We start from the raw sequence: 144,179 nt of genomic DNA on the forward strand, positions 1-144,179 counted from the left end.
ATTGTCTCACCTCTCACATTAAACTAATATGGAAACATTAGATCCTTTGACACTAGAAGAGACAAGAAATGAACACAATCACCATCTTCCTTTAAACCTAGACACACTGTGAAATACCATAATCAACATAAATGCAAAGAATATAAAAATTATGTAAATTTTTGAAAATATGCATATAACACCACAAGCATTCTAAAGGCCTCCCTAATAGTACACGTTAGGGACTCACTTTATGATAAAAGTAGTCCTGGTTGAAAAATATATATCATACTCACTGGTCAAGAGACAATCATCCAACTCTCAAAACAAATATCTCTCAGGCTACAGCATGAATTTATTTTTAAAACAAGTTAAAACTTTGATGCTGAGGGAATTATAGGATAAACTTATCACAGATTTTTCCATACAACTCCTCTACATGATTGACACATTTAAGAAACATGAAGTGCCTTAATAAGTAAATTAATAAAAAATAAATTGCCATAGTAAATAATAGTGTTGAATCATGCATATCGGCCAAATTTGTTTTTCCTCAAATCTGTCCTACAACCTGTATAAGAGGAAAAAGATTGGTAGCCATTCTATGATGAGAAATCTTACATCACAATCAAAAAGACAGCTCAATATGAAAATATGGAAGATTGAACAGGCGATTCACACAACTAAAAATGACCTATAATGTATAATAAATAGCAAAAGCACTAACATTTCAGGAAATGCAAAATAAATCAATAAATTATTTTACCAGAGAAGATTTATCAAATATAAGAATCTGAGAAAGTTATTTTTTAGGGAGTACAATGTGGAATAATCCTTTCAAATAAAGCTTAAACATATCCTTTAACCCTATGACTCTACATCTAGGAAACTGTCTGCAGAAATGCTTGCACATCCACATATGTGCAGGAAGTTCTCTCAAGCACTTAAATAGCATCCATCAAGGAACATATTCACCTCCTATGAAACTTATACCATACACAGCAATTATAGAGAACAGATGGATAACAAGTATTATTGTTGGGTGCTCTCCACCTCACATGGCTAAATAAAAAACTAGTTCCAGGTTAAAGAATATAAGCTTGATAAAGAGTTCAAAAGAATGTTGATAAAATTGGTCACTGAACTCATGGTAAGAATTGAGAGGCACAGTGAGAACTTCAACAAAGAGTTAGAAAATACAAGAAAGAACCAATCAGAACTTAAGAATACAATAACTTAAAGGAAAAATACACTAGAAGGAATCAATAGCAGATTAGATGATACAGAAGAACTGATCAGCAATCTGAAAGACGAAGTAGTGGAAATCACTGCAGCAAACAGCAAGAAGAAAAAAGAATTTTAAAAAAATGAGAATAGCTTAAGAGATCTCTTGGACAACATAAAACATACTAACATCTGCATTATATATGTCCCAGAAGGAGAAGGGAGAGAGAAAGACATAGAAAACCTATTTGAAGAATTAATGGCTGAAAACTTCCTGAAACAGAGGAAGGAAATGGAGATCCAGGTCCAGGAAGCACAGAGAGTCCCAAATAAGATGACCCCTTAGAGATCCACAGTAAGACATATTATGATTAAAATGGGAAAAGTTAGAGAGAATCTTAAAAGCAGCAAGAGGAGAAGGGGGCGGAGCGAAATGGTGGGGTGAGCTGACCCGGGATTCTCTCCCCTCCAAAATACAACAAAAGATTGGAAGAACTGAATTTCAGAGAATAAACATAATGCCAGCTCGTTAGAGACCTACAATACCAAGAAGGCGGAGATCATAACCTTGCTTACACCTTCGGAGGCGCTGGAACGGTAGGAGAGAAAATCACTCCCTCCCCTACAGTCTGCGATCGCTGCAGCGCGGGTGGGGAAGGAGCAGGGGAGGGGTCGCGCGACCAGGGCATCATCCAGGACTCCTGCCGCTGATTCAGTGGAGACCCACTGAAGGGGGGAAAGCTTCCGTCCGCGGGGACCCCATGAATCAAGGGCCTTGGGAGACCAGAGAACAGAACTGATCTGAACCCAGAAGGGTGCGTGTGAGTAACAGCCCCTCCCCCCTGGCAGAGCCAGTGGGCACAGCCATCTTGCCTCAAGGCAGAGAGCTCATAACACGCGGCTCTTGACCCCCATCTAGTGGCAACAGGCTTAACTGCAACTGAATTCTACCACCATGAGAAAAAACCACTCCTCTACCATCCAGCAATTTATAAATGCCCCAGACCAAAAGGAAAACAATAAAAACATAGAATTAAGTCCTGAGGACTTGGAATTAGGTAAACTAAGTGATAATGAGTTCAGAGCAGCTATAATAAAAAAACTCAGTGAGGTAGAGAGACAGATAGAGAAACAAGCCGAGTTCTGGAGTTACTTCACAAAAGAGATTGAAATCATAAAGAAGAATCAAACAGAATTACTTGAGATGGAAAACACAATGGACCAGATAAAACAGAATACGGATTCCCTGAATGCCTGTGTAGACAACACAGAGGAGAAAATTACCATAATCGAAGATAGACAGGCTGAATGGCGCCAGACAGAGGAAGAAAGAGAACTAAAAATTTTAAAAAATGAGGAAAATCTCCATGAGATAACGGATTCAATGAGGAGTAAGAACATAAGGATCATAGGAATTCCCAAGAATATGGAAAAGGAAAATGGAGCAGAAAGTGTGCTTAACGAAATTATTGAAGAGAACTTCCCAAATCTAGGGATTGACAGAGAAATGTGTGCAGAGGAGGGTTTTAGATCTCCTAGATTTGTCAATGTAAAAAGAGCTACCCCACGGCACATAGTAGTAAAGTTGGCAAAAAGGAAAGACAAGGAAAGAATACTCAGGGAAGTAAGAAAAAAAAAGAGAATAACCTGTAAAGGAGCCCCTATCAGACTGTCAGAGGATTTCTCTCAAGAAACCCTACAAGCTAGGAGAGAATGGAGTGACATATTCAAAGCTTTAAAGGATAAAAATCTTCAGCCAAGAATACTCTATCCAGCAAGAATTTCCTTCAGATATGAGGGAGAAATTAAATCTTTTCCAGACAAACAAAAGTTAAGGGAATTTGTAACTAAAAGCCCTCCATTACAAGAAATCCTCAAGAAGGCTCTCATACCTGAAAAAAGAAAAAAGGGAGAAAGGGGACACAATCCACAGACTAGGGAGACTGATGGATAGAACCAGAACAGGATAGCAAATATTCAATTATAGCATTAGGGTAAAGGTAAGGAAACTACCAAAACAATGACGATCTTAGCACTCTAACTACCAATTAATAAGACAAGTTGGAATAAAAAATGAAAATAATTATTTAGGAGGGGTAGAGCAAAGGGTCTAAATCAGTTTTGGTCAGGTAAGTAAGAGACCACCAGAGAATAGACTATATTATACATGAGATTCTAAATACAAACTTCAAGGTAGACACTAAAATAAAGTACAGAACAGAGTCACAAATCATAAATAAGGATAAATCTAAGCAACTCAGCATAAGAAATTGCAGTATTAAATGGGTAGTCTAAAGCAAACAGGAAAAGATATGCAGGAAAACAAGATAATGAGCTACAGATTAACAACACTAAGTCCACATGCATCAATAATCACTCTCAATGTGAATGGATTGAACTCTCCAATAAAAAGACACAGAGTGGCAAAATGGATTAAAGAACATGATCCAACAATTTGTTGCCTCCAGGAAACACACCTCAGCCCCAAGGACAAACACAGACTCAGGGTGAAGGGGTGGAGGACAATACTTCAAGCAAATAGCAAGGAAAAAAAGGTAGGTGTTGCAATTCTCATATCAGACCAAGTGGATTTCAAAATAGGACAGGTAAAGAGAGACACAGAGGGACAATATATAATGATCAAAGGGACACTTCATCAAGAAGAAATAACGCTTATAAATATCTATGCACCCAACACAGGAGCACCAAGATTCATAAAGCAACTATTAACAGACCTAAAGGAAGATGTTAAAAACAGCACAATAATAGTAGGGGACCTCAACACCCCACTCACATCAATGGACAGATCATCCAGACAGAAAATAAACAAGGAAATAGTGGAGCTAAATGAAAAACTAAAACAGTTGGACTTAATAGACATATATAGATCACTTCACCCTGAAAGAGCTGAATACACATTCTTCTCAAGTGCACATGGAACATTCTCTAGGATAGATCATATGTTGGAAAACAAGGCAAGCCTCTACAAATTTAAAAAAATTGAAATAATAACAGCATCTTCTGAGATCATAGTGCTATAAGGCTAGAAATTAATTGCAAGAAAAAAGCTGAGAAAGGCACAAAGATGTGGAGACTAAACAACACACTACTGAACAAGCAATGGATCATTGAAGAAATTAAAGAAGAAATAAAAAAATAACTGGAAACAAATGAAAATGATAGCATGCCATACCACCTCATATGGGATACAGCAAAAGCTGTATTAAGAGGAAAATTCATCGCAATACAGGCACATCTTAACAAACAAGAAAAATCCCAAATAAGCAACCCTAAAGCACACCTAACTGAACTAGAGAAAAAAGAACAAATGAAGCCCAAAGTCAGCAGAAGGAGAGAAATAATAAAAATCAATGCAGAAATAAACACTATTGAAATGAAAAAGGCAGTAGAAAGGATCAATGAGACAAAGAGCTGGTTTTTTGAGAAGATAAATAAAATTGACAAACCACTAGCCAGACTTACAAACAAAAAAAGGGAGAAAGCTCAAATAAACAAAATCAGAAATGAGCGAGGAGAAATAACAACAGACTCTGCAGAAATACAACAAATTATAAGAGAATACTACAAAAAACTATATGCCAACAGAATGGATAACCTAGAGGAAATTGATAAATTCTTGGACTCCTACACTCTCCCAAAGCTCACTCAAGAAGAGGCAGACAATTTGAACAGACCAATCACAAGGAAAGAGATTGAAACAGCAATCAAAAACATCCCAAAGAATAAAACCCCAGGACCAGATGGCTTTCCTGGGGAATTCTACCAAACTTTCAGAGAGGATTTAATACCTATCCTTTTCAAGCTATTCGAAAAAATTAGGGAGGATGGAACACTTCCTAACACATTCTATGAGGCCAAAATCACACTGATACCAAAACCTGACAAGGACACCACGAAAAAAGAGAACTACAGGCCAATATCACTGATGAACATAGATGCAAAAATTCTAAACAAAATTTTGGCAACCAGAATTCAGCAATTCATCAAAAGGATCATACATCAGGATCAGGTGGGATTCATACCAGGGACACATGGATGGTTCAACATCCACAAATCAATCAACGTGATACACCACATCAACAAACTGAGGAATAAAAACCACATGATCATCTCAATAGATGCAGAGAAGGCATTTGCCAAGATCCAGCAGCCATTTATGATAAAAACTCTGAACAAAATGGGCATAGAAGGAAACTACCTCAACATAATAAAGGCCATATATGACAAACCCATAGCCAACATCATACTCAATGAGCAAAAACTGAACTCCATCCCCCTGAAAACAGGAACGAGACAAGGATGCCCTCTATCACCACTCTTATTTAACATAGTACTGGAGGTCCTGGCCAGAGCAATCAGGCAAGAAAAAGGAATAAAAGGAATCCAAATAGGGAGGGAAGAAGTGAAACTCTCGCTGTTTGCAGACGACATGATCTTATATATAGAAAACCCCAAAGAATCCATTGGAAAACTGTTAGAAGTAATCAGCAACTACAGCAAAGTTGCAGGGTATAAAATCAACTTGCATAAATCAGTAGCATTTCTATACTCCAGTAATGAACCAACAGAAAAAGAACTCAAGAATACAATACCATTCACAATCGCAACAAAAAGAATAAAATACCTTGGGGTAAATTTAACTAAGGAAGTGAAGGACCTATATAATGAAAATTACAAGGCCTTTCTGAGAGAATTGGATGAGGATATAAGGAGATGGAAAGACATTCCATGTACATGGATTGGAAGAATAAACATAGTTAAAATGTCCGTTCTACCTAAAGCAATCTACAGATTCAACGCCATTCCAATCAGAATCCCAATGACATTCTTTACAGAATTAGAACAAAGAATCCTAAAATTCATATGGGGCAACAAAAGACCCCGAATTTCTAAAGCAATCCTGAGAAAAAAGAACAAAACGGGAGGCATCACAATCCCTGACTTCAAAACATACTACAAAGCTACAGTAATCAAAACAGTGTGGTACTGGTACAAAAACAGGTGCACAGATCAATGGAACAGAATTGAAAGCCCAGAAATAAAACCACACATCTATGGACAGCTTATCTTTGACAAAGGAGCTGAGGGCATACAATGGAGAAAAGAAAGTCTTTTCAACAAATGGTGCTGGGAAAACTGGAAAGCCACATGTAAAAGAATGACAATTGACCATTCTTTTTCGCCATTCACCAAAATAAACTCAAAATGGATCAAAGACCTAAAGGTGAGACCTGAAACCATAAGGCTTCTGGCAGAAAACGTAGGCAGTACACTCTTTGACATCAGTATTAAAATGATCTTTTTGGACACCATGCCTTCTCAGAGAAGGGAAACAATAGAAAGAATAAACAAATGGGACTTCATCAGATTAAAGAGCTTCTTCAAGGCAAATGAAAACAGGATTGAAACAAAAAAAAACCCACTAACTGGGAAAAAATATTTGCAAGTCATATATCTGACAAAGGCTTAATATCCATAATATATAAAGAACTCTTGCAACTCAACAACAAAACATCAAACAACCCAATCAAAAAATGGGCTGGAGACATGAACAGACATTTCTCCAAAGAAGATATACTGATGGCCAATAGGCACATGAAAAGATGCTCATCATCGCTGATCATCAGGGAAATGCAAATCAAAACTACACTAAGATATCACCTTACACCCCTTAGAATGACAAAAATATCTAAAACTAATAGCAACAAATGTTGGAGAGGTTGCAGAGAAAAAGGAACCCTCATACACTGCTGGTGGGAATGCAAACTGGTGCAGCCACTATGGAAAACAGTATGGAGATTCCTCAAAAAGTTAAAAATAGAGCTACCATACGATCCAGCCATCCCACTACTGGGTATTTATCCAAAGAGCTTGAAGTCAGCAATCCCAAAAGTCCTATGCACCCCAATGTTTATTGCAGCACTGTTTACAATAGCCAAGACATGGAAGCAACCTAAGTGTCCAGCAACAGACGAATGGATAAAGAAGATGTAGTACATATATACAATGGAATACTACTCAGCTGCAAAACAGAACAAAATCATTCCATTTGCAATAACATGGGTGCACCTTGAGAGAATTATGTTAAGTGAAATAAGCCAGCGAGAGAAGGATAATCTGTGTATGACTCCACTCATATGAGGAATTTAAAATTATGGACTAAGAACAGTTTAGTGGATACCAGGGGAAAGGTGGGGTGGAGGGTGGGCACAAAGGGTGAAGTGGTGCACCTACAACATGACTGACAAACATTAATGTACAATTGAAATTTCACAAGATTGTAACCTATCAATAACTCAATAAATAAATTAATAAATAAAAGCAGCAAGAGAAAAACAAGAAGCCTCTACAAAGGGGACCCCCATAAGACAACATGCCGATTCTTCAGAAGAAACTTTTTAGGCTAGGAAGATGTGTTGGGAATTACTTAAAGTGCTGAAGGATAACACAACCAATAATACTCTACCCAGCAAGGTTATCATTCAGAATCATAGAAGAGATAAAGAGTTTCTCAGAAAAGCTAAAGCTAAAGGATACCATCACCACTAAACTAGCCTTACAAGAAATGTTAAAACACCTTCTTTAAGGAAGGGATTCACTAGAAATAAGAAAATGTACCAAAAAGAATCTCAGTGGTAAAGGAAAACATTTAGTAAATGCAACGGATGAGCCAATTAAAAGGCTATTAGGGGGGTGCAACCTGCTGGCATAGTGGTCAAATTCATGCACTTCATTCTGGCAGCCCAGAATTCACAGGGTCAGATCCTGGGTGCTGACCTACATCAACAAACCGTGCTGTGGAAGCATCCCATGTGGAAGACGAAGGATAATTGCCTCTCATACTAGCTCGGGGGCAATCTTCCTTGTGCAAAAAAAAAAAAAAATAAGACAAAGTTTGGCAATGGATGCTAGCTCCAGGCCTATCTTCCTCATAAACACAGACAAAAGCTATTACGAACATTAAAAGGCAAAAGTAGTAGAATTAACTATAACTAGAATAAGTAGTGGAGGGTTACACAGAATAAAAAAATGTAAAATATGAGGTAAAATCTTAAGACATGGAGTGTCATACGTAGATAGTACTTTTAGAAAGCATTAAAAATTAAGCAATTATCCCCTCAAAATAGATGGCTATGAATACAGGTTGATACATATGAACCTCATGGTAATCACAAAACAGAAACCTAAAAACTTCCAAAAAATATAAGTAGAATGAAATATAAACATAATAATAAGAAAATGCATTAAAATGCAAGGAAGACACAAAGCTGAGAAGAAAGAAGAAGAATATCAAAGACAAACACAAAACAATTAGCAAAATGCAAATCAGTACATACCTATCAATAATTATGTTAAATGAAAATTGATTAAATACTCCAATCTAAAGACATAGGGTGGCAGAATGGGTAAAAAACCAAGAATCATCTATATGCTGCCTCTAAGAGCTCACTTTGGATCGAAAGATGCACACAGACTGAAAGTGAAGGTATCGAAGAAGATCTTCCATACAAATGGAAATGAAAAGAAAGCTGGAGGAGAAATACTCACATCAGAAAAAAACAGACTTCCAAACAAAGTCTGTAACAAAAGACAAAGAAGGACACTACATAGTAATTATAGGCCAATCCAAGAAGAAATATAAAATTTGCAAATATTTATGCACCTACATGGCAATACTTAAATATATAAAGAAAATTTTAAAAGACATAAAGGGTGAAATTGACAGTAATGCAATAATATTAGGAACCTTGAATATCCTACTTATATCAATGGACAGATGATCCAGACAGAAAATCACTCAGGAGGGGCCAGGCCAGTGGCACAGCAGTTAAGTGCGCACGTTCTGCTTCTCAGTGACCCGGGGTTTGCTGGTTCGGATCCCAGGTGAGGACATGGCACCGCTTGGCACGCCATGCTGTGGTAGGCATCCCACATATAAAGTAGAGGAAGATTGGCACGGATTTTAGCTCAGGGCCAGTCTCCCTCAGAAAAAAGAGGAAGACAGGCAGTAGTTAACTCAAGGCTAATCTTCCTCAAAAATAAATAAATAAATAAGGAAAATCACTCAGAAAATAAGCCTTAAAAGAAACACTAGACCAGATGGACTTAATAGATAGATACAGAATATTCCATCCATAAACAGCAGAATACACATTCTTTTCAAGTGCATACGGAACATTCCCAAGATAGATCACAGATTAAGCCACAAATAAATCTCAAAAGATATAAGAAGATTGAAATTACATCAAGCATCATTTCTGATCACAATAGAATGAAACTAGAAATCACTTTAAGAAAAAAATTGGAAAAAAACACAAAGATGTGAGGACTAAGCAACATGCCAAAAAACGACCAATGAGTCAATGAAAAAATCAAAGAGGAAATCAAAAAGTACCTAGAGCAAACTGAAGTATGCCAGACAAGAGTTTATGGGATACACAAAGAGGTAATAACAGGGAAGTTTATGGCAATAGAGACCAACCTCAAGAAAGAAGAAAAATCTCAAATAAACATCTAACAATACAACTAAAGGAAGAACAAAGTGCCAAATCAGGAGAAGTAAAGAAAAAAATCAGAGTGGAAATAAATGAAATAGAGACTAAGAAAAGTAAGAGAAAAACTTAATGAAATGAAGACCTAATTGTTTGCAAAGATAAAAAAGAATTGACAAACTTTTAGTTAGACTCATCAAGAAAAAAAGAGATGTGGCAAATAAAATCAGAAATGAAAAAGGAGAAATTATAACAAAGATCACAGAGATATAAGGATTATAGGAACTGCTAAAAGCTATATGCCAAAAAATTAAATAAGCTAGAAGAAATGGATAAAGTTTTGGAACCATGCAGTCTTCCAAAACTGAATCAAGAAGAGATAAAGAATCTGAATAGACTGATCACTGGTAAGGAGATGGAAACACTGATCAAAAACCTCCTAAAAAACTAAAGCCCAGAACAAGACAGTTTCCCTGGTGAATGCTAAGAAAGAAGACAAACCTACTCTTCTCAATCTCTCCTCAAAAATTGAAGAATAATGTAAACTTCCTAACTCATTCTGCAAGGCAGTGTTCCCCTGATACCAAAACAAGACAAGCACAACATAACAAACGAAAATTACAGGCCAATATCGCTCATGAACACAGATGTAAAAATCCTCAACAAAATACTGGGAAATCCAACGTAACAATCCAGTGAAAAGATCATACACCATAGTCAAGTGGATTTATTCCAGGGATGCATGGATGGTAAGACTTAGGGATATCAATCAATGTGATATGTCACATTATAAAAATTAAGATATAAATCGTATGATCATCTCAAGAGATGCAGAGAAAGCATTCAACAAGATACAGCATCCATTTATGATATAACTTCTGAATAAAATAGGTCTAGAAAAAAGTAATCCAACATAATAAAGGCCATATATGACAAACTCATGGCTAACATCATACTCAGTGGTGAGAAAGTAAAAGCCATCTCAGAAAGAATAGGAACCAGACAAGGACGCCCACTTTCACCACTTTTATTTAATATAGTGTTGGAAATTCTAGCCAAAGCAATCAGGAAAGACAAATAAATAAAACAGATAAAAATTGGAAAGAAAGAAGCAAAACTATCAACATTTGCAAATGGCATGATTTTTATAGAGAAAGCCCTAAAGTATACACAAAAAATTAATAGAAATAAAAAAAGAGTACAGTAAAGTGACAGGGTACAAAATCAACACACAAAAATCAATTGTTTCCATACACTAAGAACAAAATAGCAGAAAGAGAAATTAAGAATTTAATTCCATTTACAATTGTTACAAAAAGAATAGAACCCCTCGAAATAAATTTCAGCAGAGAGGTCAAAGACCTGTACACTGAAAACTACAAGACATTGTTGAAAGAAATCATGGAAGACACAAAGAAACGGAAAATATTCCATGCTTATGGATTAACACAGCTAAAATGTCCATACTTCCTAAAGCAATCTACAGATTCAGTGTAATCCCTATGAAAGCCCCAATGACAGTGTTCACAGAAAAACAAAGAATCCTAAAATTCATATGAAATTACAAAAGACCCCAAATAGCCAAAGCAATCTAGAGAAAAAAGAACAAGCTGGAGGTATCACATTCCCTGATTTCAAACAAACAGCATAGTAATGGCACAAAAACAGACATGTGGATTGATAGAACAGAATTGGTAGCCTAGAAATAAACCCAAGCCTCTATAGACAGCTTATTTTCCACAAGGGAAGGGAGCCAAGAACACACAATGGAGAAAGAAAAATCTCTTCAATAAATGGTCTTGGAAAAAGTGCACGGCCACATGAAAAAGAATGAAAATAGACCATTATCTACACCATACTCAAAAATTAACTCGAAATGGATTAAAGACTTGAATGTAAGACCTGAACTGATATAACTCCTAGAAGAAAATGTAGGCAGTATGTTCTTTGACATGGGTCTTGGCAGTATCTTTTTGAATACAATGTCTCACCACTCAAGGGAAATAAAAGAAAAAATAAACAAATGGGACTACACCATCTAAAATCTTCTGCACATCAAAGAGAAAACCCTCAACAAAACAAAAAGACAACAATTGGGTGAAGATATTTGCAAATAAGATACCTGATAAGGGCTTAATATCCAAAGTATGAAAAGAACTCATACAATGCAACAAAAAAATTAACAACCCGATCAAAAAATGAGCAGAAGATTTGAAGGGATATTTTCCAAAGAAGATATACAGATGGCCAACAGAGACATGAAAAGATTTTCAACATCACTAATTATTAGGGAAATACAAATCAAAACTACCATGAGATATCATCTTGTGCCCATGAGAATGGCTACAATTAACAAGACAAGAAATAACAAGTATTGGAGAGGATGTGGACAAAAGGGAACTATCATATGCTGCTGATGGGAATATAAACTGGTGCAGTCACTATGGAGATTCTTCAAAAAATTCAGAATAGAGCTACCATATGTTCCAGCTACTCCACCTCTGTTTATTCATCCAAAGAATACAAAACACTGTGTCCAAAAGATAATTGCACACCTATGTTCATTGCAGCACTATTCACAGTAGCCAAGATTTACGACCTAAGTGCCCATCAATGTATGAATGGATAAAAAGGATGTGATCTATATATACAGTGGACTACTACTCAGCCATAACAAACAAAGGAATCTGGTCATTGATGACAACCTTGATATATCTTGAGGGTATTATGCTAAGTGAAATCAGTCAGATGGTGAAAGTCAAATGGCATATGATTTCATTCATAAGTAGAAGATAAAAACAATAACAACAACAGCAAACAAACCCATAGATTCCAAGATTAGATTGGTGGGTATCAGAGGAGAAGGGGGGAGAATGCAGAGCCAAAAGGGTAATAGGGCACATGGGTATGGTGAGGGGTGGTAATTACACTTTGAGTGGTGAAAACGATTTAAACTACAAAGAAGTTGAAATACAATATTATACACCTGAAACTTATATAATGTTATAAACCAATATTACTTCAATTAAAAAAAGAAAGAAATCAATGCTTTCAATGTTTAGAGTGCATCCTTGAAGTATTAATCGTCAGTTGAATAAAATTTAACATCCCCATGATATTTGAATTTTATGAAAAACTTATACTATCATTCATAAAGTGCCAAGAGTTTCTTCCTTTCTACGTTTAAAGAATTTTCCAACCTAGCAAGAGTGATAATACTCGGGATACAGGCCATAAATTACCAGTTGAAAATTCTCTTGGAAGTAGTGATTAAGAATTAGTAGTCTAAAGCAAAGTAAAAGTCCTTATCAGGTAGGAATTATTTATTATTATTAAATAAATTATTAAATATCAAAATTACTTAATTTTCACAGATATCTGATTGCATACATTTCCTTTTCCTAAATCGAAGTTGAAAAACTCTAATAAAATAACTTATAGAATAGCAGATATAAGTAAATCACTTTCCGTATCACTCATAAGGAGATAAACAGGTTAATAGCTAATTTGGAAGATAATAGTTAGAAGAAAATAAATATACATATCATTAGTAATTTGCTACTGCTTTATGCACTAGGATTATAATCACTGCCCAAAAAAACTTATATACACTTGAATTCATCATTCATAATCTCATTTGTCTATTCCAAAAGTGAAACATCAGGATTGCTTTCATACAAGATTGAATATGAAAAGAGTTCAGGAAAGATGAATATTCCTATTATACCACTGTTTTAGCAGGTCTTTTTAGTTACCATCTTATATCCTCATTTCCTCATCTCTCATAATGAATGGGTTTAAACAGATGTCTCTTAGTCTATTGAGATTCTGACATGCTATATCTTAGAGTTTGAACTCATGGAATAAGGCATTTGCTTTACTCTAACAGGTTATATGGAGATTTGGTGGCAAGAAACCAGATACCTTAGGGTCAAATACTTGGCTCTATAAGTGGATCCCCCAGAATAACCTTCTCAGTAAGATTCTGGAACCACTGAGGTGAGAGGAACTCCAACCAGATCATAATACTTTAGCAGGAAACAAATTTATTGAACATTTATTATTGGAAATAAAAAATAAAAATTTACTGTCATATTTGTTTCCCAGTCATGGGGGAAAGGATAAGTGTAACCTTTCCTTCTTCTGATTCCTGCACCACAATCATCAAATTTCTGCGCCTTGACATGCTACTTATCAGGCTGAGTGACTTCACTATTTCATTAAGAGAATATATTCTAGCATATACCCTCTCCCCTTCTTTTCTAACCCTTTCCTTTTTTATCCAGCATGCTCTTTTTAAGTTTTGTCCACCTGGCAATCTTGTGTTCGTTCTTCACATCTCAAGTCATACACTAATCTTCTACTTACCTTCTTACTTACCTGTAGAGGTAAGTAGCCTTCACTTACCTCTACAGCAGACTTAAGCGCTTCTACCTTTGAGCTCTGAAAGACTTTTTAATGTATGTGTATACTGATCTGTTATATAGAATGCAATGCTTCTTCAGTGCCTTATACGCCCTATTCTCATTTTGTTCTAAGACTTATACTTAATAGTTTGCTGAAATTCACCTGGTCCTAGGTCATCCAAAACCAAAGCCTTTACAACTCATGGTGGAACCAACAGCAACCATGAGATGATCTACCATGAGATCCCTATACCTGCCATTCCTTCTTTTGTGAATCAACCTGGTAAGATGGTTCATATGAAGACCAAGGGAGCAGCTGTTAGATTGATCTTCAACAAAACGTCAAGTACAGATTTGCTCAATCCTTTAAAGACAGTCGTTAATGATCCTTTGTGAGTATTACAATTTTTACGTAATAGATAGTATTTACACACAGCTTTTTGTCAATACTGAGAATGAGTTTCATTCCATTTTAAGAGGCTAATTTAGAAATTATTAACATGACAATCCACCTTGAATCTACTTTTATTTTATTCAGACGTTTATTTCAAAGTTGTATTTTAGCCACATAGAAACAGTGGGTAGCCAACTGGTGCAAAAACTTTCTACATGAAAAATAGAAAGTTATACAGGTAATGGTAAGAAAGACATATTTTTAAAACTATGGTAGAATACATAGAAGGAAAGAATGAGGAACTAGATGAAATACCATAAAATATATCAATTCAGTACCTAAAATTTCTGAAACCATAAATCTCTTTGTGCTCAAAATTTGATTTCATTATTATCATTTTTAAACAGATTTTGTAATGAAATATAATTTACACACCATAAAATTCACCTGCTTAAATAGAAAAATGAAATATATGCTGTATGTTTACAGAGCAGTGAAACCATTATCATAATATAAGTTTGGGAGACTTTCATCACCTCAAAAAGAAGTCTGATATGTCTTAAAAGACACTTCTCATTCGACCCTGCCCAAGAAACCATTAATCAAGTTTCTGTCCTGGTAGATTAGCCCTTCTGAACATTTCATATACAAGGAATCATACAATAAATGGGCTTCTGCAACTGGATTCTTTCACATAGGATAATGCTTTCGACTTTCTTCCCTGTTGTAGCTTTCTGATGCTGAATGCTATTCTGCAATAAGGACATAGCACATTTTATTTCCTCATTCATCAGTTGATGGGTATTTTGGTTGCTCCACTTTTAGCTGTCGCAAATCTTGCTATATATGCTTTTGTCTGAATACATATAAAGATGTCAGTACTTACAGTAAATCTAAACAGACTGAATAATATAAACAGAAAGATTGAATGGATTTTAAAAATTAACTATATATGTTATTTACAAGACGTGTTTAAATAGAAGTTTACAAGAGTATTGTATGTGCAGAGGTAGGAAAATATCTATTTCAACAGTAACCAGAGAAAGAGGTATGTGGTTCTGCTAATATCAGACATGGCAGATGAGAAACACTATAAAAATAAAGAAAAATACTTCACAGTGATAAATAGGTAAATCTTTCACAACAATGCAAATTATCAAAGTGTAACGCCTACTAATAAATCCTACACATAAAGCAAAAGCAGACAAAATAAGAAAATCCAAAGCACGCAAATCTACTGTCATCATAGGATATTTTTAAAGATCTTTTTCTATATTATGAAAAAGATAAAATAAATAATAAGTACATGAAATATCTGAAGATCACTGTTTTAAAATGTAACTAGTTATAGCTATATATATGTATATAATATATTTGTATTGTATGTATACATATATAAGACAATGGGGAACATACATTTTTCCAGTTCATACAGAATAATTAATGAAATTGACCATACATGTTGGGGAATACACCCAGACTTAGTATTTGAAAACATTCAAATCATGAACAGTATATTATCTCACCTGACTAGAATAAAGCTAGAAATCATCAATAAAATGTATAACTAAAAAAACCTCTAAATTTTCAAAATTAAGCAATACAGTTCTGGGGCCCGCCCTGCGGTGCCGTGGTTAAGTTCACACGTTCCCCTTCATGGCAGCCCAGGGTCTGCTGGTTCGGATCCAGGGTGCGGACATGGCACCACTTGGCAAAAGCCATGCTGTGGTAGGTGTCCCACATATAAAGTAGAGGAAGATGGGCTTGGGTGTTAGCTCAGGGCCAGTCTTCCTCAAATAAAAAAAAAAAAAATAGCAGTACAGTTCTAAATAATTCTGCATCAACTAATAAGTCAAAATCATACATGCACATTCTTCTCAACAATTCCAATTTCAGGTATATATGCTACAAAACGTATAAAATGTAAACCAAACGGCATATACAAGAATATTTATAACAGCACTAGTAGAAATGGCCAAAAAATTATGAACAATCCAAATGTCCGTCAATCACTAAGCAAAACGATAATCAGTGGTACAGTCATACAATGGATACTATACAGTAATGGAATTAACCAAAAACTCCACAGAAAAGATGAAAACAAGTGAGTACTTACTATATGATTTCAATATAGACACAAGAAAAACTAATGTTAAGTGATAAGAAGTAAGGATAATAGTTCATTCAGCAAGGAAAACTGACTAAAACATTTAGGAAAATCAGGTTCTTCTTTGTAACTTGGGATATCCTATATCAATATCTCAATAGTAGGTAAGTTGTTATACTCACTTTGTGACAATTTTCTAGCTAATTATGAAATTTTGACCTGTTCTCTTAGGATATGTGCATTTTACTTACCTATTTCAAACTTAAATTAAAAGTAGGTTTTACAAAACGTATTTATAAATTCTAGGAATCAAATAGCAAAAAAAAAAAAAGAACAAGAAGAAATGCCTAGAGATGTTATCACAGTGCGGCAAGGAAGAGCCTCTCTGAGATGTTACACTGAAGCCAAAGCCTCCATCAGGAGTTAGGAGCAAGCCTTGGTGTGAATGATGCCCCTGGAAAGAAACAGAGGTGACACAAAGTGGAAAGGTGCTGAAGTGGGAACACATTTGGCAGTATCAACAAATACCTAGAAGGTCAATGTGCCTACAACAGAGTGTGCATAGGACAAAGTGATAGGAAAAGAGGTTGCCAGGAGTATGAACTCGCACAATCCTATAGGGCAAACAACAGATTGGAATTTATTGTAAATGAGATGAAAAACCAGATGGAAATTTTGAACAGGGAAGTGTCATAATCTGATGAGTTTCAAAAAAAATCACTCTGGCTACTGATTGGAAAATAGACTGTAGAGCTATGAAAAGAAGAGTAGATTCACAGGGACTGGTGAGGAGGCATTTCTTCCACGATGACACATTTCCTCTTTAAAAACTTCAAGAGTAACATCCTTTGTATGCATTTCTACCATCTGGGTTACAGAGCTTAGAATGGCTCCTGTCATTTCCTCTGCTAAAGTAAATTTAACTTACCCACCAGAACTTCCATCTTCAGTTTTTAAAATATTTGTCAAAGAGAAAACTCAAATTTAAAAGCCAGATTACTATGAGGCCCAAATAAAAAATATACTACTTCTTCTTCAATTCTACATCATTCATTTTATGTCATATGTATGACACTTGTCCAAACCTTCATGGGAATAATATGCTTGGGCAAATTAACTTCCTTTCGATGTTGATATCCTTGTGTTTCTTTTTTACATAAAGAAATGAATATTTTAATATTATCAAGAATTCATTATGATCAACCAATGAAACAGTCTTCTGGATCAAGTTTTCCATGCACCACAAAGAAACCAAACAGATGCAGCCAGCCTCTCCTGACCTCACTGGGTTCCAGTACCATTCTTTGGATGTGATTGGCTTCCCGCTGACCTGTGTGGCAAGTGCTAAATTTATCATCACAAATTCTTGTCTGTTTTATTTCCATAAATTTTCTAAAACAAGAAAGAAGGAGCACTAAATGATGTGGATTCAAGATGAGAGTGTAGGAAGAGTCTGAATTTGTGTCCTCTCATAGACACAACAAATGTACAGCTACATCTGTATCAATTCCCCCTGAAGAGAAACTGAGAGGGGAAGGAACACCTTGTCCACAATTAAGGATGAAAAGGACCAGAGCAATACTGGTAGGAGAGGCATAGAAAGGCTTTCACCAAATACCCCAACCCTGGCAATACAACACACAATACAGTCATGCACCACATATTGATGTTTAGTCAAAAACAGACTGCATGCATGATGGTGTTCCCATCAGAGTAGTACCATATAGCCAGGTGTGTGGTAGGCTAGACAATCTAGGTTTTTTAGGTATACTCCGTGATGTTGTCACAATGATGAAATTACCTAAAGAGTCATTTTTCAGAATGGATCCTCATCTGAAGTACACAACTATAGTAGGGATTGTAACAAGATGGGCACATCTCCTGGAGGAGCAAGCGGTTGGCAACCCACAGCAGGAACCCAAGCCTCTGTGATCTGCATCAGAGACATGAGCCCTCAAAACTTCTGACTTAGAAAGCCACTGGGGCTGACAGCCAGGGGACACAAAATGCTATGAGAAACTGAGATTTCTTTGTTAAAGGGCTTGTGTGGGGTCTCACTCTCACAGACACCCAGCAAAACAATAGCAGTTTGAAAAGTACCAATACTATATGTGAAGGAGAGTCATTTGTGAATCTAAAAGCAATGGCCAGAGGGGCTTGACTGTTGAAACACTCCTCAGGGACAGAGATGCTGGCAGACACCATTGTAGAGCTCCCACCTAACATAACAGAACAGATGGTGGTACTCAGATGCAGGGACAAGCTGTGGTGGCACTATCTCACCACCCTGCTGAAACCAGAGAGATATGGCAGTTGCAGCACTCCCCTACTCTCTGGCTGGCATGGGAAGGTGTAAACAGAAGGCATTATCCTGCTCCTTACCTGAAGACTGAGAGGCAGGAAGCTGTGACTCCCCCTCTGCCTGCCTAGGGCTAGAGAGTAGGATTAGTCCACATTCTCCCACACCCAGCCCAGAACCACTCTGCCACGCTTAGCCTAAAAACGAGGTAAGAGCTCAGACAAGGGACTTTCCTGTTGTACTGCTGAAATCTGTGGGCACCCGTTCTCAAGTCATTTTTTCTCACTGCCTTTTCTGAAGCTGGATAGCGAGTCCTGCCCTCTACACTCTCAAACTGCCTAATTAATGCCAATAGAGTTGTGCAATCCGCATAAGGGATACCCCTTGATTGCCTGGCCCTGATGACCAGGGTGGGCTGGAGTTCCTGACCTCCATGGCACTGTAACAATTGGAAAGACAGTTCTTGGCAGGTCACCAGACCCAGAGCACTGTACAGACAGCAGACAGAAACACAAGGCCCACTTTCCTGAGAAAAAGGTCTATTTACTAATATTGGAGCGTCACCTTGAGGGACAGGCTTCAGGTTTCCAACACATCTAGATGCTAAGGAGGCACTTCCCGGGAAGTCCATCAGAGAGACACCAACCCTTGGCCTCACTGCGCTTCAATGAGACTCTCCAAAAAGGCGCTAATACATTCATCAGGAGGCCCGATATTAGCAACTATTGCCCAGGGGACACATCTAGATCTCCTAGTCTGGAGGTCAGCAGGGATTATGATTGTGGCCTCAAAGGACTATATATACATTTCCATACTTTCAAAGCAGCTGCCTGAATGTCTGGCTTCTAATCACGTTGAAACTAGATGCTCAATGAATGAGATTACACCCTTTGGAACACTGAAGGACTAGGCACATCCTTAACAAGAGGGGCTTATGAAGTATAAATCAGGAGGTTTACATAACCATAAAGGTTAGAGAGAGAACAATGAACTAGGGTAAGGTTGAAAAAGAAGAATCGTCACCAACACAAGTCCACTCTATCAATATTGAGAGAGGTAGCAGTTTCACCTAATACATAGAAACAAATACAGAAAGCCAAGCAAAATGAAAAAGCAAAGAAATAGGCTCCAAACAAAGAAACAGGAGAAAGCCTCAGAAAAAAGACCTTAATGGTACAAGATAAGTAATTCACCTGATAAAGAATGAAAAGTAATGGTGGTTAGGATGCTCACTGAACTCAGCAGAATAATGGATGAACACAGCAAAAATATCAACAAAGAACTAGAAAATATTAGAAAGAACCAATCAGAGCTGAAGAACACAATAACTGAAATGAAAAATACACTAGAGGGATCCAACAGCAGATAAGATGATACAGAAATACAGAGCAGTGGGCTGGAAAACAGCATAGTGGAAATCACCAAATGAAAACAGCAAAAGCAAAAAAGAATTTAAAAACATGAGAGAAGTTTAAGGGACATTTGGGACAACTGCAAGCATATTGACATTTGTGTTATAGTGGTCCCAAAAGGAGAAGAAAGAGAGAAATGTACAGAAAATTTGTTTGAAGAAATAACGACTGAAAACTTCCCTAAGCTAGAGAAAGAAACAGACATTAACACCCAGGAAGCACAGAGAGTCTCAAACAAGACAAACCCAAAGAGATTCACACACCAAGACACACTATAATTAAAATGTCAAGACTTAACAATAAAGAGAGAAGCTTAAAAGCAGAAAGAAAAACACAACTAATCACATACAAAGGAACCTCCATAAGGCTCTCAGCTGATTTTTCATCAGAAACATTACAGGCCAGAAGGGAGTGGCATGATATATTTAAAGTGCTGAAAGTAAAATCTTACAACCAAGAATACTCTAATTGGTGAGGTTATCATTCAGAATTGAAGGAGAGATAAAGAGTTTCTCAGACAAGCCAAAACTAAAAGAGTTCACTGCCACTATAGCTTTACAAGAAATGTTAAAGAGACTATTTAACAGAAAAGAAAAGGACATAACTAGAAATAAAAATATATATATATATGAAAGGGGAAAACTTCAGAGGTAAAAGCAATTATATAGTAAAGGTAGTGGATCAATAACTTAGAAAACTATTATGAAGGTTAAGAGATAAAAGTAGTAAACTCAAAACTAACTACATTAATTAGTTAAGGGATACATAAAATACAAAGATGTAAAATATGACATGAAACCTATAAACCATGCGTGGGATGAGTAAAAATGTGAAGTTTTTGATTGCGCTCAAATTTGTATTTAAATGACTTTCAACTTACAATGGACTGTTATATATATGGATTGCTGTATATAAATCTCAAGGTACCCACAAAAGAAAATGTATAATAGCTACACAAAAAATAAAGAGGAACTCAAATATAAAACTAAAGAAATGTATGAAACTACAAGGGAGCAGATCAATAAAAAAATAAAAGAACACAGAAGAACTGTAAAAAACAATGAGAAAACAACTAACAAAATGGCAATAAGTACCTATCTATCAATAATGATTTCAAATGTCCCTTGACCAAATGCTGCAATCAAAGAAACGGGGTGGCTGAATGGATAAAAACAAGACCCATCTATATGCTGTTTACAAGACATTCATTTCACATCCAGAGACAAACAAGGACTGAAGAGAAAGGGATGGAAAATTATATTCCATGGAAATGGAAATGAAAAGAAATCTGGAATAGCAATACTTATATCAGACCAAAACAACTTTAAAACAAAGACTGTAACAAAAGATAAAGAAGGAAATTACATAACAATAAAGTGGTGAATCTGACAAGATGATTTAAAATATTTATAGACCCAAATAGATGCACTTAAATATGTGAGGCGATATTATCAGAAACAAGGGGAAAAGTTGACGATACTACAATAATAGTAGAGGACTTTAATACCTCACTTACATCAAAAGTTAAATCATCATGACAGAAAATCAATCAGGAAATATTGGCCTGAAACGACACACTGCACCGGCTGGACTTAAGAGAGTACAGAACACTCTATACAAAACTACATAATACACATTCTTTTCAAGTGTACATGGAGCATTCTCCAGGATAGATCACATATCACACCACAAAACAAGTCCCAGTAATTTAAGATTTAAAACATATCAAGTAGCTTTTCGGGCCACAAGTGTATGAATCTAGAAATCAATTGCAAGAAGAAATGAGAAAAACACAGATCTGTGAAGACTAAACAATGTGCTACTAAACAACTAATGCATCAACAAAGAAATCAAAGAGGGAATAACAATATACCTCAAGACAAATAAAAATGGAAGCACAACTCTCCAAAGCCTGTGGAACACAGCAAAAGCAGTTCTAAGATAGAACTTGATAGCAATTCAGGCCTACCTCAAGAAACAAGAAAAGTCTCAAATAAACAATCTAATTCTACACTAAAAGGAGGTAGAAAAAAAACAAACAATGCCCAAAGTTAGTAAAAGGAAGGCAATAATGAATATCAGGGCACAAATGAACAAAATAAAAATGAAAAAATAATAGAAAATATCAATGAAACGAGAGCTGATTTTTGACAGGAGGAAGAAGATTGGCAAACGTCTATCTAGACTCACCAAGAAAAAGAGAGAGGACACAAATAAATAAAGTCAGAAGTGAAAGAGTGGAAGTTGCCACAATTGATGGCACAGAAAGAAAAAGAATACTAAAAGTCTACTACAAACAATTATACACCAACAAATCAGAAAACTGAAAATAAATATCAACAAATACACAATATTCCAAGATGGAATCATGAAGATATAGGAAATCTGAGTACAAGACTTACTAGTAATGAATTGAATCACTAATTAACATGTCCCAAAAAGCAAAAGTCACAGCTTCACTGGTGAATTCTTACAAACATTTAAAGACTAGTTAATACCAATCTCTTTCAAATTATTCTCAAAAATTGAAGAGGGAGAAATGATTCCAAGCTCATTTTACAAGGGTAGAATTACCCTGATATCAAAACTAGACAAATATATCACATAAAAAAATTACAATATCCCTAATAAATAAAGATGCAAAAATTCTCAACAAAATATTAGCAAATTGAATTCACATTTCATTAAAAGGATCATACACCATGATCAAATAGAATTCATTCCAGGCTTGCAAGGATGGTTCAGCATCCACAAATCAATCAACATGATACATGACATTACCAAAGGATAAAAATCATAAGATTTCCCCCAAGATGCAGAAAAAACATTGGGCAAAATTTAACATCCATTTATGAAAAAATCCCTCAAAAAGTCAGCATACAGTGAACAGACTTCAACATAGTGAAGGCCGTGTATGACAAATACACAGTTAACATCATACTCGATGAAAGCTGAAAGTTTTTCCTCTGAGATCATGGACAAGACAAGGATGCCTACTATACTCACTTTGATTCAGTAATGTATTACAGGTCCTTGCCACAGCCATAAAGCAAGAAAAAGAAATAAAAGACAATCAGATTGGAAAGAAAGAAGTAAAACTGTCATTATTCACAGGTGACATGATACTATATACAGTCATCTGCTGCATAACAAACTATTGGTTGACAATGGATTGCATATATGACAGTGGCCCCATAAGATTAGTACCATACACTCTAGGTGTGTAGTAGGCCACAAGTTTAGGTCTGCATAAGTACACTCCATGATGTTGTTTGCACAATGACAAAAATAGCCTAACAGCACATTTCTTAGACCATACCCTTGATGTTAAGCGATGCAGGACATGTATAAAAAATATGGGGTATAGAAAACACTAAAGACTCCACCAAAAACTATTAAAAGTAATAAATGAATTTGTTAAAGTTGCAGGACACAGAATTAATATACAAAAATTAGTGTTATTTCTATATACTAACAATAAACTATCTGAAAGAGAAATTAAGAAAGCAATCCTGTTTACAATTGCATCAAAAAGAATAACATAAGGAGTGATGTCAGCATCATGGTGGAGAGTTATTCCTTGTGTCACCCCTCTAAGTTACAATCCATGAGATATCCATTACCCAACAGAGGATTTCCTACAGGACACCTAAGAGATCCATGCATCTGTACCTCTGAAGGGGGGTGGACTGAACACCTGGGAGGCACTGGAACTAGGAAAGCATCCCCCTCCCTCTCCCGCAGCAGCAGCACTACAGGACATGCATCATCCCACCAGAACATATGCCTGTGAGCAGTCACTGTGGGAGTAAAAACAAAAGACGCGGCTTGGTCTCCACCCTTCTCCCAGTGGATCCAGCATGCATGCATGTGAATAGAGACTGTAGGAGCCAAAACAGCAGGTGTGACCTAGTCCATAACCTTGCTCAGTGGATCCAGTGTGTGTGCCCCTTCTCCCTTCCCTTGCAGTGGACAGGTCTTTCCAACTAGGGGCAATATACAAAACTCAGATTTTCCTGGGGCAGGGCCCCTTGACCTGAGATTTCAAAACATACTAGCTAGCAACAGAGGCCAGAGTCTGCATGAGTGAGCAGCAACAACAACCTCTCCCTCTTTAGCCTCTGCTCCCACCAAGAAGTAGGAAGTGGAACCTGCAACCAGAGGCTTCAGGATCCACTGCAGAACTGGTGACACATCCTCAAGTGGTGAACCCCAACAATGACTCCACCAGCAGGGCAGGTGGGAAACAAGTCCCTAGGACCCCAGCCCCTGGCATTGACAGCCACATCCATGAACCCCTTGTCACTAAGTGGTACAGCCAGAACTCCAGAAACCTGGGAGCAGCAGCACAGGTGGTACAAGGAGGAGCAGTATCTAAGCCTGTGGCAAGCCTGAGGAGAGGTAGTGGAGGAATATGAGACCCAAAAGACCCCAGAAGCAGCAGAAGTGCTTACACCCTGTTGACCTCACTGGTAACCCTAATACTGCAGCAACATCATAAGTAGCAAGGCACCAGCAACCTCAGAGGCACAAGAAGCACAAATAGGACATTGATCACGTCTCTAGAAGAGGCAGAGGTGAGTGGAAAGTGCAGGCTCTCAAATACAACCAGAAGCAGTGCAGAACCAAAGTAACCAAAGCCCTACCCAAATAAAAAGGTGGTTACAGAGGAAGTGATATCAGCATCATGGTAGAGTAAGACATTCCCTTTGTTTCTCCCCTCTAATTTACACCAGTCAGACATCAAGTGAACAACAAAAGACTCCCCACACAGCACATCAGAAAGCCTGAGTCATTCATGCATCTATACACCTGAAGTTGGGTGGACTGGCCCTCCAGGAGGAAGTGGAATTAGGGGAGCAGTACCCTCTCCCCTGGAGGCCATGATCCATAATGTGGACACAGGTGCACACCTTAGTGACCAAAGGCCACAAGGGAAAACATGGTACTCATGGCTTGGCCTTTGCACCTCCCCATGATGGTGGCTGGTGCACATATCCTGAGGCTCCAGGACACAGAGCAGAGCCAGTGACCAGCCCCCCTTTCCAGGCACCAGTCTTTCCAGGAAAAGGGATTATATTCATGGATTGAATTTCTCCAGCAGGGGTGGGGTTCCTTGATCTGAAGTTTCAGAACAGATCACATGCATACACATGCAAGCACCAGTACCTAGAATCTGTGGTCCCTGCATCTCCCAGTAGTGGTGAGTGGCACAAACATTCTGAGGCTTCTGAACACAGAGTGGAGCTGGAGGCAAAGCCCCATCCTCCATGGGGGAGCCAGTCATTCTAGTAGTGGGGAGTACATCCAAGGCATGAATTTCCCCAACACGGGTGAGCTCCCCTAATCTGAGAATTCAGAACAGAACATTAGCACACATGTGCCAATGCCAACAACCAGAAGCTGTGGCCTATGCACCTCCCAGTAGTGGCAGGTGGCTCACATGTCCTGAGGCTTTAGGACACAGAGAAAAACAGACTACCTGGTCCCCTCCCCATCTCATGGCAGTGGCACCAGTCTTTCAGCAATGGGGACTACATCCAAGGTGTAACTTTCCTCAACAGATGTGAATGCCCCAACTTGAGGTCTGAAAAACCTCACCAGGGGGCAGCAGTGACAAGAGACTTCAAGGCAAGTAACTGCAACCTGAGACTTCAGGAACCACAGCAGAACCTGAAATCTAGCTCCCAGTGGCAGCACCCAACACTGGATCTAACACCAGCATGGACTTCATTAAAAAACCTGGGCCTCCAACAGCAATAGTGAAACCTGTGAATATAGAGCCCCCAACAATGGTGCTGCCAGAAGCCCCAGATAACTGAGGAGCAGCAAGGCAGGTGGTGCATGGGACAGCAGCACCTGAGCCTGTGGAAAACCCCTGGAGGATGACTGGTGCAACACAAGACCCAGGGGGCCCCAGAAGCAACAATAGTGCTCTGGTGACCCAAGTGGCAAGACCTGAGATTGGAGCAATATTGAAAGCAGCAAGGCACTGGTAACCTCAGAGACAGAAGTCACACAAGGAGGGTACTGATGATGCCTGTAGCAGAGGCAGTGGCATGCAGAAAATGAAGGCTGCCAAACACAACCAGAAGCAGCTCAGAACCAAAGTTACCAAAGCCATACACAAATCAGAAAGGTGGCTACTACCACAAAAGTTCAGGCAAAGGAACAATTCATCAAGCACCATGAAGAACTACAATAACATAACAGAATAGAAGCAGAATGACAACTCTCCAGAAATCAAACTTGAAGTCACAGAAGATTACAACCTGAATGACAAAGAATTCAAAATGGATGTCATAAAGAAACTCAATGAGCTAGAAGAAAAGTCTGAAAGACAGTTCACTGAGCTTAGGAATAATGTTAATTAACAGAAGACATAGTTCAATAGAGAGAATGAAGCTCTAAAGGAAAAAACAAACAGAAATTCTGGAGATGAAGAACACAACTAGTGAAATTAAAAATAATGTAGCAAGCATAAAAAATAGAACAGATCTTACTGAGAAGAGAATCACTGAACTGGAAGATAGAAACATAGAAATGGTCCTGGTAGAAGAGGAGAGAGAATTAAGATTTTTTTACAAAATGAAGAAATTTAACAAGAAATATCTGACTCAGTTAGGAAAAGTAACATAAGGATTATAAGTGTCCCAGAGGAAGAGAGGGAGAATGGAGCAGAGAGCTTATTCAAATAAATAATAGCTGCGAATATCCCAAACCTGGGGGGGAAACCTGGATATACGAGTGCAGGAAGCTAATAGAACTCCTAACTACATCAGTACAAAAAGAGTTCTCCAAGGCATATAATACCAAAACTGTCAAAAGTCAATCACAATGAAAAAATATGAAGGGCAGTAAGAGAGAAGAAAATAACCTATAATGAACCCCCATTAATCTTTCAGCAGATTTCTCAGCAGAAACACTATAGGCTAGGAGAGAGTGGAATGATATATTCAAAATACTGGAAGATAAAAACTATCAGCCAAGAGCAGTCTATCCAGGGGCCTGCCTGGTCACATAGCAGTTAAGTCTGTGCATCATTTTGGCGGCCCAGGGTTCACTGGTTAGGGTCCTGGGTGTGGAACTATGCACCACTTATCAAGCCATGCTGTGGCGGGTGTCCCCCATATAAAGTAGAGAAAGATGGGAACAGATGTCAGCTCAGGGCCAAATTTCCTTAGCAAAAAGAGGAGGAATGACAGCATGTGTTAGTTCAGGCTCATCTTCCTCAAAAAATATACACATATACTGTATCCAGTGAAAATATCCTTAGGATATGATGGAGAAATAAAATCTTTACTAGATAAACAAAAGCTGAGGGAATTTCTAACCGTTAGATCTGCCTTACAAGAAACTGTGAAGGGAGACGAGACCTCTTACCTGAAAGAAAAAGGCAAGAGTTTACAAAACTTTGAGCAAGGAGGAAAATAGGCAGACAAAATCAGAAATTTGCAGCTCTATATCAGAATAGGTTACCAAAACTTAATAATAACAAAAGACAAAAGAAAGAAAGCATGAAAAATGACAATAAACATTTCAATTTGGTCACAAACTCACAAAAATCCCCAATAATTCATGACAACAAAAACATAGAATGGGAAGAGGAAAGGGACAAAATCTTCATAAGATGAAGTAAGAGGCTATTAGAAAATGGACAATCTCATCTCTATGAGCATTTATGCAAACCTCATGGTAACCACAAAACCAAATTCAGAGTAGAGTCACAAATCATAAATAAAGAGCAAGTTCAGAAAGCCATCAGAGAAAACCACCAAACTGAAATGGTAGTCAGAAATACAACAGAAAAGAAACAATGGAAATATAGAAGAGCCAGAAAACGAGAGATAAAATGTCAGTATTAAGCCCTGGTATATAAATAATCACTGTAAATGTAAATGGATTGAATTCACCAATCAAAAGACAAAGTGCTCCGTGAAGGATTAAAAAATAAGATTCAAACATATGCTGACTCCAGGAAACACATTTCAGCTCTAAAGACAAACATAGGCTCAGAGTGAAGGGCTGGAAAATGATACTCCAGGACTATGCCAAGCAAAAGAAAGCAGGAGTTTCCACACTTATATCACACAAAGAAAATTTAAGATAATAAAAGAAACAAGAGACAATCATTACATAATGATAAAAAGAACATTTCACCAAGAAGACATAACACTTATTAAGATATATGCACCTAACTCAGGAGCACCAAAGTGTATAAAGTGACTATTAACAGACCTAGGGAGAAATAGACAACAACACAGTAGTAGTAGGGGACTGTAACGCCCCACTTACTTCAAAGGCTAGGTCATCCAGATTGAAAGTCAACAAGGAAACAGGGGCCCTAAATGAAACACTAGACCAGAAGGGTTAGCAGATATATATATATATATATATATATATATATATATATATATATATATATATATATATATATAACATTCCATCCAAAAACAGAATACACATTATTCTTAAGTGCATATGGAATATTCTCAAAGATAGACCATAAGATGGGAAACATACCCACCATCTTTGCTGACCACAATGCTATGAAACTAGAAATGAACTGCAAGAAAAAAGCTGGAAAAGTCATGAATACGTGAAGACTATGCAACATGCTCCTGAACAACTGTTGGGACAGTGAAGAAAACAAAGGAGAAATCAAACACTACCCAGAGACAAATGAAAATGACAACATAACATACCAAAACTTATGAGATGCAATAAAAACAGTTCTAAGAGGGAAATTTATAACAAAGAAGCCTACCTCAACAAACCAGAAAAATCTCAAGTAAACAAGCCCACCCTACACCTAAAAAAGCTAGAAAAAGAAGAATAAAGTCTAAAGTAAGTAGAAGGAAGGAAATAAAAAAAACGCAGTAGAAATTAAAGAAATAGAGACTAGAAAAATTTACAAAAGGTCAATGAAACTAAGACGTGGTTCTTTAAGAAGATAAATAAAATCGATCACTTCTTAGCCAGACACACTAAGAAAAAAAGAGATAGCACTCAAAGAAATAACCCAGAAATGAAAGAGGAAAAATTGCAATGGACATGGACAACACAGAAATACACAGGGTTATAATAGAATACTATGAAAATCTATTTGCCAACAAACTGCATAACCTGGAAGAAATGGGTAAATTCTCAGAATCATACAACCTCCCAAACCTGAAGTGAGAAGAAACGGAGAATCAGAATAGAAAAATAAAAAGGAAGGGGATTGAAATGGTAATCAAAAACCTCCCAGAAAACAAAAATCCAGGATCAGACAACTTCTCTGGTGAATGCTACAAAATTTTCAAAGAAGGTTTAATTCCTATCTTTCTCAAACTATTCTGAAAAATGGAAGAGGATGGGACACTTCCTAACTCATTTTACAAGGCCAACATTATCCTGATACAAAACACAGACAAGGACAACACAAAAAAGGAAATTACCGACCAATATTGCTGATGAACATAAATGCAAAAATCCTCAACAAAATATTAACAAATCAAATACAATGATGTATTACAAGGATCATATGCCATGATCAAGGGGAATTTATTCCAGGGATGCAGGGATGGTTCATCATCCACAAATCAGTCAATGTGATACACCACATCAACAAAATGAAGAATAAAAATCACATGATCATCTCTCTAGAAGCAGAGAAAGTATTTGACAAGATCCAACGCCCATTTATGATAAAAACTTTAAAGAAAATAGATATAGAAGGAAAGTACTAACATAATGAATACCATATATGAAAAAGCCACAGCCAAAATGATAGTCAATGGAGAAAAACTGAAGAACATTGCTCTGAGAACAAGAACAAGATAAGGATGCCCACTCTTGTCATTTTTATTTAAAATAGTATTGGAAGGTCTAGCCAGAGCTATTAGGCAAGAAAAAGAAATAAAAGGGATCCAAATTAGAAAGGTAGACGTGAAACTCTCATGATTTGCAGATGAAATGATTCTATATAGAAAAACCCTAAAGAATCCACCAAAAAACTATTAGGAATGATCAACAAAAACAATAAAGTTGCCAGATACAACATCAACATACAAAAATCCGTTGCATTTCTATACACTAACACCGAACTAGCAGAAAGAGAAGTTAAGAATACAATACCGTTTACAACTGCAAAAAAAGGATAAAATACTTAGGAATAAATGTAACCAAGGATGTGAAAGACCTATACACTGAAGACTATAAGACACTGTTGAAAGAAATCCAAGAAGACATAAAGAAATGGTTAGATATTCCATGCTTATGATTTGGAAGAATGAACATAGTTAAGTGTCCATATTACCTAAAGCAAACTACAGATTCAATGCAATCCCAATCAGAATCCCAATGACATTCTCTGTGCAAATAGAACAAAGAATCCTACAATTTATATCGAACAACAAAAGACCCCAAATAGCCAAAGCAATCCTGAGGAAAAAGAACAAAGCTGGAGGTATTACCCTCTTGAATTCAAAGTACGCTACAAAGTTATAGTATTCAAAACATAAAGGGAGTGGCAGAAAAACAGACACACAGATCAACAGAAGAGAACTGAGAGCCCAGAAATAGACCCACACATCTACAGACAGCTAATCATTGTCAAAGAAGCCAAGAACACACAAAAGACAAACGAAATGCTCTTCAATAAATGGTGCTGGGAAAACTGGACAGTCACATGCAAAAGAATGAAAGGAGGCCTTAATCTTGCACCATAAACAAAAATTAATTCAAAATGGATTAAAGAGTTGGATGTAAGACCTGACACCATAAACCTCCTCGAAGCAAACATAAGCACTATGCTCTTTTACATAGATCTTAGTGGTATTTTTCATATACCATGTCTACTCAGGAAAGGGAAACAAGGCAAAGCAAACATATGACACTAAAAAACTGCCTGGCAACAGAATCCATCAACAAAACAAGAAGACAACCCGCCAACTAGGAGATAATATTTGCAAGCCATAATTATGACAAGGGATTAATTTCCCAATTGCATGAAGAATTCATACAACTCAACAACAACAAAATGAACAACCTGATCAAAAAAAAAAAAAAAAAAAAGACACAGGACTTGAACAGACATCTTTCCAAAGAAGACATACAGATGGCCAGCAGGCACATGGAAAGATGTTCAACATCACTAACAATTAGGGAAATGCAAATCAAAACTACAGTGAGACATCACCTCACACCTGCCATAATGGCTAAAATTAAAAAGAGAAGAAATGACACGTGTTGGAGAGGATGTGGAGAAAAGGGAACCCTCATAAACTGCTAGTGGGACTGCAAACAAGTAGCCACTATGGAAAATAGTATGAAGATTTCTCAAAAAATTCAGAATAGAAATACCATATGATCCAGCGATTCCACTACTGGGTATTTATTGAAAGAACACGAAATCAATAATTCAAAAAGATATATGCACAAATAATTCATTACAGCATTATTTGTAATAGCACAAACCTGGAAGTAACCCAAGTGCCCATCATGAATGAATGGATAAAGAATATGTAAGATATATACATACATATGCATGTATATATCTCCATACAATTGAATACTCCTCAACCATAAAAAAGACAAAATCATGCCATTTGCAACAACATGGATGGACCATGAGGGTATTATACTAAGTAAAATAAGTGAGAGAGAGAAAGACAAATATTGCATGATTTCATTCATATGTGGAAGATAAACACACAGATAAGAAAAGGCAGTGGGTACCAGAGGGGAAATGATGGGGGAGGGTGAAAGTGGTAAAGGGCACATATGTATGGTGGTGGATAAATACTGGATTATAGATACTGAACATGATGCATTCTATACAGAAACTCAAGTATGATAACCTACATCTGAAATTTATACAAAGTTTGAAGTCAATATGACCTTAATAAAATAATTTTTAAAGAAATAAAATACCTAGGAATAAATTTAACCAAGAATTATAAGCCATTAATAAAACTAATACAAGATGATACAAATAAATGGAAAGACATACGGTGCTCATGGATTGGAAGAATTAATACTATTAAAATGCCATTACTACCCAAAGCAATCTACAGATTCAATGCAATCCCTATCAAAATGCCAATGGCATTCTTCACAGAAATACAGCAAAGAATCCTAAAATTTGTATGGAATTACAAATGACCCGGAATAGCCAAAGTAATCTTGAGAAAGAGGAATAAAGCTCGAGGTAGCACACTGCCAGATTCAAACTATATTGCAAAGCTATAGGAATCAAAATTATGGTACTGGCACAAAAGCAGACACAGATCAATGGAAGAAAATAGAGAGCCTGAAAATGAGCTCATGCATATGTGGTCATTTAATCTATCACAAAGGAGGCAAGAATAAACTGAAGAAAAGACAGTTGTTTTAACAAAGGGTGTTAGGAAAACTGGACAGCTAGATGCAAAAGAATGAACCTGGACTACTATCCTACACCATATACAAAAATAAATTCAAAATGGATTAAAGAATTGAATGTAAAGCCTAAAACCAAAAAGCCCCTAGAAGAATACATAGGCAGTGCATTCTTTGACATCAGATTAGTAATAATTTTTTGGACCTGTCTTCTTAGGCAACAGCAATAAAAGAAAAAAATAAATGAATGGAACTACATCAAACTAAAAAGCTTTTTAAACTTAAGGAAACCAACAACAAAACAAAAATGCAACCTACTGAATAGGAGAAGATATTTGCAAATCATATATTTGATATGGGATTAATATTCAAAATATATAAAGTACTTATACAACTTAACATAAAAAAAACTTCAAGTGAAAAATTGGCAAAGGACCTAAATAGATATTTTTCCAAAAAAACATACAGACAGCCAACAGGTACTTGAAAAGATGCTCAACATCACTAATCATCAGGCAAATCAGATCAAAACCACAAGGAAACATCACCTGACACCAATAAGAATGGCTATTATCAAAAAGACAAAAAGTAACAAGTATTAGCAAAGCTGTGGAAAACAGGGAACCCTCGTACATTGTTCGTGGGAATGTAAATTTGTGCAGGCACTATGGAAAACAGTATGAAGGTTCCTCAAAAGATTAAAAATAGAAGTACCATATGATCCAGAAATTCTACTTATAAGTTTTCATCCGAAACAAATGAAAACATCAACTTGAAAAGATATATTCACTCCTTTGTTCACTGCAGCATTATTTACAATAGCCAAAATATGGAGCAACCAAAGTGTCTGTTTATAGATGAATGGATAAAGATGTGAGATATATATATATATATATATATATATATATATATATATATATATATATGTACATATATATTTATATATGCAATGACTATTATTCAGGAATAGAAATGAATAACATTTTGCCATTTGCAACAACATGGATGGGAAAGTGTATTATTCTAAATGAAATAAGTCAGACAGAGAAAGACAATTACTATATGACTTCAATAATATGCAGAATCTAAAACACAAAACAAATGAGCAAACAAAACAAAATAGAAACATACTCCTGGATACAGATAACAGCTGGTGGTTGCCAGAGGGGAGGGGATTGACGGGCAGGCAAAATAGGTGAAGTAGGTTAAGAGGTATAAACTTCTATCATAAATTTAAGCATTATAAGTATAATAAGACAATAATAAAATGTCATGAGGGTGTAATGAGCAGATAGGGAATATAATCAGTAATATTGTATTAACTTTGTATGATGAGAGATGGTAAATAGACTTATCATGATGATCATTTCATAATATACATAAATATCAAATCACTATGAGGTACACATGAACATAATATGATATTGTATATCAATTAAATTTAAATTAAAAGAAAAGAAACTCCAGTACTAGTGGGTACAGACAAGATCAACTATTAAATAAACTCAACAAGAAAGGGAAAATCTGAATAGAACAATAATAAATGAAAGATTGAATTAGTAATCAAAAACTACCTACAAAGAAAAGCTCAGGCCAAGATGGCTTCACTGATGAATTTGACCAAGAATTAATATCAATTCTTCACCCCAGACCAATATCTCCTATGAATTTAGACACAGATGTCCTAGACACTATGAGAGAAAACAAAAATCAGAAATATACAAAAGTGCTTCTACATGAAGAAAAATTGGAATTTATCCCAGGATGCAAAAGTTACTAGAACAACTGAAAAATCATTAATATAATCCACCAATACCAATAAAATGAAGGAGAAGAACTGCATTATCATCTCAATCAATGAAGAAAAATCATTCAACAAAATCCAATAGCTTTCATAACGAAATTAGTAAACTAAGACTAGAGGGAAACTGCCTCAAATAGGTAAAAGGTATCTACAAAAAATCCACAACTGACATCATACTTGAATGGTGAAACACGAAATGTTTTTCTTTGCTAAGATAAGGAATAAGATAAGGAGGTCCACTGTTATTTCTATTCAACATTTTATTGGAGGTTCAAGTCAAGACATATGACAAGAACATAAAATGAAATACACATTTGAAAGGAAGATGTGAAACTACCACTATTGGCAGATGAAATGATTTTATGTGCAGAAAATGTTTGGGACTTCACTAGAAAATATACAATATACAATTGCGATGAAAAATCCAAAATGAAATTAAGAAAACAATTTTACTACAGTCATACTCCCTTAATAAAAGGTATACATTCTGAGAATTGCATCCCTATGCAATTTTGACATTGTAAGAACATCGTAGAGTGTACTTACACAAACCTAGATGGTATAGTCAACCAGACACTTAGGCTATATGGTAAAATCTTATGGGATCACCATCGTATAGGCAGTCCGTCATTGACTGAAACATCGATATGCAGCTCATGACTGTACAATAGCAATGAAAAAAAAACATACTTAAGAAGAAATTTAACAAGAAAATTGCAAAAGTTTTCCTGTGGAAACCACGAACATTGTGGAAATGTATTTTAAAAGATCTAAATAAAAGGAGAGGCATCTCATATTCTAGGATCAAAACACATAGTATTTCTGTAATGGCAATTCTCCACAAATGGATATACAAATTCAACACAATCTCTATCAAAATCCCAGCTGACTTCTTTGCATGAATTGACAAACTATTCCTAAAATTCATATTAGATATTCAAGGGACCTAAAATGCATCAAAAAATCTTGAAGGAAAAACCAAAGTTGGAGGAATTATACTAATTGAATTCAAAGCCAACTACAAACTACACTACTCAAGAGAGTGTAATACAGGCGTACACAAAAGCAAATAAATCGATAAAATAAACATTAGAATCCAGAAATATACTCACACATTGATGGTCAGTTGATTTTTGACAAAGGAATGAGCACTCTTCTAAAGAAATTCTTTGAGACAAACCGATTATCCACAAGTAAAAGAATGAAGTTGGACCGTCTACCTCAAACCACATACAAGAATGATTCAAAATGGATCAAAATTCTAAAAGTAAAAATAAAACTATAAGACTCTTAAGGAAAAACATAGGTAAACATTCTGATATTGAATTTGGCAATTATTTCTCATATGACATGAAAAGCACAACAAGCAAATTACAAATAGAGAAAACGGGCTTCAACAAAACTTAAAACCTTTGTTCTATAAAGGACATCATCAAGAAAGGGAAAAGACAAGCCACATAATTGAAGATATATTTACAAATCATATATCCCATAAGGGACGTATATCCAAAATATATTTTCAAAGGCTCTTATCGTTGAATAATAAGAGGACAAATGATCCAATTAAAAAATTAATAAAGGTTCTGAATAGATATTACTCCAAGAAAGATATACAAACTTTGAACAAGCCTATGCAATCGTGTTTTACATAATATGATCAGAGATGTGACTCAAACCACAATGAGATATGACTTCACTCCAACTAGTGTACATATAATTAGACAAAATAACAAGTGTTGGCAAGGATATGGAGAAATTCGAACCATCATATGTTGCTAGTTTAAATACAAAATGGTGCAGTCAATTTGGAAAATGGTATGCCATACCCTCAAAGGTGAAGCACAGAGCTACAATATGATGCAGCAATTCTCATTCTAGGTATATAAGCAAGAGAAAGGAAAACATGTCCATTGAAAACTTTCACATGAATGTTGATAAATAATATTATTCATCACAGCCAGAAAATGTGAATAAAAAATGTTGATCAACTTACAAATAAGCAAACAATATATGGGATAGCCATACTACAGAATATTATTTGCCAATAAAAAGGAATGGAGCCCTGACATGTTACAACATGGATGAACCTTTAAAACATTATGCCAAATGAAGCAGCCAGTCACAAAAGACCACATATTGTATGATTCCATTAACTGGCAAATGTTCAGAATAGGCAAATCTAAAGACAGCCACTAGACGAATGGTTGAATGAGGCTTGGAGGAGGCAGAGATTAGGGAGTTCTGTCTAAAGGGTAAATGTTTATTTATAGATGATGAAAATGATCTTCAATTGATTGCTGTGGTCATTTCACTATTCTGTGAATACACTATGAACTATTGAATGGAATACTTTAAGGTTTAAGAAGACTGCAGACACAGTTCCTTCTCACTTGCCACTGTTCTTAACAGTCTTTCAAATACAGTTGACTTACGCATACAAGGGCATCACCACTTAGGAGATGACAGCACTTTTAATCTTCAAACAGATATTAAACACATGTATACAAAGTCATCCATCTTTTGCTTTTTCCACTTGCTATCCAAATTTTCTGACTGTCCATATCATCTATTTACTTTGAGCTGTAGGAGTTATATTTTAACTTCCTCATTGATTTCTCCTTGAAGATAAGTCTGAGCAATGGTACAAGGGATCAGCAATTTGAAAGGAAGCATTCTGTTCCACCAGGATGTCTCTGAAATGGATTTCACTTCTGCTGTTACAACTGAGTTGTTGCTTTAGCCCTGGGAATGCTGGAAAGGTGCTGGTGTGGCCCACAGAATACAGCCATTGGATCGATATGAAGACAATCCTGGATGGACTTGTCCAGAGAGGTCATGAAACGAGTGTTCTGACATCTTCAGCTTGGATTCTTGTGGATCCAAACAAAGCTTATCTGCCTTTAAATTTGAGATTTATTCCGCATCTTAAACAAAACATGATTTTGAGGTTTTGCTAAAAAAACTGGTTGATACATAGACACATCTGCCAAAAGATTCATTTTGGACACATTTTTCACTAATGCAAGAATTCCTTTCGGAATTTTCTAATAGTGTTCAAAAGCTCTGTGACAATGCAGTTTTGAACAAGAAACTTCTAAGAACACTACAAGAATCAAAGTTAGATCTCATTTTTGCAGATGCCATTGGACTGTGTAGTGATCTGATGGCTGAGCTACTAAAAATACCTTTAGTGTATAGTGTCCACTTCTCTCTAGGCCATAAAGTTGAAAAGTATAGTGGGGGACTTCCATTCCCACCGTCTTATGCACCTGTTGTTATGTCACAAGTAAGTGATCAAATAATATTCATGGAGAGGGTAAAAAATATGATATATATGCTTTATTTTGACTTTTGGTCCAAAACATTTAATGAGAAGGTGTGGGATCGGTTTTACAGTGAAGTACTAGGCGAGCCATGTTTTTAGGTGGTAGCTTGAAGTCCTAATTTTCCTAGTGCCTTGAAAAGTGAGTTTGTATAAAGTCAGAGGAATTTGTCTTTAATAAGTGAAATGTTGAAAGAAAAATACAAAATGATCTCTCAAACTCACAAATGTTATGGAAATGCTTAAATTATAGGGTCAGTTGGAATCCCACGGTCCATTACTAGTACAGGACCCACGAGGAAATCATAAACTAAAAGTTAAAGCACTGAGGAGTTCGTTAAGTGATTGCATATCAATCCTTGCGTATTTGTTTGCTTGTAAGAGGCTTTATTTCACAGAGGAATTTTCAGTCCAGAGCAATATTGAGTAGAGATTTTTCATATATGTCTTGCTCCTGTCCATGCTTTGCGCCCCTATTATCAACATCCCCCACAGGGGAAGTACATTTGTTACAGTTGATCAAATGATATTGACACGCCATTATCATCTAAAACCCATATTTTATATTAGGGTTCTGCCTTGGTGTTGTATGTTCTTTGAGTTTGGACAAAATTTTAACATCACATGTCCACCATTAAAATATTACAAGCGTAATTTCACTGCTCTAAAAATACTCTGTGCTCTGCCTAATCATCCTGCACATCAACTTTACTATATTTTTTTTCATTTTCACTAAAAGTCATTGGAAATTTTACTAAATATCTTGATCAAAATAGACATATAGATTGAGGAGTAACATATTTCTAGCACAACAGTGTGTGGAGCAATGAGAAATTGGTCTCCTTATTTCGCTGGGATTCATTGAAAAAAAAAAAAACTTTTCTGCCATATTACCTGAAGGAGTCCTTCACAAATGAAAGATATAATGGCTCTATCTCAAACACGTGAACCTATGATTAGAGATTCTAATGATTACACATTCCTTCACTAAGTACTTACAAAACATCTGCTTTAAAGGCCTAGAATTTTGTCACAAGTTAGACATACAAGTTACTAGTCCATATTTTTTAAAAACAACGTGTCTCCATTAAGGATAAAATGAGCCACAATTAAGGGTGAGCACATCTATTTCCATACTTTATGAAAACTTTCCAGCTAGTTTTTGCAAAGACATTTATTTAATATGCAAGTATTATTAAGCCACTTACGTGAGACAAATACCGGAGTGGCCATACTTTCAAAACCTTGGTTTACTTGGGAAATCCAGGATCAAGGGAATAGCTTGCTAAACTGTAGAGACTACACGGAGCACTTCAGGGAACCATGTTTCCATGGGTATGGTAGGGTAAATTACTTCAGAGTTGAAATCTCTGTTCATATTTGCATCAGTAAACTTTTGCAGCCATACAGCTAAACAACTGCATGTTTAATTCTTTGATGCCTTAGGTTTCATAACTGTTTATGTTTGTGAATGCACTGATGTGATGTTAGATATGAAAGTCTCTTATGCATTGGAGCATATATATAAACAACATATATAAAATATGTATATTATATATATATACACACACATAATAGTATTATAAAACCACAGACACATTTAAATATCTTTGAGTCTGTTATTCCAAGCTGTTTTCAGAAAATTACCTGGTATAGTCACAAAACAAAACTCTCATTTCCTTACTTTTATTTTCTTTTTTCACTTTAGGAAGAAGCACTAAATTATATGAGTTAATGAGGAAAGCCGAAATGTGGTTCGTTCAAAACTATTGGGATTTTGAATTTTCTCACCCATTCTTAACACATTTACAATTTAGTGGAGGATATCACTGCAAACCTGCCAAACCCCTGCATAAGGTGATGTACTCCTGTTTGTGTGGTTGGTTTACTTTGCATTTGCAATAGAAATGATTCTGTGTTCTTTATTTAGAATGTTTGATTACGGTGAGAGATATGGGAAGCTGCGTAAAGGGACCTACAAATTGGAAACTCACATCTTTCAATACCATTACAAGACTCTGAATTTTATTATCATTGAAGAATAAAGTATTATCCCTGGAATCCTTTAGGAATAGGATCAGTTAAGTTAAGGCCTCGTTATTCAACACATAAGAAAGTATCAGTCACTCATTCAAAGTTATTGTTGTTTTTGGTTCTTTCTGACTGAGAAAGATTTGCCCTGAGCTAACATCTGCTGCCAATCTTCCTCTTTTTGCATGTGATTTGCCACCACACCATGGCCACTGACAGTTGAGTGGTGTAGGTTCGTGCCCAGGAGCCAAGCCCAGACCGCCAAAGTGGAGTGCGCCGAACTTAACCACTAGGCAACCTGGGCTGACCCTCAAAGAATATTCTTAAAGTGGCTAGCATAGTTCTGAGATATATGCTGGATATGCAGAGAAGCAGTGTAGACACAATTTTCCGGCACACACACTTAACATTCTACTTGGAAACAGAATATAAGCATGTAATAAAAACTGTGTGAAAAGTATTATAATAAGGAAAGCCCACAGTGCTAAAGAACATCCAGTGGGCATCATAGAAGAACAATGATTCAAGTCAGAAAGTATACTCTTTATATTGGAAAGGTTACCTCATTAATTGCCAGAGAGAAAAGATCTAATAATGAATTTAAAACAGAAGGACAGAACAAAAAAATGGATGAGTATGCAGCTGTGACAAGATAGCTAGGAAATTTTTGGCTCTTCTACATTTGTGTTTTGGGTATAAGAGTATACTGAGCCATAAGGAATATTCCAGTACTGAAAGTAACAAATTGATTTTAAAGTGGGAATACAAATCAGAATAAATTGAGAACAATTCCAAACAAGAGGGTGATCTGCTCTCTGCTGCAGAAAGCCTGCTGTATCTCTCCCAGCTGCTCCCTGAGGATCTCAAGGAGGTGATGAGGGCCCATAACTGTCAGCTACACATAGCATATTCGACTAGGATATCCTTTTCACAATATGATTTCAAGGCAAAAGGTATCATACATTAAAAAAAACAGAAATATGGTCACTCAAATAAGTAATATACATGTATATTTCTGGATTATAAATAGGAATCTTAGGGCGATTTCATGGAAAGTCCAAACAGTATTATCAGACTCACTTTTCTGATGAGTCTGAGATTACTCATCAGCAATTCTCCAGCCTTTAAAGAGTGATTTAGGGGGAGCTCAGGAAATACACACAAAGCTAAGTTAAGGTGAGATATAAATTATTATAGAGCTGAGAAAAAAACATGTAAAGTCATCCCAATCATAACAAAATTTTCACAGTGCTCATAGTAAGCAAAAGAAAACACTAATGACTAAGCTAAAGTACTTCTCCAGAAGACCTGCCTGGTATAAACACAAGTGATTTGGTAGAACTAGAATAATAAAGAATCAAAGGTGAGTCAAGATCCTGCTGTGTGGCCTCCTTCCAAGAATCTGTATTAGTAATTAATGACAGTGTAAATGAAGACACTAGGTATAATATTGTCTAAGAGCATTGCCTCTGCACTACTGTATACTGGCTCTATTTCACTTCTTTCTTACACACACAGACACACACACACATATTTGCAAAAATATACATAATAAAGGAAATTAATCTCAGATCAATTGAATCATTCCAAAGTAACTAAGGGACTAGATCTATTATAAACAGTCACTAAGGAAAATAGAATGGAGTTTCCTTAAAAAATTAAAGTAGAATTACCATAAGGGCCATCAATTCCACTTCTGGGTATTTATCCAACACAATTGGCATTAGGATAAAACTGAGATAGATGCACACTCATCTTCATAGCAACACTTTTCAAGAGAGCCAAAATGTGGAAGCAGCACAAGCGTCAATCGACAGATGAATTAATAAACAAAATGTTCTATTTACACACAATGGACTATAACTCAGCCTTAAAATTGAAGGAAACTCGTAACACATGGTACAACGTGGCTGAAATTTTCGGACATTATTCTAAGTGAAATGAGGCACTCACGAAATGACAAATACCATATGATTCACTTATATAAATTACCTAGATGAGTTAAATTCGTAGAAACAGAGTAGAATGACAGTTGCCAGGCAATTATTGTAAAATGGGTATAGTTTCAGTTTGCAAGGTGAAGAGTTCTGGAGGTTGGTGACATAGCAATGAGAATGTACGTACTACTGAAGTGTACATTTAGGAATGGTTAAGATGGTAAATTTTATGTTATGTATATATTACCACCACTAAAACTAAAAAGGCACTACTCTAGTAATTCCTAATAATAGATGATTTTCTCTGCTTAGTTGTTTGGAGCAATCCTTTATCGTGAACAGCTATTTAATGTATCTGTTAAATTTTGAAAAGGACCTGATTACAGAAATTTCCTGCATGAGAGGTAAACTACAATGTTTTATCATAGATTCAATTTATCTCAAAAATGAGTTTAAAAGCAAAAGTATACATGGCAGTTGCCAACAGTACAGTGTTTTTGGCTGACAGATAATTTTGGCACTGACATTTGGATCAGATATAAATATATTTAACAGATGCAGCATGAACTTTTGATATTATAATGACATTGTGATGATATTATAATGATATAATAATGATATTATAATATAATAATATTATCATGATATTATAATGGTATAATAATGCCATATCATCAAATTTTGTCCTTTGCTCCTTTTCCTTGCAGGATTCCTGAGGGCACTATACATGCTACAGATGTTCTCAGAAAGTAAAGGGGCTGGCCCCTGGATAGTGGTTAAGTTAAGAGTGATCAGCTTCAGTGGCCTGGGTCCATGGGTTTGGATCCTGGGTACAGACATACACTACTCATCACTCATTAGCCCTGATGTGGTGGTGACCAACATACAAAATAGTTGAAGACTGACATAGATATTAGCTCAGGACTGGTATTCCAGAGCAAGAAAAAAGAGCAGAAAGAAAGAAAGGAGATAAATTTTAACAGTAACATTGAGCAAGAAATGATAATCGTCTGAAAGGCGTCCTGCAGTTTAGGCTTGCCAGGTAATCCAGAACGCTTTTACTTCCCCTCAATTTCAGAAAACGCCTATTCAATGTGCTGTTCAGGGAGCTATACATAGAAAAGTTGGCCAAGGCTTACCAAGCAGCATATAGCTACCTATCCAGACAGGATCATTTAGAGAGAGAAGAAAAACAAGAAAAAAAAGAAAGTGAAAAGCTGCCCGGGTGGACTGGGCCCTGCTAAAGTTGGAAACACGAAAATATAGAAGAAAGGGTGGAGGTGGGTCAGCCCTTAAGTTGACCCTGTGTTTTACAAAATATGGCTCTGCAAGGACCCTGCTCCTAATCCATCTGAATAATCACTCCTCTCAATAGAAGAAGGAGAAGGGAATTTTAAAAAGAGTTAATTAGAAGCCTTGCTAGAAAAGGAAAGTTTGAGATGTTCTCTTGTCAGTAAAATATGGTAGTAAATCATTTCATATATAGAGAGTATACTTGGAGTCTCTGTGTATTTGTGAACTACTTTTCATTTTTCTAAATGGTATAGCTTTCTGCTTATCACCTATGATGATTTGCTGAGAACTGAAATTGCTTTAATACTCACTTAGCAAATAGATGTTAATCACTGGTAATTTAGAATCCAGTTTATGAGGATTGCTTAGCAGTTCCAAAATCTGTAACTAATTTTCGTACTTGGCTTGAAAATGGCTTGATATAAGAAACCATATTAATCAATGCTGTCCAAGTTTGGAGTAGCTCTTTAAAGTGTTAACAGTCAGCTGAATAAAATTTACCACCATCACGATATTCAAATTTTTTCAACACCTATACTATTATTTGTGAAGTACTGAGAGGCTCCTCTATTCTACATTTAAGGAATTCTGAAACCTGGCAATAGTCATAATAATCGGATTTTTGTAAAAAATTAACTACGTGAAATTTTTCTTGAAAGTAGTGATATTGATAATTAGTAATTTAAAAGGAGATAAATGTACTAACCAAGCAGAAATTATTTGTTATTGAAAATAAATTGGTAATAATCAGCAATATTTTGTTCTCACAATTAGATGATTGCATACATTTCCCATTTGGCAAATCAAAAGATGTAAAACTCTAATGATATAACTTATAGAACATGTGGATATGAGCAAGTCACTTCTCCCAACACATAAAAAGAAATAAATAGACTAATATTAAATTTGGAAGCTGAGAGGTAGTATAGTAAATAGTTAAAATGAATTATCAGATTATTCATAATTTGCCGTTATTTTGCACTAACATTAAAATGACTGCCTAAAAAACTTTTATGTGCTTGAATTTGTTATTGAAAATCTCATTTGTCTAATCCAAGTGAGAAACATCATGATTGCAATGATAGGTGATTGAATGTAAAATAAGTGCATGGAGGATGAAAATTCCTATTATATCAGTGTTTATTGGTTGTAATTACTTAGCATTTCTTCTCCTCATTTCCTCATCTGCCATAATGATCAGGTTTAACTAGAGTCCTCTTAATCTATTTAGATTCTAACATGCTATGTCTTAGAAGTTTGACTCAAGGAATCAGGCATTTTCTTTACTCTAACAGGTTTAACTGCAAGAAACCAGACACCTTAGGGCCAAATACTCCGCTCTGTAAGTGGATTCCCCGGAATGACCTTCTTGGTCAAATTCTGGAAAATGAACACTCGAATACGAATAACTCCAACCAGATCATAATAGTTCACCAGGAAAAAAAATATTGAAAACTTATTACTAAAAATTGACTGTCTTCTATTTATTTCTCATTCAGAGGGAGAAAGGATAAGTGTAACCTTTCCTTCTTCTGATTCCTGCACCACCACCATCAACTTCCTGCTGCATTGACACGATGCTTCTCAGACTGAGTCACTTCACTATTTCATTAAGAGAATATATTCTAATATATTCTCTCTAATATACCCTCTATCTAATATATTATATCTAATATACCCTCTCTTTGTTTCTTTTCTAACCCATTCTTTTTTTATTCAGCATGTTCTCTTTCAATTTTATCCACCTGGTAATATTGTATGTATTTTTCACGTCTCAGGTCGTACACTAATCTTCTATATAGCCTTCACTTATCTCGACAGCAGATTTAGATGTTTCTTCCTCTAAGCTCTGAAAGACATTTTAACGTAGTGTCGTGTGTATAATAATCTGTTATTTAGAATACGATGCCTCTTTCAGTGTCTTATATTGTCCCACTCTCATTTTATTCTAAGACTTATACTTAAGAGTTTGCCAAAATTCACCCAATCCTAGGTCATCCACAAACCAAAGCCTTTATAACTCATGGTGGAGTCAATGGCATCTATGAGGCGATTTGCCATGGGATCCCTGTGGTGGGCAATCCTTCCTTTGCAGATCAACCTGATAGTGTTGCTCACATGAAGACCAAGGGAGCAGCTGTAAGATGTTACTTCAGTACAATGTCAAGAACAGATTTGCTCAACCCATTGAAGACAGTCATTAATGACCCATCGTAAGTATCACGATTTTTTTAATAAGTAGTATTTACAGATAGATTCTTTTCCATGTAATGAGTATGAGTTTCATCTCATGTTTAAGAGGCTAATTATGAAATTACTAGCATGATTTAACCATTCGAAAATCTACTTTATTTTCACCCAGACATACATTTATTTCAAAGTTGTATCTTAACTCCATAGATTTAATAGCTAACCAACTGGTGCAAGAATTTTCTCCCAAAGTAATGGAAAGCTGCATAGGTATTTTTAAGAAAGACACATTTTTAACAAATGACAGGACCTGAGAAGGAAAGAATGATGAAGAAAAAATCATAAATTCCTTCAACTCAGTAACTAACATCTCTGAAACTGTAAATCTCTTTATATCAAAAGTTGATTTTATTTTTATTGTTTTAATAGATTGCACAATGAGATATAATTTACATACTATAAAATTCACCATTAAAATCATAAAATCCAAATGTATGTAGTATGTTTACAGAGCTATAAAACCATTACAATATTATTAATTTAAGACATTTTCATCACCACAAAAAGACATGTGACATTCCTTAGAAGTTACTTCCCATACCCCCTGCCCAGGTAACCATAAATCAACTTTCTGTCTCTGTAAATTAGTCCTTCTGGACATTTCATATACATGGAATCATACAATATATGGTCTTTTGTAACTGGCTTCTTACAGATAGGCCAATGTTTTTGACCTCCTTCCTTGTTGTAGCTTTGTATTGCTGAGAAATATTCTACGATAATGACATAACATATTTTTATTTACCCTTCCATAAATTCATGGATATTTTGGTTGTTCCACGTTTGGTTATTAAAAATATTGCTATATATGCTTTTGTCTGAATATATATAAAGATATCAGTACTTACAGCAATTCTAAACAGAGTAAATCCTTTAAAGACAAAAATTGTCAAAATGGATTTTAAAAAATAACTTTGTATACTGCTTACAAGTAATTCTTAAATAGAAGAGTACAATAAAATTGTAAGTACAAAGATAAGAAAAGACCTTTTTCAAAAATAAACATAGAAAGATGTATAGTATACTAATACCAGACATAGTAAACCAGAAACAGTACTAAAATGAAAAATAAATACTTCATAATGATAAATAGGCTAATCCTTCGAAACAATGCAAATTATTAATTTGTAACACTTACTAATAAATCCTCCAAATAAACAAAGTAAAAGTAGACAAAAAGCAAAACAAGTGGGGAGGGTGTCAAGATGGTGGCATAAGTGGACACTGAACTCATTTCCTCCCAGAAACACAACCAAGTTACAACTATTTTTGGAAAAATTACCACTGATAGAGAACTGAAAAGTGCATAAAAAGAATTCCCACAACAAGGGACAGTCCTGATTGAGGTGGAAGAGGCAGAAATTCCTGTCTGGAGAGAGAAAAACCACCTTTGAGAGCCATGAAGCTTCATGGCAGGCTGGCTGGGAGCAATCCTATGGTGCACACCCTCCCCTAGAGGTGTGGGGGACCTGAGCAAGGGAGTGGTACCATTGCAATCATCCTTTGGACTCAGCACAACTGAGACAAGTCTCATAATGTCTGGATTTGCTGGCTATTAACTTCAGTGAAGAGTACCCTTAGAAAAGCTATTGGATATAAGTTGAAAACAGCCAGCTCTTAAAGGTCCCATGCAGAAATTCACCCATTTCAGAAACAACCTAAAATCACCAGAAAGAAATTTGCACAGTCCTTTGGTAAAAATTAGACTCAGCTGATAGGTTGTGGGTGCATTTTGTTGAGAGGTGAGACCTCTCTAGGGACTGAGACATTGGCAACAGCCATTATTGTGACCTAGTACAAGTGTGCTGACACAGAGGCTGGCAGATGTCATTGGAGTTCCTCCCCTGGCCTGTTAGCCCAGGGTCTGCCCCTCCCTGGCTAGAGGGCAAATATAATTCAGCTCACTCAGGGCAGGCAGCCCTCCTGAGGGAGTGGGCCCACTCCACAGAAAGCCCTCAGGCAACTTTTCCACCTGCATTGACTGGGTCTCTGGATCCTCTGCACTCACATGAGTTTGTCTGCCTCTGTGGGGCTTGGTATGTGGGACGGGCCAGTGGAGAGTGTGGTGCATTTGTGGAGTGTGTGGGGGCCTCTGCATTGGGACTACAGAGTCCACTCCAGGGGGTCAGGTAGGGTGCACAGGCCAGGACTGTGATGCCAGTGGATGTGGACCTGTGGACCTTAGGGCTTATCAGCAGAATAAGAGCTGTGGTTCTCAAAAATCAATATAGGATATCTTCCCCAAATTCCAATGCCTAAAATAACTGGGTACTCCAGTCCATAGGCCAGGCCCACTAAGCTTCAGTCTTGATAGAGCTGACAATAGCCTTTCAGGCAGGAGGCCTACAGCAATTGTAAGCCCCTGAGACTCACAACTGGCCATGCTGAGAGCCTACTTACTTAACAGAAAAATTGCAACAGGAATATGCGATTAGTCCTTGCAGCCAACTGTGCTTGGGCTCCCCAAACTCAGTAAACTGATTGAAGGGTGTATAGCAGCCACACACAGCTGAGCACTACAAACAGCTGGTCAGGGGGACAGCCTAGACTCCCTGGGCACATGCAGAAAGAGCAACACCACTACAACAGAAGGACACACTTTGCTCACATGGGGGTCACTCCTGGAACATCTGGAACTGGTGATGACAGGAAAGCACACTGCAGGACCTTCTAAGCTGTCTCCTATATAAGACAACATCTCCAAGATCAGAAGATGTAGCTGACCCACCTAAAACATAGATATAAACACAGAGAAAGAGGCAAAAGAAGGAGGCAAAGCAATACATTCCAAGCAAGGCAACAGGACAAAACTCCAGAAAAAGAACCAAATGAAACAGATGTAAACAATGTACCTGACAAACAGTTCAAACAAAAACTCATAAGGATGCTCACTGATCTTGGGAGAATGGATGAACTCAGTGAGAACATCAACAAAAAAAATGGAAAATATAGAAAAGAACCAATCATAAATGAAGAATACAATATTGGAAATGAAAAATTTACTAGACGGACTCCATAGCAGAGTACATGATACAGAATAACCGATCAATGAATTGTAGGAAAGACTAGAGGAAATCGCACAAGCTGAACAGATAAAAGATAAAAAGAATTTTTAAAAATGATGACAGGCTTAGGGACCTCTGGGAGACCACCAAGTGCACTAACATTTGTATTATATGTGTGCCAGAGGGAGCAGAGACAGACAAAGGATCAGATAATCTTTTTAAAGAAATAATAGATGAAAAATTTCCTAACTTAAGGAAGCAAATGGACATCCAGGTACTGGAAGCACAGGGAGCACCAAACAAGGTAAACCCAAAGAGGCCCACACCAAGACACATTGTAATTAAAATGCCCACAATTAAAGATAAAGAGAGTATCCTAAAAGCCACAAGAGAATGGCAACAAGTGACATACAAAGGAAACTCCATAACACTGTCAGCTGACTTCTCAGCAGAAATCTTATAGGGTAGAAAGGAGTGGCATGATATATTTAAAGCACTGAAAGGAAAAAACATACAGCAAAGAATACTCTACCCAGCAAGGTTATCATTCAGAATGGAAGGAGAGATAAAGAGTTTCCCAGATGAGCAAAATCAAAAGGAGTTTATCCCCAAGAAACCAGCCCTATAAGAAGTGCTAAAGGGACTTATTTAAGTGGGAAAGTGAAGACCACAAATAGGAATAAAGAAATTATTATTTTTTCAAAAGCAGCAAAATCACTGGTAAAGGCAAATATACAATAAAGATAGCAGATCAACCAACTATATATATAATGTGAAGGTCAAAAGACAAAAGTACTAAAATTATCTATTTCCAATATAAGAAGATAAGGATACAGATGTATGAAAAAAAGGCTAGATATGATATCAAAAATATAAACTATGGGAAGAGGGCAATAAAAGAGTAGAGCTTTTAGCTAGGGCTCACACTAAAGACACCAGCAACTTAATAAGATTGCTATATACATAGTTTTTAATATATGAACCTCACAGTAATCAAAAACCAGAAGCCTTAATAAATATACAAAAAATTAAGAGAAAGGAACCAAAGCACAATACTAAAGAAGCCATCAAACTACAAGAGAAGAAGAAAGGAACAGAGAACAAATACTGAAGCACACAGGAAAAAAGTAACAAATGGTAATAAGTACATACTTATCAATAGCTACTTTAAATGTCAATGGACTAAATTCTCCAAACAAAAGGCATAGGGTGGCTGATTGGATAAGAAAACAAGATTCATCTATATGTTGCATACAAGTGACACATTTCAGACCTAAAGACACTTTTAAACTGAAAGTGAAGGGATGAAAAAAGATAGTTCATGCAAATGGCAATAAAAAGAAAGTGGGGATAGCAATACTTATATCAGACAAAATATGCTTTAAAACAAAAACTGTAACAAGAGACAAAGAAAGGCACTACATAATGATAAAGGGAACAATCCAATAAGAGGATATAATACTTGTAAATATCTATGCACCTAACATAAGAGCTCTTAAATATATATAGCAATTATTAGCAGACATAAAATGAGAAATAGACAGCAGCACAATATTAGTAGGGGACTTTAACACTCCACATACACCAATAGGTAGATCATCCAAACAGAAGGTCAATAAGGACACATTGGTCTTAAATGACACATAAGACCATTTGGACTTAGCTGATTTATATAGAACATTCCATCCAAACCACAGAATACACATTCTTTTCAAATGCACCTGGAACACTCTACAGGATTAATCACATCTTAGGCCACAAATCAAGTCTCAATAAATTTTAGAAGACTGAAATAATACTAAGTATGGTTTCTGACCACAATGGTATGAAACTAGAAATAAACTACAGGAAGAAAATAAGAAAAGCCACAAATATGTGGGGGTTAAACAAAATGCTACTGAACAATTTTTGGGTCAATGAAGAAATTTTAAAATACCTGGAGGAAAGTGAAAATGAAAATATAACATTCCAACATTTATGGGATTCAGCAAATGCAGTTCTAAGAGGGAAGTTTATAGCAATACAGGCCTTCCTCAAAAAACAAGAAAAATCTCAGTTTAACAGTGCACCTAAATAGGAATTGGAAAATGAAGAACAAAGACCAAAATCAGCAGATTGAAGGAAATAATAAAAATCAGAGCAGAAATAAATGAAATAGAGAACAAAAAAAAACAATAGAAAAATAAATTAAACTAAGAGCAAGTTCTTTGAAAAGATAAACAAAACTCACAAACTTTTAGCTAGACTCACCAAGAAAAAAAAAGAGAAGACTCAAATAAATAAAATCAGAACTGAATGAGAAATTACAACGGACACCTAAAAAATCAAAAGATTATAAAAGAAAACTACAAAAAGCTGTATGTCAACATATTGGATAACCTAGAAGAAATGGATAAATTCTTAGACTCATACGACCTTCCAAAACTGAATCAAGAAGAAATAGAGAATAGGAATATACCAATCACCAGTAAGGAGATCAATACAGTAATCAAAAACATCCCAAAAAATAAAAATTCAGGACCAGATGGCTTCCCTGGTGAATTCTACCAAACATTCAAAGAAGATTTAACACTTATCCTTCTCAAAATCTTCCAAAAAATTGAAGAGGAGGGGAGGCTTCCTAACTCCTTTTATGAAGCCAACATTATCCTGATACCAAAACCAGACAGAAACAATATAAAAAAAGAAAATTACAGGCCAATGTCACTGATGAACATTGATGCAAAAATACTCAACAAGATACAGCAAATTGAATACAATACATTAAAAGGATCTTACAAAATGATCAAGTGGGATTTATTCCAGGGATGCAGGGATACTTCAACATCCACAAATCAACCAGTGTTATACATCACAGTAACAAAATGAAGAGTAAAAATCACATGACAATCTCAATAGATGCAGAGAAAGCACTTGACAAGATACAGCATCCATTTATGGTATAAACTCTGAATAAAATGGGTGTAGAAGGAAAGTACCCCAACATAATAAAGGCCATATATGACAAAACAACAGCTAATAGCATTCTCAGTGGAGAAAAACTAAAAGCCATCCCTCTGAAAACAGGAACCAGACAAGGATGCCCACTGTCACCACTCTTACTTAACATAGTATTGGAAGTTCTAGCCAGAGCAATCAGGCAAGAAAAAGAAATATAAGGCAGTCAAATTGGAAAGAAAGAAGCGAAACTGTCACTATTTGCAAATGACATGATTTCATGTAGAGAAAACCCTAAAGAATCCAACTAAAACTTTTAGAAATAATAAATGAATATGGTAAAGCTGCAAGATACAAAATTAACATACAAAAATCAGTTTCATTTCTATACACTGGCAATGAAGTAGCAGAAAGAGAAATTAAGAACACAATCCCACTTAAAATTGGAACAAAAACAATAAAATATCTCGGAAAAAACGTAAGCAAAGAGGGGAAAGATCTATACACTGAAAACCATAAAGCACTGTTGAAAGAAAGTGAAGAAGGCAGAAACAAACAGAAAGATATTCCATACTCTTGGATTGGAAAAATTAACATAGTAAAATGTCCATACTTCCTAAAGCAATCTACAGATTCAATGCAATCCCTATCAAAGTTCTAACAACACATTTCACAGAAATAGAACAAAGAGTCCTGATGTTTATGTGGAACAACAAAATGCCCCAAATAAGCAAATGAATCGTGAGAAAAAAAGAACAAAGCTGGAGGTATCACACTCCTGAATTTCGAAATGTACTACAAAGCTACAGTAACCAAAACAGCATGGTACTGATACCAGACCTGAAGTGAGTTCACTCACTCATTGCACAGCAAGCCAATCTCTGACACCAGGTGTAGTGGAGGAAAGTAGGAATTTTATTATTCCACAGCGCTGGGCAAGGAGAGAGGGCAGCTAATGCTGAAATCCCAAACTCCCCAAAAAGCTAAAAGGAAGGGTTTTTATCTGGGATTTTAGGTAGGGGAGGGGGAGCATATGGCCTTGCTGGTCAGAGCTTTCCCACCAGCCTGTCCTTGGCCTTGAGGCTACTTTCAGAGAGGAGGGAGCCTGTGCCCTTGCTGGTCAGCAGCTTTCCCATCAGCCTGTATCCCTTTGTGGGGAGGAGATAATGAATCCAGGTGCTTGTCCTTGGTGATGTCCCTCTCCATGGAGGATAGTGGAACCTGAAGCCAAGAAGACAGAGAGTAAGTGGGAATGAGTGTTTTGGTTTTAACCCCATATATGCTGGGCTTAATTTAGGGATACTGATCTCAGGGTCGGTATGAGTACTGGCACAAAAACAGACACATAGATCAATGGGACAGAATTGAGAGCCAAGAAATAAACTGACACATGTATGGACAGCTAATTTTTGACAAGAGAGCCAAGAACATACGACAGAGAAAGGAGAATCTCTTCAATAAAAGGTGTTGAGATAACTGGACAGCCACATGCAAAAGAAGGAAAGTAGACAATTATCTTACACCATACAAAAAAATTAACTCCAAATGGATTAAAGACTTGAATATAAGACCTGGAGCCACGAAACTTCTTGAAGAAATCATAGGAAGTATGCTCTTCAACATCGGTCTTAGCAGCATATTTTCAAGTACCATGTCTGACCAGGCAAGGGAAACAACAGAAAAAATAAACAAATTGGACTACATCAAACTAAAAAGCTTCTGCACAGCAAAGGAAACCATCAACAAAATGAGAAGACAACATAACAATTGGGAGAAGATACCTGCAAACCACATAGCAGATAAGGGGTTAATATCCAAAGTATAAAAACAACTCACATGTCTCAACAACAAAAAAAGCTAACAACCCAGTTAAAAACTGGGCAAAAGATCTGAATAGACATTTCTCCAAAGAAGATACACTGAGGGCCATCAGCCACATGAAAAGATGTTCAACATCATTGACTATCAGGGAAATGCAAATGGAAACTACAATGAGATATCACCTCACATCAGAATGGCTATAATTAACAAGACAGGAAAAAATAAGTGTTGCAGAGGATGTAGAGGAAAGAGAACCCTCATACTGCTGGTGGGAGTGAAGACTGGCACAGCCACTAGGAAACACAGCATGGAGGCTCTTCAGAAAATTAGGAATAGAACAACCATAAGAGCCTGCTGCTCCACTCCTGGGTATTTATGCAAAGAATGTGAAAACATGAATGTGTAAAGATACATGCACCCCTATGTTCATTGCAGCATTATTCACAATAGCCAAGATTTAGATGCAAACTATGTGCCCATCAAAAGATGAATGGATAAAGAAGATGTGGTATATATACACAATGGAATACCACTCAGCCAACAGAAACAATGAAATGAGCCATTTGTGACAACATGGATGGACCTTGAGGATGTTATGCTAAGCGAAGTAAGTCAGAGAGAGAAAGTCAAATACCATATGATTTCACTCATAAGTAGCAGATAAAAACAACAACAAACATCACACAGAGACAGAGATTGGATTGGTGGATACTTGGATATTACCAGAGGGGAAGTGGGGAGGGAGGAGGGCGACGGGGTGACTAGGCAGATGTGTGTGGTGATGGATGATAATTAACCTTTGTGGGGTGAACATGATATAATCTACACAGAAATTGAAACAGAATGATGCATATCTGAAATTTGTATAATGCTATAAACCAATGTTACTATGATAAAAAAATAAATTATTTAAAAAAAAAAAAAACATAGTCCATACTCCTTAGCGGCATTCCAGGCAAATCTTTGAGTGATTTTGTCTCAATTTACCATTTGATCCTTATTATTTAATTGCTTGCTTTGTACTGTTTATATTCTAATAGAAATAAACAATCAGCCCTGCAAAAAAAAAAAGAAAGAAAGAAAATAAAGTTCAGGAAGAAAGGGACAGTTTATTGCTTGCATCTTTCAAATTCCACTCCATATGAAAGAGCAGAAATGTGCAATCTGGCAGGACACCAAGACAACAGGCATCAAACAGGACTGAGCTGGCAAATCTGGACATCTGGAGCCCATTTCCACTCGCAACTCATTGTTTCCTAGGCAAGCTTCCGGTCTGAAGGCTGAAGGCTCTGTTCTGACTCAGTTCCCTTCACCAGACCTGCTTCCCTTAGACATAGGCCTTCAAGCTGCCTAGCGGCCAAGCCAACTTATCCTTTTAGATCTGGCTTGAGCCTCTGCCTGTGAAGACATCCCTACAGCTGTGAGCCTGCTGGAGCCAGAAGCCAGCCTGAGCTCTCCTTCCTCCACCTGGACTGGCTTAATCCACAGCAGTGCCAGAAACATAGAAGGACAGTTTGCCTACAGAAAGAGAAGCATTACAGAAAGGCCCATTATACGACCCCTTTGATAAAATACAAGAAGTATTGAAAAGGCACCCATTTACATAAAAATTAATCAGGAAGGGAAAGGAGATTAAATAGAAATATATAATGATAAAATGAGAGAACAGAAAAAATGGACCAAAAGGCAAGGCCATTGCCTACCCATCCCATAACCTTGGACGAGCTGCTTAAACATTCCCAGACCTCAGGGCTGTGTGCAGGTTCAGTGGGAATGAGGCCTGGCACACAGTGGCCCTCAGCAAGTGCTAGATGAGTGAGCAAGTGAGAGAATGAATGAGTATAGGATGGGCTGGGATTCAAAGCAGAAGGTGTTAAACAGGGGTAAGGATTTCCTTAAATCCTTCATTGCTAACTACAATCTTGAGATGAGCCATGGCATATAGAGTTAAAACCGAAAGGAGCAGAGAGTTTGGTTTTCTCACAAGAAGGAAGAGTCAGAGTCCACACTCCTGAAGGTAGGGCCAAGGTGAGTATGGGACACACACCTTACAGAGCAGTGCGCTGGGGTCTCTGAGCATCCTGGGTGAAAAGTCAAGTTCAGGGATTCCCACACATATAGTAAGAGGACGGCTCGCATTCCTTTTTTCTTTAGGTAGAAAAGATATTCTGGGTCCCCCCACAGGATGACATCTGTCTGATGCCTGAGAAGATAAACACCGTTGAGAAAGCCTCACAAATTTTAAATGCTTTTATATCTTCTGTTTCACAACAGCCTGTACAGGTATTTGAACAACAGAGGACACGTAGGAGCAAGACTCTCTTTCTGGGATATGCACAGGGCTGGGGGCACACACGGGTTTGAAAGTCCCTTTCCAAAGCTCCTTGCTCTTTGGGCATTTGGAAAGCCCAGGGAAGTGAAAATATCCTGGCCTCTGAGTCAGATGGTCATGTTGGAAGTTCTATCTTACCTCATAAAAGCTGTATGATCTTGTGCAAGTTACATAAACTCCCTGAACTTTGGTTTCTGTATCTGTAAATTGGAGGCAATATTTATTCCCTTACAGGTTTACTGGAGACATTAACTCAGACAACGTAAGCAAGAAACCTGGTGTACAGCAGGAACTCAGCGAAGGTTAGTGTCCTTCCTCTCAACATGAAGGTCACGTTTAAATTCATAGCCAACAATAGAAACCCAAGAGAAGAGGATCGATATGATTTTGAATACTTAATATCAAAATAATATTTGCTAAATCAGGATTCCCTATTTCCTTTTTTCTCTCTATTAGTTTGGAAATGATCTTCTCTCTCTATCCATTGGATGGTTATCCTTAAAATTAGAGCAGGCATCCATGGTGCGAGTCCAGAGTTAGTCAATACACAAGATAGACTCCACAAGATAGATGTGGGGTCCAGGCCACTTCCCCATGTGTCTCACATGCTGTCCTCCTGCATTTCACCTTCCCTTTAGAGCCCAAAACCCATCATCAGTACTTTTGTTATTTTATATGCTCCAGGTTCGGTTTTGTTTCTCAGTCGTCCTTTTTAGTGAAGGGCTACAACTTTCCATTTTATTTGTCTGAAAATGTCTTTAGTTTGCACTGTCTCTTCAACGATTCCTAGCCCGGTGTAGAATACTAAGTTAAAGGTTATTTTCTCTCAGCTATTTAAAAATATTCCTGTGTGGCATAGAGTTAGAAGCATGGGCCCTGTGCTCAGAATCCCTAGAATCCAATCCTGGCCTTGCCAATCCCAGCTCTAAGACCTGGGCACATGACTCAGAGACTGGGCTCAACTTCCTCTTCAGTGACATGGGGACAATATTGGTCCTACTTTATAGGGCTGCAGTAAAGTTGGAATGAGATAGGGAATGTAAAATGCTTAGAACATAATAATGCTTTATATAAGGTTATTATTTTTATTACTTTATTGCCATCTGACTTTTATTGCTGCTGTTGAGAAGTCCACTGATGTCTAATGATCTTTCATATGTAACCTGACTTTGCTCCCTGCTGACTTTTAGGATCTTTGTTGGGGTGTTTTGCAGTTTCATTTCCATGCATCTAGCTGTTGCTTATTTTTATGTATACTGCTTAGGTCTCCTCAGGTTCCTGAATCAAAGGATTTGTTTCCTTCCTTGGGATTGGGAAATTTACAGCAATTATTTTTTTGAATGTTGCCTATATTTCTTGCAAGCTCAACCTTTCATTTAGAAGGATCTCTGTTGTATGTAAGCTAGTATTTATGGGTTGTTTTTTAAAAAAGCAGCAGGGTTTTCAGTGCATGTAGCTCACATCATTGACAGAATTAGAAGTGCTGATGTGTGCATTTTAAAAGTTTTAAATTTAACATCATATTTAAAAATAATACCAAAGAACTTTTTAGAGCCCTGAACTATTTCTTTATCATAGAATTTGAATACACTGGTTACAATGACATTATTCTTATAATAGTGCTAAGCTAATCGTTGAAAGGAAGGGAATGTTTGAATTTAAATTTCCTCTGACTGGTGCTCAAGGAAGCTCAAAAATCTTACTGAGCCAGCATCAGTACCTCTAGAACACTTGACAGAGGTTTATATACATGCCTTTTTTTTTTCTTTTTGCCCTAATGTCACACTCAGTTTTCCCTATTTCTTTTCTTTCAACTTAACTCTTTGCTGAGAAAATTGGAACACGTTCATTTCTACATTAAATTTTTCCCTGTATAATTACGTGCCTTAGGTTTTCCCTTCTCTTCCTTTGGCATTCTTTAAGTCTGGACTTTGTTGAAACCATTAAGTCATAGAATGTCATCTTGCAGAGGGTAGGGACTGAGACAGTGTCAAGTTGGCAGTGGAGGCGGGCTATGAACTCTGAACTCACCTCCTCCCATGGACACAACAATTTGCAACTACTCTTGGAACAGTTACCCATGAGAGAGAACTGAAAAATGGATAAAAAGACACCCGCAACAAGGGATAGTCTGGACAGAGGTGGAAGAGGCAGAAAGTCCTTTCTGGAGAGAAAAAAAAGCCACCTTCATGCGACGACGGAGCTCCACGGCCAGCCAAGCACAATCTTAAGGTACGCAGCCTTACCTCGAGAAACAAGGGATCTGAACTGGGGAACGTTACCACTATAAGCAGCTTTTGGAGTGAGCACTACCAAGATGAGTGTCATAATATCTGGCTTTGCTGGCTACTAACAACAACAGAGAGCACCTCAAAAGAAGCTATCAGACATAAGGGAAAAACAGCTTGCTCTCAAAGGGCGCATGAGCAAATTCACCCATTTCACAAGGCAACCTAAAATGAGCGGAAAAGAAAGGTGCATAGTCCTTTGGTGAAAAGAGACTCACTTGATAGGTTCTGAATAAAATGGCTGTAGAAGGAAAGTACCCCAACAAAGTAATGTCATATCTGACCAACCCACAGCTAATAGCATTCTCAGTGGAGAAAAACTGAAAGCCATTCCTCGAAGAACAGGAACCAGACAAGGATGCCCACTGTCACCATGCTTATTTAACATAGTATTGGAAGTTCTAGCCAGAGCAATCTGGTAAGGAAAAGAAATAAAAGGGACCCAAACTGGAAAGGAAGAAGTGAAACTGCCACTATTGGCAGATGACATGACTTTATAGAGAGAAAACCCAAAAGAAGCCACACAAAAACTTTCAGAAATAATAAATGAATATCATAAAGTTGCAGATTGCAAAATCAACATACAAAAATCAGTTACGTTTCTATACACTAGCAATGAAGTAGCAGAAAGAGAAATTAAAAATACAGTCCCATTTACAATTGCAAGAAAAAGAATAAAACACCTAGGAATAAACTAAACCAAGAAGTGAAAGATCTGTACACCAAAGACTACAAAACATTGCTGAAAGAAATTGAAGAAGGCAGAAACAAACGGAAAGATATTGCATGCTCTTCGACTGGAAGAATTAACATAGTTAAAATGCCATACTTCCTAAAGCAATCTACAGATTCAATGCAATCCCTATCAAAGTTCTAACAACACATTTCACAGAAATGGATCAAAGAATCCTAACATCTATGTGGAACAACAAAAGACCCCAAATAAGCAAATGAATCCTAAGAAAAAAAGAACAAAGCTGGAGGTATCACAGTCCTTGATTTCAAAATACACTACAAAGCTATACTAACCAGAACAGCATGGTGTTGACACAAAAATAGACACACAGACCAATGGAACAGAATCAAGAGCCCAGAAATGAACATACACATCTATGGACAGCTAATTTTTGACAGGGGAGCCAGTACATACAATGGAGAAAGGAAAGTCTCTTTAATAAATGGATTTGAGAAAACTGGAGAGCCGCATGCAAGAGAATGAAAGTAGAGGGGCCCGCCTAGTGGCATAGTGGTTAAGTTCTCATGCTCTGCTTCAGCGGCCCAGGGTTCACAGGTTGGGATCCCAGGCATAGACCTACACACCACTCATCAAGCCTTTCTGTGGTGGCATCCCATATACAAAATAGAGGAATAGGGGCAGTGATGTTAACTCAGGGCAAATCTTCCTCAGCAAAAAAGAGAAAGATTGGCAACAGATGTTAGCTCAGGGTCAATCTCCTCACCAAAAAGAAGAATGAAAATAGACCATTCTCTTACACCATACACAAAAACTAACTCAAAATGGATTAAAGACTAGAATATAAGACCTAAAACCACGAAGCTTCTAGAAGAAATCATAGGCAGTATGCTCTTCAACATCGATTTTAGCAGCACATTTTCAAGTACCATGTCTGACCAGGCAAGGGAAACAATACAAAAAATAAACGAATTGGACTACATCAAACTAAAAAGCTTCTGCACAGCAAAGGAAACCATCAACAAAATGAGAAGACAACATAACAATTGGGAGAAGATACCTGCCAACCATATATCAGATAAGGGGTTAATATCCAAAGTATATAAAGAACGCATATGTCTCAACAACAAGAAAACTAACAACCCAGTTAAAAACTGCACAAAAGATCTGAATAGACATTTCTCCAAAGAAGATATACTGATGGCCAATAAGCATGTGAAAAGATGTTCAACATCATTAACTATCAGGGAAATGCAAATCAAAACTACAGTGAGATATCACCTCACTCACATCAGAATGGTTATAATTAACAAGACAAGAAATAACAAGTGTTGAAGAGGATGTGGAGAGAAAGGAACCCTCATACACTGCTGATGGGAGTGTAAACTGGTGCAGCCACTATGGAAAACAGTATGGAGATTCCTCAAATAATGAAAAATAATACTAGCATATGATCCAGCCATTCCACTGCTGGGTGTTTACCCACATTATTCACAATAGCCAAGACTTGGAAGCAATGTAGGTGCCCATCAAGATATGAATGGATAAAGAAGATGTGGTATATATACACAATGGAATACTACTCAGCCACCAGAAACAATGAAATGAGCCATTTGTGACAACATGGATGGACCTTGAGGGTATTATGCGAAGTGAAATAATTCAGAGGGGGAAAATCAAATACCACATGATCTCACTCATAAATAGAAGATAAAAGCAACAGCAAACAATCTCCCAGAGACACAGGTTGGATTGGTGGCTACCAGACAGGAAGTGGAGAGGGAGGAGGGACTAGGCACATGTGTGTGGTGATGGATGATAATTAACCTTTGCGGGGTGAACATGATGTAATCCACACAGAAATCAAAATACAATGATGCACACCCGAAATTTATATAATGTTATAAACCAATGTTACCACAAAACAAACTAGATAAAAAATAAAAATATAAAAGAAGGCAGCGACTTGTTCTTATTTGGCCCTATATCCTTTCTCCTGTAGTATGTGCTCAATAAATATTTGTTGAATGAATCAAAGAATCTTTAAGCTTTTCTAAATTAACTTCCTCCAGAAATCTGGAATCCTTTTTAATAGCATCACAGGAATCCAAATTCTGCCTAAGTACTTCCAGTGGCAGAGAGCTCTCAACAGCATATGAAAGTATATTCCACCAAGCACTAGCTCTGTCAAACACTAGACCCCATTGTTTGTTTGGTATGGTTTTTTGATTGGTGTCACTCTGCTTCCTACATGTATTCTCCCTGGGTATTAGTTGATTCTTCTGCATTAATGCTCCATGGATTATATATTATTCTGCATGATAACCTGTACAAATATCTCTCCCTTATCTTGTAATAGATTCTTAGAACTGGCAGCATCTTGAGTGGGGTCCTGGAAATCCTCAGTTTTTACAAATTTCCCCAGTGGATTTGAAGACATTTGGTTCACTGGCCAGCACTAATCTGGAACACTATTCTGGAAACAAGTTCACCTCCAAATTTCTCTTCTCCTCAGTTAAATGTTTTCTCATCCCTTTAACCAGTTCTACAAAATGATGGTCTCCAGTTGCCTGTCTCTGGACTTGGTCTAATCTGGACATTCCTTCTGAAAATATGTCACACACGTAAATGGATACAATACTATAGGTGTGATCTGTCCACCATAGACAATAATGGACCAGATGGACACCACCTTTCTACCAATGTGGCCTGAGCTTTTCCATAGCACCAAGTTTTCTCCCATTTTTAACTCATTGTCAGTTAAGTCTCCAGTTCTTTCTCATAGGCATAGCGCATGCAGTTGGGGGAAAAAGACAATAAACTGAATGCCGAAATTTATATTTACTCTTTTTAAATCTTATATTGGTCTTTGGCAAATGTTCCAGTATTTTAATCTTGAGTATCTAATGGGAATTTCCATTCAGTTTTCTGTGACTTGCAAATTGAATTCATATGCATCTGTTTCTTCATTCATTCACTCAACAAATAATTACTGATAACTTACTATGTGCAAGTCATTAGCTAAGGCCTCATGTGGGACATGAATTTCTACAAGACACATGGGCTGCTTTCAGGGACCCTGCCTTCTCATAAGCAAACCTACTAAGTCTTCATCTGCATGATTGACAACAAAAGCCATCCCAGAACAGAGACTTGTGGTCCAAGGTCACAGCTCTTTATCTCAATACCATGTCTTTAATCAACTCTTTTGGAAGGCAGTCATTCATCAGTTAAGAATCTACCTTCTGCTCTCTAGCCTCATATTCCCCCATTTCTCAATTTACCAAAGAATGTTTCTATGAGAAACTTCACCAAGTATTTTAATGAGATGAAAACATGCATAAATTATTCCTAAATTCACTAACAAAAACAAAAAAGAAAATGAGGCTAATTGGTTATGGTTCATCAGGAGCCTGAGCTGGCACTCAGTGTTCATTATTTCCTCTTGTAAATATTCGGAATCCTTCTGTTTCATACACTATTCCAGAAAATACTAGGGACTGACTTTAAGTTTACCAGTCCAGAAAGTCTCTGTTTTTCCCCTTTCTATGAAGAGAACTCACATGAGTCTATTCCCAGTGTCTGGAGCCCCTTTCTACAACCATGAATCCTCAAAGTGCCTGGCAGGAACTTGAGAAACACTCTAGGAGGTGACTTGTCCAGAGCTGAAGCTCCCATTTGCCATATAACTGCTTGTTAAATTTTATGACTATACTTTCACCTACCCTGTGTCTACTTCCTTTTATATGTTGTTCTATTCTTTTCAGCCAGAAGACCCTCTTGGCAGACCATAGATTGAGTGATTCTGTTGGCTTTCCTTCTTGTATTGCATAAAAGCGTCTTCCTCAAGGAAAGGTCTTACACTTCTCCGTCCTCTGATCCTCTTTTCACAGGTTCCTGCCAAACAGTTTTGTTCCTTTTAGATAGGGCACCTCCCCATCTATCCTTTGTAGATTATTTCTCAAAGCTGAGTCAAAGACCTTCCTGTGCAGCCTTCTGCTTTCTTTAGATGCCTTTGCCTCCAGGATTATTTGTGAATTCTGAATCATCATTTTATTACTTCAAATTTTCTACTCCTTATGGGTAAATATCCCTAGTATGAGTCTGTAGTTGGATCACTGAATTTAAAATCTTTTTAAAAATAAAGAGAACAGAAAATCCAGGAAGTAGGGAAAGTTGTGCACAAACAAGAGGCTAAGTTGAGGGGATGCCAAGAAAATAATTTAAAAAGTGTGTGGCCGATGAAAGAGATCATGTTCAAAATTTCTAATACAAGAATATCAAAAGTAGGAAGCCACTTCGGTTATCATCAGGATACAAAAGGGATATTTGGGGAAAGCAAAGAAGCACATGATTTTTCTTTTACTTGCACTAAAAACATAAAAGAACACATGTTTGCTATGAAATAATCCAGACATTCCAGGGTTGCATCTAGTTGTTCAAATGCCACACCACTACCCAGAGGCACACCACAGTGAACAGCTCTGTCTGTATGTTCCCTAAGAGGTGAAGACTACTTTGCTACAGTTTTTATTGAATCTGAAAATTCAAATGAAGTTTTATGGCAGAGAGATCAGAAGCATCAGACTCAGTAATATTTAGCAAAGAAGATGTTCTACACCAAAATTGATAAAATTGTTTCTAAGTAAGTCATTCATTCCTCAGGGCACCTCCCCAAGGCGAAATTCTAAAGCAGCTGCTTAGGATGTTGCTGTGGAAGCCAGCCATCCTGGAGAATAGAGACTGGCAGCTTAGCTCCCATCCAAATATGCCTGCTGAGAGGTGTGCCCATTCCTCTATTTAAAAGGATTCCCTGTACCTCATACAAAACTAAAATGAGACTATACAAACATGTATATATCCATATATATACACATATGTGCATATGCATATACATATACACATAGACATCCCTCTTTCTTACCATCATTCTTTTCTCGAACCATGAGGTTTCCTAAATAGCTCTGAATCTGTCAATCACTCTATTTTAATGCTCTAGAGCTACCATAACAAAATACCACAGACTGGGGGCCTAAACTACGGAAATGTATTGTCTCATAGTTCGGGAAACTAGAGGTCTGAAATCAAGGTGTTGGCAGTGTTGGTTCCTTCTGAGGGCTTGGAAGAAAAGATCTGTTCCGGGCTTCTCTCCTTGGCTTTCAGGTGGTTCTCTTCATCTTCACATGGTGTTCTCCCCATCTGCAAGTCTGTCTCCAAATTTTCCCTTTTTATAAGGACCCCAGTCACATTGGATTAAGGGCCGCCTGAATGACCTCATTTTAACTTGGTAAGAACTCTATCTCCAAAAACAGCCACTTTTGGAGGCACTAGGGGTCAGGACTTCAACATATGAATTTGAGAGTAACACAATCAGACCCATAACACACCTCCACTTCCAATGTCCACCCTGAAAGTCACTTTAATCTGGAGGAAGCAGCTCTTTAGCGTCAAAAGACAAAATCAGCTGAAAATAACCAAAACTCCAAAGACTATGCCCAGTTCTTGTGGAAAGCCATGTTCTAGCTGGGTGGGCATCTGTGAAAGACCAGGCTTTTCCCAGGAAAGTAAGAAACAAAGGAGATATGACAAGAAGTAAGAAAAATTGAAAAGGAAAGAAAAGCACAGCAGAGAAAGTACACCTAGGAGGGCTGCAGAGGGAGTGGCTGTTTGTTCAGCCCATCCGCGCAGTTCTACTCTAGGGAACGAAGTCAGAGGGGCCCTGGGCTGGAAGCCCAGGCACCCTGACAAGAGACAGGAGGAAATCCACACATGGCCCATCCACACCTGTAAAGGCACCCCAGGGTCATTAACTGCCACATTCACACGTGCAATGTCACAGACATCAACTACCAACTAGATTGTTGTGTAGATCTTTCACTGTCACTGAAGGCCATTGTAGGTGAGGATGTTGCATGGAATCCAAGTGTTGGTCCTCCTCTTATGTGCCACCATTCATTTACTGAGCACCTATTCTGTGCCAGGTACTGTGCTGAATATTTCACTTAAGTTTAGTTGGGAGTCTAAGTGGAGTTCCAGTGTAGATGGGGTGTGGGGGCGGGAGGCTTCTTCCACCCCATCTAGGCGTCCATATTCACAGGCTGATGGAGAGGGTGGCACTGGGGTTAAAGGAGGAAGGAGGAGATGGTGCTTGACACCTGGGGAAGACAGCGGGAGGGAACCAGGGAAACAGAGTGTGTGGGGAACCCAGTCCATCCCCGGGGTCTCCTTCAGAAGGTAGTGTTGTAAGTAAAAGGTAAAGGGGCTGTTTTGATTAAGATGTTGTGATTTCTGGGTATTAGGACAAATTTCTCCTCATTCCTGTGTGGATCCTGGGGCCACATCCAGTGAGGGCTGTGAAGGTCAGCACAGCAACTTCCCAGCCATGTCCAGCCCTGCCCTTCCCCTCAGATCTTCTAAAATTGCAAACTTTCCCTAACTTGGCTTAACAATTCATTTTGCAAGTGTCCTCTGAGCCAGTTTTTCTTTCATTACGCAAAGTATTTTGTCTCCGATAACAAAGTTTTGAGACTTGTAAATAACTGCAAATTATTTTATTTAATAAATTATGAATTATTGAATCATATCAATTCCTAAATTACTTAGGTAGCCATCAAAGAGAAGTATCTATGTTGCTTCTGGTCACTGGGGGAGTTTTTCCAGGATGCCCTTGGGGAGCTTATACAACACCTCTTTAGGAAGAAGCTGCTGCATGAGAAAAGAAAGTGTTTTGAATACTTGGCTTGGCATTAATATTTACAATAACGTTTTAGAATTTGCCTCTCCACATTTTGAAAATCCATTTCTATCCCTCTTCAATAGCCATGATCTACTCTAGGCTTGCAATCTGCACGAGTATTTCAGGTTTAAGAATGCTTTATTTTCTCCTTTGCATTTTTCCTGTAAGGGTTACATAAATCATTAATTTGCTTTTTTCTCCAGGTAAAAGGCGATTTTCTAAAATATAATTTCTCGAGCAGTAATTTATGTTTCTCTCTCTTCTGCCAGTATATAAAACGTTCTGTTATGATTTGTATAAACTTGCCTAGTGAATTAAGTCAATGTGCAAAATGTACATGTGATCACACATATGTAGAAACCTGTCTGAGTGTGAAATAAATCCACTCATCATCATGCAACGGAGTGGTGGAGCTGCCGAAACACAGAGAAGCTTGGCTCAAGGCATAAAACAGTCATTTTATAATCCACTGATGGGGTTCCAAAACAGTTGATAATTCAATTTCCTGTAGTCTCAACTCAAGGCTTTCCCTGGTAGTGAGCAGATGCCCTGTGCATCTGCAAATGAACCAGCCATTCACCCAAGGACTAGTTTCTATGTGTTTCCATTTATTCCACTGGAGAGTTCCTCTGACTTTTCACCCAATATTAAAATAAACGTGGCCATCAACTGGTTTTAAAATCTGTACATATTTTGATTTCAGCCTACAGTGATAAAAAATAAAAATAAGCTATACTTCAAAACTATGCTTCAAAAACTATACTAGATTCCAAGTTTTGCCAAAATCATCATTCTTCACCAATATTTAGATTCCTTCTCCCCTTCTCTCCCTCTGTCACCCACCCCAGTACTCTCCCTCCTCTCCTCCTGGTGTGTAGTATTTCCAGGATGGAAATGGAGAGCGAAAAGTGGTGCTGAGAGGAGAGACAAATTATTATCCCCACTACTTCCTGTCCCTATAAAACGCTCACCTACAGTAGTCAGCTTTTTTTTTTTTAAAGATTGGCACCTGAGCTAACAACTGTTGCCAATCTTCTTTTTTTTTTCTGCTTTGTCTTCCCAAACCCCCCATACATAGTTGTATATCTTAGTTGCAGGTCCTTCTAGTTGTGGGATGTGGGACACCACCTCAACGTGGCCTGATGAGCGGTGCCATGTCCGCGCCCAGGATCTGAACCCTGGACCACCACAGCAGAGTGCGTGAACTTAACCACTCGGCCACGGAGCCAGCCACAGTAGTCAGCTTTTTAAGGACGTTGAAGAAACTAAACTATCCAAAAGGAAATTAGAGCAATTCCCTGAGGGAGCAGTTTTCCTCACTCATCTTCATATTTTGTCAAATTCAGAGTGCCCTGTTCTTCTCTGAATCCCCAATTAGAGCTGTGAGATTCTTTCTATAAGGAGAAAGCATCCATTCTTTCTGTGGCTTCCTTCAATCTTAACCAACCATAACCATACCTCCTTTAACCAGAGGAAATGTTTCTAAAAGATAATTGTGATTAAACTAGGCAACAAATGTTTTTGGTATACTTTTATTGAGTTGTTTTTGCAATAAAATGAAAATATATAGAAATCCCTCCAAAAATGTCAAATCAAGATGACCAGAAATTCAGAGAGCAAGCATAAGAATGAATGAAATAAAATTATATAGTGATTATTTTAATAAATACTGCAGACAACTGGTAGACTCTGTAATGAGCATACAATATAGTCTGATAAGTTTACATAATGTTCAGATGACAGTCTGATCCAGTTTTTTTGATTCTCTGCCAATTGCCAAAATCTGCACATCATTTGGTTCCAAAGAGCAAAATTTTTACATCCTGCTGTTGTAAAACCTAGGAGTGCTTAGGAGATTGCGTACTTTGCAGACCATCAGATTCAAGCAATGAAACTCCATACAGCAAGAAGAATGAACTAGCTACAACAAAATGAAATAATATAGATGACTCTCATGAACATAATATTGAGTAAAGAAGCCAGACAGCAAAGAGGTCCTACTGTAAGCTACTATTGACACAAAATTCAAAAATGAACAAAATTAATGTCCAGTGTTAGAAGTCAGAAGACTGGTCACTTTAATGGCATGCAAGTGACTTGAAGGAGCTCAAGGAGAGCTCCTGGGGTCCTGGTGATGTTCTATGACTTCATCTGAGTTCTGGTTCACAGGCATGCTTGCTTATGAAAATTCATTGAGCTGAGAGCTTGGAATAAGTGCTCTTTCTTGAAGGTACATTATACTTCAATAACTTTTTTAAAAGTGTGCTTTTGTTGATCCATTTCCTACTTTGGCCCCCACTAACACTATTTCTCCTCAACCTTGAATTCCAGTACAGAGATTTACAGAGACAGAATCCTTGTGTTTGGACAAGACCCACTCTATCAAGAATATAGTTAAATATTTGTGTAACCTTACGGGCAGACTACTAAGCTGCACAGAGGAAAACTCAAGGAAGCCAGGCTCAAAAATGAAATTAAAAAAATAAAAGGAAAGAATATTCATCTGCAGCTAGATTCCACAGGGAAAAACAGTTGGGGGAAAAAATCAGAATCCAGGGTTGATAAAATATACAAGCTAAGATAGCAAGTTTTCAACAAAATATCACCAGACACACAAATGAAACAGTGACCCATACTCAGGAAAAATAAAAATTAGTCAATGGACACTGTCACTGAGCATCCTCAAATGTTGGATTTAGCTGACAAAGACTTCAAAGCAGCTATTATTAATACATTCCAGGAAAAAATGAAAATCATCTGTAAAAATGTAAAGGAAATTATGACAACAATGAATCAAAAATAGATTTTCAATAAGGAGATAGAAATTAAAAATAAAAAACAGAACAGAAATTCTGGAGGTGAAAGTCCAATAACTAAAATGAAACTTACACCAAAAGTACTTGACAACAGATTCAAGATGGCAGAAAAGAGATTCTGTGAACTTGGAGATAGAAGAAACTTCTAATCTGAAGAAAAGAGAGAACAAAGGTTGAATAAAGCTGAACAGAGCCTCAGAGACCTATGAGAAATTATCAATGATAACAATCTACATGTAATGAGAGTCTCAGAAAGAGCGAAGATAGAAAAAGAAGCAGAAAAGGAAATTGAAAAAATCATGGCCAAAAATTTCCAAAATTTATGAAAAACCATTAATCTGTTTTAGTCACTTCAGGCTGCTATAACAATTATCATAGACTGAGTAGCTTACACATCAAACATTTATTTTTCACAGTTCTGTAGGCTAGAAGTTCAAGATGAGGGTGCCAGTATGGTCAGGTTCTGGAAAGAGTTCTCTTCCAGATTCCAGACATCTGACTTCTCACTGTATCCTCACTTGGTGGGAAAAGAGTGAGATAGCTCTCTGACGTCTTTTTGTAAGGGCACTAATCCCATTCACGAGGGCTTCACCTTCATGACATCATTACTTCCCAAAGACCCCACCTCCAAATACCATCACATTGGAGATTAGATTTCAACATATGAATCTGCGGAGAGACACAAATATTCAGTCCAGGGGCCGGCGCTGTGGCAGAGTAGTTAAGTTTGTGCACTCCACTTTGACAGCCTAGCATTTCACTGGTTGGGATCCTGGGCATGGACCTAGCACCACTCATAAAGTCATGATGAGGCAGCATCCCAAACAGCAGAGCCAGAAGGACCTACAACTAGAATATACAACTATGTACCCGGGTGCTTTGGGGAGAAGAAGAAGAAAAAGAAGACTGGCAACAGATGTTAGCTCAGGTGACAACCTTTAAAAAAAAATTCAGTCCATGACATCTACATATCCTAGAAACCCAACGAATGTTGAGTAGGATAAATTCAAAGATAGCCACGCCTAGATGCTGCATAGTCAAACTGTAGAAAGACAGAGAAAATCTTGCAAGTATCAAGAGAAAAACAAGTGGAGCATCAATACAATTAATAGGTATCTTCTCATCTGACACATGGAAGCCAGAAAGCAGGAGAATGACATATTCAATGTACTGAAAGTAAAAAAAAATAACAAAAAACTATCAATCAAGAATTCTACTTATTGTGGTAATCATTTTGCAATATCTACATATATGAAATCATCATGTATACCTAAAACCAATACAGCATTTTATGTTGATTTTATCTCAATAAATCTGGGGGAAAAAAGAATTCTACATCCAGCAAATTTATTCTTCAAAAGTGAAAGCAAAATAAAGATATTCCCAGGTAAACAAAGATCAAGAGAATTCATTGCTAGTAGAACTGCCTTACAGTAAATACTAAAGGAAACTCTTCAAGTTGAGAGAAAATGACACCAGCTGGTAATAAATCCACAGAAAGAAATTAATAGCACAGAAAATAGTGAACATGGGGGTTAATTTAAAGTCTATAAATATATTTTTCTCATTTCTTCTCTTCCTCAATAGACATAAGTTCTACAAAACAATAACTCTAACACTGCAATGTTGGTTTTCTAACATAGATTTAATACAGTGATGCACTACTTAATGACTGATATACATTCTGCATCATTAGGTGATTTTTGTCATTGTGAAAACATCAGAGTGTACTGACACAAACCTAGATGGTATAACCTACTACACACCTAGGCTCTATGATACTAACCATATGGGACCACCGTCATATATGCAGCCCCTTGTTGACGAAACATCGTTATGCAGCGCATGACTGTACATATGACAATAACAGTACAATTGGAGGAGAGAATAGAGGAAGGAATAGAACTATATTGGAGCAAAGTTTCTATATTTTACCAGAATTAAGTTAGTATTAGTCCGAAGTAGGCTATGATAATTTAACGGACATGTAATCCCTAGCTGAACCAAAGAAAAAAACTCAAAAGATACACAGATTTTTAAATCAACTGGAATTTAAATATGTTAAAAAATGTTTATTTGACATAAAGAAAGCAATCATGGGGCCAGCCCCAAGGCGTACTGCTTAAGTTTGGCATGCTCCACTTCAGCAGCCCAGGTTTGCAGGTTTGGATCCTGGGCACAGACCCACACCAGTCCACAGTCATGTTGTGGTGGCATCCCACATACAAAATAGAGGAAGATTGACACAGATGTTAGCTCAGGGTGAATTTTCCTCAACAAAAAAGAAAAAAAAAGAAGACAATGAAAAAAGGAATAGAAAATTTTTATTCATAATATGATCTTAAGCATCATAAGCAGCATTATTATTTTCATAATTTTTTCTTGTCTTAGGCAAGACTGGTTTGGTTGGAAGGAATATCAGATTCACTAAAAAGGTGGTTTATAAATATAATGGGCCTCTCAAGAACTGGAGAATAATCAACAGCCACTCCGTTTCCATAGTCCCACAGATTTTCAGCTATGCTTCTTTCTGCCAGTCTGCTTCATTCCTTCTCCAGCTTTCAGGGAAAGTCTATCAGCAAACACAGAGGCCCCAGTAATTACCAGCCCCTGGACTACTGTACCTTATAGATCTGGCCTCACCCCTATTTGACCAAGTGCATTCTTTTTTCATCCTTTTTCAACCTCAAGAGAGGTTCTGATAGGAAGCTGGTCATCAGCTGATTGGCTGGTTCATGTCATCCCTATGTGCATCACTTTTTCTGAATGGTGATGGGAGAGGCTAGGCAGCAGAATCCCTCTGCAAGGGCTGGGACGGGACAAGCAAATTGACTCATATGACTACACTACTCTCTTCCACTGAAAAAATAACATCACTTCACTATTTCCCAGTGTGCTAGCTTGTTTGGTGCACTTACTTGGTAACAAGCACTCATTTTTAGTCAGAAATCATGACAAACTATTAGAATCTAAAGAAAATTTTTTTGAGTCATATGAAATTCTGTAGGGGGAATTCAGCTAAGAGGGGAGAGGTTGGATTAGACTACCTTTTTTCCCCCAGCCAGCTTCCCACTTACTGTAACTGGCATTTGATATCATTTTCCTATTTCTAGAAAGCCAAAAGGCAAGAGAGAAGGTGGCAACTACAAACTGGTGGATTTATAAAGAGTTAATTAAGAGAATCCTATATCTGTGTGTGTGTTTGTGTGATTGTCAAACAGTCTTGTTGAACATTTGCTGCCCACAGTGTATAGACAGGAGGGATTAGATTTCTTTTAATGTAAGCAATAGATTTATGTTTTTGTGATTATATAAAAATCTAATATTTTAGGGGGGAGTTTCAATGTTTTTTACAGGTCTTTATTTGTGGAAATGTTATTAAAATACTAATGGAGAAAAAGCAGTTACAGATGTATTGGACTTCCCCTAACTGGTAGAGATAAGTACAGTTGTGACAACGTTAAAGCATTGCATTTACAGGATGCTGTTTGGGTATGACTGACTATTCAGGGTCAGAATTTGAACATCCCGTTGAGTACTGTCCTCGTGGGAGCCACCTCAGGTTGCCCTAACTTTCCCAACAGCGAGATCAACATTGCTCAAAAAAGGTTTCAGATCCTTCTGTTGAAGTGATCGTGGCATCCTCTAGTGGAAGATGGATCTGCTCTTTGGAAACGTCCAAGTCTGAGGAATGAGGTGCAGATAATATATCCAAATAACACAACTTTGGGCCCCAAATGATGTGAGATTAAAAGTTTTGATATTCATTTTCTGGTATGATTAGTGAATTCCTGTTGAAAGCAATTTTAAGTAATGGCAAAAATATTTAAATAACTGCAGCGTTTCCCTGTAACCTGAAGGAGGAAGATCACAGTGAACACACGATTCAGATGCCTTCAAATGAGAGAGCACAAAAGGAAGAAACAGAGGGAGATATGGAGAAACATTTGACAAGAATCGTAAAGGACGTGAATTTGGAGCAGAAGCAGACATTCTGAAATTTCCTACTTTAAAACTGCAAGATGAGCAAGAGAATGGACACCGTTGAGGCCCATGTTGTGCTTCAAGAAGATCCACAGGGGAAAAACATCAAACGTGAAGCAAAACACAGAGAAACAGAAATCATGAGGGAAAGCCAAGAATCTAGAAGTCAGATACAGGGGACCTAATATGTGAATAATAGAAGTTCCAGAAAGAGCAAAAGACCAGATAGGAGAGAGCTAGTCACTAGGGAGATCGGAGGGCCTTCAGGTGAAGATGCTGCTGCAGCCTCCTCCTCTGGACTCTGGTCTCATGACTATGCAGGAAAACCAGAGAGGATGCTGTGTGAGGACCAGAAACTATAGAAGAATCTCTGAAAGCTGGAACACCAAAGGGGTTGGTTTGAAGCAGGAAACCAAGGCCCCACCAACTCCCGAAGGTGGGAGTGGCTCTAAGGGCCCTCCACAGCCCCAGATGGTATATTCAGCTGCAGAAGGGGCTCAGCATTGATTTGGAGCAGCCTGGCAGATGGAACCCTCTAACTCCACCTCCATCCTGCCCTGAGTCCTGGCAGTGGTCAGTGGTCAGCAGAGGTGCCTGTCCCTGGTGGAGTAGAGAGCATCGTCCTTGAATAACTTCCTCTTTCTCATTCCTTTGATCCTAGGGTGGTGACAGCTGTTACAACCCTCTCCTGCTCTTGTTACTGCACTCATCCTGATGGTTTCCCTAAACCCTGCCTATATACCTTTCTACCCAGTACGTTTATTAAGTTGTTCTTGGGTTTCCCTAATATGAATGTGCTATTTACTTCCCGTTGGGACCCTGACTAATTCTGGTGCCTTTATCATTATGATAAAATCCAACTGTCTATAAAGTCTGCCTGGACCCTTATACGGGCTCATTTTTGTCACTTGCTTTTAAGAAACACCTGTATCCACAAACATTTTCACTGTATGTGCTCTGCTGGAGTCTTTTCTCAGTTCTTAAGAGTTTTAAAGCTGTCCTTTCTTGAACATTTACTATCTACCAAGACTGCACCAAACACTCCCGATGTGTTTTCTTATTTAATTCTCACAACCCCAATAAACAGAGCACGTTGCAATCCTCCTTTTACAGATGAGGAGTCGAAGGCTTTTGCCAAGATCACTCAGTCTTTAAAGGCTGTGCTTATCTATGGGAAGGTACCAAGAATATTTGATCAAGATCCTTATTGATTTTGCATTATCATTTTGGGGAAAAATTTGTTGGTGGTAAGTTTTTTCTCAAGAAGTTTCAAGGAGCTTGTACGACTATTTCAGATTTCAGTCATGACACAGACAACTATGCACCAGCTACTTGCAGCTCTCTGATTATCAGAGTATTGAAAATGAGTCTACAGTTATTCATAATAGCCAGAAAATGTGAATAAAAAATGTTGATCAACTTACAAATGAGTAAACAAAATATGGGATAGCCATAGTATGGAATATTATTTGCCAATAAAAAGGAATGAAGCCCTGACGTGTTACAACATGGATGAACCTTTAAAACATTATGCTAAATGAAGCAGCCAGTCAAAAAAGACCACATATTGCATGATTCAATTGACTGGGAAATGTTCAGAGTCTGCAAATCTCAAGAGAGCAACTAGATGAATGGTTGAATGAAGCTTGGAGGAGGCAGAGATAAGGGAGTTCTCTCTAAAGGGTAAATGTTTATTTATAGATGATGAAAATGATCTTCAATTGACTGCTGTGGACATTGCACAGTTCTGTGACTACACTATGAACTATTGAACTGTATACTGTAAGGTTCAAGAAGACTGCAGACACAGTTTCCTCTCACTTGCCACTGTTCTTAACAGTCTTCCAAATACAGTTGACTTATACCTACAAGAGCATCACCACTTAGCAGATGACAGCACCTTTAATCTTAAAACAGATATTAAACACATGTATACAAGCAGTCGTCTCCCTGTTGCTTTTTCCATTTGCTAGCCAAATTCTCTGACTGTCTATAGCATCTATTTCCTTTGAGCTGTAGGAGTTATATTTTAACTTCTTCATTGATTTCTCCTTGAATATAAGCCTGAGCAATGGTACAAGGGATCAGCAATTTGAAAGGAAGCATTATGTACCACCAGGATGTCTCTGAAATGGATTTCACTTCTGCTGCTACAACAGAGTTGTTACTTTAGCCCTGGGAGGGCTGGAAATGTGCTGGTATGGCCCACAGAATACAGCCATTGGATCAATATGAAGACAATCCTGGATGAATTTGTCCAGAGAGGTCATGAAGTGAGTGTTCTGACATCTTCCGCTTCCATTCTTGTTGATCCTAACAAACCATCTGCTATTAAATTTGAGATTTATTCTGCATCTTAAACAAAACATGATTTTGAGGTTTTGTTCAAAAAGATAGTTGTTACCTGGACACATCTGACAAAAGATACATTTTGGACACATTTTTCACTAATGCAAGAACTCCTTTGGGAATTTTCTGATAGTGTTCAAAAGCTCTGTAATGATGCAGTTTTGAACAAGAAACTTCTAAGAAAACTACAAGAATCAAAGTTTGGTCTCATTTTTGCAGATTCCTTTGGACTGTGTAGTGATCTGATGGCTGAGCTACTAAAAATACCTTTAGTGTACAGTGTCCACTTCTCTCTAGGCTATACAACTGAAAAGTATAGTGGAGGACTTCCATTCCCACCATCTTATGTACCTGTTGATATGTCAGAATTAAGTGATCAAATGATGTTCATGGAGAGGGTAAAAAATATGATATATGTGCTTTAATTTGACTTCTGGTTCAAAATATTTAATGAGAAGATATGGGATCAGTTTTACAGTGAAGTACTAGGTAAGTCATGTTTTTAGGTGGCAGCTTGAAGTCCTAACTTTCCTAGTGCCTTGGAAAATTAGTTTTTATAAAGTCAGAGGAATTTGTCTTTTATAAGTGAAATGTTGAAAGAAAAATGCAAAATGATCTCTCAAACTCATAAATGTTATGGAAATGCTTAAATTATCTGGTCAATTAGAATCCCATGGTCCATTCCTAGTACAAGACCCTCCAGGAAATCATAAACTAAAAGTTGAAGCGCTGAGGAGTTCATTACGCAATTGCATATCAATCCTTGTGTATTTGTTTTCTTGTAAGAGGCTTTATGTCATAGAAGAGTTTTCAGTCCGGAGCAATATTGAGCAGAGATTTTTCATATATGCCTTGCTCCTGTCCATACATTGCCTCCCCTATTATCAACATCCTCCAGAGGAGAAGTAGGTTTGCTACAGTTGATGAAAGGATACTGACAAACCAGTATCATCTAAAGTCCATATTTTATATTAGGGTTCTGTCTTGGTGTTGTACATTCTTTGAGTTTGGACAAAATTATAATGTCACACGTCCACCATAAAAATATCATAAGCGTAGTTTCACTGCCCTAAAAATACTCTGCACTCAACCTAATCATCCTACACATCAAATTTACTATATTTTTTTATCATCTTCAATAAAAGTCATTAGAAATTTTACTGAATATCTTGATCAAAACAGACATATAGATTGAGGAGTAACATATTTCTAGCACAACACTGTGTGGAGCAATGAGAAATTGTTCTCCTTATTTAGCTGGGATTCATTTAAAGAAAAAACTTTTCTGACATATTACCTGAAAGAGTCCTTCACAAATGAAAGATATAATGGCTCTATCTCAAACAGGTGAACCTATGATTAGAGATTATAACGATTACACATTCCTTCACTAAGTACTTACAAAACATCTGCTTTAAAGGCCCAGAATTTTGTCAAAAGGTAGACATACAAGTTACCAGTCCATACTTTTTAAAAACAATCTGTCTCCATTAAAGATAAAATGAGCCAAAATTAAGGGTGAACACATCTATTTCCATACTTTATGAAAACTTTCCAGTTGTTTTTTGCAAAGACATTTATTTAATATGAAAATATTATTAAGCCACTTACATGAGCCAAATATCGGAGTGGCCATACTTTCAAAACCTTAGTTTACCTGGAAAATCTAGGATCAAGGGAATAGCTTGTTAAATTGTGAAAACTAGTTGGAGTGCTTCAGGGAAACATATTTCCAAGAACAGGGTAAGGTAAATTGATTGAGCAGTTGAAATCATTGTTTTTGTTTGCATAAATTAAATTTTGCAGCCACACAGAGTAAATAAATGCATGTTTAATACTTTGGTGGCTTAGGTTTAATAACTGTTTATGTTTGTGAATGCACTGACATGATGTTAGAGATGAAAGTCTCTTATGCATTGTAGTATATATATAAACACCATATATAAAACATGTATATTATAATATACACACACATAATAGTATTGTGAAACCACAGACACTTTTAAACATATTTGAGTCTGCCACTTCAAGCTCTTTACAGAAAATTACCTGGTATATTCACATTACAAAATTCTCATTTCCTTACTTTTATTTGCTATTTTCCCTTTAGGAAGAGCCACTAAATTATATGAGTTAATGAGGAATGCTGAAATGTGGCTCGTTCAAAACTATTGGGATTTTGAATTTTCTTGCCCATTCTTACCACATTTGCAATTTAGTGGAGGATATCACTGCAGACCTGCCAAACCCCTGCCTAAGGTGATCTACTCCTGTTTGTGTGGTTGGTTTACTTTGCATTTGCAATAGAAATGATTCTGTGTTCTTTATTTAGAATGTCTGATTACAGTGAGAGATATGGGAAGCTGCGTAAAGTAACCTACAAATTGGAAACTCATATATTTCAATACCATTACAAGACTCTGAATTTTATTATCATTGAAGAATAAAGTATTATCCCTGGAAGCCTTTAGGAATAAGCTCAGTTAAATTAAGGCCTCATTATTCAACACATAAGAAAGTATCAGTCACTCATTGAAAGATATTCTTGTTTTTGTCTTTTTCTGGCTGAGGAAGCTGTACCCTGAGCTAACATCTGCTGCCAATCTTCCTCTTTTTGCATGTGATTTGCCACCACAGCATGGCCACTGACAGTTGAGTGGTGTAGGTTCGTGCCCAGGAACCAAGCCCGGACCACCAAAGCAGAGTACGCCGAACGTAACCACTATGTCACCAGGTCTGGCCCTCAAAGAATATTCTTAAAGTGACTAGCATAGTTCAGAGATATGCTGGATATGCAGAGAAGCAGTGTAGACACAATTTTCCTACAGACACACTTAACATTCTACTTGGAAACATAGAATATAAGCATGTAATAAGAACTATGTGAAAAGTATTATAAGTAAAGACCACAATGCTAAAGAACATCCAGTGGGCATCATAGAACAACAACGATTAGAATCACAAAGTATACTCTTTATATTGGAAAGATTACCTCATTAATTTGCAGGGAGAAAAGATCTAATAATGAATTTAAAACAGAAGGACCAAACAAAAAAAAGGATGAGTATGCAGTTGTGACAAGCTATCCAGGAAATTATTGGGTTTTCTACATTTGCTTTTTGGGTATAAGAGTATACTGAGCCATAAGGAATATTCCAGTGTTGAAAATAATAAATCTATTGTAAAGTGGCAATACAAATCAGAATAATTTGGAAACAATTCCAAACAAGAGGATGATCAGCTCTCTGCTGCAGAAAGCCTGCTGTATCTCTCCCACTGTGGGCCAGCTGCTCCCTGGGGACCTCAAGGAGGTGATGAGGGCCCATCACTGTCAGTTACACATAGCATATTCAACTAGGGCATCCTTTTTACAATATGATTTCAAGGCAAAACGTGTCATACATAAAAGAAAACCAGAAATATGGGCACTCAAATAAATAATATACAGTATATTTCTGGAGTATAAATAGGAATCTTAGGGCAATTTCATGGAAAGTCCAAACAGTAATCAGAGTTGTCTCATGAGAGACATAATAGATGATTTTTTCTGCTTAGTTGGTTGCAGCAATCCTTTCAATATTGTTTGCTCTGCTGATGTTCTTTTTTGATGGAGCAAATTATTTCTTCACAGGAAATGGAAGAGTTCGCCCAGAGTTCTGGAGAAAATGGTATTGTGGTGCTACTCTGGGGTCAATGGTCAGTAACATGACAGAAGAAAGAGCCAATGTGATTGCATCAGCCCTTGCCCAGATTCCAGAAAAGGTTAGATAACGTACCATATAGTGGACAACGATTTAATGTATCTGTTAAATTTTGAAAAGGATCTGATTACAGAAATTTCCTGCATGAGAGGTAAACTACAATGTATTATCATAGATTCAATGTATCCCAAAAATGAGTTTAAAACAAAAGTATACATGGCAGTTTCCAACAGTACAGAGGGTGTTTTTGGTTGACAGATAATTTTGCAATTAACATTTGGATCCAATGTAAACACATTTAACAGATGCACTCTGAAGTTCTGGTATTATAATGACATTGTAATGATATTATAATGATATAATAATGATTTTATAATGATATAATAATGATATCATGATTATAATGGTATAATGATGCCATATCATCAAATTTTGCCATGTCATTTGCTCATTTTCCTTGCAGGATTTCCGAGGGCACTATATATGCTACAGATTATCAGAAAGGGGTTAAGGGCTGGCCCCTGGCATAGTGGTTAAGTTCAGATCGATCAGCTTCAGTGGCCTGAGTTTTTGGTTTTGGATCCTGGGTACGGACATACACCACTCATCACTCATCAGCCTTGGTGTGGTGGTGACCAACATACAAAATAGCTGAAGATTGGCACAGATACTAGCTCAGGACTAGTCTTCCTGAGCAAAAGACCAGAGAAGAAAGAAAGAAAGGAGATAAATTTTAACAGTAACATTAAGCAAGAAATGATAACAGTCTGAAAGCCATCCTGAAGTTTAGGCTTGCCAGGTAATCCAGGCCACTTTTACTTCCCCTCAATTTCAGAAAACGCCTATTCAATGTGATGTTCAGGGAGCTATACAAAGAAAAGATGGCCAAGGCTTACCAAGCTTCATTTAGGTACCAATCAAGACATGATAATTTAGAGAGAGAGAGAGAGAAAAAACAAGAAATAAAAGAAAGTGAAAAGCTGCCCGGGTGGAGTGGGCCCTGCTAAAGTTAGAAACACGAAAATATAGAAGAAAGGGTGGAGGTGGGTCAGCCCTTAAGTTGACCCTGTGTTTTACAAAATATGGATCTGCTAGGACCCTGCTCCTAAACCATCTGAATAATAACTCCTCTCAATTGAAGAAGGAGAAGGGAATCTAGCATAGGAAAGTTTGAGATGATCTGTTGTCAGTAAAATACGGTAGTAAATTATTCCTAATATATAGAATATACCTGGAGTCCCTGTGTATTTGTGAACTACTTTTGATTTTCCTAAATGATATAGCTTTCTGCTTATCACCTATGCTGATTTGCTGAGAACTGAAATTGCCTTAATACTCACTTAGCAAATAGATGTTAACCACTGGTAACTTAGAATCCAGCTTATAAGGATTCCTTAGCAATTCCAAAATCTGTAACTAATTTTGGTACTTGACTTGAAAATGGCTTGATATAAGAAACCATATTAATCAATGCTGTCCAAGTTTGGAGTGCCTCCTTAAAGTGTTAACAGTCAGTTGAATAAAATTTAGCACCATCACGATATTCAAGTTTTTTCAACAGCTATACTGTTATTTATGAAGTGCTAAGAAGCTCTTCTTTTCTACATTTAAAGAATTCTCAAACCTGGCAATAGTGTTATTATCTGGATTTTTGTAAAAGAATTACTACATGAAATTGTTCTTGGAAGTAGTGATATTGATAATTAGTAATTTAAAAGGAGCTAAATGTACTTACCAAGAAGAAATTATTTGTTATTAAAAATAAACTGTTACTAATCAGAATAATTCTGTTCTAACAATTTGATGGTTGCACACATTTCCCATTTGGCAAATCAAAAGATGTAAAACTCTAATGATGTAACTTATAGAACAAGTGCATATGAGCAAGTCACTTCTCCCAACACATAAAAAGAAATAAATAGACATATTAAATTTGGAAGCTGAGAGGTAGTATAATAAATAGTTAAAATAAATTATCAGATTATTCATAATTTGCCATTATTTTGCACTAAAATTAAAATGACTGCCTAAAAATATTTTATGTGCTTGAATTTGTTATTGCAAATTTCATTTGTCTAATCCAAGTGAGAAACATCATGATTGCAATGATAGGTGATTGAATGTAAAATAAGTGCATGGAGGATGAGAATTCCTATTATATCAGTGTTTATTGGTTGTAATTACTTAGCATTTCTTCTCCTCATTTCCTCATGTGTCATAATGATGAGGTTTAACTAGAGTCCTCTTAATCTATTTATATTCTAACATGCTATATCTTAGAATTTTGACTCATGGAATCAGGTATTTTCTTTAATCTAACAGGTTATATGGAGATTTAATGGTAAGAAACCCGACATCTTAGGGCCAAATACTCAGCTCTATAAGTGGATTCCCCAGAATGACCTTCTTGGTAAAATTCTGGAAAGCAAACACTCAGATGAGAATAACTCCAACCAGATCATAATAGTTGAGCAGGAAAAACAAACTATTGAAAACTTATTATTGAAAATCAAAAAATTAAAAATTAACTGTTTTGTATTTATTTCCCAGTCGGAGCGAGAAAGGATAAGTGTAACCTTTCCTTCTTCTGATTCTTGTGCCACCACCATCAACTTCCTGCTGCCTTGACAAGATACTTCTCAGACTGAGTCACTTAACTATTTCATTAAGAGAATATATTCTACTATACCCCTTCCCCACTTTTTTTCGGACCCTTTCTTTTTTTATCCAGCATGTTCCCTTTCAAATTTATCTACCTGGTAATCTTGTATTTATTCTTCACGTCTCAGGTCATACATTGATCTTCTATATAGCCTTCTCTTTTATCGAGAGCAGATTTAGATGTTTCTTCCTCTAAGCTCTGAAAGACATTTTAATGTCATTTCGTGTGTATAATAATCTGTTATCTAAAATACGAATCCTCTTTCAGCGTCTTATACTGCCCTAGTCTCATTCTATTCTACGACTTATACTTAATAGTTTGCCAAAATTCACCCAATCCTAAGTCATGCAAAAACCAAAGACTTTATAACTCATGGTGGAGCCAATGGCATCTATGAGTTGATCTACCATGGGATCCCTATGGTGGGAATTCCCTTCTTTGGGGATAAACCTGATAATGTTGCTCACACGAAGATCAAGGGAGCAGCTGTATGACAGGACCTCAGTACAATGTCAAGTACAGATTTGCTCAATGCACTGAAGACAGTCATTAATGACCCATCGTAAGTAATACAATTTTTTAATAAATAATATTTATAGATAGAATCTTTTCCCAATGATGAGTATGAGTTTCATCTCATTTTTAAGAGGCTAATTATGAAATTATTAACATGATTTAACAATTCTAAATTCTACTTTATTTTCACCCAGACATACATTTATTTCAAAGTTGTATCTTAACTCCATAGATTTAATAGGTAAGCAACTGGGGCAACAATTTTCTCCTCAAATAATGGAAAGTTACATAGGTTTGTAAGAAGGACACATTTTTTTAAATATGATAGAACCTGCGAAGGAAAGAATTATGAAAAAAATACCATGTCTTTCAACTCAGTAACTAACGTCTCTGAAACGGTAAACCTCTTTCTATCAAAACTTGATTTTATTTTTATTGTTTTAGCAGATTGTATAATGAGATATAATTTACATACTATAAAATTCACCATTAAAATTATAAAATTCAAATATATGTAGTATGTTTATGGAGTTATAAACCATCACAATATTATAAATTTAAGACATTATCTTCACCACAAAAAGAAATGTGACATTCCTTAGAAGTTACTTCCCATTCCCCCCTGCCCAAGTAACCATTAATCAACTTTCTGTCTCTGTAGATTAGTCCTTCTGGCCATTTCATATGCATGGAATCATACAATATATGGTCTTTTGCAACTGGCTTCTTTCAGATAGGCTAATGTTTTTCACCTTCTTCCCTGTTGTAGCTTTGTATTGCTGAGTAATATTCTATGATAAGGACATACCGTATTTTTATTTACCCATTCATAATTTCATGGATATTTTGGTTGTTCCACATTTGGTTATTATGAATATTGCTTTATATGCTTTTGTGTCAATATATATAAAGATATCAGTACTTACAGCAATTCTAAACAGAGTAAATCATTTAAAGACAAAAATTGTGAAAATGGATTTTAAAAAATACATTTATATACTATTTACAAGTCATCATTAAATAGAAGAGTACAAGAGAATTGTAAGTACAAAGATAAGATAGGACCTTTTTCAAAAATAGCCAAAGAAAGATGTATGGTATACTAACACCAGACACAGTAGACAAGAAACACTACTAAAATCAAAAAATAAATCCTTCATAATGATAAATAGGTTCAAAACAACACAAATTACTAATTTGTAACACCTACTAATAAATCCTCCAAATAAACAAAGTAAAAGTAGACAAAAAGCAAAAACAAGTGGGGAGGGTGTCAAGATGATGGCATAAGTGGACACTGAACTCATCTCCTCTCACAAAAAGAACCAAGTTACAACTATTTTTGGAAAAATTACCACTGAGAGACAACTGAAAAGTGCATAAAAAGAATTCCCACAACAAGGGACAGTCCTGATTGAGGTGGAAGAGGCAGAAATTCCTGTCTGGAGAGAGAAAAACCACCTTGGAGAGCCATGGAGCTTCATGGCAGGCTGGCTGGGAGCAATCCTATGGTTCACACCCTTCCCCGGAGGTGTGGGGGACCTGAGCATGGGAGTGGTACAAGTATAAGCATCCTTCGGACTCAGCACAACTGAGACGAGTCTCATAATGTCTGGCTTTGCTGGTTATTAACTTCAATGAAGAATACCCTTAGAAAAGCTCTCGGATATAAGTGGAAAAAGCCAACTCTTAAAGGTCTCATGCAGAAATTCACCCATTTCAGAAACAACCTAAAATCACCAGAAACAAACTGCATAGTCCTTTGGTAAAAATTAGACTCAGAAGCTAGGTTGTGGGTGCATTTTGTTGAGAGGTGAGACCTCTCTAGGGACTGAGACATTGGCAACAGCCATTATTGTGACCTAGTACAAGTGTGCTGACACAGAGGCTGACAGATGCCATTGGAGTTCATCCCCTGGAGTTTTAGCCCAGGGTCTGCCCCTCCCTGGCTAGATGGCAAATATAATTCAGCTCACCCAGGGCAAGCAGCCCTCCCTAGGGAATGGGCCCACCCCACAGCAAGCCCTCAGGCAACTTTTCCACCTGCATTGACTGGGTGTCTGGATCCTCTGCACTTACATGAGTGGATCTGCCTCTGTGGTGCCTGCCATGTGGGAGGGCCAGTGGAGAGTGTGGTGCTTGGGTGGAGTGTGAGGGGCCTCTGCAGTGGGACTACAGACTCCATTACAGGGAATCAGGAAGGGTGTACAGGCCAGGGCTGTGATGACAGTGGATGTGGACCTGTGGACCTTAGGGCTTATCACCAGCAGGAAAGCTGTGGTTCTCAAAAATTAAGACAGGGGATCTGCCCCAAATACCAATGCCTGAAACAACTAGGTACTCCAGTCCATAGGCCAGGCCCACTAAGCTGCAGTCTTGATAGAGCTGACAATAGCCTTGCAGGCAGGAGGCCTACAGCAATTGTAAGCCCCTGAGACTCACAACTGGCCATGCTGAGAGACTACTCACTTAACAGAAAAACTGCAACAGGAATATGTCATTAGTCCTTGCAGCAAACTGCGCTCAGGCTCCCCAAACTCAGTAAACTGACTCAAGGGTGTATAGCAGCCACACCCAGCTGAGGACTACAAACAGCTGGTCAAGGGGACAGCCTAGACTCCCTGGGCACATGCAGAAAGAGCAACACCACCACAACAGAAAGGCACACTTTGCTCACATGGGGGTCACTCTGGACCATCTGGAACTGATGATGACAGGAAAGCACACTGCGGGACCTTCTAAGGTGTCTCCTATATAAGACCACATCTCCAAGATCAAAAGATGTGGCTGACCCACTGAAAACACAGATATAAGCACAGAGAAAGAGGCAAAAGAAGGAGGCAAAGGAATACATTCTAAGTAAGGGAACAGGACAAAACACCAGAAAAAAGAACCAAATGAAAAGGAATAAACAATCGACCTGACAAAGCGTTCAAACAAAGTCTCACAAAGGTGTTCACTGATCTTGGGTGAAGAATGGATGAACACAGTGAGAACGTCAACAAAGACTTGGAAAATGTAAAATAGAACCAATCAGAAACGAAGAATGCAATACTTGAAAGGAAAAATTCAGTAGAGGGACTCAATAGCAGAGGAGATGCTACAGAAGACTGGATCAGTGAGCTGGATGAAAGACTAGAGGAAATCACCAAAGCTGAAAAGAAAAAAGAAGTAAAGAGAATAAGAATAGTCTCAGGGAACTCTGGGACTACATTAAGCACACTAACATCCATATTATCAGTGTCACAGAAGGAGTAGAGAGAGACAAAGGGCAGAGAATCTGTTTGAAGAAATAATAGCTGAAAACTTTCTTAACCTAAGGCAGGAAACAGACATCCAAGTACAGGAAGCACAGAGAACAGCCAATAAGATAACCCAAAAGAGGCCCACACCAAGACACATTACAAGTAAAATGTCAAGAACTACATATAAAGAGGAAATTCTAAAAGTCACAAGAGAAAGGCAACAGGTGATATACAAAGGAAACCCCATAAGGCTATAAGCTGACTTCTCAGTAGAAAACTTACAGACTTTACAGGCTAGAAGGGACTGGCATGAAACATTTAAAGTGCTGAAAGGAAAAAACCTACAGCCAAGAATACTCTACCTGGCCAGGTTATCATTCAGAATGGGAGGCAACATAAAGAATTTCCCAGAGAAGCAAATATTGAAGGAGTTTATCATCAAGAAACCACTTTCACAAGAAATACTGAAGGGACTTACTTAAGTGGGAAAGAGAAGATCACAAATAGGAAAAAGAATATTATCCAAATAAAGGCAATGAAGTCACTAGTAAAGGAAAAAATACAGTAGACATAGCAGATCAACCACCTTTGAAGATAAGATGAAGGTCAAAAGACAAAGGGACTAAAATTAACTTTTTCAATGATAAGAGGGCCATAGATACACATAAAGAAAATAAGAATTAGATGTGATATCAAAAACAAAGTGTGGGATAAGAGGAGCAAAAGAGTAGAACTTTTAGAAAGAGGTTAAACTAAAGAAACCATCAACTCAATATAGATTGTTATATACATAGATTATTATATATGAACCTCATTATAATCACAAACCAGAAACCCTTGATAAACACACATATTTAAGAGAAAGGAACCCAACAGAATACTAAAGAAAGCCTGAAACCACAAAGGAATAGAGCAAGACAAGAAGAGAGGAACCAAGAAGAACTACTGAAATAACCAGAAGAAAACTTACAAAATGGCAACAAGTACATATTTTTCCATAGATACTTTAAATGTCAATGGACTAAATGCTCCAATCAAAAGGGTGGCCGATTGGATTAAAAAAAGACCCATATATATGTTGCATGCAAGAGACATACTTCAAACCTAAAGACATTCACAAACTGGAAGTGAAAGGATGGAAAAAGATACTCCAAGAAAATGGCAATGAAAAGAAAGCTGGCGTAGCAACACTTATATCAGACAAAATAGACGTTAAAAGAAAAACTGTAACAAGAGACAAAGAAGGGCAGTACGTAATGATAAAGTGAACATTCAAGAAGAGGATATAACACTTGTAAATATCTACACACCCAACATAGGAGCACCTAAATATATAAAGCTATTATTAACAGACATAAAAGGAGAAATAGACAGAAACACAATACTAGTCAGGGACTTTAAGACTCCACTTGCACCAATGGATAGATCACGCAAATAGAACATCAATAAGGAAACATTGACCTTAACACTGGACTATGACAAAATAGACCAGATGGACTTAGTAGATATATATAGAACATTCCATTCAAAAGCCAGAGAATGCACACTACTTCCAAAGGCACATGAACATTCTCGAGGATTAATCACATATTAGGCCACAAAACAAGTCTCAATAAATTTAAGAAGATTGAAATAATACACAGCATCTTGTCAGACCACGAAGGTATAGAACTAGAGATCAACTACAGGAAGAAAATCAGAGAAGCCACAAATATGTAGAGATTAACCAAAGTGAGGGTGAACAATTATTGGGTCAATGAAGAAATCAAAAAATACTGGAGACAAATGAGAATGAAATTACAGCATGCCAAATAATGGGATACAGAAAAAGTAGTTGTAAGAGGGAAGTTTATAGCAATACAGGCCCACCTCAACACATAAAAAAAATCCAGAATATACAGTCTAGTACACCTTAAGAAACTGGAAAAAGAAGAACAAACAAAGCCCCAAATCGGTAGAAGGACGGAAATAATAAAAATCAGAGCAGAAATAAATCAGATAGAGACTAAGAAAACAATAGATCAATGAAACCAAGAAATAGTTCTTTAAAAAGATAAAGAAAATTGGCAAACCTTTAGCTAGACTTGCCAATAAAAACAGAGAGACGGCTCAAATAAATAAAATCAGAAATGAAAAAGGAGAAATTACAACAGACACCTCAGAAATACCAAAGATTATATGAAAATATTACGAAAAGCTATATGCCAACAAATTGGATAACCTAGAAGTAATGGATAAATTCTTAGAATCAGACAACCTTCCAAAACTGAATCAAGAAGAAGTAGAGACTTTGAGTAGACTGACCACCAGTAAGGAGATAGGAACAGTAATCAAAAACTTCCCTCAAAACAAAAGTCCAGGACCAGACGGCTTCCCTGGTGAATTCTTCCAAACATTCAAAGAAGATTAATACCTATCCTTCTCAAACTCTTCTAAAAATTTGAAGAGGAAGGGAAGATTTCTAACTCAATCTACGAAGCCAACATTACTCTGATACCAAAACCAGACAAGGACAACACAAAATATGAAAATTACAGGCCAATATCACTGAGGAACATTGATGCAAAAATCTGCAACAAAATGCAAGCAAACCAAATGCAACAATACATTAAAAAGATCATACACCAGGATCAAGTGGGATTTATTCCAGGGATGCAGGAATGGTTCAACATCTGCAAATCAATCAACATGATACACCACATTGCAAAATGAAGAAAAAAATCACATGATCACTTCCATAGATGCAGAGAAAGCATTTAACAAGATACAGCATCCATTGATGATAAAAACTCTCAATAAAATGGGTATAGAAGGAAAGCACCTCAAGATAATAAAGGCCACATATGACAAACCAACAGCTAATATCATTCTCAATGAAGAAAAACTGAAAGTTATCCCTCTAAGAACAGGAACCAGACAAGGATGACCACTTTCACCCCTCTTTCTTACAGAGTATTGTAAGACTTAGCCACAGCAAACTGGCAAGTAAAAGAAATAAAAGGAATTCAACAGAAAGGAAGAAGTGTTAACTGTCACTATTTGCAATTGACATGATTTCATATATAGAAAACCCTAAAGAATCCACTACACAACTTTTATAAATAATAAATGAATACAGTCAAGTTGCAGGATACAAAATCAACATACAAAAATCAGTTGCATTTCTATACACTAACAAGAAAGCAGCAGAAAGAGAAATTAAGAATACAATCCCATTTACTACTGCAACCAAATAGAATAAAATATCAAGGAATAAACTTAACCAAAGAGGCAAAAGATCTGTACACTGAATACTGTAAAACATTGTTCCAAGAAGTTGAAGAAGACACAAAGAAATGAAAAGATATTCCATTGCACTTGGATTGGAAGAATTATCATAATTAAAATGTCAATACTTCCTAAAGCAACATACAGATTCAATGCAATTCCTATAAGACTCCAACAACATTTTTCACAGAAACAGAACAAAGAATCCTAAAATTTATATGGAACGTGTGAAGACCCCAAATAGCCAAAGGAATCCTGAGAAAAAAGAACAAAGCTGGAGGTAGCACACTCCCTGATTTCAAAATATACTAAAAAGCTATTGTAACCTAAACATCGTGGTACTGGCACAAAAACAGAGACACAGATCTATGGAACAGAATCGAAAGCCCAGGAATAAACCCACACATCTGTGGACAGCTAATGTTCGACAAGGTCGCCAAGAACATACAATAGAGAAAGAAAAGTCTCTTCAATAAATGGTGTTGGGAAAACTGGACAGGCACATGGAAAAGAATGAAACTAGACCACTATCTTACACCATACACAAAACTTAACTCAAAAAAAATTAAAGATTTGAATGTGAGACCTGGAACCATTAAACTTTGAGAAGAAAACACAGGCAGTATGCTCTTTCACATCAATCTTAGCAGCGTATTTTCAAGTTCTATGTTAGACCAGGCAATCAAAACAATAAAAAAAAATAGACAAATGGGATTACATCTAACTAAAAAGCTTCTGCACAGCAAAAGAAAACACCAAAAACACAAAAGACAACCTAACAACTAGGAGAAGATATTTGCAAACCATATATCTGATAAGGGGTTAATATCCAAAATATATAAAGAACTCATACATCTCAACAACATAAAAAAACTAAGAACCCAATTAAAAGATGGGTATAAGATCTCAACAGACATTTCTACAAAGAAGATACACAGATGGCCAACAGGCACATGAAAAGACATTCAACATCACTAATTACAATGGAATTGCAGATCAAAACTACAATGTGATATCTTCTCACTTCCTTCAGAGTGGCTATAATTAACAACAGAACACAATAAGAGTTGGAGAGGATTTGGAGAGAAGGGAACCCTCATACACTGCTGATGGGAGTGCAAACTTGTACAGCCACTATGGAAAACAGTACAGAGACACCTCAAGAAAGTAAAAATAGATCTACGATATGATCTGGCTATTCCACCACTGGGTATTTATCCAAAGAACATGAAAACACAAAAGCATAAAGGTCTATGAACCCCTATGTTCATTGCAGCATTATTCACAATAGCCAAGACATGGAAGCAATTTAGGTGCCCATCAAGGGACGAATAGATAAAGAAGATGTCATAGATATACAGAATGGATTACCACCCAGCCATAAGAAAAAGTGAAATCTGGCCATTCAAGACAACATGGATGAACCCTGAGGGCATTATGCTAAGTGAAATAATTCAGGGGGAGAAATTCTAATAATGTATGATCTCACTCATGAGTAGATGACAAAAACAACGACAAACAAATACATAGAAAAGAGATTGGATTGCCGGTTACCAGAGGAGAAGGGGGCAGGGAGGAGGGTGAAAGGGGCGATTAGGCATGTGTGCGGTGATGGATTGTAATTAGTCTTTGGGTGGTGAACATGATGTAATCTACACAAACATCGAAATATATAATGATGGACACCTGAAATTTATATAATGTCTTAACCAGTTTTACCACAATAAAAAAAAATAGAAAATTTTAAAAATACACAAATCTATAGTCCTAATGGGATGTTTTTTAAGACTTTTTTCTATAATATAGTAAAACATGACAAAATAAATAAGTACATAAAATGTTTGAAGAATCTAATTTTAAAAAGCAAACTGTTTGATATATATAGTGTATGTATATATATACATATATATGAAATGATGGTGAAAACACATTTTTCAACAGCACATAGAATAATTAACGGAATGGACCATGCGTGCTGGGGCAAAACTAAGACTCAGTATTTGAAAATTTTCAGCTTATAAAGAGCATATTATCTGGCCAGACAAGAATTAAGTTAGAAATTATGAAAAAGAAAGAACTAAAAACCTCAATATATTTTGAATATTAATACATTTCTAAATAATTCAGAATCAAAAAAGAAATCATAATCATTCATGCACCATCTTCTCAGCAATTCCCTTTTAGGAATTACGCAACAGAAGTATATAAATATGTAAACCAAAACCCATTTAAAACAATATTTACATCAGCATTAGTAGAAATGACCAAAATATTATTACCAATCCACATGTCCGTGGATCGTTATGAAGAGAGAACCTGTGGTGTTGTCAGACATTGGATACTATACAGCAAAGGAATTCACCAGCAACTGCTGCAGAAAGGACAAAAACAAATGAATATTACCATCTGATGGCAATATACAAGCCAGAAAAAACAAACTATGATGTTAAAAATAATGATAGCAGTTAATTTGTAGAAGGAATTAGTGAGTAAAAAGGTCCGGAGAATGGGGAGCTTCTAGTAGCTTGTGGTATCTGATACCCATATGTAGGTGGTAGGTACAATTAATATCCACTTCAGGATTATTTTCTAGCTGATAGTGAAATTTTGAGCTCTTCACTTAGGATATGTGCATTTTTCTTCTGTATTTTACAAAATTTATTTAGAAAGCTAGAAATCAAATAGCAAAAAATGAAAAATATAGAAGAAATGCCCAGGGCTGCTATTATGGTGGCAAGGAAAAGCCTCTCTGAGATGTGACAGCGAAGTCAAAGCCTCCATCAGGAGTTAGAAGCAAGCTTTGGGGTGTTGCAGGGAAGAGTGCTCGAGGAGAGGGCCAGAGGAGACAGAAATTGCAAAGGCGCTAAGGTGGGAACACAGCTCAAGAAACCAATTCCTCTTCAGAAACTTCAAGACCATCATCCTAAAATTGCATTCATCTGGCTTACAGCCCTTAGAATGGCTCCTATCATTTATCTCTGTTAGAAAAGATTTAACTTTCCCACCTTATCTTCATCTTCAATTTTTAAAATATTAGTCATCAGAAAATTCCAAGTTCAAAACCAAACTGTCGACGAAGACGCCGAAAAAACACACTTCTGCAATAGTGTGACATTTATTTTGAAACTTAGGTATGGCACTCCAACAACCTTTCATGGGAATGATATGCTTAAGCAAATTAACGTCCTTTCAATATTGCTATCTTTGTGTTTCTCCTTTAGATGTAAAGACAATGCTATGAAATTATTAAGAATTCAACATGATCAGCCAATGAAGCCTTTAGATCAAGCAGTCTTCTGGATCGAGTTTGTCATGCGCCACAAAGGAGCCAAACACCTGCGGCCAGCCTCCCACGACCTCAACTGGTTCCAGTACCACTCTTTGGATGTGATTGGGTTCCTGCTGGCCTGTGTGGTAACTGCTGTATTTGCCATCTCAAAATGTCTGTTTTGTTGCTGGAAGTTTGCTAAAACAGGAAAGAAGGGAAAAACGGAGTAGTTGTATCTGAGGTCAGAAGCTGGGATGCCTCATAGATGGGACTCCCCCAGTTAATTCCAGCAATAAGTTGTGATGTAAAGATCCCTTCCTCTTATAACAAAACAACTTTTCAAAATTTAGATTATGAGGTCAAAATTTGTTTTCAAGTGATTTGTTGCCTGTCTAAGAATTAGAAATATGTCATGCCAAAGAGAAGAGGCAAAAATTAAACAAAAATAAAACTATACATGTATATTGATATTTATTATTCTAATACAAAAAGTTATAACAAAAGAAAATATTGAACTTAATTGTGTTTCAAACATTACATATGGACACAAGAGCATTAAGCGGTGTAGTGGCAATATCAATTTATTGTGCAAATACTCAGGATATTTTCACTTAATATTGGTGCAGATTTTGTAATTTTATCTTTGGATAAAGAAACTACTCAATAATTAGAATTGCGTAAAATTATTCACCCTTCTATTTCCTTTAAGAGACAATTAATGCTGTTCAGTTTTTACTGTGCATCCAGCCTCAGCATCACTCCTTGCCTAAAGACATGGCAAGTTGCTTGCCTTCATCCAGTTTAACTCCTTTATCAGTCGAATATACGTGGATTTAGAAATATAACAGCTTCTACCTGCTTCCTGTTATACAAATGAGCTATTAGAAAGACTTTGGTTTCACTAGCTTCTTCTCTTTACCTCACAGCCCGTTAAAAAGATTCGCCTGGTTGCTTTCACTGTCATTTTAGCCTTTGATAGTGGATATAAGGTCCAAACTGTAGGTTTGATAATACAGAACCTGTACTCTAAAGGAATTCTGGAATTTTCATTCTCTCCAAATGTATGTGTACATATATCTATAGATACATATAGTTATGTTTATAGATCTATGTCCACTCTTCAAAACAAGGCACAACATCACTCAGTTACTTACCGATATGGTGAGCAATTCAATGTGTTTGTTGAAGGCAGTTTGAAACAATGATTCTTATTCTATACAACCACACTAGATCAGCATGTCTCATTCCTTCTCTCTTTCCTCAGAAGCCTATTGTTTCATCCTTCTCATTAACCTAATATGGAATCATTAAATCATTTGGCATGACAAAAAAAGAATACAATCACCAATTTATTTTAGGCACAGCCACACTATGACTGATCAGAATCAACAACAAGGCAAAGTACACAAAAATTATGCAAAGTTTTGAGAATATGTAAATCAAACCACAAGGATGTTCAAGGCCTTCCTGAAACATACACATCAGGGAATCACTTTAGGACACCAGCAGACCATGAGACAGAAACATACCTATCTTTACTGGTCAAGAAGCCCATCATCAAAGTCTCACAACAAACATTCTCCAGCATCAGGCATGAATTTATTTTAAAAACGCTCTGAAACTTTGTAGCTAGGAGATCTACAGGAAGAGTTCACCACAGGTATTTCCATATGACTCATCTAGATAATTGACACATTTTTATAGAAATTAAATAGTGCCATGGTAGATAAAATTATTAAATCATGCATACAGGCTTAATTTTCCTCAAATCTATTCTGTGTCACACGTAACAGATAAAGGTTGGTAATCATTGTACAGGGAGAAATATCACAATCAACAAACAGAAAGACAAACAGTCCAATATGAAAATAGATGGAGCATGTGAACAGGCAACTCACTGGAGTAAAAATGGTCACTAACATACAAATGATCGCAAAAGGCACTGATTCTGGGAGAATGTAAATTCAGTCCATAAATCGTTTCCCCTGAAAGATATATCAAACGTAACAATCTGAGAGGACAAGGAACACCATTGCTGCCAGGGAGGAAGTCCTGGCATTGCAGGCTGAAGGCGCCCAGCATGAAGAGGAGCTGAACTCCCTGAAGCAGAGGCTAGTGGCGGCTCTTCTGGAGGAGCAGGAGCCACAGCAGCTGGTTGTGGTGTCACCCTGCCCCGAAAGGCCGCTCTGTCCAGAGATGAGATTATATGCAGAGCCGGCAGACAGTCCTGCCTGCGCTGGGCGTGCCCGGACAGCAATGCCTGCAGACCACATCCATACTGGTCGTGGGCTGTGGTGGGCATGGTGCCAGCTGGTGTAGCCGCCTTGGCCTTGTGAACCACGACCTATTAGAAATGAGCAAGTTGGCCCGCCAAGTGCTGCATGCAGAGGCACTGGCATGGCAGCCCAAGGTGTTTTGGGCACAGCCTGGCCGTGCTACCTTGATTCGTCCCTGGGTTGCCTGTGCTACTTTCATACGCTCACAGCACCCAGGGTTCTGGACCTACTCCGCCACTGTCACTTGGCTGATTACTGGGAAAGCGTGCCCACTCACTACCTGGCTAACGACTCCTCTGTGCTGGCCAGCTGGCCCCTCGTATTGGCCAGTGCCCTGTGCTCCCAGGGCCAAATTGACGGCAGGCCTGGCCTTCACGGCCTTCTCTCCAACCACTCCCAGCTGAGATGGTGATCAACTGCACAGATGGCAAGGTGCTCGGTGTAGTAACTGGAATCCTGAGCTGCCTGCAAAGGTGGAAGTGTTGAAGATTGCTACAGGACCGGGTCTTTGTTACAGCGACAGCCTGCTGCTCTTTGATGCCTTCGGAGGACTGTCCGCTGTATTATGCTGAGAAGCCAGAGACCTCCCTGTCCAGATTGCAGAGGGCAGAATCACTGTCACTACGTGCAGGACTAGTGGCTCCTGGTCACCAATACGTGCTGCCCAGTACATTTGCTGAGCCCAGAGGAGTGTGTTTTCTCAGTGATTTTAAATGAGCTCTAGATTCTGGATCACCCTACCTGTTCCTGACATCAGGCTAAAGGGAATGTGCACATCAGGCCTCAAGTGAACCTGGACATCTGCTGTGTGCCTCATGCCCTATACATCCCTTTGAAATATTTGGAACGAAGGGATACAGAGAGCCTGAAACTCTTAAGACAGACTATACAGAAAGGGAAGCAGGGCACACAGAAGTGGCAGCTCTCCCCACTAAGTGATTTGCAATCCAGGCAGTGACTCCCAGAAAGCATGAAGATCCTGCAGTCATTGACAGCAGCCCAAGTCATAGTCTCTTTAACACTCCAGGATGTTGTGGAGGGCCTCATGCCAAAACAGATGGCACATTTCTGAAGTACTGATGTGGCTGGTATAAGCTGGTATAATCTGGCAAGAAAAAGTGTGGATTGTCATATAATGCACAGCTTTTTTATTGGGTAAGGAGGAAAAAAAGCAGGGCAGAGGCAGCCCAGTGGTGCAGCGGTTATGTGACCACATTCCGCTTCTCCATGGCCCGGGGTTTGCCTGTTCAAATCCCGGGTGCAGACATTGCACCAGTTGGCACAGCACACTGTGGTAGGCATCCCATGTATAAAGTAGAGGAAGATGGGCATGGACATTACCTGACGGGCAGTCTTCCTCAGCAAAGAGAGAAGGATTGGCACTAGTTAGCTCAAGGCTAATCCTCCTCAAAAAAAGAAGAAAAAGAGCAGGGCAGGCAAATAATCTGCAGTATAAAACACAAAATCCCATCTCTATCATGATGTCTCACATGTTTGACACCCCTTCAGTGCTGAAAACACCAGGCAGTTCTCAGAAACAGTATTAAAGATACATTTATTTGCATTTTTTTCAGTAATGTACAGAATAACCTGGAATTCTATGATATCTGTGATTACATGCACTTCTTTTTATAAGGAGCTTTTGTATTGTAATTTGTTGGCTGATGTTGTTATGAAAGCATTATACTGCTGTCTCTGAGAACTTCCTTCTGTTTTCGGCACTTGAAAGGTGTCCTGAACATGTGAGACATGTAAGTGACAGGGTTTCATGTTTTACTAGGAATGGAATTGCTGGGTTACGTGGTAATAGTAGGTTTAACATTTGAGGACTGTCAGACTGTATTCCAAAGTGGTTGTACCATTCTATGTTCTCAGAAGCAACATATGAGATTTCCAGTTTCTTCACATCTTTGCCAGACTTGTCTTTTCCCACTTTTTTGATTTTAGCTATTCTAGTAGTTGCAAAGTGATATGTCATTGTGGTGTTGACTTACATTTCACTGATGTCTAATGATATTATGCACCTTTTCATTTGGTTATTGACTTTTATGTCTTCCTTGGAGAAATGCGTATGCATAATCTTTGTGCATCTCTTAATTTGGGTTGTTTTGTCTTTTTGTTGTTCTGTTGTAAGAGTTCCTTATATATTCATGACACATTCCCTTATCAGATACATGATTTCAAATATATTCTCTAGTTCTGAGGGAAGTCTTTTTTCACTTTCTTGATAGTGCCCTTTGATGTACAAAAGTTTTTAATTTTCGTGAGTTCTAATTATAACTAGTTCTACTTTGGTTGCTTGTGCTTTTGTGTCATAGCCAAGAAACCATTGTCAAAGGCAAGATAAAGGTTTCCTCTTGTTTTCTGCTAATAGTTTCATAATTCACTCTCCTACACTTAGGTTTAGATTCATATTGAGTTATTTTTGGAAATGATGTGAGCATCTAACTTCATTTTATAGCATTGGATATTGATATCTGATATTCCTAGAAACCATATTTAAAAAGGCAATTGTTTCCTCATTGAATAGTTTTGGCATCCTGTCAAAAATCAATTGACCATAAGTTGAAGACATATTTCTGGATTCTCACATCTGTTTTATTGATATCAACATCTGTCAAATGCAGTCTTGATTTTTGTGGACTTGTAGTAGGTTTTGAATTCAGGAAGTATGAGTCCACGGACTTTGTTCTTCTTTTTCAAGATTGTTTCGGCTGTGCAGGATCCCTTGGTATTCCATATGAATTTCAGGATCAATTTTCCACTTCAGCAAAAAGGCCATTGGAATTTTGATAAGGGTTGCATTGAATCTGTGGACTGTTTGGACGTTATTGCCATTTTGACAATATTAAGTATTCCAGTCTGTGAATATAAGATGTCTTTCCATTTATTTGTCTTCTTTAAGTACTTTCAGCAATATTTTTAACTTTTACAATACAACAACTGCACCTCCACAGCTAAATTTAATCTTAAATATTTTATTCTCTTTAAAGGTATTGTAAATGCAATTATTTTCTTTTTGCATTTATCACTGCTAGTGTATAGCAATACATGGACTTTTCTGTGTTATCGCATTCAGAAAATTTTTTAAATATCTTTATTAGCTCTAGTACTTTTGTTTGTAGAATCTTTAGGATTTACTGTACATAAGATCATATCATCTTTGAAGAGAAATAGTTTTACTTCTTCCTTTCCAATTTGTATGATTTTGTTTCTTAGTCTTGTCTAATTGCTCTGGCTAAAACTTCTGGCACAGTGTAGAGTAGCAGTGATGAAAGCAGACATCTTTGTTTTCTTCCTCATCTTATGGGGAAATTTTTCAGTCTTTTCTAATTAAGTATGATGTTAGCAACGGGTTCTCCTATATACCCTTATCATGTTGAAGAAATTGCCTGTAATACTAGTTTGCTCACTATTTTCACAACAATCTTTCTCAATAATATAGAAAAAGATGACAAAATGATGAATAGACATAAAGAATAAATTAAAAAAGATATGAAGAACACATTTGTAAAATGTAAAGCCTATGTTATTTATAGGATAATGAGGAAAACACATTTGTAAAGAACATATAGAATTATTAATGGAATTGACAATATATGCAGTGGCATAAACCAAAACGCAGTACATGAAAATTTTCATATCATGGGAGTATAGTTTCTGGACACACTAGAATTGTTAGAAATAATCAAAAGAAAGATAACTAAAACATCTACAAATTTTGGAAAGTAAGCAATACCTTTCTAAACAATTCAGTCAACAAATAAATCATAATAATACATGCACATTCTTCTCATGAAATCCACTTCTAGGTATTACACAACAGAAATGTATAGTTACGTAAAGTAAAAGACATATACAAGAATGCTTATGACAGGATTAGTAGTAACGGTCAATAAATTAATATCAATGCAAATGTTTGTCAATCAATAAATGAAGAGATAATTTCTGGTGTTGTCATGCAATCAAATATAATACTGCAAAGTAACCAATCAAAAACTGCTAAAAGAAAGACAAAAACAAATGAGTACATACTATACTTCCAATAGGTAAACAACAAAACTAAACTGTGGTGTTTAAAGTTAAGATGTAGTTAATTCTGGAAAAGGTGTAGTGCATGGGTCCAGGAAACTGGGGTTGTTCTATGTAGCTTAAGAAATGCTATATCAATATCTGCAAGTCGGGACATTGGTGTATGCATTTCAAAAAATTTTCTAGCTAATTTTGAAATTTTGAGCTGAATATTTAGGATATGTGCATTTTTCTTATGTATCTCATACTTAGGAATATTTTACAAAATGTACTGTATTTAGAAATTCTGGGAATCAAGTCACAAACAAAGAAAAATACAGAAAAAAAATCAAAGAAATGTGGGGGACGCTATAATAGCATGGCCAAGAAAAGCCTCTCTGAGTTGGGATGAGCTCTACTGTAAGGACAGGGAGGCAAGCCTTGGGGTGCTGCAGGGAAGAGTGCTCCAGGAGAGAGACAGAGGAGACTAAGTGTACAAAGGTGAGGAGGTGAGAACACTTTAGGTAGCTTCCAGGATGAGCTAGAAAGCCAAGGTACCTACAACAGGGTCTTCATGGGACAGAATGATAGAAGAGTTTCCCGGAGATATGAACACGTAGCATCCTGTAGGGCAAAGAACAGATTTGGCATTTATTCTAAATGGGAGGAAAGCCAGATGAAAATTTTGAGCAGGCGAGTGTCGTAATGTGATGTCTGTTTCAAAAATGATTCTGGTTGTAGGAAGAAAGCTACAGAGCAGACGGTAGAAGAGAGGGGTAGAAGCACAAGGACTTCTTCACCCACGATGACACAATTCCTCTTTAAAGGCTTCGTGAGGACCATCCTACAACTGCATTTCCACCATCTCATATATAGCTCTTACAATGGATCATATCATTTCCTCTGCTAGGAAAGATGAAACTATGCCAATTTAACTTCACTTTTAAAATATTTGTCATTCAGAAAATTCCAATTTAAAAGCCAAACCATCTATAAAGACCAAATAAAAATATTACTTATGCAATCTTATGACATTAACTTTAGAACATAGGTATGACACATTTCAAAAGCCTTTCATAGGAATGATATTCATACTTAACATCACCGCCTTTCAGGGATGCCATCTTTGTGTTTTTTCCCTTAAATACAAAGAGAATACTATGAAATTATCAAAAATTCACCATGATCAGCCAATGAACCCTCTAGATCAAGTAGTCTCTTGGATTGAGTTTGTCACACGCCACAAAGGAACCAAACACCTGTGGCCGGCCTCCCACGACCTCCACTGGTTCCAGTACCAATCTGTGGATGTGATTGGGTTCTTGCTGGCCTGTGTGGCAGCTGCTATATTTGTCATCACAAAATGTTGTCTGTGTTTTGGCTGGAAGTTTGCTAAAATAGGAAAGAAGGAAAAAACGGAGTAGTTGTATCTGACATCTGAAGCTGCAATGTCTCATAGATAAGACTCTTTCTATCTATTCCAGAAAGAAGAAGGTATGATATAAGGGTTCTTTGCTCTTGAGACAAAACAACCTTTCACAATTTACCTTCTCAGATGAAAATTTGTTTTCAAGGAATTTACTCCCTGTTTAAGAGTTAGAAATATGTCATTCACAGAGAAACAATCGTGGGGAAAAATAAAATAGAAATAAAAGTTTATGAGTATATCCCAAAATTTAATATTCAAATTCAAGACTTATACCAAAAAAAATTATTGAGCTTGATTGTTTCAAACAATGCATATGGACACAAGAACATTAAGCAGTCTATTAACAATATCAATGTTATTGTACAAATACTCAGAATATTTTAACTTAACTTTGATGCAGAACTTTGTAGTTTTCTCTTATGCTAAAAAAAAGTATTCCATAGTTAGAATTGTGTAAAAAGATTCAGCCCTCCATTTCCTTTTGGGAGACCACTAACGCTGCTTGACTTCTACTGTGCATTCAGCCTCAGCATCACTCCTTGCCTAAAGACATGGAAAGATGTTTGCCTTCATCCAATTTAACTCTTTTCCCAGTGAAATGTATGTGGATTTAGTAATATAACTACTAGCTGCTTCCTATTATACCATTGAGCTCTTTATGAAAGATTATGGTTTCAATAGCTTATTCTCTTTATCTGGCAGTCCTTTAAAAGATCACTTGGTTGTTTTCCTCTCATTTTAGCCTTTGATAATGAATGCAAGGTCCCAATTGTAGGTTTGATAATATAAAACCTGTGCTCTAAAGGAATTATTGAATTTTCATGCTCTCCAAATGTGTGTGTACATACATATGTGTACTTATTTCAAAACAAGTCATTGCATCACATACCTACTTATAGATGTGGTGAGCAATTCAGTATGCTTGTTGAAGGCAGTTTGAAATAATGATTCTTATTCTACGTAATCGTACTACATCAGCATGTCTCATTCCTTATTTCTTTTCTCAGAAGCCTGTTGTTTCATCTCTCCCATTAACCTAATGTGGAAACGTTAAATCTTTTGGCTTGAAAAGAAATGAATACAATCACCATTTTCACTTAAACCTAGGCACACTGTGACACATCATAATCAACAAAAATGCAAAGAATACAAAAATTATGTAAATATTGGGAAATACGTAAATAACACCAGAAGCATTCTCTAATCCTACAAATCAGAGATTTACTTTATGATCAAAGTGGTCCAAGTTGAGAAATATTTATCCGTAGTACTTCATCAAGATACCAACATCAAAGTCTCAAAGCAAATATTCCCCAGTCTATGGCATGAATTCATTTTCAAAACAAGTTAAAAATTTCATGCTGAGGGAATTATACAAGAAATTTATCAGAGATTTTCCCATATGATTCTTCTACATAACTGACACATTTAAAAAATAGAAAGTGGCATTATTGGGGCCAGCCTGGTGGCACAAAGATTAAGTTCGCATGTTCTGCTTCAGCGGCCCAGGGTTTGACGGTTTGAATCCTTGGTAGGGACATGGCACCACTGATTAAGCCGTGCTGTGGTAGGCATCTCACATATAAAGTAAAGGAAGATGGGCACAGATGTTAGCTCAGGGCAAGTCTTCCTCAGCAAAAAGAGGAGGATTGGCGGCAGATGTTAGCTCTGGGCTAATCTCCCTCAAAAAATAAATAAATAAATAAAAATAAAGTGGCATAATAAATAAACAAATAACAAATAAAGTGCCATAGTAAATAATATTGTTCAATCATGCATATGGGTCAAATTTGCTTTTCCTTAAATATATCTTAGAACATACATAACAAGAAAAAGATTGGTATCAATTGGATGATGAGAAATCTTACAAGCAAAAAGACAAACAGTCCAATATGAAAATATGGAAGATTGAACAGGGGATTCACAGAAGTAAAAATGACCTACAACGTATAACAAACAGCAAAAGCACTGACACTTCAGGAAATATAAGTTAAATCAACAAATTATTTTCTCAGAGAAGATTTATCAAGCATAAGGATGTGAGAAAATTATTTTTTAGGAAATATAATGCAGAATAACCTTTTCTAATAAAATTTAAATGTACTGTTCAACTCTGTGATTCTACATCTAGGAAGCTGTCTGCAGAAATACATGCACATCCACCTATTAAGTGCGGGAAGTTCCCTCAGGCACTTAAATAACTATCCATCAATGAACACACTCACCTCCAATGATAGTTATATGGTATAAGGAAATTACAGAGAACAGGTAGATTACAAGCATTATTGTTGAATGCTCTCCACATCACATTGTTAAATAAAAAACTAGTTCCAAGTTTAAAGAAATGAGCATTATGCTTTTGTTTGGAAATAAAATTATGTGTATGTAAATCTGTATATACCTAAAGAAATCATTTGCAAAAATAAGAATTTCCAATGATAATAATTTAAATGTTTACTCTATATTTGTCTTCATTGCTGACTTTTCACAATACTGTTTTCAAGTATTATGATGCTTAAAAAGTTAATTAATTAAATGAATATATTGATTTGAGAAAATTCAAAGATTCTAATACTGTTACCAGTTAATTAGTTCATTCAGAATACTTGAATTGACCAGGAACCTGGTGTACTATTTTATCAAATTGTACACCTATTTAGGACACCTATTTTATGTTTCAAATATTTAGAATAAATATTATACAAAATTTATTAAAAATTTGAATTGTAAAAATCTAACAAAATTCTTAATGATTTTACTGTTTTCATTGTCGATATTTAATGAATCTTATAGTAGCTTACTGACCCTTGCTGGCTTACTTCAAAAGGTTATATTTATGATGATTTAAGATATGACCACAGGAGTAATCAAAGACGGTAGCATAGGAAGATCCTGCACTGACCTCCTCCCATAGACACACTGAGTCTACACCTACGTGTAGAGCAATTCCTGCTGAGGAAGAACTGGGGTCTGACTGAATAGCTGCTGCACAGCACACAGAGGAAAGACATAGAAAAGGATATTAGAGATGGAGACATACATTGAGGGGATCCTCAGTTCTGATGTGGTGACTGGCAGCAGGGAGGGATCTCACAGAACAGTTGTAGGCTTGCCTGCCCTGGCGAACGGCAAAAAAAAAAAAAAAAAAAAAAAAAAACCCAAAAACACTAGTTTAGAGAGAACCTAGACTACATGGGAAGGAAATGCAATTTACCAGCCCCAGAGCATCTGCAAAGCAGGCAGGGAGCTGCTGGAACTCTCTCTGGACTGGGAGATGCCAGCAAGTGCCATTTTTTTTCCATCTCTCTCCACTAGGTAACACAGGAGGGAGTGGGATCCAGATGTTCTAGCCAGCTTGTTAAGGCTGTCCCAGTGAGCCACGGGATCCTGGTCCACACCAGTTTCAGCTTATCCCTAAAGGTAGTCTTAGGAAGGTGAGCGCTGAGCTCACTACCTCAGTGCCCATTCTGGCTCCAGCCCTCCCATAAGGTGAGCTGGGCCAGACAGGATCTGGGAACCACCCATCTCATACCTGCTTTGATTCAACCATTCCTCAGCGGTGGTTCCCACATGATGAACACTGGGAACCACCTGGCCCCTGCCCACTCTGGCTCCAGCCATCCCCAGGTGCAGCCCTGGTCAGGGTGCCTCTAAAGATTCCAGGTATCCCCCAAAAGTTGACCAGTATGGCTTCCCCCAGGAAACACTCAGCCACACATAATCATACAACAGCCATTCTGCCAAGGTGGCCCAGGTGCAGTGATCTAAGACTCTCCCAGCCTGTGCCCACTCCAGCTCCAGCTGGCATATGAAGGCAGCCCAGACTTATCACGCTTCAAGAATTCATTGACCTGTGACCCTGCCAGCTCCAGCCTGCCTACCAAATTCATCTGGCACATGCAGTCTATAGAGGGGATACTCCAATTCAGGACCACTCCTTCAGGCCTAGGAGAGGGAGCTGTTTCACCTGATGTATAGAAATAATCATAGAAATGCAAACAAAATGAAGAGACAAAGATTTATATCCCAAAAAAAGAACAAGCTAAATCTCCAGGAAAAATATACCCTAAATAAATGGATATAGTTAATTTACTTGATAAAGAGTTCAAAAGAATGATGACAAAAATGGTCACTAAACTCAGGAGATGAATTGAGGAGCACAGTGAGAACTTCAACACACAGTTAAAAAATACAAGAAAGAACCAATTAGAGCTGAAGAATACAATAACTGAAAGGAAAAATACACTAGAAAAAATCCATAGCAGATTAGATGCACAGAAGAATGAATCAGCAATCTGAAAGATGAAATAGTGGAAATCACCTAAGCAGATAGAAAAAAGAAAGAAGAATTTTAAAAAATAAGAATAGCTTAAGGATCTGTGGCTCAACATAAAGCATAGAACATTTGAATTACATGAGTCCCATAAGGAGAAGAGAGAGAGAAAGAGATAGAAAACTTATTTGAAGAATTAATGGCTGAAAACTTCCCGAACCAGAGGAAGGAAATGGACATACAGGTCCAGGAAGCACAAAGAGTCCCAAATAAGATGACCCCTTGGAGATGCACAGTAAGACATATCATACTTAAAATGGCAAAAACTAAAGAACGGATTTTAAAAGCAACAAGAGACAAACAAGAAGCCACATACAAGGAAACTACCATGGACTACAAGTTGACTTTTCAGCTGAAAATTTTCAGGCTACAAGGATATGGCAGGATTTATTTAAAGTGCTGAGGGAAAACACTTACAAGCAAGAAAATTCTACACAGCCAGGTTATCATTCAGAATTGAAGAAGAGATAAAGATTTTCTCAGAAAAGCAAAGGCTACAGGATACCATCACGACTAAATCAACCTTACAAGAAATGTTAAAGTATCTTCTTTAAGGAAAGGAAGCACTATAAATAAGAAAATATATGAAAAAAAATCTCAGTGGTAAAGGGAAATATTTAGGAAAGGCAATGGATGAGCCAGTTAAAAAGCTTTTATGGGGGGCAACCTGGTGGCATAGTAAGCCACTTAAAAGGCTATTGTGGGGAGCAACCTAGTGGTGGAGTGGTAAAGCTCATACTCTACATTTCCACAGTCCGAGGTTCTCAGGGTCAGATGCTGGGCATTGACTACAGAGAAATTACAACAAAGACCACAGAAATGCAAAAGATTATAACAACTACTAAAAGCTTTCTGCCAACAAATTGGAGACTCTAGAAGAAATGCATAAATTCTTTGAACCATGCAAGCTTTCAAAACTGAATCAAGAAGAAATAAAGAATCTGAATAGACTGATCACTGATAAGGAGGTAGAAAGACTGATCGAAAATCTCCTAAACCACTAAAGCCCAGAAACGGACAGCTTCCCTGGTGAATGCTATCAAAGAAGTGTGAACACCTAGCACTCTAAAATTCTTCCAAAAACGTTAAGAGGATTGGAAACTTCCTCACTCATTCTACAAGGCCAATGTTATCCTGATAGCAAAGCAAGAGAAGGACAACATAACAAAAGAAAACTACAATCCAATATCGCTGATGAACATAGATGCCAAAGTCCTCAACAAAATACTGGTAAATCAAATACAACAATACATTAAAACGATCATATATCATGATCAAGTGTGATTTATTCCAAGGGTGCAAGGATGGTTCAACTTATGGAAATCAATCAACAGGATACACCACATTAAAAAAATGAAGAAAAAATCAAATGATCACCTCAAGAGATGGAGAGAAAGCATTCCACAAGATATGGCATCCATTTAGGATTAAAACTCTGAATAAAATAAGTCTAGAAAAAAAGTCCTTCAACATAATAGAGGCCATATATGACAAACTCATGGCTAATATCATACTAAATGGTGAAAAACTGAAAGCCATCCCTTGAAGAACAGGAACCAGACAAGGATGCTCACTTTCACCTCTCTTATTTAACATAGTACTGGAAGTTCCAGCCAGAGCAATCAGGAAAGACAATACACAAAACAGATCCAAATTTGAAAGGAAGAAGTTAAACTATCATTATTTGCAGATGTCATGATTCTATATAGGAAAGCCTTAAAGAATCCACCAAAAATTAATAGAAATAATAAATGAACAGAATAAAGTTACAGGGTACAAAATCAACATACAAAAATCTATTGTGTTTCTATACACTAACAGCAAAATAGCATAAAGAGAAATTAAGAATATAATCCCATTTACAACTGCAAAAACAGCGTAAAACCCCTAGAAATAAATTTCACCAGAGAGGTGAAAGTGCTGTACACTGAAAACCATAAGACATTGTTGAAAGCAATGGAAGACAACACAAAGAAATGGAAAAATATTCCATGCTTCTGGATTGACATAGCTAAAATTTTCATACTTCCTAAAGCAATCTACAGATTCAATACAATCCTTATGAAAGCCCCAACGACATTGTTCATAGAAAAAGAACAAAGAATCTTAAAATTTACATGGAACTACAAAAGCTTCAACTAGCCAAAACAATCCTGACAAAAAGGAACAAAGCTGGTGGTATCATATACCCTGATTTCAAAATATACTACAAAGCTACATTTATCAAACAGTATGGTACTGGCACAAAAACAGACATGTAGATCAATAAAATAGAGTCAACAGCCCAGAAATAAACCCACCTGTCTATGGACAGCTAAATTTCCACAGGGCATGGGAGCCAAGAACATAGAGTGGAGAAAGAAAAGTCTCTTCAATAAATGGTGCTGGGAAAACTGGACAGCCACATGCAAAAGAATAAAAGTAGGCCATAATCTTAAACTGTACACAAAAAATAACTCAAAATGGACTAAAGACTTGAATTTAAGACCTGAAATGATACAACTCCTAGAAGAAAACATAAGCAGTATGCTCTTTGACTTGGCTCTTAGCAGTATCTTTTTGAATACAATGTCTCACCAGACAAGGGAAACAAAAGAAAAAATAAACAAATGGGACTACTTCAAACTAAAAACTTCTTCACATCAAAGAAAACCCTCCCCAAATGAAAAGATGACTTAAATGGGAGAAGATATTTGCAAATCACATATCTTCCAAGGGGTTAATATCCAAAATTGTAAAGAAGTCATACAACTCAACAAAAAAATGAACCCAATAAAAAAATGACCAGAGGATTTGAATAGACATTTTTCCAAAGAAGATATACAGATGGCCAGTAGGCACCTGAAACAATGTTCAACATCACTAATAATAGGGAAATACAAATCAAAACTTTAAACTTTAATGAGTTATCATTCTGTGCCCATCAGAATGGCTACAATTAACAAGACAAGAAATAAGCATTGGAGAGGATGTGGAGAAGAGGGAACCCTCATATACTGCTAGTGGGATTATAATCTCATACAGCCCCCATGGAAATCAATATGGAGATTCCTCAAAAAGTTCAGAATAGTACTACCATCTGATCCAGCTATTTCCCTTCTGCGGATTTATCCAAAGAACACAAAACACTAAGTTAAAAAGATACTGGCACTCCTATGTTCAGCGCAGCACTGTTCACAGTAGCCAAAATTTACAAACAACCTAAGGGCCCATCAATGGATGAATGGATAAACAAGATGTGGTATATACACCCAATGGACTACTACTGTGCCATAAAAAAAGATGAAATTTTGCCCTTCGCATCAACATGAATGGACCTTGAGGGGATTATGCCAAGTGAAATAAGACAGATGCTGAAAGTCTGATGCCACATGATTTCACTCATAAGTGCAAGAGAAAAACAATAACAACAACAGCAAACAAACACATAGATACAGAGAGTAGATTGGTGGTTACCAGTGGGGAAAGGAGGAGAGGGCAGAACTAAAGGGTAATATGGTACATCTGTATGGTGATAGGTGGTAATAAGGCTTTGGGTGGTGAAAATGATATAATCTACAAAGAAGTTGAAATACAATATTGTACACATAAAACTCATATAATCTTATGAACCAACGTTACCTCAATTAAAAAAAGAAAGAAATCATATTAATCAATGCTTTCAATGTTTGGAGTGCATCCCTGAAGTATTAGTCGTCAGTTGAATAAAATTTAGCATCACCTTGATATTTGACATTTTTCAATAACATATACTGTTATTTATAAAGTGCCAAGAGGCTCTTATTTTCTACATTTAAAGAATTTTCCAACCTAGCAATAGTGATAATACTCTGAATTCATGCCAAAAATTACCACTTCAAATTTCTCTTGGAAGTAGTGATTAAGGATTAGTAATCTAAAACAAGGTAAATGTATTTATCATGAAGAAATTATGTATTATTATTAATAAATTATTAAATATCACAATTACTTAATTGTCACAGATACCTGATTGTCTACATTTCCCTTTTTGTAAATCAAAAGATGAAATAACTTAAGGATTAAGTTGATATGAGTAAATCCCTTTCCATGTCACATATGAAGAAATAAGCAGTTTAATAGTAAATTTAGAAGATGATAGCTAGTATAATAAACAGTCAAACAAAATAAATGTGCAGATCATTAGTAATTTGCTGCTGTTTTACGCACTAGACTATAATCACTGCCAAAATAATGTATATACACTTGAAACGGTCATTCATAATCTCATGTGTCTAATCCAAATGTGAAACATCATGATTGCATTCACACTTGATTGAATATAAAAAGAGTACATGAAAGGTAAGTATTCCTATTACATCACTGTTTTAACAGTTCTCGTTACTTTGCATCTCTTATCCTCATTAACTCATCTGGTATAATGAACAGGTTTGACCACATGTCTCTTAATTGATTCAGATTCTGACATGCTATATCTTAGAAGTTTGACTCACAGAATAAGGCGTTTTCTTTACTCTAAGTGGTTATATGGAGATTTGATGGCAAGAAACCAGACACCTTAGGGCCAAATACTTGGCTCTATAAGTGGATCCCCTAGAACGACCTTCTTGGTAAGACTCTGGAAAACAAACACTGAAATGAGGGTAATTCCAACCAGATGATAATAGTTGATCAGGAAATAAATTTATTGAACAATTATTGGAAGCCTCAAAATTAAAACTTAGCTCTCTTATATTTAATCACAGTCCTAGGGGAAAGGATATGCATAACTTTTCCTTCTGGTTCCTGCATCACTACCATCAACTTGCTGAGGCCTTGACATACTACTTGTTAGATCAGTGACTCTGCTATTTCATTAAAAGAACATATTCTGACATAACCCTTCCCCCTCTTTTTCTCACATATTCTTTTTTCATCCAGAATGTTCTCTTTCAATTTTGTCCACCTGACAATCTTGTATTCATGTTTCAATTCTCAAGTCAAACACCAATCTTCTACATAGCCTTCACTTACCTCTACAGCAGACTTACATGATTCTTCCTTTGTGCTCTGGAAGACATTTTAATGTAGTTTCACGTGTATAATAAGCTGTTATCTAGAATACAATGCCTCTTCAGTGTCTTATATGGCCCTACTCTCATTTTATTCTAAGACTTAGAGTTAATAGTTTGCTGAAATTCACCTAATCCTAGGTCACCCAAAACCAAAGACTTCATAACTCATGGTGGAACCAGCAGCATCCATGAGGTGATCCACCATGGGATCACTATGGTGGTCCTTCCTTCATTTGGGGATCAACCTGATAATACTGCTCATATGAAAACCAAGAGAGCGGCTGTCAAATTGGACTTCAAGAAAACGTCCAGTACAGATTTGCTCAATTCTTTGAAGACAGTCGTTAATGACCCTTTGTGAGGATAACAATTTTTATTCAATAGATATTATATATACACAGTTTCTTTTGTCAATGGTGAGAGCAAGTTTCATCCCATTCTAAGAAACTAATTTAGAAATTATTAACATGACTTAATCCACCTTACAGCTATTTTTATTTTCATCCAGACATTTATTGCAAAGTCGCATTGTTGCCCAATTGGCATAATGGGTAACTAACTGGTGCAACAAATTTCTACACAAAAAATGGAAAGTTATTCTACACAAAAAATTGTAAGAAAAACACATTTTTTAAAACTATAATAGAACACATACAAGGAAAGAATCATATAGCAGAAGAAATATCATAAAATATATCAATTCAGTACCTAAAATTTCTGAAATTATAAATCTCTTTGTGCTCAAAAATTGATTTCATTATTATCCTTTTTAAACAGATTTTACAATGAAATGCAATTTATATGCCATAAATTGACCTGCTTAAGTACAAAATTGAAATATATGTTGTACGTTTACAGAGCTATAAAACGATTACCATAATATAATCTCAGGTCATTTTCATCACCACAAAAAGAAGTCTGATATGTCTTAGAAAACACTTCCCATTCCATACTGTCCAAGTAACCATTCATCAACTTTCTGTCTCTATAGCTTAGCCCTTCTGGATATTTCTTATACAAGGAATCAAACAGTAAATGGGCATATGTGACTGGCTTCTTTCACATGGGATAATGCTTTTGACTTTCTTCCCTGTTGTACCTTTCTAATGCTGAATAATATTCTACAGTAAGGACATAGGACATTTTATTTACCCATTCATCAGTTCACGTCTATTTTGGTTGTTCCACATTTGGCTACTATGAATATTGCTATATATGCTTTTGTGTGAATATATATATAAAGATGTCAGTACTTATAGTAAATCTAAACGGTAAATCATTTAAGGACAAAGATTGCCAGAATAGACTTAAAAAACTAACTATGTATGCTATTTACAACATATACTTAAACAGAAGAGTACAAGAAAATTGTAGCTGTAAAGGTAGGAAAAGATCTATTTTGACAGTAGCCATAGAAAGAGGTATGTGGCTCTGCTAATACCAGACATGGAAGACGAGAAACACCATTAAAAATAAAGATAAATACTTCACAGTGATAAATAGGTTAATCTTTCACAACAATACAAATTATTAATTTTTAACACCTACTAATAAAGCCTATACATAAAATTGGATGAAAAGAAAAACCAAAATACATAAATCTATTGTCAGAACAGGATATTTTTAAAGGCCTTTTTCTATATTATAAAAACGATAACAAAATAAATAAGTACATGAAAGATTTGAAGATCACTTTTTAAAATGTATCTTCTTATATATATATATATATATATATATATATATGTACACAATATTTTTATTTTCCACTTATGCATATAAAATACAATGGGGAAAACACATTTTTACAGTTCATATAGAATAATTAATGGAACTGACCTTAGATGCTGGGAAATAAACCAAGACTCAGTATTTGAAAATATTTGAATCACAAAGAGTATATTATCTGGCCTGACTAGAATAATGCTAGAAACCATCAAAAAATATGCATAACTAAAAACACTCTAAATTTTGAAAATTAAGCAATACATCTCTAAACAATTCAGAGTCAACAAAGAAGTCATAATCATTTACACACCTTCTTCTCAATAATTACAATTTCAGTTATATGCAACAGCAATGGATAAAATGTAAACCAAAAGACAAATACAAGAATATTTATAACAGCACTAGCAGAAATGCCCAAAGAATTGTGAACAATCCAAATGCCCATCAATCATTAAGAAAAAGGTAATCTGTGGTACTGTCATACAATGGATACTATACAACAATGAAATTAACCAAAAACTGCTACAGAAAAGATAAGAACAAACGAGTACTTACTATATGATTTCAATATAGAAACAAGAAAAAATAATCTTAGGTGATAAGAAGTAAGGATAGAAGTTCATTCAGAAGGGAAAGCTGCCTGAAAGGTTAGCAAAATGTGGTTCTTCCTTATAACCTGTGGAAATCTACATCAAGATCTAGGTATCAGGCACATTGGTATATTCACTTTGTGACAATTTTCCAGCTAATTATGAAATTTTGATCTGTTCTCTTAGGATATGTGCATTTTTATTACATATTTCAAACAACTTAAAGGTATGCTTTACAAAATGTATTTACAAATTCTAGGAATCAAATATGAAGCAAAACATAAGCAATGCTTAGAGGTGCTATCATAGTGTGGCCAGGGAAAGCCTCACTGAGATGTGACACTGGAACCAAGCCTCCGTCAAAAGTTAGAAGCAAGCCTTAGGGTGTCATGGGGAATGGTGCTCTAGGAGAGGAACAGAGGGGACACAAAGTGAAAAGGTGGTGATGTGGGAACACATTTGGCAGCATAAACCTGGAAGGCCACTGTGCCTACAATAGAGTGTGTATGGGACAAAAGTGATAGGAGAAAAGGTTGCTAGGAATATGAACTTGCATGATCCTATAAGGCAAACAACAGACTGGAATTTCTTCTAACTGGCATGAGAAGCCAGGAAGAAATTTTGAATGGAGAGGTGTCATAATCTGATGTGTTCCAAAAAACTCACTCTGGCTACTGAGTGGAAAATAGACAGTAGAGTTATGAAGAGAAGAGTAGAAGCACAGGGACTGGTGAGAAGGCATTTCATCCATGCTGACATAATTCCTCTTTAAAAACTTCAACAGCACCACCCTAAATATGCATTTCTACCATCCAAGTTACAGCATTTGGAATGGCTCCTATCATTTCCTCTTATAAAGAAAAATTAACTTGCCCTAACTTCCATCTGCACATTTTAATATATTTGTCAAAGAGAAAACTCAAATTTGAAAGCCAAACGCCTATGATATCCAAAGAAAAAATACATTACTTCTTCAATTCTGTCATTTATTTTAAATGATATGTATGACACTTTTCAAACTCTTCATGAGAATAATATACTTGGGCAAATTATCAGCCTTTCAATGTGGATATCATTGTCTTTCTTTTTTAGATACAAATCGATTGTTATAAAATTATCAAGAATTTATGATGATCAATCAATGAAACTTCTAGATCAGTCTTCTGGATCAAGTTTTTCATGTACCACAAAGAAACCAAACACCTGCATCCAGCCTCTTGTGACCACACCTGGTTCCAGTACCACTCTGTGGATGTGACTGGGCTCTTGCTGACTTTTGTGGCAAGTGCTATATTTCTCATCAAAAAAATGTCTGCTATTTTATTTGTGGAAGTTTTCTAAAAGAAGAAAGAAGGAGCACTAAATTAGGTGGATTCAAGACCACAGTGTAGGAAGAGTCTCAATTTATGTCCTCCCATAGACACAGCAAAACTACAGCTATATCTGGATCAATTCCTCCTGAAGAGAAACTGAGAGCGAAAGGAACACCTTCTCCACAATGAAGGATGGAAAGGACCAAAACAAGACGGGTAGGAGAGGTGGAAAAGGCTTTCACCAAATACCCCTACCCTGGCAATAAGACACACAATACAGTCATGCACCACATATGGATGTATAGTCAGCAACACACTGCAGGCATGATGGTGTTCCCATAAGATTAGTACCATATAGCCAGGTGTGCAGTAGGCTATGCTTATCTTAACAATGACAAAATTGCCTACCAACTCATTTTTCAGAATATATCCTCATCTGAAGTGACACACAATTATAGGGAGGGATTTTACCAGGATGGGCACTTCTTCTGGAGGAGCAAGCCCTTGACATCTGACTGCAGGAAACTCAGAACCTGGGATCTGCATCAAAGAGGTGAGCACCCAAAACTTCTGACTTAGAAAGCCAGTGGGACTGGCAGCCAGGTGACCCAAAGTGCTATAAGAAACAGAGATTCTTCTCTTAAAGGGCTTTCATGGGGTCTCACTCTCCAACCAAAACAACAGTAGTTTGAAAAATGCCAATACTATATGTGAAGGAGAGTCATTTGTGCATGTAAAAGCACTGCCTGGATGGGCTGGCCAGTTGAAACACTCCCCAAGGACTGAGATGCTGGCGGACAACATTGTTGTGCTCCCACCTCACATTACAGCACAGGTAGTGGTGCTCAGAGGTCAGAGGTAATGGCAAGAAGTTGTGGCACTAATTCACCACCTTGCTGAATCAAGAGAGATATGGCAGTTGCAGCACTCCCCTACTCTCTGGCTGGCATGGGAAGGTGTGAACTCAAGGCATTCTCCTGCTCCCTAGCTAAAGTCTGAGAGGCAGGCAACTGTGACACACACACACACACCCCCCCCCCCCCCCGCCTGGTTGGGGCTGGAGGGTGCAATCAGTCAACATTCTCCCACTCTCAGCCTAAAACCATTCTCTCACTCCTAGCCTAAAAGCAGGACAGGAGCTCAGACAAGTCACTCTTTTGTGTGTACTGCTGAAACACGTGGGTAAACATATTCAAGTCATTTTTCCTCACTGCCTTCTCTGAAGCCAAAGAGCAAGCCCTGCATGCTAAACTCTCAAGCTGCCTAGTTAATGCTAGTAGCCCTGCTCAACCCACATTGGGGACTCCGCTTGATTTCCTCACCCTGGTTTTGAGGGAGGCTGGAGTTCTACAGCTCCATGGCACTGTAACAATTGGAAAGACAGTTCTTGGCAGGCCACCACAGACAGGACACTGTACAGACAATAGACTGAAACAATCCCAATCTTCCTGTGGAAAAGACCTATTAACATAGCCTGGAGCTTCACCTTGAGGGACAGGCTTCAGGACAACACATGTAGAAGCTAAGGAGGCACTTCCAGGGAACTCGACCAGAGAGACATGAACCCTGTTCACATGATTTGTATCATTACACCTCAATGAGATTCCCTGAAAAGGAGCTAATATGCTCATCATGAGCCTCAATATGTGCAACTGTTTCTCAGGGGACATCTCTAGATCTCCTAGTCTGGAGGCCGGCAGGCATTATGACTGTGGCACCAGAGTACTGTATACAGATTTGTATACTTTCAAAGCTGCTGCCTGAAGGTTTGGCTTCTAATCAGGCTCAAACTGGATGCTAAACGAGATTCTACTACTTGGAACACTGAAGGTCTAGGCACACCCTCAACAACAGGGGCTTATCAACTATAAATCAAGAGGTTTACATGACCACAGAGGTTTCAGAGATAAAAAAGAACTAGGGTAAGGTTGATCAAGAAGGATGATCAGAGGTACAATGCCACTCCATCAAGGCTGAGAGAGGTAGCAGTTTCCAACAACATAGAAACTACAGGGAGAGCCCATCAGAATTAGAAAAATAAAGAAGAATGCTTTAAAAAAAGAAATAAGACAAAGCTTCAGAAAAAAAGACCTTAATGATATAAATATAAGTAATCTACCTGATAAAGAATTAAAAGTAATGGTCATTAGGACACTCATTGAACTCAGGAGCACCATGGATGGACACAGCAAAAACGTCAACAAAGAGGCAGAAAATATTTGAAAGAATCAATCAGAGCTGAAGAATACAAAGACTGAAATGAAAAATACACTGGAGGGATTCAACAGCAGCTAAGATGATATAGAAGTAGAGATCAGTGGGATGGAAAGCAGGGTAGAAGAAATCATCCAATGAAGACAGCAAGAAGAAAGAAGAATTTTTTAAAAATGAGAAAAGTTTAAGGAACTGGTGGGACGACTTCAAGGATGCTGACATTTCCATTATAGTGGTCCTAAAGGGAGAAGAAAGAGAGAAAGGTACAGAAAACTTCTTTGAAGAAATAATGGCTGAAAACTTCCCTAGCATGGAGAAGGAAGCAGACATCAATATTCAGGAAGCACAAAGAGTCTCAAACAAGACAAACCCAAAGAGATCCACACACCAAGACACACATAATTAGAATGTCAAAACTTAAACAGAGAAGTTTAATAGCAGCAAGAAAAACACAACTAGATACATACAAGGGAACAGCCATAAGGCTCTCAGCTGATGTTTCAGCAGACACATTACAGGCCAGAAGGGAGTGGCACGATAGAGTCAAAGTGCTGAGAGGAAAAATCTCACAACCAAGAATCCTCTAATTGGTGAGGTTATCATTCAGAATTGAAGGAGAGATAAAGAGTTTCTCAGACAAGGCAAAACTACAAGTTCACCACCACTAAAATGCCTTACAAGAAATGTTAAAGAAACTTCTTTAACAGAAAAGAAAAGGACATAACTAGAAATAATATATATATATATGAAAAGAAAAAATATCGTTGTTAAAAGATATTGCATATTAAAGGTAGTGGTTCAACTACTTATAAAACTACCATGAAGGCTAAAAGACAAAAGTAGTAAACTCAACCATAACTACATTAAGTAATTAAGGGACACACAAAAGAAGAAGATATAAAATATGACATCAAAAGCATAAAACTTGGGTGGGATGAGCAACAGTGTGGAGCTTTTTGATAACGCTCTAACTTGAGCAACATTCAAGTTAAAATAGACTGCTATATATAGGGATTACTATATGTAAAACTCATGATAACCACCAACCAAAAATGTATAATAGATACCCAAAAAATAAAGAGAGTGGAATCCAAACATAAGACTAAAGAGTACATCAAGAAACAAGGGAAGAGATCAAGAAAAAAAGAAGAGAAAACAGAAGAACTTCAAAAACAAACAGAAAAAAATTAACAAAATGGCAATAAGTACATGTCTATCAATAATGACTTTAAATGTCAGTTGATTAAACGCTCCAATCAAAAGACATATCCCCCAAAACAAAACTCATGTCTTCACTGGTGAATTCTTCCAAACATTTAAAAAAGAGTTAAGACTAACCCCTTTCAAATTATTCCCAAAAGATGAAGAGGAAGAAATGCTTCCAAGCTCATTTTACAAGGCCAAAATTACCCTATCAAAACTAGACAAAAATCACATGAAATAAACTACAGGCCAATATCCCTAATAAACATAGATTCAAAAATGTTCAATAAAATATTAGCAAATCGAATTCACAATTCATTAAAGGAATCCTACACCATGATCAGATAGGATGCATCCCAGGGATGCAATGATGCTTCAGCATCCACGAATCAGTCAACACTATACACCACATTATCAAAGGATAAAAATCATATGATCTCTTCCAAGATGCAGATAAAGCATTTGACAAAATTCAACATCCATTTATGATAATATCCTTCAAACAGTCAGCATAGAGGGAATAAATCTCAACATGATAAAGGCCATGTATGACAAACACACAGCTAGCATCATACACAATGATGAAAGCTGAAAATTTTTCCTCTAAGATCACGAACAAGACAAGGATGTCCAATAGACCCACTTTGTTTCAGTAATGTATTAGCAGTCCTTGCCATAGCAGTAAAGCAAGATAAGGAATAAAAGGCATTCAGGTTGGAAAGGAAGAAATAAAACTGTCACTATTTGCACGTGACATGATACTATATACCATATGCAGTCATATGCCACATAATGTTTTGGTCAACAGTGGATCACATACATGACAGTGACTTCATAAGATTATGATTGGAAATCATAAGATTAAGGTAAGATTGGAAAGGAAGAAATAAAACCTTCACTATTTGCAGGTGACATGACACTATATACAGTCATGTGCTGCATAATGCAAAAGTAGGTTTGTGTAAGTACACTCCATGATGTTTGTACAATAACAAAATAACCTAATAGCACATTTCTTAGACTATACCCTTGCTGTTAAGCAATACAGGACAGGTATAAAAAAGGCAGGTATAGAAAACACTAAAGACTCCACCAAAAAAACTATTAGAACTAATAAATGTATTTGGTAAAATTGCAGGACACAAAATTAATATAAAAAAATTAGGCTTTTTTCTATATACTAACAATAAACTATCTGAAAGAGAAATTAAGAAAGAAATCCTGTTTACAGTTGCATCAAGAAGAATAACATAAGCAGTGATATCAGCATCATGATGTAGTGAGTTATTCCCTATCACTTCCCTCTAAGTTACAATCAATTGGATATCCATTGACCAACAGAGGATTTCCTGCACAACACAACAAGACACCTAAGAGATCCATGCATCTATACCTCTGAAGGGGTGTGGACTGGACACCTGGGAGGCACTGGAACTAGGAAAGCAGACTCCCCCTCCCCCAGCAGTAGCAATACAGGACCATCCCGCTAGCACATATGCCTGTGAGCAGACATTGTAGGAGTAAAAACAAGAGACATGGCTTAGCATCCGCCCTTATCCCGGTGGATCCAGCATGCACACCTGTGAATACAGACTGCAGGAGCCGAAACAGAAGGTGTGACCTAATCCATAACCTTGCCCAGTGGATCCAGTGTGTGTGCCCCTCTACCTACTCTTGCAGTGGACAGGACTTTCCAACAGTGTGGGAAATATACAAAACTCTGATATTCCTGGGGTAGGGCACCCTGACCTGAGAGTTCAAAACACACCAGCTAGCAACAGGGACCAGAGTCTGCACGAGCGAGCAGCAACAACCACCTCTACCTCTTTAGCCTCTGCTCTCGCCCAGAAGCAGCATGTAGAACCTACAACCAGAGGCTTCAAGACCCACTGCAGAACTGATGACACATTCTCCAGTGGCAGCACCCTGACATTGACTCCACCAGAAAGGGGGGCAGCATACAAGTCCCCAAGACCCCAGGCCCCAAGCAGTGACAGCAACATTCGTGAACCACATGCTCCTAGGTGGTACAGCCCAAATCCCAAAGCCTGGGAGTGGCAGCAAATATGGTGCATGGAGAAGCAGTATCCAAGTGAGTGGAGAGGCCATGGAGAGCCAGTGGAGGAATATGAGGCCCAAGAGACCCCAGAAGCAGCAGAAGTGCCTACAGCCTGTTGACCTCACTGGGGACCACTGAGGCTGCATCAACATCATAAGTAGCAAGGAACCAGCAACCTCAGAGGCACATGAAGCACAAACATGACACTGATCATGTCTCTAGCAGAGGCAGAGGAGAATGGAAAGTGCAGGCTCTCGAATACAACCAGAAACATTGCAGAACCAAAGTAACCAAAGCCTCATCCAAATAAGAAAGGTGGTTACTGAGGAAGTGACATCAGCACCATGGCGGAGTGAGAAGTTCCCTTTGTCTCTCCTCTCTAAGTTACACCAGTCAGACATCAAGTGACCAAAAAATGACTAGCTGCACAGCACAGCAGAGGACTTGAGTCATTCATGCATCTATACACCTGAAGTTGGGTACACTGGACCTCCAGGAGGCAGTGGAACTATGGGAGCAGCCCACTGCCCTCCAGTAGCCGTGATCTGTAACGTGGATCCTCACACTGTTGTGCACCTTAGTGACCACAGGTTGCAAGTGCCAATACAGCACTCGTGGCTTGGCCCCTGCACTGCACTCAGTGAGGGTGGGTGGTACACGCATCCTGAGGCTCCAGGACAGAGAGCAGGGCCAGTGATCAGCACCCCCTTCCCAAGCAGTGTCACCAGTCTTTCCAAAAATAGGGCCTATACATAAGGAGTTAATTTCCACAGCAGGGGCAGAGTCTCCTGACCTGAAGTTTCAGAGAAAATCATGAGCTTGCCTATACAAGCAATGGTACCCAGAGGCTGTGGCACCCCCCTGTCCCAGTAGTGGTAGGTGGCACAAACATCCTAAGGCTTCAGAACACAGACTGGAGCTGGTGACAAAGCCCCATCCTCCAATGGTTGTGCCACCCTTTCTAGTAGTGGGGACTCCATCCAAGGATTAAATTTCCCAAGCAGAGGTGAGATCCTCTGATCAGAGTTTTCAGAGGAGATGATTAGCGCACATGTGCCAGTGCAAACAACAAGAAGCTGTGGCCTATGCCCCTCCCAGTATTGGCAGGTGGTTCAAAAGTCCTGAGGCTTCAGGACATGGAGAGAAGTAGGCTACTTGGTTGCCTTCCCCTCCCATTGCAGTAGCACCAGTCTTTCAGCAATGGGGACTACATCCAAGGTGTAAATTTCCTCAGCAGATATGGGGTGCCCCAACTTAATGTGTCAAAAAGCACACCAGTGGGCGGCATTGACAGGAGACTGCAGGGCCAGCAACTTCAACCTAAGGCTCCATGAACCACAGCAGACCCTGAAATCTAACAACCAGTGGCAGCACTTGACACTGGATCTAACACCAGCATGGACTTCATTAAAAAACTTGGGCCCCTGACAGCAATAGTGAAATCTGTGAACAGAGAGTCTCTGACAGTGGTTCTGCCGGCAGCCCCAGATAATCAAGGAGTTGCAAGGCCAGTGGTGCATAGGGCAGCAGCACCTGAGCCTGTGGAAAACCTGTGGAGGATGACCGGGGCAACACAAGACCCGGGTGACCCCAGAAGCAACAATAGTGCTCACAGCCTGGTGACTCCAGTGGCAACAACTGAGACTGTAGCAATATTGAAACCAGCAAGGCACTGGCAACCTCAGAGGCACAAGTCACCCAAGGAGGGTACTGATGATGCCTGTAGCAGAGGCATCTAAACAAATGGGACTACATCAGACTAAAAAGCTTCTACACGACAACAGAAACTATCCACAGAACAAGAAGACAATGCAGCAACGAGGAGGAAATATTTGCAAATCATATATCCGACGAGGGGCTAATTTCCAAAATGTGTAAAGAACTCATACAACTCAACAACAACAAAATGAACAACCACATCCAAAAAAAGGCACAGGATATGGATAAACATTTTTCCAAAGAAGATATACAGATCACCAACAGGTACATGAAGAAATGCTCAACATTACCAACAATTAGGAAAATACAATTCAAAACTACACTGAGATATGCCTCACACATGTCAGAATGGCTAAAATTAACAAGACAAGAAATATCCGTTGAAGAAGATGTGGAGAAAAGGGAACACTGGTACACTGCTGGTGGGACTGCAAACTAGTAGCCACTAGGGTAAATAGTATGGAAATTTCCCAGTAAATTCACATTAGAACTACCATATAATGCAGCTATTCCACTACTGGGTGTTTATGCAAAGAATGTGAAATAAATCATTCAAAAAGATATATGCACCCCCAGGTTCATTGCAGCATTATTCTCAATGGTTCCCAGTAGCCCAGATGTGGAAGCAACCCAAGTGCCCATCGGAAATGAACGGACAAAGAAGGTGTGATAAATATTCATTGTGTGTGTCTATATATATAAATATATATATACAGGCACACATACAATGTGTGTATATATACGTACAATGAAATAAGCCTCATCCATAAAAAAGAAAAAATCACGTCATTTGCAACAACTAGGACGGACCTTGAGGGTATTATGATAAGAAAATTGTCAGACAGAGAAAGACAAATATCCCATGATTTCACTCATATATGGAATATAAACAAACAAACACGTAGATAAGGAGAATAGATTGTTGGTTACCAGAGAGGAAGGCGATGGGGGAGGGCAAAAGTGGTAAAAAGCACATATATATGGGGACAGAAAAAACCTAGATTATTGGTGGTGAACACGATGCATTCTTTACAGAAACTCAAGTATAATATCGTACATCTGAAATTTGTGAATTTTAAGCCAATATGACCTCAATAAAATAATTTCTTAAAAACAGAATAAAATACCTCGTAAAAAGTTTAACCAAAAGTAAAAGACCTGTACTCTGAAAAATATAAGATGTTAATAAAAGAAATAGAAGATGACACAAATAAATGGAATGACTTGCTGTGCTCATGGACTGGAAAAGTTCTCATTAAAATGCCCATACTACCCAAAGCAATTTATAGATTCAATGTAATCCCTATCAAAATACCAATGGCATTTTTTATAGAAAGACATCAGAGAATCCAAAAATTTGTATGGAATTGCAAATAACCCAAAATAGCCAAAGCAATCTTGAGAAAGAATAACAAAGCTGGAGGTATCATGTTGCCTGATCCAAACTAACTAAGACACTGTAGTAATCAAAAAAATACGGTAGCATCACAAAAGCAGACACATAGACCAATGGAACAAAATACAGAGCGAAGAAATAAACTCTTGCATATGTGGTCATTTAATCTATGACAAAGGAGGTCAGAATATACAGTGAAGAGCAGACAGTTGTTTCAATAAATGGTGTTGGGAAAACTGAGCAGCTACATGCAAAAGAATGAAACTGGGCCAATATCTTACACCATATACAAAAATAAATTCAAAATGGATTTAAGATTTGAATGTAAGACCTGAAACCATAAAACTCCTAACAGAAAACATAGGCAGTACAATCTTTGACATCAGTCTGAGTAAAAATTTTTACACCAGTCTCCTTAGCAATGAAATAAAAAAATAAATTAATGGAACTACATCAAACTAAAAAGCTTTTGTACAGTCAAGGAAACCATTCACAAAATAAAAAGGCAGCCTACTGAATGGGAGAAGATATTGGCAAATCATATATTTGATATGGTATTAATATTCAAAATATATAAAGAATTTATACAACTTAACATCAAAAAAACAGAAAACCGAAGTAAAAAATTGACAGAGGGCCTAAATAGACATTTTTCCAAAAAAGACATAAAGACAGCCAAAGGACACTCAAAAAGATGCTCAATATCACTAATTATCAGGCAAATCAGATCAAAACCACAATGAAATATCACCTCACACAGTGAGAATGGCTGTTATAAAAAAGACAAAAAGTAACAAGTATTAGTGAGGCTGTGGAAAACAGGCAACCCTCTTACACTGTTGCTGGGAATGTAAATTACTGCAGGAATTATGGAAAACAGTATGAAGGTCCCTGAAAAAATTAAAAATAGAAGTACCATACAATCCAGCAATTCCACTTCTGGGTATTCATCTGAAACAAAAGAAAACACTAACTTGAAAAGATATATGCACTCCTATGTTCACTGTAGCATTATTTACAATAGCCAAAATATGGAAGCAACCAAAGAGTCCATCAATAGGTGAATGGATAAAGATGTGAGATACGTATTTACATATATAATGAATATTATTCAGCCATAAAAAGTAAATAAAACCTTGCTATTTGTAACAACATGGATGGAAAAGTCTATTATTCTAAATGAAATAAGTCAGACAGAGAAAGACAATTACAATATGACTTCACTAATACGTGGAATCTAAACACAAAACAAACAAAGGAACAAAACAGAAACAGACTCATAGATACAGAAAACAAACATATTTTCCAGAGGGGAAATGGGTTGGTGGGCACGCAAAATAGGTGAAGTGGATTAAAACATACAAACTGCTAGTTATAAAATAAGTCACGGGGATGTAGTGAGCAGTAGAGGGAATATAATCAAGAATATTGCGTTAACTTTGTATGATGACAGATGACAAATAGACTCATCGTGGTGATCATTTCATAATATACATAAATACAAAATCACTATGATATGCACCTGAAACTAATATGATACTGTATGTCAATTATACTTCAATTAAAAGAAAACAAACTCCAGTACTAGTGGGTGCAGATAAGACCAACTATTAAATAAACTCTAAAAGAAAGAGAAAATCTGGGGCAGGGACAGGGGCACAGCAGTTAAGTTCGCACGTTTCGCTTCTCGGCAGCCCAAGGTTTGCTGGTTCAGATCCCGGGGGTGGACATGGCAGCACTTGGCACACCATGGTGTGGTAGGCGTCCCACATATAAAGTAGAGGAACATGGGCACCGATGTTTGTTCAGGGCCAGGCTTCCTCAGCAAAAAAGAGGAGGACTGGCAGTAGTTAGCTCAGGGCTAATCTTCCTCAAAAAAAGAAAAAGAAAGACAGAGAAAATCTGAGTAAGACAATTTAAAAAAAACGATTGAATTAGTAATCAAAATTGCCTACAAAGTAAAGCTCATGTCAGGATGGCTTCACTGAGGAATTTGAGCAAGAATTAATATCAATTCTTGGGAAAAATTCCGTCAGAAAATGGAAAAGGAGGAAACACTTGCCAACATATTCAGTGAAGCCCTGATATTGAAAACACGCATAGACATGACAAGAAAAGAACACTATAAACCAAAATCTCCTATGAATGTAGGTGCAAATGTCCTCAAGAATATGTGAGCAAACCAAAATCAGAAATATACAAAAGGACTACTACTCCAAGAAAAACTGGAATTTATCCCAGGATGCAAAGTTGCTGTAGCAACTGAAAAATCATTAATATGATATACCATTATCGATAAAATGAAGGAGAAATACTGCATGATCATCTCAATAAGTGCAGAAAAATCATTTAACAGAATCCAATATGTTTCATGATGAAAATACTCAGTGAATTAGGAACAGAGGGAAACTTCCACAAATAGGTAAAGGGTATCTGCAAACAACCCACAGCTGACATCATACTTGATGGTGAAACACTAAATGTTTTTTCTCTAAGATAAGGAGCAAGATGAGGAAGTCCACTCTCATGATTTCTATTTGACAACTTACTGGAGAGTCAAGCCAAGACATATGGCAAGAACATAAAATAAAGAAATCCATATTGGAAAGGAAGACGTAAAACTACTTCTATTGGGGGATAAAATGATATTATATGGAGAAAATGTTTGAGAATTCTCTAGAAAATATACAATATACCATTGCAATAAATAATCCAAGATAAAATTAAGAAAGCAATTCCACCACAGTCATTATCCTTTAATAACAGGGATATATTCCGAGAAATGCGTCACTAGACAATTTTAACATTGCAAGAACATCATAGAGTGCACTTACACAACTTAGATGGTATTGCCTACCATGCACTAAGGCTATATGGTAAAATTTTATGGGATCACCTGTGTATATGCAGTCCCTCGACTGATATGTTGATATGCAGCTCATGACTCTATAATAGCACCAAAAGACTAACATACTTAGAAATAAATTTAACAAGAAAATTGCAACCTTATACTGTAGAAACTACAAAACATTGTAAAATGTATTTAAGAGATCTAAATAAAAGAGGAGATATCTCATATTCTAAGATCAAAACACTTAATATTGTTTTAATGGCAATTCTCCACAAATTGATATACAAATTCAACACAACCTCTATCAAAATCCCAGCTGACTTCTTTGCATGAATTGACAAACTATTCCTAAAATTCACATAGATATTCAAGGGACCTAAAACTTATCAAATAATCTTGAAAAGACAGAACACAGTTGGAGGAATTATACTAATTGATTTCAAAGCCAACTACACACAACACTATTCAAGAGAGTTTGATACAGATATACAGAAAAGCAAATAAATTGATAAAATAGACATTAGATTCCAGAAATATACTCACATATTGATGGTCAACTGATTTTTGACAAAGGAATGAGCACTCTTCTGAACAAATTCTTCAAGTGAAGCTTAGTATCCACATGTAAAACAATGAAGTCAGACCACCTACCTCAAATCATATATAAAAATTCAAAATGGATCAAAAGCCTAAATGTAAAAATAAAACTATAAGACTCCCAAAGGAAAACATAGGTAAAATATTTTGATATTGGGATTGGCAATGATTTCTTATATGACACCAAAAGCACAACAACCAAATTACAAATAGAGAAACTGGACTTCATCAAAACTTAAAACTTTTGTTCTATAAAGGACACCATAAGAAAGTGAAAAGACAACCTGCATAATTAAAGCTATATTTACAAATCATAAATTTCAAAAGGGATGTATATACAAAATATAACTGAAAGGTTCTTATAATTGAATAATAAGAAGACAAACAAATCAATTAAAAAATTCACAGAGGTTATGAATACATATTTCTCCATGAAAGGTATACAAATGTTGAACAAGCATATATAAAGATGTTTAACATTATTAACATCAGGGAAAAATAACAAATGACAATGAGATATGACTTCACTCCCACTAGTATACCTATAATTACACAAAATACCAAGTGTTGGCAAGGATATGGAGAAATTCAAACCATTATATGTTGCTAGTGGAAATGGAAAATGGTGCATTCACTTTGTAAAATGATATGCCACATCCTCAAAGGTGAAACATAGAGTTACCATATGACCCAGCAATTCTACTTCTAGGTATATATGAAAGAGAAAGGAAAATATGTCCACTCAAAATTTTTTTGTGAATGTTAATGACATTATTCGTAATATTCAGAAAATGCAAAACAAATTTGTTGATCGACTTATTATTGAGTAAACAAAATATGGGATATACATATTATGGAATATTATTTTCCAATAAAAAGGAATGAAGGCTGACATGTTACAACATGGATGAACCGTTAAAATGTTCTGCTAAAAGAAAGGAGTCAGTCACAGAAGACCACATATTGCATGATTCCATTTACGAGAAATGTTCAGAATAGACAGATCTAAAGACAGAAACTAGATTAATGATTGAATGAGGCTTGAGGGTGGCAGACATGAGGCAATTCCATTTAAAGGCTAAAGGTTTACTTATAGATTATGAAAATGCTCTTCAATTGATTGTTGTGGTGGTTGCACAATTGTGTGAATATACTATGAACTATTGAACCGTATACTTTAAGGTTCAACAAGACTGCAGACAAAATTTCATCTCATTTGAAACTTGTTCTTGACAATCTTCCAAATATAGCTGACTTACACATACAAGGGTATCACCGCTTAGCAGACAACAGTACTTTTAAATTAAAACAGATATTAAACACATGTATACAAACAAAGTCATCTACTTTTTGCTTTTCCACTTGCTATCCAAATGCTCTGACTGTCCAGGTCATCTATATACTTTGAGCTGTAGGAGTTATAGTTTAACTTCCTGATTGATTTCTCCTTGAATATAAGCCTGAGCAATGGTACAAGGGATCATCAATTTGAAAGGAACCATTGCATTCCACCAACATGTCTCTGAAATGGATTTCACTTCTGCTGCTGCTACAGCTGAGTTGTAATGTTAGCCCTGGGAGTGCCGGAAAGGTGCTGGTGTGGCCCACAGACTACAGCCATTGGATCAATATGAAGAAAATCCTGGATGAACTTGTCCAGAGAGGTCATGAAGTGAGTGTTCTGACATCATCAACTTCCGTTCTTGTTGATCCCAACAAACCATCTGCTATTAAATTTGAGATTTATCCTGCATCTTCAACAAGACAAGAATTTGAGGATATTGTCAGAAAAATAACCAACGATTGGACATATCTGATAAAAGAACCGTTTTGGACACAGTTTTCACGACGGCAAGAAGTCCTTCAGGAAGTTTCTGATTATTTTCAAAAGCTCTGTAAAGATGCAGTTTTGAACAAGAAACTTATAAGAAAATTACAAGAGTCAAAGTTTGATCTCATTCTCGCAGATGCTGTTGGACCGTGTGGTGAGCTGTTTGCTGAGCTACTGAAAATACCTTTCGTGTACAGTCTCCGCTTCGTTCCAGGCCATAAAGTTGAAAAGTATAGTGGAGGACTTCCATTCCCACCGTCTTATGTACCTGTTGTTATGTCAGAATTAAGTGATCAGATGACATTCATGGAGAGGGTAAAAAATATGTTATATGTGCTTTATTTTGACTTTTGGCTCCAAACATTTAATGAGAAGCAGTGGGATCAGTTTTACAGTGAAGTACTAGGTAAGTCATGTGTTTGGGTGATGGTTTGAAGTCCTATTTTCCGAGTGCCTTGGAAGGTGAGTTTGTATAAAGTCAGAGGAATTTGTCTTTTATAAGTGAAATGTTGAAAGAAAAATACAAAATTATCTCCCAAACTCACAAATATTATGGAAACACTTAAATTATAGGGTTAGTTAGAATGCTGTGGTCCATTACTACTACAAGACCCTCCAGGAAATCATAAATTAAAAGTTAAAGCACTCAGGAGTTTGTTAAGCACTCACATATCCTTTCTTGTTTATTTGTTTGCTTGTAATAGGCTTTATTTCATAGAAGAGTTTTAGGTCCTCAGCAATATTGAGTAGAGATTTTCCTTACGCCTTGCCCCCTCACATGCATCCATCCCCTATTATCAACATTCCCCACAAGCGAAATAGATGTGTTACAGTTGACGAAATGATATTGACACACCATTATCATCTAAAGCCCATATTTTATATTAGGGTTCTATTTTAGTGTTGTACGTTCTTTGAGTTTGGACAAAATTATAACGTCACATGTCCACCATTAAAATATCATAAGTGTAGTTTCACTGCCCTAAAAATACTCTGTGCTCTGCCTAATCATCCTACACATCAATTTTACTATAATTTATTTCATCTTCAATAAAAATCATTAGAAATTTCACTAAATATCTTGATCAAAAAAGACATAAGATTGATGAGTAACATATTTCTAGCACAACAGTGTATGGCGCCGTGAGGTAATTGTTTCCCCTTATTTAGTTTTGTTTCATTTAAAAAATAAACTATTTTGCCGTATCACCTGAAGGAGTATTACCTGAAGGAGTCCTTCACAATTGCTCTATCACAAACACGTGAACACATAATTAAAATTTTTAATGATTACACATTCCTTCACTGAGTACTTATAAAACATGTTTTAAAGGCCTAAAATTTTGTCAAAAGGTAGATATACAAGTTACAAGCCATACTTTCTAAAAACAATGTCTCTACTTTACAGATAAAATGAGCCACAATTAAGGGTGAGCACACCTATTTCCATACTTTATGAAAACTTTCCAGCTATTTTTTGCAAAGACATTTATTTGATATGCAAAATTTATTAAGCTCCTTATATGAACCAAATACCAGTGTGGCCATACTTTCTAAGCCTTAGTTTACTTGGAAAATCTAGGATCAAGGGAATAGCTTTCTAAATTGTAAAACTGGAGGGAGTGCTTCAGGGAAACAAGTGTCCGTGGGTATGGTAGGGAGAATTGATGGAGCAGTTGAAATCATTGTTTACATTTGCATTAATTACTTTTGCAGCTTTACAGAAAAGCAAACGCAAGTTTAATTTTTTAGTGGCTTAGGTTTAATAATTGTTTATGATTGGGAATGCACTGATGTGATCTTAGAGATGAAAGTCTCATGCTTTGTCATATATATATATATATATATATATATAACATATATAAAACATGCATATTATATATATATACACATGCATAATTGTATTGCGAAACCACAGACACGTTTCAACATCTTTGGCTATATCATTTTAAGCTCTTTTCAGAAAATGACCGGGTATATTCACTTTAGAAAACTCTCATTTCCTTTCATTTGCTTTTTTTTTTTTTAAAGATTTTATTTTTTCCTTTTTCTCCCCAAAGCCCCCCGGTACATAGTTGTGTATTCTTCGTTGTGGGTTCTTCTAGTTGTGGCATGTGGGACGCTGCCTCAGCGTGGTCTGATGAGCAGTGCCATGTCCGCGCCCAGGATTCGAACTAACAAAACACTGGGCCGCCTGCAGCGGAGGGCGCGAACTTAACCACTCGGCCACGGGGCCAGCCCCTTTCATTTGCTTTTTTTCCTTCAGGAAGACCTACTACGTTACTTGAGTTAATGAGGAAAGCTGATGTGTGGCTTGTTCGAAACTATTGGGATTTTGAATTTCCTCGCCCATTCTTACCACATTTTCAATTTATTGGAGGATATCACTGCAAACCTGCCAAACCCCTGCCTAAGGTGACCTATTCCTGTCTGTGTGGTTGGTTTACTTTGCATTTTCATTAGAATTGATTCTGTGTTCTTTATTTAGAATGTGTGATTACAGTGAAAGATATGGGAAGCTGTGTAAACTGACCTACCAATTAGAAACTCATATATTTCAATACCATTACAAGACACCGAATTTCATCATCATTGCAGAATAAAGTAATACCTGAAAGACTTTGGGAATAGGGTCAGTCAAATTAAGGCCTCATTACTCACCACATTAAAAAGTATCAGTCACTCTTTCAAAAATATTCTTGTTTTTTTTTTTTTTCTGGTCCACGACGATTTGCCCTAGCTAACATCTGCTGCTCAGCATCCTCTGTTTGCGTGTCATTTGCTGCCACAGCATGGCCACTCACAGACAAGTTGTCTAGGTCTGCACCCGGGAACCAAGACCAGGCCACCAAAGCGGAGTGTGCCGAACTTAACCACTAGGCCACCAGGTCTGGCCCTCAAAGAATGTTCTTAAAGTGATTAGCACGTTCCAGAGCTATCTGCTGGTATGCAAAGAAGCAGCAGAGACACAATCTTCCCCCATACATACCATACATTCTACTTGGAAACTAGAATATAAGTATGTAATAAAAACTCTGTAAAGTATTATAACAAGGAAAGACCACAATGCTAAAGAATATCCAGTGGGCATCATAGAACAATGATTAGAATCCGAAAGTATACTGTTTGTATTGGAAAGGTTACTTCATTAATTTCTGGAGAGAAAAGAACTAATAATGAATTTAAAACTACAAGGACTGAACCAAAAAAAAGGATGAGTATGAAGTTTTGACAACATATACGGGAAATTTTTGGCTCTTCTACATTTGTTTTTCTTGGAATGAGAGTATACTGAGCCATAAGGAATTATTCCAGGACTGAGAGTAATAAATTGATTCTAAATTGGCAAGAATGTGGGAATACAAGTCAGAATAATTCTGAAACAATTCCTGGCAAGAGGGTTATCAGCTCTCTGCTGCAGAAAGCCTGCTGTACCTCTCCCACTGTGGGACAACTGCTCCCTGGAGAACTCTGGGAGGTGATAATGAGGGCCCCTCCCAGCCAGTTACACATAGCACATTCTACTAGGACATCCTGTTTACAATATTATTTCAGGGCCAAAGGTGTCATACATAAACAAACCAGAAATACGGTCACTCAAATAAGTAATATACATGAATATTTCTGGATTATAAATAGGAATCTTAGGGCTATTTCATGGAAAATCCAAACAGTAATATCAGACTGATTTTTCTGATGAGTCTGAGATTACTCATCAGCAATTCTCCAGCCTTTAAAGAGTGATTTAGGGGGAACTCGGGAAATACCCATGAAGTTTAGGTGAATTATTATAGAGCTGAGAGGAAAAAGATATAAAGTCATCACAATCATAGAAGATTTTCATAGTGCTCATAGTCAGAGGAAGTAAATACTAATGATTAAACTAAAATAATTCTCCAGAAAACCCGTGTGGTATAAACACAAATGATTTAGTAGAACTATAACAATAAAGAATCAAAGGTGAGTCAAGATGTCGCTGTATGGCCTCCTTCGAAGAGTCTATATTAGTAATTAATGACAGTGTAAATGAAGAGACTAGGCATAATATTGTCTGCACTGCTGTATATTGGCTATTTCACTTCTTTCTTACACACACATAAATTTGTACAAATACACGTAATAAAGGAAATTAATCTCATATCAATTGTATCATTCCAAAGGAACTGAGGGATTACATCTGTTATACACAGTCACTGAGGAAAACAGAATGGAGGTTCCTCAAAAAATTAAAAATACAATTGCCATAAGGTCCATCAGTTCCACTTCTGGGTATTTATCAAATGCAATTGACATTAGGATCTCACTGAGATATATACACAGCCATCTGCATAGCAGCACTATTCACAAGAGTCAAAATGCAGAAGCAACCCAAGTGTCCATCAATAGATGAATTAATAAACAAAATGTGGAATTTACACACAATGGAATATTACTCAGCCTTAAAATTGAAGGAAATTCTAACACACACTACAACATGAGTGAACCTTAATGGCATTATTCTAAGTGATACGGGACATTCACAAAATGACAGATACCATATGATTCACTTATATAAATTATCTAGACTAGTCAGATTCATAGAAGCAGAAAGTAGAATGACAGTTGCCACGGAATTATTGTATAATGTGTACAGTTTCAATTTGAAAGGTGAAAAGTTCTGAAGATTGGTTGTACAACAATGAGAAGGTACATACTACTGAACTATACACATAGGAATTGTAAACATGGTAAATTTTACGTGACATATGTTTTACCACAATTAAAAATAATCAGGGACTGCACTAGTAATTCCTGATAGTAGATGATTTTCTCTCCATATTTGTTTGCAGCAATCCTTTCACTACTGTTTGCTATGGTGATGTTCTTTTGTGATGGAATAAGTTATTTCTTCACAGGAAGTGGAAGAGTTTGCCCAGAGCTCTGGAGACAATGGTATTGTGGTATTTAGTCTGGGGTCAATAATCAGCAACATGACAGAAGAAAGAGCCAATGTGATTGCATCAGCCCTTGCCCAGATTCCACAAAAGGTTAGATGAAGTACCTTATACTGGACAGCTATTTAATTTATCTGTCATATTTTGAAAAGGGTGTGATTACAGAAATTTCCTACAGGAAAGGTAAACTACACTGCATTATGATAGATCCAATTTATCTCAAAAGTGAGTATAAAAGCAAAAGTATACATGGCAGGTGTGAACAGTGCAGAGGGTGTTTTTATTGACAATAATTTTGGCATTAACATTTGGATCAGATTAAATATATTTAACAGATGCAGCATGAAGTTTGGGTATTATAATGATATTGTGGGCAGGTACACATATCATCAAATTCTGCTCTGTCATTTGCTCCTTTTCCTTGAAAGATTCCTGAGGGCACTGTACATGCTAAAGATGTTCTCAGACAGAAGTCAGGGGCTGGCTCCATGGTGTAATGGTTAAGTTCAGAGTGACCAGCCTCAGTAGCCTGGGTCTACGGATTTAGATCCCGGGCATAGGCATACACCACTCATCAGCCATGCTGTGGTGGTGACCCACATACAAAATAGATGAAGATTGGCACAGATGTTAGCTCAGAGTTAATCTTCCTCAGCAAAAAAAGAAAGAAAGAAAGAAAAAAAGGAGGTACATTTTAACAGTAACATTAAACAAGAAATGATAACAGTCTGAAAGGTATCCTGAAATGTAGGCTTGCCAGGTAATCCAGGCCTCATTTACTTCCCTTCAATTTCAGAAAAGGCCTATTCAATGTGCTGTTCAGGGAGCTATACAAAGAAAGGATGGCCGAGGCTCACCAAGCTGCATCCAGGTTCCTATCTAGCCACAAACATTTACAGAGAGAGAAAAAACAACTGGAAAACAAGAGAAAAACCTGTCCTCATGCATCAGGTCCTTGCTAAAATTGGAACAGGGAAAGAAAAGAAATTGTGGAGGTGGGTCAGCCCTTAAGGCGGTCCTGTGTTTTACAAAATATGGATCTGCAAGGACTCTGCTTCTAACCCATTTGAATAATAACTCCTCTCAGTTGAAGAAGGAGAAGGGAATCTTAAAAGGAGTCAATTAGAAGCCAGGCTAGCATAAGAAAGTTTCAAATGTTTACTTCTCCATAAAATATGGCAGTAAATTATTTCTAATATATAGAATATACCTGGAGTCTCTGTATATTTGTGAACTACTTTTTAGTTTCCTAACTGATACAGCTTTCTGCTTATCATCTATGCTAATTTGATGAGAACTGAAGTTGCTTTAAGACTCACATAGCAAATAGATGTTAACCACTGGTAATTTAAAATCTGGCTTATGAGGGTTGCTGAGGAATTGCAAAATCTGCAACTAATTTTGGTACTGGGCTTGGAAATGGCTTGGCTATAAGAAACCATATTGATCAATACTGTCAAGGTTGGAATGCATCCTGAAAGTGTTAACAGTCAGTTGAGTAAAATTTAGCACCATCATGATATTCAATTTTTTTCAACAGCAATACTCTTATATGTGAAGTACTAAGAGGCTCTTCTTTTCAACATGTAAAGAATTTTCAAACCTAGCAATAGTGATAATACTCTGGATTCATGTAAAAAATTACTACTTGAAATTTTTCTTGGAAGTAGTGGGATTAACAATTAGTAAACTTTAACGTACTTAGCAAGTATAAATTATTTGTTATTAAAAATAAATAGTTAATAATCAGAATTATTTTTCTCACAAATAGCTGAATGCACACGTTTCCCATTAGGTAAATCAAAATGTGAAACTCTAATGATATAACTTATAGGACAAGTGAATATAAGTAAATCGCTTCTCCCAACACTCAAAAAGTAATAAGCCAACTAATATTAAATTTGGCAGCTGAGAGCTAATATAATAGTTAAATTAGTAGATCATTCATAATTTGCCCTTTTTTTGTACTAGAATTAAAAGAACCGCCTAAAAAAAATTTATGTGCTTGAATTCGTCATTAAAAATCTGATTTGTCTAGTCCAAGTGTGAAACATCATGATGCAATCACATTTGATTGAATATAAAATAAGTACATGAGACATGAGAATTCCTATTGTATCCGTGATTTATTGGTTCTCATTACTTAGCATCTCTTCTCCTCATTTCCTCACCTGTCATGATGAATAGATTTAACTAGAGGCCTCCTAATCTATTTAGATTCTAACGTGCTGTACTTTGAAGTTTGACTCATGGAATAAGGCATTTTCTTTATTCTAACAGGTTATATGGAGATTCGTTGGCAAGAAACCAGATACCTTAGGGGCAAATACTCGGCTCTATGAGTGGATCCCCCAGAATGACCTTCTCGGTAAGATTCTGGAAAGCAAAAACTGTAATGAGAGTTACTCCAATCAGATAACAATAGTTCAGCAAGAGACGAGTTTATTAAACATTTATTATTGGAAAGCTCAAAATTAAAAATTAACTGTCTCATATTTATTTCCCAGTCGTAGGGGGAAAAGATAACTGTAACCTTTCCTTCCTCTGATTCCTGCACCACCACCATCAACTTCCTGCTGCCTTGACACGCTACTTATCAGACTCACTGACTTCATTATTTCATTAAGGGAATACATTCTAACATATCCACTCCCCCCCTTTTTTTCCACCCCATTCTTTTTTTATCCAGCATGTTCTGTTTCAATTTTGTCCACCTGGCCATCATGTATTCACTTTTCATGTCTTAAGGCATACACTAATCTGTAGCCTTCAATTATCTCTACAGCAACTTTAGATTCAGCTTCCTCTGAGCTCTGAAAGACATTTTAATATAGTTTCATGTATGTAATAATGTGTTATCTAGAATAAAGTGCCTCTTTCAATGTCTTATATTGCCCTACTCTCATTATATTCTAAGACTTATACATAACGGTTTGCTGAAATTCACCCTATCCTAGGTCATCCAAAAACCAAAGCCTTTATAACTCATGGTGGAGCCAATGGCATCTATGAGGCGATCTACCATGGGATCCCTATGGTGGGCATTCCTTTATTTGCGGATCAACCTGATAATGTTGTTCACATGAAGACCAAGGGAGCAGCTGTTAGACTGGACTTCACTACAATGTCAAGTACAGATTTGCTCAATGCATTGAAGACAGTCATTAATGACCCATCGTAAGTATCACTATTTTTTAATAAGTACTATTTACAGATAGATCTTTTTGCCAATGATGAGTATGAGTTTCACCCCTTTTTAAGAGGCTAATTATAAAATTATTAATGATTTAATCAATCTTAAAGCTACTTTTATTTTCACCCAGACATTTATTTCAAAGTTGTGTCTTAACCCCATAGATTTAATAGGTAACCAACTGGGACAACAATTTTCTCCTCAAACAGTCTAACGTTGCATAGGTAATTGTAAGAAGGACACACTGCTTAAAATATGATATCCAAGAAGATAAGAATGATGAACAAGCTATATCCTAAATTGCTTCAATTCAGTAGTTAACATTTCTGAAACTATAAATCTATTTATATCAAAAATGGATTTTATTATTATTATTTTAGCAGATTTTATAATAAGATACAATTACATACTTAAATTCACCATTAAAACTATAAAATTCAAATATATGTAGTGTGTTTACAGAGTTATGAAACCATCATAATGATATCCATTTAGGACATTTTCATCACCACTAAAGGAAATGTGACATGCATTAGAAGTCACTTCTTATTCCCCCCTGCCCAAGCAACCATTAATCAACTTTCTGTCTCTATAGATTAGACCTTCTGGACATTTCATTTACATGGAATCATATACTATATGGTCTTTTGCAACTGGCTTCTTTCACATAGGATAATGTTTTTGACTTTCTCCCGTGTAATAGCTTTGTACTGCTGAGTAATATTCTATGATAAGGACATAGCACATTTTATTTGCCAACTCATCAGTTCATGGCTATTTTCGTTGTTTCTCATTTGGCTATCAGGAATATTGCTATATGTGCTTTTGTGTAAACATATATAAAGTTATCAGTACTTACAGTAAATCTAAACAGACTAAATCATTTAAAGACAAAGATTGTGAGAATGGACTTTAAAAACTGACTTCATATCATATTTACAAGACATGCTAAAATAGAAGAGTACAAGAAAATTATAAGCACAAAGGTAATAAAAGATATTTTTCAACAATAACTATGGAAGGATGTAAAGCTATACTAATATCAGAAACAGTAGAACAGAAACGCTGCTAAAATAAAAATAAACACTTCATAATGTTAAATAGGTTAATCCTTCAAAACAGTACAAATGATTAATTAGAAACACCTACTAATAAATCCTCCAAATAAACAAAGTAAAAGTAGACAAAAAGATAAAACAGATCGGGAGAGTATCAAGATGGTGGCATAGGCAGACTCTGAACTCAACTCCCTCCCACAAACACAAACAAGTTATAACTATTTTGGAACAATTACCCACAAGCGAGAACTGAAAACTGGGTAAAAATAATGGCTGCAACCAAGGAAAGTACCGATTAAGGCAGAAGAAGCAGAAATTCCTGTCTGGAGAGAAAAAACACCTTTGCAAGTCATGGAGTTTCACAGCAAGCTGGCCTGGAACAATCATACGTTATGCACCCTTCCTTGGAGGAACAGAGGACCTGAGTAGGGGAGTGTTGCCACTATAAGCATCCTTCAGACTCAGCACATCTGAGACAAGTCTCATACTGTCTGGCTTTGCTGGCTATTAACTTCAAGGAAGAACAGCCCTAGGAAAGCTATCATACATAAGCAGAAAAAAGCCAAGTCTTAAAGGGCCCATGCACAAATTCACCCACTGGGGAAAGCAACATAAATCACAAGAAAAAAAGGTGAACAATCCTTTGGTGAAAAGACACTCAGCTTATAGGCTCTGGGTGCATCTCAGTGAGATGTGAGTACTCTCAAGGAAGTGAGAAATTGGTAGCAGCCATTATTGTGTCTTAGTACAGGTGTGCTGACACAGATGCTGGCAGACGCCATTGGAGTTCTTCCTCTGGCCTGTTAGCCCAGGGTCTGCCCCACCACTTAGTGGGCAAGTTTAATCCATCTCAGACAGTGCTGGCAGCCCTCCCTAGGGAGTGGCCCCACCCAAAGCAAGCCTTTGGGCAACTTTTCCACCTGCATTGACTGGGTGCCTGGATCCTCTGCAGACCAGTGAGTGGGTCTGCCTCTGTGGTACAGGGCATGTGGGAAGAGCCAGTGTAGGGTGATGGTGAAGTGTGTGGAGACCTCTACCCTGGTGCTACTGGGTCAGTTCCAGGGATTCAAGAAGTTTCCAAGGGCCAGGTCTGTGATGAAAGTGGGTGCAGACCTGTGGGCTGTGGGACTTATTGACAGCAGAAGAGCTGTGCTTGTGAAAAAGCCAGATAGATGATCTGCCTCACCTTTCACTGCCTGAAACAACTGGGCACACCCATGCCTGTGGGAAGCCCCACTAAGCTGCAATCCCAAGAGAACTGACGATAGCCTTGCAGGTGGGAGGCCTAGAGCAATTGTAAGACCCCGAGCCTCACAACCAGACATGCTGAGGGCCTAGTCACTTAACAGAAAAATTGCAACAGGAATATGCCATTAGACTTTCAGCAAACTGTGCTGAGGCTCCCAAAACATGATAAACTTACTGAAGGGTCTATAGCAGCCAGATGCAGCTTAGCACTCCAACCAGATGGTCACAGGTATAATCTAGACTCCCTGGGCATGTGCAGCAAGAACAACACTGCCACAACAGATGGACACATGTAGCCCACACAGAGGCCACTCCTGGAACATTTGGAACTGGTGATGAGAGGCAAGCACACTGCTGGAGGTTCAAAGGTATCTCTGGCATGGGGTCATCTCCAAGATCTGGGGACGTAAGTGACCCACCTAATACATAGCTAAAAGCACAGAGAAGGAGGCAAAAGAAGGCGGCAAAGGAATAGATTCCAAGCAAGGGAAGAGGACAAAACTCCAGGAAAAGAACCAAATGAAACAGAAATAAACAATCTGCCTGACAAAGAGTTCAAACAAAATGTCATAAAGATGCTCACTGATCTTGGGAGAAGAATGAATGCATACAGTGAGATCAACAGCAAAGGACTGGAAAATGTAAAATAGAACCAATCAGAAATGAAGACTACAATACTAGAAATGAAAAATTCACTAGAGGATCTCAATAGCACAGTAGATGATACAGAAGAATGGATCAGCGAGCTGGATGAAAGACTAGAGAAAATCAACCAAGCTGAAGAGATAAAAGATAAAAGAACTAAAAACGGTTAGAACAGCCTAAGGGAACTCTGGGACAACATCAAGTGCAGTAACATTCATATTTTAGGTGTCCCAGAAGGAGAAGAGAGAGACAAAGTGACAGAGAATCTATTTGAAGAAATAATAGCTGAAAACTTAACTAACCTAAGGAAGGAATCAGACATCCAAGTAAAGGAAGAACAGGGAGAACCAAATAAGAAAAACAAAAAGAGGCCCACACAAACACACATTATAATTAAAATGTCAAGAATTATATATAGAGAGGGAATTGTAAAAGTCACAAGAGACAGGCAACAAGTGACATACAAAGGAAACCCCTTAACGCTGTCAGCTGACTTCTCAGCAGAAATCTTAGAGGCTAGAAGGGAGTGACATGCTGTATTTAAAGTCCTGAAAAGAGAAAACCTACAGTCAAGAATACCCTACCTGGCCAGGTTATCATTCAGAATGGAAGGAGAGAGAAAGGTTTTCACAGAGGAGTAAATATTAAAGGAGATTATCACCAAGAAATAAGTCTGACAAGAAAGGATAAAGGGACTTATTTAAGTGGGAAAGAGAAAGTCACAAATATAAATGAGAAAATTAAAAGAAAAAAGGCAATAAAATCACTGATAAAGGGAAATATACAGTAAAGGTAGCAGATCAACTCCCTAAGAAGGTAATATGAAAGTCAAAAGATTAAAGGTCTAAAATTACCTATTTCAATGAGAAGAGGGCAATGGACACACATATGTAAAATAAGAGGTTAGATACTATATCCAAAACATAAAATGTGGGAGGAGATAAGTAAGGGAGTAGAGCTTTTAGAAAGAGGTCAAACTGAAGAGACCATCAACTTAATATAGATTGCTATATACGTAGATTATTATAAATGAACTTCATGGTAATCACAAAGCAGAAATCCATAATGAATACACAAATAATTAAGAGAAAGTAACTCAACCATAATACTAAAGAAAGCCATGAACCCACAAGGGAAGAGTCAAGAGAAGAAGAGAGGAACAAAGAAGATCTACTAAAACACTCAGAAGAAAAGTAACAAAATGGCAATAAGTACATACCTATCCATAGATACTTTAAATGTCAATGGAATAAATACTGCAATCAAAAAGCATAGAGTGGCCAAGTGGATAAAAAAACAAGACTCATATGTATGCTGCATACAAGAGACATACTTCAAACCTAAAGATACTCATAAACTTCAAGTGAAGGGATGGAAAAAGATACTCCAGAAAAAGACAATGAAAAGAAAGCTGGGGTAGCAATACTTACATCAGACAAACTAGACTTTAAAACAAAAACTGTAATGAGACAAAGAAGGGCACCACATAATGATAAAGAGAACAATCTAAGAAGAGCATATAACACTTGTAAATATCTATACATCCAACCCAGGAGCACCTAAATATATAAAGCAATTGTTAACAGACATAAAAGGAGAAATAGACAGCAACACAATAATCTTAGGGGACTTTATCACTCCAGTGACACAAATGGATAGGTCACCCAAACAGAAAATCAATAAAGAAATATTGGCCTTAAATGACAGATTAGACCAGATAGACTGAGTAGATATATATAGGACATTAAATCCAAAAGCCATAGAATACATATTCCTTCCAAATGCACATGAACATTCTAGAGGATTGATTACATATTAGGCCACAAAACAAGTCTCAATAAATTTACGAAGCTTGAAATAATACCCAACATCTTTTCAGATGACAAAGGTATAAAACCGGAGATCAACTACAGGAAGAAAATCAGAAAAACCACAAATATGTGGAGATTAAACAAGATGTGACTCAACAACGATTGGGTCAATGAAGAAAACAAAGGAGAAATCAAAAAATACCTGGAGGCGAATGAGGATGAAATTACAACATACAAAAATCTATAGGATACAGCAAAGGTGATTCTAAGAGGGAAGTTGATAGCAATACAGGACTACCACAACAAACAAGAAAAATCCGAAATAAACAATCTAACACTAGACCTAAAGGAACTGGAAAAGTAACAACAAACAAAGACTCAAATCAGTAGAAGGATGGAAATAATAAAGACCAAAGCAGAAATAAATGAAATAAGGACTAAAAAATAATAGAAAAAATGAATGAAACTAAGAGCTGTTTGTTTGAAAATATAAAGAAAATTGACAAACCTTTAGCTCGAATTACCAAGAAAAATACAGAGAGGGCTCAAATAAATAAAATCATAAATTAAGAGGAGAAATTACAACAGACACCTCAGACACACAAAAGATTATGAGAGAATATTACAAACAGCTATATGCCAACAAATTGCATAATCCAGAATTAATGGATAATTCTTGGCATCATACAACCTTCCAAAACAGAGCCAAGAAGAAATAGAGAATTTGAATAGATAATCACCAGTAAGCAGATCAAACAGTAACCAAAAACCTCCCAAAAAATAAATGTCCAGGACCAGACGGCCTCCCTGGAGAATTCTACCAGATATTCAAAGAAGACTTAATACCTACCTTCCCAAACTTTCTAAAAGTTGAAGAGGAGGGGAGGCTTCCTAACTCATTCTATGAAGCCAACGTTATCCTGATACCAAAACCAGACTAGGACAACACAAAAAGGAAAATTACAGGCCCATATCACTGATGAAGCTCGATGCAAACATCTTCAATAAAATGCTATGAAATTGAATCCAAGAATACATTAAGAAGATTATACACCATGGTCAAGTGGTATTTATTCCAGGGTGCAGGGATGCTTCATCATCCACAAATCAATCAACATGGTGCACCACATTACATAAGGAGGAATAAAAATCACACAATCATCTCAATAGAGGCAGCGAAAGTATTTATCAAGATGCAGCATCCATTTGTGATAAAACCTCTCAATAAAATGGGTATAGAAGGAAAGTACCTCAAAACAATAAAGGCCACATATGACAAATGCACAACTACTATCATTCCCAATGGAGAAAAGCTGAAAGCTATCCCTCTAAGAACAAGAACCAAACAAGGATGCCCACTTTCACCAATCTTATTTAACATGCTATTGGAAGTCTTAGGCAGAGAAATCAGGCAAGGAAAATAAACAAAATGGATCCAAATCAGAAAGGAAGAACTGAGCTGTCACTATTTTCAGATGACATGATTTTACATATAGAAAACCCTAAAGAATGCACCTAACAACTTTTAGAAATCATACATGAATATGGTCGAGTTGTAGGATACAAAAACAGCAAACAAGAATCAGTTGCATTTCTATACACTAGCAAGTAATTAGCAGAAAGAGAAATTCAGAATACAATCCCATTTACAATTGCAACAAATAGAATAAAATATCTAGGAATAATCTTAACCAAAGAGGCGAAAGATTTGTACACTGAAAACTATAAAACATTGTTGAAAGACATTGAGGGACTCACAAAGAAGTGGAAAGATATTCTGTACTCTTGGATTAGAAGAATTATCATAGTTAAAATATCCATATTTCCTAAAGCAATCTACAGATTCTATGCAATGCCTATCAAAGTTCCAACAACATTTTTCACAGAAATCGAACAAAGAATCCTAAAATGTATATGGAAGAACAAAAGACCCAAAATAGCCAAAGGAATCTCGAGAAAAAGGAGCAATGCTAGAGGTATCACACTCCAGATTTTAAAATATACTGCAAAGCTATAGTAACCAAAACGGCATGGTACTGGCACAAAATCAGACACACAGATCAATGGAACAGAATTGAGAGCCCAGAGATAAACCCATAGATACATAGACAGCTAATTTTCAACAAGGGAGCCAAGAACATGCAATGGAGAAATGAAAGTCTCCTCAATAAATGGTCCTGGGAAAACTGGACAGCTATATGGAAGAGAATGAACCTAGACCACTATCTTATACCATACACAAAAATTAACTCAAAAAGGATTAAAGACTTGAATGTAACACCTGGAACCACTAAACTTCTGGAAGAAAAGATAAGCAGTATGCTCTCTGACATCAGTCTTAGCAGCATATTTTCAAGTAGCGTATGTGACTGGGCAAGGGGAACAATAGAAAACATAGACAAATGGGACTACATCCAGTTAAAAACCTTTTTTTTTAAATTTATTTTTGGATGTATGTCATAATATATTTCGAATTCTGTGTAGATTACATCATGCTCACCACCCAAAAACTAATTATAGTCCATCCCCTCACATGTGAGCCTAATCACCCGTTTTGCCCTCCCTCTTCCCTGCTTCTGCTATGGTAACCACCAATCCAACCTCCAATGCTTTGTCTGTTTGTTCGTCATTGTTTTTATCTTCTACTTATGAGTGAGATCATATGGCATTTGACTTTCTCCCTCTGACTTATTTCACTCAGCATAATACCCTCAAGGTCCATCCATCTGGTGACAAATGGCCGGATTTTGTCATTTTTTATGGCTGAGTAGTAGTCCATCATGTATAAATACCACATCTTCTTTATCCATTCATCCCTTGATGGGCACCTAGGTTGCTTCCATGTCTTGACTATTGTGTATAATGCTGCAATGAACATAGGAGTGCAAGCATCTTTATGTCTTTGTGTTTTCAAGTTCTTTGGACAAATACCCAGCAGTGGGATAGCTAGATCATATGGTAGATCTATCCTTAATTTTCTGATGATACTCCATACGGCTTCCCATAGTTAAAAACCTTCTACACAGCAGCAAAGGAAACTATCAACAAAACAATAAGGCAACCTAACAACTGGGAGAAGCTGTTTGCAAACCATATAACTGATAAAGGGTTAATATCCAAAATATATAAAGAACTCACATATCTCAATAACAAAAAAAACTAAGGACCCAATTAAAAAATGGGCAAAAGATCTCAACAGACATTTCCCCAAAGAAGATATACAGATGGCCAACGGACACATGAAAAGGCAGTCGACATCACTAATTACTAGGAAAATGCAAATCAAAACCAGAATAAGACATCATCTCACTTCCATCAGAATGGCTATAATTAGAAAGACAGGAAACAATAAGTGTTGGAGCTGATGTGGAGAGAAGGGAACCCTCATACTCTACTGGTGGGAGTGCAAACTGGTACAGCCACTATGGGAAACAGTATGGAGATTCCTCAAAACATTAAAAATAGATCTACCATATGATCCAGCTATTCTACAGTTGGGTATTTACCCAAAGATGAAAACAAAAATGCATAAAGGTATATGAACCCCTATGTTCATCGCAGCATTATTCACAACAGCCAAGACTTGGAAGCAACCTAAGTACCCATAAAGGGATGAATGGATAAAAAAGATGTCATAGATATACACAATGGAATACTAATCAGCCATAAGAAATGATAAAATCTGGCCATTTGTAACAACATGGATGGACCTTGAGGGCATTATGCTAAGTGAAATATGTCCAGAGGAAAAAGCCAAAAAATGTGTGGTCTCATTCATAAGAAGAAGATAAAATAATGATGAACAACCACACAGAAACAGAGATAGGATGAGTGGTTACTGGGCGGGGTGGGGGAGAGCGGGCAGAGGGGAAAGGGGCGATTGGGCACGCGTGTGTGGTGATGGATTGTAATTAGTCTTTGGGTGGTGAACAGGATGCAATCTACACAGAAATCAAAATATATAATGATGTACACCTGGAATTTATAAATGTTACAAATCTCAGTTACTGCAATAAATAAAGAGTAAAAAATCAAAACACAAATACACCAAACTATAGACATAATATGGCGTTTCCAAAGACTTTTTTCTATAATGTAGTAAAAGATAACAAAATAAATAAGTACATAAAAGATTTGAAGAATGTAAGTTGAAAAAGTAACCTATTTTATATATGTATAACGATGGAGAAAGCACATTTTTCAACAGCATATAGAATAAATAATGTAATGGACTATCCATGCTGGGGTGAAAGTAAGACTTCGTATTTGAAATTTTTCAAATTATAAAGACGACATTGTCTTGCCAGACAAGAATTAACTTTGAAATCATCAACAGCAATATAAAAAGAACCAAAAAGATCACTAAATTTTGAATATTAAGCCATACATTTCTAAATAATTCAGAATCAACAAAGAAATCATAATCATTCATGCACCATCTTCTCAGCAATTCTCTTCTAGGAATTATCCAAAAGGAGTGTATAAATATGTAAACCAAAACATATTTAAAACAATACTTACCTCAGCATTAGTAGAACTGGCCAAAATATTAATAATCCACATGTCCATGGATAATCATGAAGACATAATCTGTGGTATTGTCAGACATTAGATATTATACGGTAGTGAAATTCAACAACTGCTACAGAAAGGACAAAAAAAATGAATGTTCCTATCTGATTCTAGTATACGACCCAGAAAAACCAACCTGTGTTATAAAAAATAATGATAGTTAATTTGTAGAAGAGATCAGTGAGTAAAAAGTCCAAGAAAATGGGGAGCTTCTAGTAGCTTGTTGGACCCAATACCAATATGTAGATGGTAGGTACATTTAGTATTCACTTCAGGATGATTTTCTAGCTGATTGTGAAAGTTTGAGCTCTCCACTTAGGATATGTGCATTTTTCTTCTGAATTTTTTACTTAAATTAAAGGTATGTTTTACAAAATGTATTTAGAAATCTAGAAATTAAATAGAAAAAAAAGAAAAATATAGAAGTAATGCCTAGGGCTGCTATTAGGGTGGCCAGGAGGAGAATGTCTGAGATGTGACACTGAAGCTAACGCCTCCATCAGAAGTAGGAAGCAAGCCCTGGGGTGTTGCAGGGAAGAGTGCTGGAGAAGAGGGAGAGAGGGGACACAAATGCAAAGGTGCTGAGGTGGGAACACAGCTCAGTGACACAATTCCTCTTTAGAAACTTCAAGAGCATCATCCTAAAATTGCATTCGTCTTCTGACTTATAGTCCTTAGAATGGCTCCTATCACTTCCCCTGCTAGAAAAGATTTAATTTTCCCACCTTATCTTGATCTTCTCTTTTTAAAATATTCATCATCAGAATATTGCAATTTAAAATCCAAACTGTCAATGAAGACTCAAATAAAAATATACTTCTTCTGCAATGCTATGAGATTGATTTTGAGACTTAGGTATGGCACTTCAAAGACTTTTCATGGGAATGATATGCTTAAGCAAATTAACGTCCTTTCAATGCTGCTGTCTTTGCGTTTCTCCTTCAGATACAAAGAAAATGCTATGAAATTATCAAGGATTCAACACGATCAACCAATGAAGCCTCTAGATCGAGCAGTCTTCTGGATCGAGTTTGTCATGCGCCACAAAGGAGCCAAACACCTGCGGCCAGCTTCCCACGACCTCAACTGGTTCCAGTACCACTCTTTGGATGTGATTGGGTTCCTGCTGGCCTGTGTGGCAACTGCTGTATTTGTCATCTCAAAATGTCTGTTTTGTTGCTGG

General features: G+C 37.0%; 1 protein-coding gene and 4 pseudogenes across 1 annotated transcript in view; all 5 read left to right on the forward strand.

The window, feature by feature from the left end:
* The first annotated feature begins 37,188 nt into the window (after positions 1-37,188).
* On the forward strand, positions 37,189-73,719 carry LOC100066386 (UDP-glucuronosyltransferase 2B31-like; annotated as a pseudogene).
* A 348-nt stretch (positions 73,720-74,067) lies between these two features.
* On the forward strand, positions 74,068-91,185 carry LOC100067660 (UDP-glucuronosyltransferase 2B31-like; annotated as a pseudogene).
* Positions 91,186-92,863: 1,678 nt separating this feature from the next.
* On the forward strand, positions 92,864-94,303 carry LOC100067640 (adenylyltransferase and sulfurtransferase MOCS3-like; annotated as a pseudogene).
* Positions 94,304-107,317: 13,014 nt separating this feature from the next.
* On the forward strand, positions 107,318-111,715 carry LOC138923687 (UDP-glucuronosyltransferase 2B18-like; annotated as a pseudogene).
* Positions 111,716-125,180: 13,465 nt separating this feature from the next.
* The window catches only part of LOC100066359 (UDP-glucuronosyltransferase 2B4), a 19,314-nt gene continuing 315 nt past the window's right edge, over positions 125,181-144,179 (forward strand). Inside the window, exons 1-6 of the mRNA XM_023638597.2 lie at positions 125,181-125,941; positions 127,802-127,950; positions 130,431-130,562; positions 132,750-132,837; positions 133,427-133,646; positions 143,942-144,179. The exon at positions 143,942-144,179 is cut by the window's right edge and continues 315 nt beyond it. Coding sequence (XP_023494365.2) covers positions 125,221-125,941; positions 127,802-127,950; positions 130,431-130,562; positions 132,750-132,837; positions 133,427-133,646; positions 143,942-144,179 — 1,548 coding nt within the window. The 5' untranslated portion in view covers positions 125,181-125,220. The remainder of the gene's footprint in view (positions 125,942-127,801; positions 127,951-130,430; positions 130,563-132,749; positions 132,838-133,426; positions 133,647-143,941) is intronic.

The sequence above is a fragment of the Equus caballus genome, chromosome 3 (genome assembly GCF_041296265.1).
Source record: "Equus caballus isolate H_3958 breed thoroughbred chromosome 3, TB-T2T, whole genome shotgun sequence".
NCBI lineage: Eukaryota > Metazoa > Chordata > Mammalia > Perissodactyla > Equidae > Equus > Equus caballus.